This window comes from Odontesthes bonariensis, chromosome 8 (assembly GCF_027942865.1).
Source record: "Odontesthes bonariensis isolate fOdoBon6 chromosome 8, fOdoBon6.hap1, whole genome shotgun sequence".
In the NCBI taxonomy this organism is placed as follows: domain Eukaryota; kingdom Metazoa; phylum Chordata; class Actinopteri; order Atheriniformes; family Atherinopsidae; genus Odontesthes; species Odontesthes bonariensis.
In genome coordinates this window covers 25,301,228-25,442,044 of record NC_134513.1, presented here as the reverse complement: position 1 = coordinate 25,442,044, position 140,817 = coordinate 25,301,228, and the positions used below count along the sequence as shown (strand labels likewise).

Sequence of the window (140,817 nt, the reverse complement as noted above, 5' to 3'; positions counted from 1 at the left end):
CAACTATTATGCTCTGAATGCGTCCAGAAGTTGTAAACGAGCTGGAGGTGGAAGAGAACCGTCAGAATCATCAGCAGGTCATATCTTCATTTATTTTAATCTTTTATTAGTTACCATAGTTTTCCTACTCTTTGTAAAAGACCTGCCGATTAAAGTGTTCGTTGGAGTAGTAGGCCTAAATATTCAGCACACACCCTTTGACATAAGCAACTTAATGAAAAATGAAAAATATGTAGGAGTGTAATTAGGCTTCCGTGGTTAATTTTTTTCAAAGGTGTGAGCAGATTCCCAAGGATATCTAGAATTGCCAAATGGTATTAGTTCTGCCGCCCTGAAATGCTGATGCAGAGAGGGTTTTTTCCATGGTGGGGCTCAATAAAACCAAGACCAGGAATAAGTTGGCTCTGAATGGAACTCTGTCATCCATCATGACTGTGAAAATGGCTGAAATTGAGCAGCAGTGCTTTAACTGAAGAGTCATAGCAAAACATGCTTCCTTGGTTGAAGAGTTGCTAGAGTGCATTAGCTTGAGACTGTGTTTTCCCTACGAGTCACCCATATTCTGAGCAGAGGTAGAGATAGCAAGGTACATTTGAAAGTGTATTATTCAAGGAGCAGAGAATGCATTGGCCGGGAAGCGAACCCGGGTCAACTGCTTGGCAAGCAGCTATTCTCTCCACTATACCACCAATGCCCTGACAGACCCTTATTTAGTCATCTATCAACTGTTTTTCTTGCAGGGCTATGACACACTCACTCTTACTCAGGAATCTTTCTATTTCTCCCTGAAATAAGAGAGAAGTCTAAAGCATGAAACTTGTGCTTGCTTGGATTCATTCTCCTGATGCGCACAATTGCTTTCATCTAAGGCTAAAATGTTCACAACTTCAGTACAATGCACTATGCCAAATAATTTGCCAGTTAGGAACAGTGCTGGGAATAACGGCGTTAGAGTATAACGGCGTTACTAACGGAGCCACATTTTGGGTAACGGAATAATTACTTAATTACTCTATCCATAACTGTATCGCCGTTACCGTTACTCGGGAATTAACGCGACGCGTTACTTTGATAAATTGCGGCGCCAGTGTGCTCCCGGGTGCTGACAAAATGTAGGAGCAAATGGCAACACGGTGCCGCATAAATCTGTACCAAGCCGGCTTTTAATATGCTCCCATTCACCCTTTACATGCATGATCATGATTTGCTCACATTCACCTGCATTCATGATCATGATTCGCTAAAAAAGTTAGGTGGGCGGAGTGTCCATTATCTTGTTACCAGAGATAATGGCAGCATCAAGCCGCAAGGTTGCGTTTTCCAACTGGAAATACCGGAATAATTTCACACTAGTTGATGTCAAAGGCAATAATGTGTATGTGCAATGTAAACTGTGCCCTGGAAACAAAGTTCTGTCCGCATCTGTGTCGAGCAACTCCAATTTGATGAAGCACCTCACAGCATCGCATGGCACACCTCAAGGTATCGCTGCTAACCCGCCCCCTAGCCCGGCCCCTGGTGCAGCTAGTTTGAGCTCCAGCGAAGAGGGAGACGGGGGAGGAGGCACTGCTCTTAAGCAAGCCAGGCTAGATTTTTCAGGACAGACACTAGTGTGTAAGGCTGAGCTCAACAAAATGATCGCCAGGTATGTGGTTGAAAACGTGTTGCCCCTATCCACTGTGGAGTCGGAGTCGTTTAGGGCTCTTGTTGCAAAAATTCCATCTCGTGGAAGAGAAAAGAGCACACCCCTTTCCCGAAAAACTTTCGCTGCATACATAGACAACGAATACGGAAAAATGAACGTGGAACTGAAAAAGTCTTTTGATGATTTGCAGTACATATCCACTACAGCAGACATTTGGACTGCCCATAATAAAAGCTATATGGGTGTCACAGCACACTGGATAGATCCCAACACTATGGAGAGAAAGAAAACAGCCCTTGCTTGCAGACGATTTAAGGGGCATCATACTTATGATGCTATTGCAGTCGAGCTTGACGACATACACTCAATGTATGGCATTACAGACAAAATCACGGCAACAATCACAGATAATGGGTCTAATTTTGTTAAAGCATTTAAAATGTATCAGCCAGTTGAAAGTGATTCTGAGGGTGAAGATGAGGTCCCCTTTACTGATGTGAATGATGTTCTGCATTCAAATGATGGCCAAGATGGTGATGGTCTGATCACTCTGCCCCCCCACCATAGATGTGCATCACACACGCTCAATCTAATATCATGCACAGATATTGAGAAGTGGCTCCAGTCAAAGCCTGAAACAAAGGCTGCATACAGAAGTGCTGTTGCAAAGTGCACCGCCCTTTGGAATAAGGCTAGTCGCTCAACTTTGGCTGCCGAAACACTTGATGAGGTGATCTCAAAAAAGCTGCTTGTACCTTGCACAACACGGTGGAACTCATTTTACGATGCCCTGGCTCGTATCTCTGAAATATCCATGGCAGAGCTCAATACCATCTCCCTGAAATTAGGACTGGCTGCAATCACAGAACGGGAGCATCAGTTCATAAAGGAGTACTGTACTGTGATGCAGCCCCTTACCATTGCCTTAGACATACTTCAAGGAGAAGACAATTGCTTCCATGGTACTCTACTCCCAACGCTGGAGATGTTGATGCTGAAGACACAAGCCCTTAAAGATGGCCTACAAAAGTTGAGGGATCTTCCTGATGCTATAGTCACAGTAAGTCTTATACATGTAATAATAATAATAATAATAATAATTTGTGTGTATATGCAAACATTTCATGTGTCTATTTACATTTATAATTTCAGGCAATCAAAACAAGATTTGCTGATGTGCTGGGCAGTGAAGAGGCTGTCATTGCTGCCGTGACGCTTCCCAAATTCAAGCTTCGCTGGCTGCGGTCACAAGAATTAAAGGAAAAGGCCAAGGCAAGTTTGCTGGCAGAGTGCCGAAAAATTGCCCTAGAAGAACCACAGCTGGAACCACAGCCAGGTACAAGCACATCTGTACAACACAGAGATTTGGCTAAAGAGGACTCCTTCTTTTCCTTTGAGGAGGATACATTCTCTTCAACAGAAAGGCAGGTGGAAGATTATTTAAGATTTCCATCGCAAGAATTCAACATGGATTTTCTCTCATCAAGAAAATTTCAATACGTTTCAATGCTGCTCCGCCATCTAGTGCACCTGTTGAGAGGCTATTCAGTCTGGGAAAGCTTGTCTTCTCCCCAAAGCGAAACGGGCTGTCTGACAAAAGATTTGAAAAGCTTCTCCTTCTTCGCTACAACCTGTGGTTCAGCACTTAGATAAGTATGGTGTAGTGATGCCTAGGTTGTTGTAGGCTACTGTAATTGAATGCTTACAGTAAGCCCCGTTCAGCTCCATGTTAAAAATGGCAATTTATTCACTTATTAATATTTGCTTTTCCTTTTGTTCATTTCTTTTCTAAGCACATTTCTGTGCCTTCATTTAAAGCTTGTATGTATACAAACTTCAAAGGATAAGTCATGTTGTTGTTCATGAGAATGCAGTAAATTTAGGCCTATAATAGAATGTACAGACATAATTGTATTGTTTTTTTTCACTAATTTAATAATAGAATACATAGAATTTACAGACATCATTATTAGGCCTATTTTTTTGTTCACTTAAATACAAAGTTAAAGAATATTTACATTTTCAACTAATTCAAGTAACTTCTAACAAATATTATATTTTCAGTATGTACATTTTATTTTCTGTTGTGGGTTGCAATCTATTCATTTTGAATAAATAAATGTTTGGCAAGTCGGCATCGGTGCTGTGGTTTCTGAAGATGTGAACTGGATTAACATTCACCATTGATAATAGGTCATGAAGATCTTTGATAGTAGCATCTTAAGCAAAAATCACAGCCAAAATAATCACAGAACAAGTATGAATACCCTGTTTAACTGTTCTTTTGTGTCTTTGACATTTTTAAGCATAAAAACAAAAAGTAACGCAATAAATACTTTTCCTGGTAACTAATTACTTTTCTAGTGAAGTAACACAGTTACTAACGCAATTACTTTTTTGGAGAAGTAATTGTAATTGTTATTAGTTACTTTTTCAAAGCAAAGTACCCAGCACTGGTTAGGAATGAGTTTACCACAGTCTTGCAACCTGTACCGTGCGCACTGCTTTCGGGTCCCTGATGGTCTAGTGGCTAGGATTCGGCGCTCTCACCGCCGCGGCCCGGGTTCGATTCCCGGTCAGGGAATGAGGAAACCAGGTTTTGGCACTTTTAGTAGCGTAAACCAAAGACATTTATAATGTTGTTTTCCAATGCCATGACAAGAATGTCAATTTAATCGAGCCCTGTCACAAATTCAATAGGACGTTGGTTTGTAACGAGTCATCCTATGCGCACCACTTGATTTGAAATAACACTTTACAGCCAGCAGATTTACTACTTCTCTTTAGAGAAGGGCTCGCTTAACTCTTTCCAGAAGCTCTAGGACCATTGTGGCTTTTAAAAACTAAAAGAATGATCGAGTCTTTCTGATACTTTGATGTGTAACACGGTGCTTAATAACATTTTGAGCAACAAAGACAAATGCTATTTGTCATTAAATGACATGGGCATCCACGAATTATACGGAAAAAGAGAAATTTCATGGTCTATTGTCGGACAAAATGTTTTTGTCCGCGGACTTGGAGCATTTGGCGATCTGGCATGGGGGAAATTTTGTGTGAAAAAAATGTATATAAATATGAACGAATTTATAAATGTATATATAATTAATATAAATATAAAAAAATCTTTCCTTACGCATTATACACGCTCCTTGGCAAAATATTTCTCCAAGGGTGACAACAATATTACTGGGCATGTATTGTTGTAATGTTTTAAATACTTGAACGCAGTTTTTCTAGAGAAGATAATTGCTTTGTATTTGGGAGTATCTTCCATTGACTCTTTTGGGCTTTCACATGCGCGAGCATACAAACAACAGGTAAGTTACATGCTGTTTATAAAGTTGTTTTGTAACGTCCCCATGCCAGTAATGTGAGAACCATGCATATGGTTTTGATGGTAAGGCTTGTGACTTTATTGTCGGATGGTTTATAAAGTGGTGTGACGTTTCTGCAGTGTGCAAGTTGTTGTTTTACGTGGAAGGGTTAGCACTTGCCTCTTAGCCACCACGTATTAGCCTCGCATGACAGGCTGCGCAAACAGCGCAATATCCGCACAGGGAGCGCAGATTTGCACCTGTCTGTGTCCTACTATCAGTATTTGACAATCTCTAGCAATGGGATTGCACTTCAAATGCCCCGGAGTTCCCCTTTAAGTGCAGTGTAATGCATGACTCAACCTGGAGGCTCCTCTGTCTTTTGTCAAAATTGCACAAGCAAAGTTAAAAAAGAACCTTTTTGTCATATTGCTATGAAAGTCACACACAAACAAGAAAAATTCAAAAAGCCTGAGAGACCTAATGAGGGAACCTGGGAAAAAATTGACATTAAATCTCTTTCTTTAACAAGTCAGACCAGGAAGTTATTGACTACTTGTTGTGTGCTACTTTACTTGTTACCTACTCAGCAGATATCAACCTTATGACAAACATAAAGAAATCGAACACACACTCTGATGATTGGATGAGAGGTGGTAACGATCGAGACCACGCCCACAGACAGCTACAGCAAGTCTCTGTGGCGCAATCGGCCAGCAGGTTTGGCTGTTAACTGAAAGGTTGGTGGTTCGAGCCCACCCAGGGACGAGTGTGTGCACCAACAAATCTACCGGTGAGCTATAGATTGTAGGTTGGGTAGCAAATCAAAAGATGTACTGGTTAATACCATCGCTCTTTTACGCTAGTCGTCCATTGTTCCGTCAACGCAAGCCGTATCCAACGTATTCAGTTAATTTTCAATGAAATCCGGCCGATCGTTGTCGCCGTGCTCGCAAAGCATGCTGGGATTCTGACACGGCGAGCTGGGGACCTGCGGCACGTCAAAAAGTTGGGCTCGCTCGAAGTTTATGCAAATTTGCCACGGCAGACGTAGTGCGTTACCCAATGACAGTAGATCATGTATTTTTTTTTCCCTTTGTTTATTCACCACTGAACATTTCGGGTATTGCTCATGTCATTGCTATTGCGGGCAAAATGAACAGCAGCAGTGGCCAGAATGGCTGTGCTAAAACGATTGTAGGCGAATAAACACACCTAAAACATCAGGCAATTGTGAGCATCTCCACTTTTGCAATAAAGTAATGACCATCAAGGAATAGAGGTTCAATCCAGTGCATCAAATTCTTTCATGGGCAGAGGTGGAGTAGTGGATTAAACGTTATCAATAATTGTGATAGGCATTCATTTCAACAAAAGAACCAAATCACACCCATGGCCATGTTTTCACAAGATGTCTTGTTCATGTTTCATTTTCAAATCAGAGAAGAGGTGCAGGGACAGGTGATGCAGCGAGAAGGAGATCTCCTGTGTCGCATCAGCAGCACAATAGCAACTCTCCTCGCTCGCAGATCCACATCCATGGTGCAATATGAAATAATGTTCCATTGCTGACGATTTATACACATTAATTTCCCTCCGAAACTCCAAAACTTCGGTTGATTAAAATCACAAGTTATTTACTTTACCCCGGAGCCGTTCTACCGTATGTTCTATCTACAACTTCGTATACACGCCCACTGTAGTAGCAACACGGTGACACTAGGCATCCAATCCGGCGAGTTAAGTTGACGTGACGGAACAATGGACGACCAGCGTTAGAGATGCCTTGCAATCAGATATTTGTCGTCTTTCAGTTTCTCCTTCCTTTATTATCTACTTAAACTTGTCATGTCAGACACATTTTTCTTCGGTTTTCCCGTTCTCGCCCCCCATAGATGTCACAGGGGGTTACAGATTAGAAGATCTTATTTCCTACCATCCACTTATTTGATTGCCATGCAATCCATGTGAGCTGGGCAAGTGGGCATCACATATTTTAGCAAAGTCTGCAGGACCAATGAATGGGTGTGGGAAAGTGGGCCTAGGCGGACAATACATGCATATTTATTTTTTGCAGGCCTCGTTGGCGCAGTAGGCAGCGCGTCAGTCTCATAATCTGAAGGTCGTGAGTTCGACCCTCACACGAGGCAGGTGTTTTGATGTGTTTATAGCACTTCACCTCAGTTACAGCTGGAAACTTGCTGGGCACAAGTGTCTCCGATTACTCTCTGTTGGAGCTGCAGAAAGCCCACTCGGAAGCTCACTCACTACAAAGTGTGGAAAGTGTCAAACGCAACTTATGGGGTTTCGAACCATCTTTTTTTTTTTTTTAAAGCATTGCAATCAGATCTTTGTCGCCTTGTGTCAAACCCAAGTTATGGGGATTCGAACCATGTCTCTTTCAGAAAAGCAAGTTGCACCCTGGCCAAGACCCATGACAAAGGATAGGAAGTTCATCACGCTAACATAATAGAATACGCTGTGTGACAAAAGCACCTTTGCAGACTCTCCTTATCTTGACATGGACTGACATGGGACACATTTTTCTTTGGCTTTGCCGTTCTCTCCCCCCATAGGTTAGAAGATCTTATTTCCTACCATCCACTTATTTGATTGCCATGCAATCCATGTGAGCTGGGCAAGTGGCTATCACATACCTTTAGCAACGTCTGCAGGACCAATGAATGGGTGTGTGAAAGTGAGCCTAGGCTGACAATACATGCATGTTTATGATTTTAAGCCTCGTTGGCGCTACCTCGCTCACGTTAGTCTAAATCTCCCCTCCAATAGGCTTCGCACTTCTCCATTCTCACATTGAACGGTTTAGCCAATGTCGCACTGACTCACAATGAACCGAGCCTATCAACGCCCGAGCTCACAATGGAACTCGGCCAATCAAGGTGAAGCCCTAACTTGGAGTTAACCTCCCTTCCCCTCCCGCTCCCCCTCCTCCAACAAAACCAACAAAAAAACAAATTAAAGATTTTGTTTTCGTTAGGTTAGAGGATTATAAAAGTTAGCCGTTACAGAAGAGGGATTTTTTATCGAGCCGTTGTCTCTGCCGACTTAAAAAAACAATCTTACAGTAAGTATCAAGTTATATTGTTTCTTATATATCCTTCCATTCAAACAAACGTTGTATTACAGTTTTTCTCTATTGGTTTGGCTCATTTCTTGAAACAGAAATTACATTCTCAAAACTCTAAGATCATTTGGCATAACACTCTTATAGTTCAGCACAACACCATAGCTAACCTGCAAAAGCACATATCTCTCCCAAAACTGTTCACCCATGCTTCAGACCTGATTTCTTTCCCATGTAAAGAGTCAGTGCCACCCAAATTGCAAAGATCTTTCTCAGTTGCCTAGGCTCATTTCTTGAAACAGACCGGAAGTTTTCAACACTCTTTAGTACTTTTTGCAAAACTAAACTGAACGGTTCAGCAAAACACCATGGTTCACCAGCAAAAGCTCATATCTCCCCCTAAACAGTTCAGCCATGTGTCAAAATGAAGTTTCTTTCTCATTCAAATAGTCAGTGCCCCAAAATGCATTGTCCTTTTGGCATTGTGTGAGCACTACAAGTCAAACTGTTTAGATGTTTTGTCACTATGGCATAGGACTACCTAACAGAATACAATAGTGTATAAAACTGAAGGAAAAAAGTATAACAGTAAGAGTAGCCTCAAAGCACACACAATACACTCATACCAACCATTTTCATTCACACAAATACTGTGAAGTACGTAACTTCCATACAGTATAGTATTGTAGAAGGAAAAGAAAAATATACATAGCACACATATACTGTAATATAAACACAAACAAAAAACAAGCAAAATTATGTGGCTATGAATGATGACATGATCTATAATTGTGGCCCGAATTTCATCTGGGACAGCACGGTGTCTTCGTGCTCCTCGGCCTCTTCCCCCTATTCCACCACTGCGCATCCTCACTCCTCCTTTTCTTCTTCTTCTGCTGGTGAGAGGAGTGTGAGTGGAAGAGCTGAGAGAAAGGCTAAGTGTAAAGGTGGTTTTTCTACCCTTTATTCGCTATCCTTGTTTTCTCTGTTAAATGTTTCATTAGTTGTGTTAGTTCTGCGTACTTTGTGTAGTCTTGTGAGGTTAATTTCGAGGTTTTTTTCGCATTTGTTTGGTGCGCTTCCCGGCCGCAATGGCGTCTGGCGGCTTCTCCATGCTGTCCCGGAAGCACGGCATCAGAGTCGGTGCCGGCTCTGCGTGCAGCGTGGAGGAAGTGGCACTGGCCGTGGGGCAGGTGATCGGGCACGGTTCGGTAAAGTCCGCTGCCCGCATGAACAGTGCGGTGGTTTTATTTCTAGCGAAGGTGGAGCAGGTGCACAGCCTGGTGGAGGCGGGCATCACCAGGGGCGCCGCCAGGCGGGGAAAGGTGGTAACGTTTCTAAGGGCCCAGTGCAGCCTGCGGGGCCCTCGGGGGTAGTGATAATATAATATTAATATTGTTGCCCATTCTTAGAATTTTCTAATGAATTACAACATTTTTAAAGGAAAATAAACTAATTAAACAAAATTTTCAATTTCAATAACTTTTCTTTAGTTCTTTGGCATATTGACATTTACTCGGCCCTCCCCCTCTTGCAAAATGGTGCGGTCCAGTTCTGATCGAATTGTAGTTGAACGCATCCGAAATGCAGGCAGGTGTATGGAGCGGCTGTCTGAAACACATGATGGACGGTGAGCTGACTGAAATAATCTAGAATGAAGTCGGGTTATCAGAAGCGGAAGGACAGACGGGAGAAAGACGAGAGGGCCAGTGGAGGCAGGCAACTGGTCACTCAGTTTTTCTCAAAGAAAGGTAAGTTCACTCACTGACTTTGAGCTTTCAAACACTAGATGTTAGCGAATGGTAGGCTAACATATTAATATACATCTAACTTGGATGTATAACTGAAACCTGCATGCTTTAACCTTTTCCTGTATTAACTTATCTTGCATTCATCACTGATACAGAGCCAGGCTCCACATCAGGCAATGTTGCAGCGGCCAGTGACACCACCACTGCTGAAGTGCAGCAGGACAGGACGAGGACCAGCAGTGAAGATGGTGAGAAAGTAGCAAAGAGTACCAGGTCACTTTAAAATTGATTCACAATAAGATGTTTCCCTTCTTTTAAGGGTTACACTTTTACAGCTAAGTATGGAGTCAATTTGATTGCATGCATAACTGTAACTTGCATGCATTTAACTTTTCTATGCATTAACGTCCATGCATCACTAACCTGCATGCTTTAACTAAACTCCATTTGAATCCATGATACAGAACCAAGCCCCTCATCAGGCCATGGTGACGACAACAGGGCCAGTGCCAGCAGTGCAGATGACAGCGCAGCACAGAGTAAGGAGCAAGAGCAGGAGGGGGCAGGGTTAATGGACATTTGCCAGTCTGAAAGTGAGGATCTACTTTCAAATGATCCAGGGTTGTGGCCAGTAAAGCTCATGGACAGTGACATAACTGGTATTGTCAGGAAATTGGCTATTACAGAGTCAAAGCAATTCTGAAGGGAAATCTTTTCCAGAGTACTTGAGGTACACAAAGGCAGCAAAAGAAAGTTTTTTATTCATATTGTGCATTTCAGGAGGTTTGTGATCATTCAAAGTGGCACCACTGAGGACGCTGTGATGGTGGTAACAGAGCTGAACTTTGACTTTAAGTGCTGGATCAAAAATCTATTGATTATTAAAACTGCTACGTCCAACGTGGCGCTCGAACCCACGACCCTGAGATTAAGAGTCTCATGCTCTACCGACTGAGCTAGCCGGGCTATTCACATTTTATAAAACATGCCTTCCGGGAAAAAAAAGAAGAGATCAAACAAGCCAAAGTCAACTTTCAGAGATTTCGAATGACATGGGAACACATTCCTCCCTTTTCAACCTCTACCTACTCCACTCGACTGGATCCCACTCAGCTGTTAGGGTTTTCCAAGAGGTAATACCACCTGGCACAAGGTGGTACATTTTTAGAACCTACTCGGTCGGGGTCGAGTTGAGTCCAGCCGAAAATGTGACATTTACAGACTGCAGGCAACTGATTGGCCAGGGAGTGATGTCACTGGATGAGTCATGAAAGCCACTCCTTAACAAGAACCCGGCAACAGCAACAGTTGGATTTGATGTATTCTGTGATCATCAACGAGGTGGATTACTAGACGCAAAGACACAGACAAAGTAGCATGTATACCTTCACCTTGATGTCCTAAATTGTTGTGTCATGTTTTGTCCAATAAAAGTGACATCACAGGACTTTTGGACCTCCTTGCTATAACGACCCCACCCACATTGAGGTGGTTGTGAGTAAGTACGAGTGGAAAAGAGCTTAATGTAGCAGGAGAACTGCCTCATCGCACATCAGAATTGTGTATGTTGATGGGAGGAACTGAAGGCCCGTCTTCAGAGATAAATGCCCTTTTTCACCATGGCCTGACATGGCTTTCTTCAAGGTCTTCTAATAAGAAAGTAAGATTTAAGCAAGAAATTAGTGTCAGGAGTGGGATTTGAACCCACGCCTCCTTTTGGAGACCAGAAGTCACTGTCCCAAGGAAGGAATGAAGCCTTGAGTCTGGCGCCTTAGACCGCTCAGCCATCTTGACACTATTACTTCCCTGCCTGTGTAAAATATGACAAACGTGAACCAAAATGCAAAACGCTACTCCACTTGACTATATTCGACTCGGGTTTTAGGGTTTTCCATGAGGTAGTAACAGCTGGTAGCAGCTACATTTTTAGCACCTACACGGCAGGGATTCGAGTTGAGTCCAGCCGAAAATGTGACGTCTACAGACTGCAGGCCACTGATTGGCCAGGGAGTGATGTCACTGGATGAGTAATGAAAGCAAGAGAGGGCCAGAGGCCATGGGTTGTTATTCAGATTTTCCTTCTTTTGTTTTAAAGTGAATGATCATACTTGAGCAAACGGGGAATACAGAAATGACATGAGCCCAAAGAAAGGTCAAAGTAATGCTCTTGCACAAGTTTGAATGTTTTTTACTCATATTGTGCATTTCAGGAGGTTTGTGATCATTCAAAGAGGCACCACTGAGGACGCTGTGATGGTGGTAACAGAGCTGAACTTTGACTTTAAGTGCTGGATCAAACATCTGTTGGCCGTACCTCCTCACGCCATATCCTGATCCAGGAACAAGGGCATGTGCACATGCACATGCACATGCACATGCACATGCACATGCACATGCACATGCACATGCACATGCACATGCACATGCACATGCACATACACATGCACATACACATGCTAAAACAAGGGCACGGATAGAAATGACCTTTGGCCAAATTAAATACAGGTTCATTGCTTAAAGTTCTCAAGCACCATAGCTGACTTCTGACAGAGCCATCTTAAATTAATAGTATACTTCATATTTTATACATTTTGTCTTGTGGACAACTTTTCAGGCTGAAGTCTGAGTCCCTGCAGGTTCTAGTGCCTGAAAGGACTCAGTTTCTCCTGACACAGTGAGGGACCTATACAGGGACACATATTTCCTTTGATCCTTATTGTTGTGACTTTTTACTTAGAACTTCTTTTCATAATTTAGCATTGACACAGTAGCAGTTTAAGTCAGAGCAAGTGTAAGAAGGCTAAATGGACAGAGATGATTTATAACTTTCCACACGTTTAGCTCATTGCACCCCACTGTGAATATAAATGTAAAAAACACATTTCTAACACTTTGCATGAATCGTACAATAATGACAAGTTTGATTTCAAGTTGTGTTGAATTGTTTAATTATTATTACATGTTTCTCAAGCTGTGGAGAGAAAACAGAATTAAATACAGTTCACAACACGAAATTCTCCTTTATCTGAATTTATACTAACATCCCTCTCCAGTTTCTTGATCTCTTTTATTTTCAGTTTCTTGTGTTCCATATCTAGTTTGGTGCTCTCTTTATTGGACAAACACATTTCTTCAAAGGCTACTTACCACTCTGAAATATTTTCCTGTGCTTTACCTTCACCTGCTGCCAGGTACGCTTTTGGCTGTTAAGATAGCTCCTGTTGAGATGTAACAGTGAAAAAATAATATGTGGGTCACACACTCATGATAATATAGTCACAAAGTATGATGATGCGTGTCGATTATTGGGTTATTAATAAAGTGAGCAGGGCCAGTATATTTGTGCTGTACATCTCATACAGAGACAATTCAACATGCTTTATTTAAACACATTATAACACAAAGAGGAGAGCATAAATACATGAGTACAGTAAAATAAATGTCTAACAATTGAAACTTTCAGAACTTAGGCGTTTAGTCTGTCTGCAGTTGTTAGTCATGCCGTTTCCTCGCTTTATTGATCGCAGCTGTATTACCATTTCTGGTGATGACACTTTTAAAATCCTCATACAGCTCTATCAGCATTATTTATTCAGCTGCCGAAAAAATAACAGCTCTTGTCTTGCTCTCCTTTTCTGCCATCTCTATTTTTCCACCATCCACTCGTCAGGGCGTCTTACGTTCCTCGAGCACTCGCACTAAGCTAGGCTATGTAAGCCTTGCTTGGATTAGCCTTGCTGAGATGCAGCTGAAATGTCTTTGTGGAGCAACTTGAGGCTTAATTGGGAGATGGTGCTAGTTCAAGCGACGATTTCTGGCTATAGCCTGGCTTTCTTTAGCTACTTTCGAGGAATACCCCCCTGGTTGTTGACCAGTGGAGTTGTTGGTATACACACTCGTCCCTGGGTGGGCTCGAACCACCAACCTTTCGGTTAACAGCCGAACGCGCTGGCCGATTGCGCCACAGAGACTTGCTGTAGTTGTCTGTGGGCGTGGCCTCGATCATTACCACCTCTCATCCCTTCATTAGAGTATGTGTTCGATTTATTTATGTTTTTCATAAGGTTGATATCTGCTGTGTAGGTAACAAGTAAAGTAGCACACAACAAGTCAATAACTTCCTGGTGCGACTTATTAAAGAAAGAGATTTAATGTCAAATTGTTTCCCAAGTGCCCTCATTTGGTCTCTCAGCCTTTTTGAATTTTTTCTTGTTTGTGTGTGACTTTCATAGCAATATGACAAAAAGGTTGTTTTTTCACTTTGCATGTGCAATTTTGACAAAAGACAGAGGAGCCTCCAGGTTGAGTCATGAATTACACTGCACTTAACAGGTCACCCTTGGAGAAATATTTTGCCAAGGAGCGTGTATAATACGTAAGGAGAGCGTTTTGGCAGCAGAATGTTTGCTTTAACTCACGTAATACGCATGTGTCAGAACACCCCTGGGTGGGCTTGACCCACCAACCTTTCGGTTAACAGCCGAACGCGCTAACCTATTGCTCCACAGAGACTCTGCCTGGCTTTTGTTGGCAGTGGGCGTGGCTTCGAGCTTGACTGCTCCCTCATGGCGGTAGATGCAAGCGTTCTGTATTTTTACGTGATGAGACTCGAGTGAACTGCTGCTTATCTATGTCAAACTTAAACCAAAAAGTGGAGGTGCTATACAGCAAGATTACCAGTTACAATACAATTGTAATATCTCTCATCAAACAGCTCAGAATGCTTTGGCACTAGAGCTGGGTCAAATAGTCGACGTATTCGACTTATTCGACGTCATAAATTCGTCGACATGAATAATTTGCGTTTTATGCGTCGCTAATTTTTTTTTTTTTTGGTTGAAGTCCCCGTTCCAAACGACCTACTAGATGAACTCTTACTCCAGTCCAGCGGTGGCAGTAAATATGCACCAGAGTAGACGCCTTAGTTTAAAACGGAAGAAGAAGAATTCATAACGATGGCGGCGGCAAGCAGTAGTTGGAGCACTGAAGAGCATATAGCTAAAAAATCACGCACACGGTCTTCCAAAGTCTGGGAATTTTTCACCCTTAATGCTGCTAACAATGTGGTTGTTTGCAGACTATGTAAATTTAATTTGGCGTACCAAAGCACTACATCAGCGATGCACGAACACTTAAAACGAAAGCACCCTGGAGCTCGTCAGGATGGCAGCAAAACACCGTAAGTTCTGTTAATTTCAAGATCCTCTCTGAATAAACGCTACGTTAGACTGTTGAGTTGTTGTCCAGTTATATTCCCGGCGTAAAATTTACGTCTTTTAATTACGACTAGAACAGGTCCCATGTTTGCCTAGTTTAAAGCTTTTAGCGCTACCAGTCCCGACATGTTTCTTCTGTGTTATCTATTTGCTAACACCGGATGGTGGATTTTATACTCTGCCATTATGTAGTTCTAGTCTATCTGTTGACTGTCGAAATTCCATGATCTAGTAGCAACCAGATCCAAGTAGTAAACACGCATTACAAGTTGACAATTTAAATTACATAAATAATTTTTTAAGTTGAGCCTCTGAGATGGCTGTAGTATAGCCTACTGTTAGCTAAATGTATCATAATAACAGCAATGATGTGGACGATGCTATATTTTTGATTTGCTGCTGTGAATATTCATGTACTTTATGTTTTTTGCCTTTACAGGAGTAAGGAAAGCAGTGTGGCGGACCTTTTTTCATAAAAAGAACCAGGCACCTTGCACACCCCAGGAGGCTAGTGTGTACACAAACAGGATCGTCTCTATGATTGTGAAGGACATGAGGCCCCTTGCGATTGTTGAAGGTGAAGGCTTCCGTGAAATGATAAACACTTTCCACTCAGGATACACCCTTCCATCCAGGCGCCACTTCCTGACTTAATGGAGAAGAAGTATATGGTTACCATGGACAAAGTGAAAAGTGAACTAAAAAAAAGCATTTCCAAACTATCCCTAACAACTGATGCTTGGACCAGTCTGGCCACTGAGGCATATTTAGGTGTCACCTGTCATTTCATTAATGAAAATTAGGAGCTGACCTCGTTTAGCTTAACTACAATGCCGCTTGAGGAGCGCCACACTGCTGAAAATATTGCCTCTTGGGTTGAGATGGTGGCAGATAAATTTGATTTCTCCCTTCGAGATGATGTACTGGCGATTGTACATGATAACGCAGCAAATGTTGTTGCAGCTCTTCGCATCCTAGAGGAGAAACATGGGGTAGCATCACATCGTTGTGCCGGCCATACGCTTCAGTTGGTGGTAAATCATGCCTTGAAGAACAACCCCATGATCGACAGGACACTCGGGGCTGCATGGTCTCTTGTGAAGCATTTCAAGAAAAGTGAGCCGTCTAGCAGCAAGCTGAAACAGAAACAAAAACAGTGGGGTACAGCTGAGCATACCCTGCTCCAGGATGTGTCTGTAAGATGGAACAGCTCATACTACATGGTAAGTCGCCTTTTGGAACAACGGTGGCCGGTGGTCGCAACACTTTCTGACCCAGACGTTACACAGCGTGGGAAGCAATACATGGATTTGAGGAATGATCAGTGGATCTTACTAGAGGAACTGGAGCAGGTCCTCAAGCCTTTCGAACAGGCCACTGTTTTTCTCAGTGGAGAGTCCTATGTCACAATATCTGTTTTACCTCCACTGCTGAAGGGTCTCCATAAGTCATAAGGTTTCGCACTGCACTCCCGTCTATTCACCTGGCCAACGTCCGCTCTCTGGCGAACAAGGTGGACGAACTGCAGCTCCTCAATACAACCAACACGGACTTCAACAGATCTGCTGCCTTGTGCTTCACCGAAACCTGGCTCGGTGAGCACATCCCGGACACTGCTCTCTACCTGCCTGGATTTCACCTGCACCGAGCGGACCGGATAACGGAGCTTACAGGGAAAACGAGGGGAGGCGGAATCTGCTTTTACATTAACGAAGGTTGGTGTACTGATGTCACGGTCCTAAACAAATCATGCAGTCCTCAACTAGAAACACTCTTCATCAACTGTAAACCGTTCTATTCGCCGCGGGAGTTTTCCTCGTTTGTTCTGGTCGGAGTCTACATCCCTCCTCAGGCCTGTGTTACTGAGGCGTTACAACACCTGGCCGACCAGATTAATAACGTGGAGAAAAAACACCCGAACTCTCTGCTCATTGTTTTGGGGGACTTTAACAGAGCAAACCTCAGCCACGAACTGCCAAAATATAAACAGCATATTAAGTGTCCCACCAGGGACACAAACACTCCGGACCACTGTTACACTGTTTTTAAGAACTCATATAACTCTGTCCCCCGTGCAGCCCTGGGACTCTCTGACCACTGCATGGTTCATCTTATCCCGACCTACAGGCAGAAGCTGAAATCTGCTAAGCCTGTGGTCAAGACGGTGAGGAGATGGACCAACAACACCAAAGTGGAATTACAAGCCTGCTTTGACTGCACTGATTGGAGTGTTTTTGAGACTGCAGCCTCAGACCTGCATGAACTGACTGATACCGTGACATCTTACATCCGCTTTTGTGAGGACATGTGTGTGCCCACCAAAACCTTCCGCACATACAGCAACAACAAACCCTGGTTCACTGCAAAACTCAGGCAACTTCGTCAGGCCAAGGAGGAGGCCTACAGAAGTGGGGACAGAGTCCTGTACAACCAGGCCAGAAACACGCTGACAATGGAGGTGAAAGCAGCCAAGAGGAGCTACGCTGAAAAGATTAAAAACAGCCTTTCAGCCAACGATCCAGCATCAGTGTGGAGCAGTGTTGGGTAAGTTACTTTAAAAATGTAATCCGTTACAGTTACAAGTTACCTTGTTTAAAATGTAATTGTAGTGTAACTATTTGGATTACTTAAAAAAAGTAATGTAACTAATTACTTTTGGATTACTTTTGGATTACTTTTACCTATTTATGGTATAGGATAATCTGTATATTATCTGCATGATTCCATCTGTATTTATCACATTTATTTATACCATGATATTTTTCTTTTCATTGTACTGCCATAACTACATTATACATTCTCTGCACATACATGCATTTCCCTAGGTAATTGATCTATTCTGCACATATCTATTAACCATCTTTCCTTACACTAGCTGTAAATAACTGCATTTTATCTCTAAATACTGCATGCTATACATCTGCACGCGTTACACTTGATAAGATGCCAAACTGCATTTCATTAATACATGTGCAATGACAATGAAGTGCTCTACTTTAGTAATAAATAAGCAAAGTAAGACTTTTACATCACATTTTATTTTTCTTTGCACACCCTTGCTTGTGTGTGTGCGCCAGTACTTCCGGTGAAAACTTCCGGTGATTTGACAGCTAGCGCGTCAGGTTAGGGCCAGTGGCCGTAAACAAAGGTTAACTTATAGCCGAGAAGAAAGATGATAATATAACGTAGCTAAAAAGACTAGCTTTCTTCAGTAGCCTTGATGCTTAATACTTACCGATATAGCAAGCCTAGCAGCCTCGTTGCTAATGCTAGCCGCCGTAACGTTACCAACCATACCCGACGTCAAGGAGTTGGCTGAGCAGGGGCAAGATTATGGGGGCTGGCAGAGTTAACTTCATAATGGGTGAGTGCAGGTTTCATTCACTTGTTTTCATTCTTTCACAGGATTGATTCACTTCATTGGTTTATCCGATTGCTGGCCGCCGAGCCATTATGTGTCTGGGTTTGTGTAGGTTACTGATCATGGTTGTTAGCAGTCGATAGTCAGGTTGTGTGATGTGTGTGTGAGTGTGTATTTTTTCTATGGGTACATGCCATTGACTGTATGAGCGGTCTGTGCTCGTTTTTTTTATTTTTATTTAATTAGATTGGAGATACTAATTAATACTGAGGGGGGGCTGGTCCCGGGGAAAATTGCCAGGGCCGATTTTTTTTTTCCCCCAGTCCGACCCTGCCGCTCTGTACTTCTGTCACTGCAACCTCGCACAAATTGTAATCCTGTTAAGTAACCCCCATTCTCACTGAATGTAACTGTAATCTGAGTACATCGTTTTTGCTTGTACTGTAACGGATTACAGTTACTTTTATTTTGTATCCTTTTACCGTAACGCCGTTACATGTAATCCGTTACTCCCCAACCCTGGTGTGGAGAGGCCTGCAGTCCATCACCAACTACAGGAGACCATCCCCAAACACTGCAGCGAATCATCAACTGGCTGACGAGCTGAATGTGTTCTACTGCAGGTTTGACACATTCACACCTCTCCACCTCCCCCCCCCCCCCATTGACATCACCTGCCACTCTGCCACCTCTCCCCTCTGACCCCCCACCAGCACTCACGATCTGTGAAGAGGATGTTCTGTCAGTCTTTCACAGACAAAAGATCAGGAAGGCACCCGGCCCAGACGGTGTGTCACCTTCCTGCCTGAAGGTCTGCGCTGACCAACTGGCCCCCATCTTCACCCGGATCTTCAACAGATCCCTGGAGCTGTGCGAAGTCCCCTCATGCTTCAAACTCTCCACAATAATCCCGGTCCCCAAGAAACCCACCATCACAGGACTGAACGACTACAGGCCTGTTGCCCTCACATCTGTAGTCATGAAGTCCTTCGAGAGACTGGTGTTGGGGTACCTGAAGGACATTACAGACCCCCTGCTGGACCCCCTGCAGTTCGCCTACCGAGCGAACAGGTCAGCGGATGATGCCGTTAACATGGGACTGCACTACATCCTGCAACACCTCGACTCTGCAGGGACGTACGCCAGGATCCTGTTTGTCGACTTCAGTTCGGCGTTCAACACCATCGTCCCAGCCATCCTCCGCAACAAACTCACCCAGCTCACTGTGCCCTCCTCCACCTGTCAGTGGATTACAAACTTCCTGACTGACAGGAAGCAGCAGGTGAGGCTGAGGAGCATCACATCCAGCACCCGGACCATCAGCACAGGTGCCCCCCAGGGGTGTGTACTCTCCCCACTGCTCTTCTCCCTTTACACCAACGACTGCACCTCAAGAGACCCGTCTGTTAAACTCCTGAAGTTTGCAGATGACACAACAGTCATCGGCCTCATCCGGGACGGTGATGAGTCTGCATACAGACGGGAGGTTGAATGGCTGGTCTGCTGGTGTGGTCAGAACAATCTGGAGCTGAACACGCTAAAAACAGTGGAGATGACAGTGGACTTTAGGAGAAGCCCCCCCACTCTGCCACCCATCACCAACAACGCAGTGTCTGCTGTGGAATCCTTCAGGTTTCTGGGCCCCACAATCTCTCAGGACCTGAAGTGGGAGACCAACACAGTCACTACCATCAAAAAGGCACAGCAGAGGTTGTACTTCCTGCGGCAGCTCAGGAAGCTCAACCTACCTAAGGAGCTGCTGATCCAGTTTTACACCGCCATTGTTCAGTCTGTTCTCTGTTCATCCATCACCGTTTGGTTCGGATCAACCACCAAACAGGAAAAAAACAGACTGCAACGGACAATAAGGTCTGCAGAGAAGATTATTGGTGTCAGCCTGCCCTCCATCCAGGATCTGTACCTGTCCAGAGTCAGGAAACGGGCAGGTTACATCTCTGCAGACCCATCACACCCTGGACACAAACTGTTTAAACTCCTCCCTTCTGCAAGGCGCTACAGAACTCTGTACGCCAAAACAACAAGACACAAGAACTGTTTCTTCCCTCAGGCTGTCTCTGTGTTAAACAGCTAAAACCGGACTTCAGTGTTTCATCCTTGCACCATGCACCAATTTGCACTTCTGATTTGATCTTGTTCTATGTCTATTTTTTGTCTATTTTTTTGTAATTGTTGCACTAAAGAGAGTGAGGTGTAACCGGAGTCAAATTCCTCGTGTGTGTCCACATACCTGGCAATAAAAAGCGATTCTGATTCTGATTCTGACAAGTCTACAAAGAAAACCACATACAAGTCTGCTTCTGTGAACTCTTTTCAGATTGCTGCAGACCAAGAGATGAAGGCAAGGTGGGAGTCTGAGTCTGCTTTCAAAGAGAATGGACAAAATGTGGCCATCTTTGCTGCTGCCCTTGACCCCCGCTTTCGTAGGATGAAGTTCCTGTCACCCGAGGATGCTTTGAAGGTACAAGTACAAATTCAGGCTCTGATAATTTATATCAAAAGAGCCAAGCAACAACTGGAAACGATTGAGCAGGAGCACTCGGCCAGTCCCCAGCAAAAGAACACCTCTTTGCTGGACATTCTGCTTGGCTCGGACTCTGAGGGGGAGGGCAGCACTGAGGATATTGGCCAGGAGGACAGTGGTGAGGGTGAATCTGTGAGAAATGAGGTTCTTTTGTATTTTGGGGAGAATTGCATTCCAAGGGATACTAGCCCACTTCAATGGTGGAAGGAAAATGCAGGAAGGTTCCCCAACCTGGCAGTTCTAGCCAAATCCTACTTGTCTGTGCCTGCAACCTCCACTCCATCAGAACGTCTCTTTTCAGATGCTGGACATATTGTAACCAAAAAAAGGGCAAGTCTGACGCCGGCTCATGTTGACATGTTAACATTCCTCCACTCCAACCGTCAAACTATATATCTTGAATTCAACACACACACACACACACACACACACACACACACACATACACACACACACACACACACACACACACACACACACACACATACACACGAACAGTGTGAACAGGGGTCTATCATTGTACCCTGCCAAGAGTGGGCTTATGTTTCTGCTCATTTTGAAAAAACCAAAATGTAATACAAAATTTTCTTTTAAGGTGTTTAACCATAATGTTACTGAAAATATGACTTTTAATTAGTTTTAAAGGGACTGCCAAGAGGGGACTTGGATCACTGAGCGATGTCTACCTATCAAAGAGTGGACCTCCACATGCTGCAGTGGAGCTGTCTGTGCCCATTCTTTCACCTAATGAGTAGTTTGTTTACAACAATGACTTTCTTGAGTTTCTTTCAAAATTGAATAGTTTAATTTTAGTATTATCAATATTTAAACAAGTCTCTGCAATACAAATATTAAGAAAAAAAATTATGGCCACATCTGAGAATAAATAATGCTTTGCATGCAATTCAGAAGTAACATGGCAGCATGCAATAATCAAGGTCTGCAGAATTAGCAACACAATTTACTTTATATAGACTTAAATGTAGATAAATTCTTCTTTCTTAATAAAGATAAGTTGCTCGTCTGTCTTTACTCATCCATGATTGCATTGCCTCTGTCATTCTTAGCAGTACAAGAGGGGACCTTCTGCAGTCTAAACTGTGGAAAAGATAAATGCTCTAGACAACACACTGTAGGTGGATATAATCTTGCATAGCTGGAATCTATCTAAGAGTTGAATTATTTTATTTTGACATGAATTACAGATCACAGATACTGTTGTCAAAAATGTTTCCTCAACATGGACAGTCTAAATGGCATATGCACTGATATTTTATTGGTGGAGTGACCTGCAGCCTTTGTCAGATCTAGCATAAAAGGATATTTAAAGCTCCATCTTATCAGTTCACCCACTCATTTAAATCTTGATGTGACTAAAGCGATCAAAAAAAAAAAAAAGAAAAGAAAAGAGAAAAAACATGAATTAAATGTTATTCCATCTTTCCCCCAATGACAAAATCTCCATCTACATTTCTACTGGTACAACTTGTTTATTTTCCTCTGCAGAGACACAGAGAAAGAAACATACAAATGATAAAAATGACCAAACACTAAGTAATACCTTTCTGTTAGACCTTGAGAACTATTGTCAATTTATACATCTATTGACATGTTTTCTATTCTATTACCACCAATGTGTCACTCTATACCAGCAAAGAGGGGACTTGAGTCATTCTGTACAATGCAAGTGGAAATCAACTTTTCTGTTTTAGAGCACAAAGTTCAAAACAAAATTTGACATATAAAGCCCTCTGTAGAGATTGTGCTGGTTTTGACAGAGGCTGTAGGTAACTTTATCAGGGACAGCAGGACAAAAAGCTACTCTGTGGCCACATAATATTCCATATGAACCCCTGTGGGACAATCAATTTTAATGTACTTGCATCCTAAATCTATATGTATAGGAATGCATTTTATCTACTGTTCTGCATTACAGAAAAAAGGTCCACACTTGGTTTATATGGAATGACAGGGGTCCACTGTTGGCATAATGACACAAGTTCCCATTGAGATAGCATGGAGCGACATACACACTCCAGCATGGGTGAATAAAGATGAAATTAACTAAATTGATCATTTTAAAGATAGATTTAGAATTTAAATTTAATACAAAAATAAATTTGTGTGGCTCCAGGCCATGTCAAACCCTGAGTTTAGTGAGTTTAGTTCTGAGTTTTTGGTTTTTTCTCATGACAACAATGCAGTCTGGAGTATAAAACTCCAGTAGTGTGAAAAATGAATGGACTGTAGAAATGTGTGTTGCAGTGGTTTAACATAGGTCTTTGTGATCTTAATTCACCCTCCAGATGAATAATCTGTGTCTCAGACAAACTGATGACCCTCTGTTCCTCCTATATTTTCCTACACATGTTAAATTGCTGTGCCAATACCTTGATGTCAGTAACTTTTTGATGGTTGACACACTGTATCTACAATAATGACATTACCGGTGCTACTTTATAACAAATGTTTGTATTAAGTTTAGATGAATATCTGCTTATTAGAATTACCAGTTTTGCTAATGTCTTCTTTATACACTGATGCTGGAGTGTGCATGTCGCTCCATCCTGTCTCAGTGGGAACTTGTGTAATTATGTACCAGCCAACAGTGGACCCCTGTCATTCCATACAAACGAAGTGTGGACCTTTTTTATGCAATGCAAATCAACAAATAATTCCTAGAATTACAGATTAGCAACAAGGTTTATTGTAAATTTGATTGAAACCCTGTTTTAAATTTTTTTTAGCATTTCATCAAATCAAAAGAAATGATCTTAATGTTAGGGTGAATTTGCAGAATGGCTTAGATGATCTTTTCTAAAATGGGTACAAAAAATGTATGAATGAATGAATGAATATTTTATTTTCATGTCGTGCCACTATTGTGGCCCACCTCATATGGGATTACAAGACACATTTACTAAGAACATCAAAAACTGGATAATCCTTCCTGTTGCCCATACCTGCCAAAAGAGGTACATAAAATTTTATTTATGAGGTACAGTACAGGAGGGCCCGTTGCTTCCCTCATGACCAGGACACTTGTAGATATTGTAGTTGTTGTTTTTGATCACCAGTTACATGTATTTGGATGTGATGATGAAGAACTAAGTATATTATTTTTATATTATAAACAACACTGTTGTTTGTGACATAAGAAGTGTTTTGTGGGCCGCTTCAGAATTTTTTTAGTTTTTTAGTTTTGTGTGCCACTTCAGATACAGATTTCCCCTCACAGGAGTATGCATATTTTCTTCCAGGCAGGAAGCCTCTTATTTCTATCCTTCTGATTGTTCTTATTTTGTTTCATTTTACTGCATTGTTATATCTAGACAGTCGTTATTATTTCTTATAACTTTTGTTTAGAGCCAGTCAGGTTTCAGTAACAGTCAGACTCTGCCCCCAAGTTGACTGATCCAGTCAGATATCAGCAGGACTTGTTTCCTTCCTCTTTGACGCCACGTCAGTTTATCTGAATGCCATATTGTTTCCTTGCTTGCTCTCAGGTTGTCTTCTTTTTTACATGCAGACCCTGACTTTTAACTTGAGGATATTATTTCTATGCTTTCTTTATCTTTCCTCTTTGACCTCTACCCCACGTAACAAAGAGAGCATAGAAACTCTTGCATCTTCCTTTCACAGTTGGTAAGAATCAAAGGTCCCCAAAGCAAACCCTTGAGATTCTATAGGAAAGGCTTGGGGTCATTTTTGACCCCGCTTGTGAAAAACTGGGGTAGTGATACAAAAACTGCAATTTCTTAAAATGTATAAAAACATTTAAAATAAATCAAATGGCCTCAAGTCACAAACATGTTTTATGAGGAATACCTGGAATATGGAATTGTAAAAACTTTTAATTTCAGAGATTTTGAAGAATAACAACCCTTGGGGTCATTTTTGACCCCACTTATGCATCTAATGGTTAAATCTGGCTTTGCAAATGATTTTGACTTTCCTGCACTTGAGCATCCTTACAACCTCCAATGACTTGTCCTTGATAGTTACCTGCAGCCTTTCTTGTAACCAGCAAAACAGGAAGCAGAGTTTTAAAGAGAGTTTTATGTGTAGAATTTTGTTTGGACAATGGTAGCTCATGTAAATGCCCTATGACAAAATATGGTTTCCCTCTCCAGATACACAGGGCATTAAACAACTTAAGAAAAAAAATCATCAAACACTTGACCATTCTTTTTTTTTAAAAGTGGATTATTGCTTGTACTCCAAAATATATTTGCCAACACACTACAGTAGTTTTGTCTCTCAGTCAGTCTTATTTGGATAATGTTGGCTGAACTCTGACGCACAACCTGGAAAGGCCTAACGACCATCGTCAACTGTGTGAAACCATCCCCCACACTGCTGACAGTCAAGGACTGACACAGGTAACCTGGCACAGATTAACATTCCTCAGTTCACTCACTTCTCAGAAGCCACTTCCACAATTCTGCCTTAAAATTAGGATCTGTTAAATACGAGTGACTTCACTACTTCAATGTAGAGGAAAGTTTTGTGTCCACATCATTGGCTTCCTTAGAGTGAATGGAATAAGCCAATGACATAACAAGAAATTAATAGAAATGAAACTGACATGATGGAATACCTGATGACAGCTTTACAGTCATCTTTGGTCAATTAATAACACAAATATGAGCTCTTGAAAGAGTTTTATGTAACATTGTTTGTGTATATGTAGGTCATTTGATTTGATATTTCAATTGCATTTTATCATATTCACCTTTTTTCCACAGACTGTTTTCCCCTTCTACTAAACACGTTTTAGTACTGAATTATCAGTGTTTCCATCCAACAGTATTTTATATTCAAAGATAAATGATTGAAGAAAAAAAGAAAAGAAAAGAAAGTTCAGCCAATAAATATTAATGAGCAGCGTGTGTAATTGTTTCTGAGGTATATTTCATGCAGGTACTTTTTTCCTTATTTTAACAAACTTGGCCCTATAAGTAGACTATTCTGATTACACAAAACTGGGAAATGTTTACATCTATTTCTAAAGAACGTCTGAATTACACACTTGAAAATCAGGTGTGCCAAGAATTTGGACGGTGACTGTACAGTCTCAGGGTATGTCATAAAAAAAAAAAGTTTTGGATGCAAGTGTGTGACATAAGAAGAGTTTTGTGGGCCGGTTCAGAATTTTTTTAGTTTTTTAGTTTTGTGTGCCACTTCAGATACAGATTTTCCCCCACAGGAGTATGCATATTTTCTTCCAGGCAGGAAGCCTCTTATTTCTATCCTTCTGATTGTTCTTATTTGTTTCATTTTACTGCATTGGTATATCTAGACAGTCGTTATTATTTCTTATAACTTTTGTTTAGAGCCAGTCAGGTTTCAGTAACAGTCAGACTCTGCCCCCAAGTTGACTTAAGGGCGGATTATAGTTCTGCGTCTATCGTCTTTACGTGTTGCTTTGCTCTGGTCGCGAACCACTTTTCATGTTATGGTTCTGCAACCTCAGTCTGGAATTTCTCGGGACGCACAGCAGTTTCCCCTCGCGAGAATTTCGGTGGGCGGTGACGAGAACTTCGGCGGCGCCGGCGGAAGTGTTTATCTTTCAAAAAAAAAAAAAAAGTGTATGCAAGATATGGATCTGGAGTTGCTCGACATCGAAGAAGAACAGCTTCTTTTATTGGAGTTGGCGAAAATGCAAAGGAGGAAGCCACACAGACAACCGGAAAGGCACACCGAGGACCAATCACAGCCGCTTTTGTCTGCGCACTTCCGTTGGTGGTCTGCGTGCGTCTGTCGCGTAGTCAGGATTTTTCTGAGGTGCACGACAACGCGCGCAGAGCCTCTTACTTAACATTTTGTTGCAGCTGAAGAGGAGTCCAGCAACTCAGACGCAGATGTCCAATCTGAGGGGACTGCTACCAGAAATCAAAAAGGTAAATTTTTCCACTATATGAGCTGTAGTAATGGTAAAGAATAATCTGGCCACTAAACACAGTGTTTTTAAATTATTAAATTATTATCATTATTATTATTAACTATTAATTATTATTGTTAAATCACTTGAATCTCATGTAAACATTTTATTGCTATGTGTTTAGAGGTTAGAGGGTTAATCGTTTGTCGTTACCCCATGTATACTACACGATGCGAGACGCACGATTAAGCCAAAACTTGGTCCGATCTCCAAAATAGTCGCACGAGTGAAAGTCTTGTCTACATCGGGCCAAAAATAGCACAGTGTATGCCCAGCTTTAGGAGGCCAGTGCCTTATCCACGTGACTATTCAAAATAAAAAACACAACTTAAAGAGATCGGGTAAACGATCCTCTAATCCATTTAACAAAAGTGAAAGATTTCAGTCTTTTGACAACAATAATTCTTATTTTTTACTTATATCAGAAAAGTGGACTTTGGAGAACACTCGTGAGCACACAAAACTAGTTTTAATTAAGAGTGTGTTGAAAGGTTTTCAGAGTTGGTCAAGTGTCAACTGTGATGCTATGAGTGTTACATCATCTTTTCCAGGTTTTTTAATGAGAGATGTTGAGTTTGATTTGAAAATGTATACATAGCAGAGGATGGTTTTGGTCTATTGACCTCTGGGTTATGGGCCCAGCACGCTTCCGCTGCGCCACTCTGCTACACACCTCTGATGGGATTTTCGGCTCTTTTTCGAGATGCGGCTCTAATGGCTCTTCTTACTGTGGAGAGCCGGCTCTTTCGGCTCCCAAACGGCTCCCCATATATATATTTTACATTATTAATTAATTAATAGCTTAAACCTAATTTTATAACATTTTGTTTCATTATTGACATTGTTAAGCACTTATGATGAGTAAAAATGCTGCATAACAATGCTTTATAAATACATTTTTTATTAGAACCAATTAAATTATCACAAAATAGCACCACTTCCACAAAAATAACTTAAAATAAATTAAACAGTTATAAATACAAACACCCACCACAATACCAAAACGTATCAAAGCAGCTTCATAACAAAAAAGGTGCCACAATACAAATATCAAATACAGTTCTATTAAATTAAAGTATAAAACTATGAAGGATAAAAAAGACCATGTGAACAAAACCAGTTTTGAACTACTAGGCCTAGAAATGGAGAACTCACTGTATTACAAATACTCACCACAGTACGAAAAAGTATTAAAGCAGCTTCATAACAAAAAGGCACCATAATACAAGTATTACTTTCAGTGCTATTAAATTAAAGTATAAAACTATGAAGGATAAAAAACATGTGAACAACACAAGTTTTGAACCACTAGAGATGAAGAACTCACTGTATTAAATACAAATACCCACCACAGTACGAAAAAGTATAAAAGCAGCCCCGTCACCTTATTAATTGAAAGCTGCGTGTGATTAGTCAGATGTGTGGAGCACACGCTTCCATGAGGGCAGTGGAGACCGAGGAAAAAAAACTCTCCGTCTAGCACTGGCAGAAGCAGAGCAGAGTGAGGGGGAGGGGAGGGGGAGGGGGAGGGGAGAGACAGCGAGGTATGAAGGACAAAAAAAACGACGTGGGGACAAAACTGTCGGCTCTGTGGCACTTGCAGAGCACAAGCGAGACAGCGAGATACTGAAAGAAAAAAAAAACCGCTCCCAAATAGGATCCCAAAACGGCTCCCATTGTGGAGCCAGTTCCTTTCGTTCACTTCAAAGAGCCGGCTCTTAGAGCCGGATCGTTCGCGACCGACACATCACTAGTCTGAGGCAGACACACTCACTGACCCTGTGGACTTCGGGGTCCCGGGCTGCTTGGCCGTGAGTCATGTACAGTCTGTGGGAGAGAAGTGTGATATGATCTGGACCGTGAACAAGGTTGTAAAGCCACGAAGAACCAAGTGACAATGTCAGTAGGGATTGCAATAAAGTAATTTACACTTAATAACATGTGCTGTCTCTTAGTCAATGATTTGCATTGAACCAAAATGATAGAAAGCACCTCTCTGCCGCCTGCTGTCCAGGAGCAGAGCCACTCGGCTTCCTCGGTGCTCTCCACGGTTCTGCTGATGCCCGCGCTTTCTTCCTAGCCTTCTGGGTGTAGCTAAATGGTGAAGGAGACATCCATATTCTTCATTCAGCCCATGCAATCTATGTTTAATTCTGGTGCACAAAATAATTACTATTTTGTACCTTGAAGGCTTCTTGTCCATGTTATGGAGGGCTGTGTAGCGGTGGACTATTTCCTCCTCCTCCTTGGCTGACAAGGCTGTACTACATGCAACTCAGAATTCTACACTCACAGTTTTCTCCAGAATTGTGCAGATATATATTGTTCAATAAATAAATCCACATGCTGCAGTGGCTTATCAGGACTTAGTAAATCATGTCACCTACCTTGTGGAACCCACAGGAGCACAGAAGGCATCCCCCGAACAGATCCTTTGTGTGGTTCTGCAGGGGACAAGCATCAATTTTCTCCAGGGCCCTTTTCCACTTCTTGGCCCCTGGACGTTTGCCAGTAGAGAAGTGGTATTGGCCCTGGGCATATTTTACACAGATGTCCCTCCAGTAAGCATCAGGTTTCCCTGTCTTAGTCATCTGCAAACATTAATAAAACAGGTTAATGTAAAGCTAGGCTATGTGTACAGAGGGTATGAATTCATCCCCCTTTCACAAAAATAGAATCATTATTATCTAAATGTGGTTTCATGTAGGGATGTTTGAGGTTGTTTGATTTAAAATTGGGCGAAACAAAAGCAATTGCACTTAGGACAAGTCAAATTTAGGGTTGGGGTTATTACAATCTCTTCAGTATATACCCAAATGTGGAAGGCAAATTAGCTCAAATTATAAAGGGCTTGCTTTCCAGGTAAAATGTGGCGGGATTTATGTCCACACTCCTCAGAAATCTTTTAGGTGCTCTTCTGGTGAGAGGCCTTAAACATATCATTGACAATCACAGAAAATAATAATGGACTTACTGTGCTTTCTATGTTAAAATTCTCAGAATATTCCTTCCCTATTCTCACTTGTATTTTTCTTCCTTCTAAATTTTTTTTAATCCATTTAAACATACAACCATTTATACCCATTCTTCTAATTTGAACTAATAACCCTTCTCTCCAAATCATATCATACGCTCTTTCAATATAAAAATATACTGCTACAACACTCTCTTTATTTACTTGAGCCTTTCTTATTTCATTCTCTAGACATATTACTGGATCCATTGTACTCCTCCCTCTCCTAAATCCACTTTGATACTTTGATATAAGTCCTTTACTTTCTATATAATATAACAATCTTTCATTTATCATTCTCTCCATTATTTTACATATATTGGATGTTAAAGCTCTTGGTCTATAATTTTTGATTTTTGGTTTTGATTCATCTTTTCCTGGCTTTCTAATTGGTATAACCACAGCTTCTTTCCAACTTTTTGGTAATTCTCCCTCCTCCCAAATTCAATTCTAATCAAATATTTTTAGAAAATTCGCTTAAATGACTTACCATTACATAACAAATCTGATCTTTCCTGGAGCTGATAATTTATATTTTTAAACTGCCCTATTCAATTCCATTATTGTAAATGACATATTCAATAAATCATTCGATTCGACCATTTTCTCCAATAACTCCTTATTTTCCAGAATTGTCTTTTCTCGCCCTACTACGCTGATATTTTCAGAACTATGAATTCTAACAAACACTTTTCTCAACATCTCTGCCTTATCTTTATTTTTCACTGCTGTTGTTTCTCCATTATTTAATATTGGATATCCATTCACTCTTTTAATTCCTTTCATTCTTTTAATCACTTTTAACAGTTCTTATTACCTTTGCTTGCAATTTTTTGTATTCATTCAAATTCTGAGGGCTATGATTTCTTTTTAATACTTTAAAGGCTTTATTTTGTTTCTTCAATGGCTGCAGTACATTCTATTGTCCACCATGGTACCAACTTCCTTTCTTTTTCCCACCTTTTATCCTTATAGTTTGACTAGCCACTTCTACAATAGCATTACATATATAAAGATTAAAATCCTCAATACTACTATTTAAATCCACTTTTGGTATTTTTAATTCACTATTATCTTAATGAGCCCTGAATCTTCTAAATCTAATTATACCTGATGAGCAACAGCTGTGTCACCTCCACGAGGAGCTGATTTAAACCTCACAGGTGGGTTGGGATGTTGTTTGCTGACTGGAACAATGGGAGCTGTTGGAGTCCTGCTGATTTCTGTGCTGACGGCTTGGCTGGCCAAAGGTTTTGCATTTTGTCTGCTCTTTTTGGTGTTTTTGGGCCTGTTGCCCAGGCTGAAGTCCTAAAACTGGATTGTGTCTGTTGTTCTGTCTCACGATTAGCATTTGTGCAAAATATGCTCTCCCCATAGGATCATGTTTGCCAATAGTTGGGATGAATCATGGAGCTGCCAGTGAGGTTCAGAAAAAGCAAAGCGGTAAGGACAGCTGTAAGAAATGTTTTAAAGCTGTAGGTTTTCATAGTAACTCGATGCCTTCTGTGTCATAGACTTGTCTTCAAGGAAACCCCTTGAACTTGTCCAGCCAATGGATTCCATGTTGGGGAAGAACTCAAAAGAAGGTATGCATAAAGAGTTTGAGTCTTCCTTGGATGGTGAAACTTTATAAACTGCGTTTGAGCATTGACTGGAAAATGGTTTTCAGAAGACTTCTGTCTGAACAGTGATCTGTTTCAATCTGCTGCTGTCTACTTGACTTCTGCATAGTTGTATAGTACGTGTCAGGATATGGTAAAGCCCTTTAAAGCTTTGTCGCACTGCAAGGAAAGCAACTAAACTGAGTTTAATGCCATATATTGGGGCAGGTCTGAAGTATTTGCATTTTCTGTTTATGACTAACTTGTCTATATTTCTTAATCCACTTTTGAACTTCTTTGCAGTCTTAATGGAAAGCAAAGCAGTTAAAGCTGCTGCATCCATTGGCAACATGAAATATAAGCAAGCTGACATCTCACAAGTAAATCTGAAGGCTAAAAGAGAAGTGAATGTTTCTCTGGCGGTCGCCGACGCCAATCCGACGGAGGAAGCTGCCGCTGCAGTGGCGGTTGCGGCCGCCGCCCCGACAGAACCTGCCGCAGCAGTGGCGGCCGCCGCCCCGACAGAACCTGCCGCAGCAGTGGCGGCCGCCGCCCCGACAGAACCTGCCGCAGCAGTGGCGGCCGCCGCCCCGACAGAACCTGCCGCAGCAGTGGCGGCCGCCGCCCCGACAGAACCTGCCGCAGCAGTGGCGGCCGCCGCCCCGACAGAACCTGCCGCAGCAGTGGCGGCCGCCGCCCCGACAGAACCTGCCGCAGCAGTGGCGGCCGCCGCCCCGACAGAACCTGCCGCAGCAGTGGCAGCCGCCGCCAATCCGACGGAAGAACCTGCCGCAGCAGTGGCAGCCGCCGCCAATCCGACGGAAGAACCTGCCGCAGCAGTGGCAGCCGCCGCCAATCCGACGGAAGAACCTGCCGCAGCAGTGGCAGCCGCCGCCAATCCGACAGAACCTGCCGCAGCAGTGGCAGCCGCCGCCCCGACAGAACCTGCCGCAGCAGTGGCAGCCGCCGCCCCGACAGAACCTGCCGCAGCAGTGGCAGCCGCCGCCCCGACAGAACCTGCCGCGGCAGCCGCCGCCCCGACAGAACCTGCCGCAGCAGTGGCAGCCGCCGCCCCGACAGAACCTGCCGCGGCGGTGGCGGCCGCCGCCAATCCGACGGAAGAAGCTGCCTAATTTGCCAGACTGAACCTCTTTTTAAATAAAACAGTGGTATTGTACAATGTGTGCTGCTGAAACTAATTCTTTGGCTCCGAATAATTTATTTATTCGTCTCGATGGAAGGGTGGCTGTCCAAGGCCTAAGGAAGGGAACCAGGGAGAAACATCTGTGATGTTTGGAAATGGATTTAATTTGGAGGGAACTATTTGGAGCTGCATATTCATAGATGCAGCTACTCAAAATGATGGCTCTGTACAGCCAGTTGCCATCAGGGTCCTATCCAGTTTTCAGCCAAGTAACACCACCCCCAGCCATAACAAAGTAATGTCCTTAATCAAGGAAGTGAGCTGCAATGCCTTTTCTCCACATGGGGAGGAGCAGTGACTGAAGCTAAAACTGTGTACAGATGTCTCTGTATTTTTAGTTTGTCTCATGGAGTCATCTGAAAGTAAAATATTATGCCAGAACTCCTTTTTAAATGGTGATGAAGATGTAGGCGCCTGCAATGGCTTTTACTTCCTGCTTCTGAAGAGTGCAGACCTCTCTGCTTCCTCCTGCTGCTTACAGCTTTATTCACTTTTAAATCATTCTACTCTGTCTTGGATATAATTGTATTCCTTTTCTTTAAATTGTATATTTGTAAACGGTATTACCCCTCCTGTTTACAAACAGAACAATGTCTCCTCACCCTGCAGTATCGGTGAGCAAACCCAGCATGATCCGTTGATTCCAAATAGAATGTGTGAATGAAAACAAATGGCCCCAAAACTCAGCCAAGTGCTGACCAGATTATCAGGAGAAGCCCAAATCCCACAACCAAGGTGAGGACTACAGAAGCGATCGACACCTCCACACAAAAAGCAATCGACACCATTCTAATCGGGGATTCTATAACACAGCATGTCAGAATGGCAAAGACAGAAAATATAACTTTTTCTGATCCATCAGTCAGGGAACTGATAGATGTTTTGCCGACCATTCTGTCTACTCATCCAGATGGCACGAGGATCATGGTCCACACAGGGTCTTTTGATGTTCTGAGAAGGAAGACTGGCTCTGAGATCCTGAAGAAGGATTTTTCTCTGCTGTTGGAGAGACTGTGTCACTATGGAGCACACCGGGTCTCCATTTCAGGCCCCATTCCTACTGTGGGTAATGGAATTGAAGTTTTCAGCAGACGCCCATGGGATTAAGTTCATTGATAACTTTAATATCTTTTGGAACTGTAAGGAGCGTTTCAGACCTGATGGCATGCATCCAAATCGAACTGGATGCAGATTACTTGGTGCACAATTACGTCATGCTGTTGGGACGGCGAACCCAAACATGACTGTACAGATTAGACTGAAGGACACAGCAGCGAGGATGTCTCTATCCCAGCCAGGACTCCAGCGACCACCATCAACCGAGAAACGCAGGGCACCCCCTCCTCCTCCTCTTACATCATCTGTCCTGGCAGAGCAGGACACAAGGGGATGTGCAGGGTGTTCAAGGAACAGCAGAACACCCAGAGTTCAAAACAAAGATAGCACTGTTCAGAACAAAGATAGCATGCCATGATGCGTTCAGGGTCCCTGCTATAGTAGTCCTACTACTGACAGCTGTTCTGAGAACCAGCTGGGACCCAATAGGATTCCTGTATTAGTTAGTAAAAGAAGGAATAGAAAACAGTCAGCCAGCTGGGTGAATCTATCTAATCTGTTAACGGTACCACGTACAACTCAGAATACATCAGAGACCACTGTAAACTCCACAAAGCTAGCCGTACTTAATATTAGATCTCTGTCCAATAAGTCACTGTTAGTTAATGACTTCATAATTTCACACAATTTAGATTTTCTTTTTCTGACAGAAACATGGTTAACAGAGAGCACAAGTGCTACTGTTCTTAATGAAGCAGCCCCCCCAAACTTTAGTTTTATGGATAAATGCCGAAATGGGAGGAAAGGGGGGGGGGGGGGGGGAATGCCTTATTTAAAGATACATTCCAGTGTAAAGAGATCTCATTTGGTGAATTCATTTCTTTTGAATATCTTAGTTTTATTTTAAAGGGTGTTCCTAAAATCCTGTTCTTAATCATTTACAGATCTCCAGGATACTGTGTAAGTTTTATTGATGAATTTTCTGAATTATTGTCTGTTACCTCGACTGATTTGAACCATTTCATCTTGACCGGGGATTTTAACGTTCACATAGATAATATGACTGCTGATAATGCCAAATAATTTTCTTCTGTGCTGGACATGTTTGGTTTGTGGCACCATGTAACAGAACCTACCCACCTTCAAGGTCACATTCTGGACCTGCTCATTTCTAAAGGTGTTGATATTTCTTCTGTTGTGGTTATTGATTTGGCCTTGTCTGACCATTTTTGTATTTTATTTGATTTATTGATCACTCAGTATGTTCAAACAACCAGCTTCTCAGTTAAGAAGAGGTACATCAATGAGAAAACAAGTGGTCAGTTTAGGGAGGCCATAGCTATGTTACCAACAATGAGCGCAGAGTCTGTTGAAGGGCTGCTGGATCATTTCAACTTGAAAAATTTGAATGTAATGGAAGCTGTTGCACCAATAAGAATCTAGAGCACCTTGAGCAACCAGAAAACACCATGGAGAAACACCACTACGGTCAAAAACCTGAAAAGAGAATGCAGGAAAGCTGAACGTAAGTGGAGGAAAACAAAGCTTCAGATTCACTATGAGTTGTACAAAGAAAGCCTGCGTAGTTATAAAAATGAGCTATGCAAGGCCAGACAGCTGCATTTATCTGAAATGATTAATAAGAATGTCAACAATTCTCCAACTCTGTTTGCGATGGTTGAAAAACTCACAAATCCTCCTAAACAATCAAACCCAGACCTCCTCTCCACAGAGAAATGCAACGAATTTGCCAACATTTTTAGCCAAAAAATCAAAACAATTAGACAAAACATTAAACTAATGTGTCTAAAACCTAGAAATAACTCTGATGTTATGTCACAATTTAATTTTGTTTATTCAAAAATCCTAGAGGAAACAGTTTAGCATCTGAAATCAACAACTTGCACTCTGGACATAATACCATCTGACTTTTTAAAAACTGTTTTTACCTCAGTTGAAAGTGATCTCCTACAAATAGTTATCAGCTCACTGGCATCAGTGAGCTGATAACTCCAGACGCATCTATGATGAACAACTACAGACCTGTTTCTAACCTCTCTTTTATATCTAAGATCATTGAGAAAGTTGTATTTAACCAGCTCAACGACTTTCTGAATGAAAGTGGAAGTCCTGATAAGTTTCAATCAGGCTTCAGACGTCATCACAGCACTGAAACAGCTCTGGTCAAAGTGTTAAACGACATCAGGTTGAATACTGATTCTGGTAATGTTTCAGTCCTGGTTCTGTTGGACCTCAGCGCTGCGTTTGATACTGTAGATCACAGAATCCTGTTGCCCAGGCTGAAAAACTGGGTTGGACTTTCTGGAGCGGTCCTTAACTGGTTCAGGTCCTACTTAGAAGGCCGGAGTTATTTTGTTACAATTGGCAGCTATGAATCTGAGCGAGTGGCCATGACTTGTGGAGTCCCCCAGGGGTCAATTCTTGGACCTCTTCTGTTTAACTTGTATATGCTCCCTTTGGGTCAGATATTGCAGAATTTTAACATCAATTATCACAGTTATGCAGACGATACACAACTTTATGTGTCTCTGTCACCGGACGACTGCAGCCCAGCAGACGTACTGTGTCAGTGTCTGGAGGAAGTAAACACCTGGATTACTCTGGCTTCCAGTCAGTCACAGAATAGATTTTAAAAGCCTGCTGATAGTTTACAAATCCCAGAACGGTTTAGCCCCAAAATACATCTGTGATATGTTCAGAGAATATAAACCTAGCAGAGCTCTTGGACCCAAGGACTCAGGTCAGCTGGTCCAGTCCAGAGTCCAGACTAAACATGGAGAAGCAGCATTTAGCTGTTATGCTGCAAACAAGTGGAACAAACTGCCAGTGGAGATTAAACTTTCACCAAATGTAGACATTTTTAAATCCAGGTTAAAAACATTTCTTTTCTCATGCATGAAATCTGCACGATATCTTTTAATTTCTTGCTTGTTTTTATATTAATTTAAATGATTTTATTTGTTTCTCTTTATATTATTTTATGTATTTTTAATGCTTCTTCCACTCCGTGCTGCAATGCTTTTATTTTATATGAAGCACTTTGAATTGTTTTGTACATGAAATGTGCTATACAAACAAATTTGATTAGATTTGATTTGCATTTACTGGAAGAAAATGCATCCCCAGACTTTCATTGGAGCTTAAAGAGCAAAACATTTAGTCACATAAGCTCACAGAAACATGTAGGCTTACATTTCTGATCAGTCATCATTAACAAAAGAATTACTAACAACGTTGTGGTGGGAGATCGGCACAAAAGCCCAATATCAACCCCTTCTCTTTGTGTGCTTTGCTTGTGTGCTCATCAGAGGTTGGACAAACAAATTAACAATGTTGTCAGGACTAGTTTTTTCCAGTTGCGTCTCCTGGCCAAAGTTAAAATGTTTTTAAATAGTCATGACCTTGAGAAAGCCATCCATGCCCTAATAAGTTCAAGGTTAGACTATTGCAATGCACTTTATGTTGGCGTCTCCCAGTCTTCTCTCAGTCGCCTTCAACTTGTGCAGAAACATGGCGCGGTACAAACGCTCGAAAGTTTGGTTACACTTCCCTAAAAAAGACGACAACAGGGCAAAAAGTGGATATTTCATCAAAGGGAGGAAATACTACCAACATGCAATAATTATAAATGAATGTCGCGTTTTCGATCCGTTCCGGACTAACGTTGGTGAATCTTAACCCAGCAGCAGCAGCAGCAACGTTAGCAACGTTAGCATGTCCTCGGCTAACACTGCAGGTAACTAACAAACACTGCCTATCATGTTGGCACCATTTGCCTCATTGTAAAACCTGCTATTAGTAACGGTTAATGTAAAATAAAGGCCTTCTCATGCATTACATTTAAATGACCATCCCGAGAGGCAGAGTCCGATTGGCTCAGAGCCAGAGCCTGGTGGTACTACCTCCAGTTCACTTCTACCTCCAGCTTCTCCTTTCACCAGAGCAGGGAGGAGTTAAATTACCCAGGCCATGATAGACCAATGTGGACCTCACCGTTGTTGGGTTTGTGAGGTCACGACTCTTGTTACTTCTGAACTAAACAAAGCTGATGCTAATCGACCGGTTTGTTTCCAAATGAGAATCGATGAAGAACCGAATCGCTAAGCAGAATCGAAAATGGAATTGGAATCGTAAAAATCTTATCAATTCCCATCCCTACTTATGTCTATTTTATCTAAATATATTTCCCTAATTTTAGTGTTTACTATCGTTCCATAACTTTTAATATTTTTCTTTTTCCCAACCTGTTTCTGATATTTTTAAAATTGGATGATCTTTTCTCTGTCCTTGTAAATTTGACCAATAGTTCAAGGATTATTGTTCCCTTCTAATTTTAAGAGGCATTTCACCCATTTTAATCTGTAATGCTGCTATAGGAGATGTTTTAAAGCTGCAGTCTGCAACTCTTTTTCAAGCATAATGCCTGGAACTGTCCGGGGATTCTGAAAGTAGTACAGTAAATACCCCAATACAAAAAAAATGAGTTCTCTAGGTCCCCTATATGTCCCGCTAGGTCCCTCCAAAGCCAGCAGGTTTGTTTACAAAATTGCAGACCGGACCGGTAAAAGGTAACCAATCAGGTTACGAGCTGGGCTCTGCTGCCTGTCAATCACCGATTGTGCACGCGCGATACAAGGTAGGCTCGTCCCCACGCTTATTTATCTAGACTATTAAACTTCATTACGGGCTAGTCTACTTACTGTGTCTTCCATGATCGCAAATGACAGGTGAGTTGATGAATGAGGAGTCGTGTACGCGCATCTGGCGTGCACGTAGACGTGCACGAGTTCTCATGTGTTTTGATGGGGCGGGACAGGAAGTTGAATAACTTTTTACTTTTCGGTTAAAAAATAAGCATTTCTTGCATTTTGCGACTACGGAGGTCACCGTTTTCAACTTCAAGCGTTATGATAGATCATGTAAACTCTTAAAATGCCAAAAATTAGGACTTTACGTATGACAACAACAAATCCTGCAGACTGCAGCTTTAAAGGCACCTGTACATATTCTTAATGCCTGATATTGAATATAATTGAACTTTCGAAGATTTGTATCTGCAGCTGAATTATACACTATGCACCCATAATCCAAAATTGACTGAATTAACCCTGTACAAATAGATTTCAATGCCCTTCTATCAGCCCCCCACTCAGTACCAACTAAACATCTCATTATATTCAATACCTTCCTACATTTATCTTTTCTTTTCTTAATGTGTACACCCCAAGTCATTCTTTCATCCAACCGTAACCCAAGAAATTTAAATTGCTTAACTCTTTCCCATTCCTAACCATATCATTTCAACTTTATTTCTCCATCAACGCTTTTCCTTGTAAAAAACATTATTTTAGTTTTTTCCACAGAAAACTTAAATCCCCATTTATATGACCAATTTTCCGCAATTGAAATTGCTTCCTGGAGCTTCTTGACAATACATTTAAAATTCCTTCCTCTTTTCCACATTGCTCCATCATCAGCAAAAAGTGAACAACCCATTCCACCTTCTGTTTCCTTAAACATATCATTGACATTCACAGAAAATAATAATAATGGACTTACTATGCTTCCTTGTGGTGTCCCATTTTCTATGTTAAAATTCTCAGAATATTCCTTCCCTATTCTCACTTGCATTTTTCTTCCTTCTAAATTTTTTTTTAATGTAACCATTTATACTCATTCTTCTAATTTGAACTAATAACCCTTCTCTCCACATCATATCATACGCTCTTTCAATATAAAGAAATACTGCTACAACACTCTCTTTATTTACTTGAGCCTTTCTTATTTCTGTCTCTGTTTGTTGGAATCCACAGAAAACACCTTCAGAAGCTTCAATACATTCAAAACAGTGCAGCCAGGGTTCTATTGAGAGCTCGTAAATCTGACCATATTACACCTATTCTCCATGATCTGCACTGGCTTCCTGTCACTTACAGAATTCAGTACAAAATTGCTCTCATCACCCATCAATGCTTAAACGGAACCTCACCAGATTATCGGAAGGACCTTCTCATTCCACATTCATCCACCAGATCTCTACGATCACAAGACTGCAACCTCCTCCACCTTCCTCGATCCAGATTAAGGACCATGGGAGATCAGGCATTCTCTGTGGCTGCCCGCCGTCTCTGGAACTCTCTAATGAACAGTGCGTCACAAATTAGATTTTTTTATCATTATTATTATTATTATTATTTCATTCTCTAGACATATTACTGGATCCATTGTACTCCTCCCTCTCCTAAATCCACTTTGATATAAGTCCTTTACTTTCTATATAATATAACAATCTTTCATTTATCATTCTCTCCATTATTTTACATATATTTGATGTTAAAGCTCTTGGTCTATAATTTTAGATTTTTGGTTTTGATTCATCTTTTCCTGGCTTTCTAATTGGTATAACCACAGCTTCTTTCCAACTTTTTGGTAATTCTCCCTCCTCCCAAATTCAATTCCAATCAAATATTTTTAGAAAATTCACTTAAATGACTTACCATTACATAACAAATCTGATCTTTCCTGGAGCTGATAATTTATATTTTTAAACTGCCCTATTCAATTCCATTATTGTAAATGACATATTCAATAAATCTTTTGATTAGACCATTTTTTCCAATAACTCCTTATTTTCCAGAATTGTCTTTTCTCGCCCTACTACACTGATATTTTCAGAACTATGAATTCTAACAAACACTTTTCTCAACATCTCTGCCTTATCTTTATTTTTCACTGCTGTTGTTTCTCCATTATTTAATATTGGATATCCATTCACTCTTTTAATTCCTTTCATTCTTTTAATCACTTTTAACAGTTCTTCTTACCTTTGCTTGCAATTTTTTGCATTCGTTCAAATTCTGAGGGCTATGATTTCTTTTTAATACTTTAAAGGCTTTATTTTGTTTCTTCAATAGCTGCAGTACATTCTATTGTCCACCATGGTACCAACTTCCTTTCCTTTTTCCCACCTTTTATCTTTATAGTTTGACTAGCCACTTCTACAATAGCATTACATATATAAAGATTAAAATCCTCAATACTACTATTTAAATCCACTTTTGGTATTTTTAATTCACTATTATCTGAATGAGCCCTGAATCTTCTAAATCTAATTATACCTGATGAGCAACAGCTGTGTCACCTCCACGAGGAGCTGATTTAAACCTCACAGGTGGGTTGGGATGTTGTTTGCTGACTGGAACAATGGGAGCTGTTGGAGTCCTGCTGATTTCTGTGCTGACGGCTTGGCTGGCCAAAGGTTTTGCATTTTGTCTGCTCTTATTGGTGTTAAGTCCTAAAACTGGATTGTGTCTGTTGTTCTGTCTCACGATTAGCATTTGTGCAAAATATGCTCTCCCCATAGGATCATGTTGGCCAATAGTTGGGATGAATCATGGAGCTGCCAATGAGGTTCAGAAAAAGCAAAGCGGTAAGGACAGCTGTAAGAAATGTTTTAAAGCTGTAGGTTTTCATAGTAACTCGATGCCTTCTGTGTCATAGACTTGTCTTCAAGGAAACCCCTTGAACTTGTCCAGCCAATGGATTCCATGTTGGGGAAGAACTCAAAAGAAGGTATGCATAAAGAGTTTGAGTCTTCCTTGGATGGTGAAACTTTATAAACTGCGTTTGAGCATTGACTGGAAAATGGTTTTCAGAAGACTTCTGTTTGAACAGTGACCCGTTTCAATCTGCTGCTGTTTACTTGACTTCTGCATAGTTGTATAGTACGTGTCAGGATATGGTAAAGCCCTTTAAAGCGTTGTCACACTGCAAGGAAAGCAACTAAACTGAGTTTAATGCCATATATTGGGGCAGGTCTGAAGTATTTGCATTTTCTGTTTATGACTAACTTATCTATATTTCTTAATCCACTTTTGAACTTCTTTGCAGTCTTAATGGAAAGCAAAGCAGTTAAAGCTGCTGCATCCATTGGCAACATGAAATATAAGCAAGCTGACATCTCACAAGTAAATCTGAAGGCTAAAAGAGAAGTGAATGTTTCTCTGGCTGTCGCCGACGCCAATCCGACGGAGGAAGCTGCCGTTGCGGCCGCCGCCCCGACAGAACCTGCCGCAGCAGTGGCGGCCGCCGCCCCGACAGAACCTGCCGCAGCAGTGGCGGCCGCCGCCCCGACAGAACCTGCCGCAGCAGTGGCGGCCGCCGCCCCGACAGAACCTGCCGCAGCAGTGGCGGCCGCCGCCCCGACAGAACCTGCCGCAGCAGTGGCGGCCGCCGCCCCGACAGAACCTGCCGCAGCAGTGGCGGCCGCCGCCAATCCGACAGAACCTGCCGCAGCAGTGGCGGCCGCCAATCCGACAGAACCTGCCGCAGCAGTGGCGGCCGCCAATCCGACAGAACCTGCCGCAGCAGTGGCGGCCGCCAATCCGACAGAACCTGCCGCAGCAGTGGCGGCCGCCAATCCGACAGAACCTGCCGCAGCAGTGGCGGCCGCCAATCCGACAGAACCTGCCGCAGCAGTGGCGGCCGCCAATCCGACAGAACCTGCCGCAGCAGTGGCGGCCGCCAATCCGACAGAACCTGCCGCAGCAGTGGCGGCCGCCAATCCGACAGAACCTGCCGCAGCAGTGGCGGCCGCCAATCCGACAGAACCTGCCGCAGCAGTGGCGGCCGCCAATCCGACAGAACCTGCCGCAGCAGTGGCGGCCGCCAATCCGACAGAACCTGCCGCAGCAGTGGCGGCCGCCAATCCGACAGAACCTGCCGCAGCAGTGGCGGCCGCCAATCCGACAGAACCTGCAGCAGTGGCGGCCGCCACCGCCAATCCCACGGAAGAAGCTGCCGCCGCCAATCCGACAGAAGCTGCCGCTGCCAATCCCACGGAAGAAGCTGCAGTGGCGGTTGCTGCCGCCAATCCCACGGAAGAAGCTGCCGCAGCAGTGGCGGTTGCCGCCGCCAATCCGACAGAAGCTGCCGCCGCCAATCCCACGGAAGAAGCTGCAGTGGCGGTTGCTGCCGCCAATCCCACGGAAGAAGCTGCCGCTGCAGTGGCGGTTGCCGCCGCCAATCCGACAGAAGCTGCCGCCGCCAATCCCACGGAAGAAGCTGCAGTGGCGGTTGCTGCCGCCAATCCGACGGAAGAAGCTGTCGTCTAAGGCGGCGTCATGAAGCTGTCTAACTTGCCAGCCTGAACCTCTTTTTAAATAAAACGGTGGTATTGTACAATGTGTGCTGCTGAAACCAATTCCTTGGCTCTGAATAATTTATTTATTTTTCGATTGAAGGGTGGCTGTCCAAGGCCTTCCTAAGAAAGGGAACCAGGGAGAAATATCTTGTGATGTTTGTAAATGGAGGAGCAGTGACTGTTGAAGCTAAAACTGTGTACAGCTGTCTCTGAATTTTTAGTTTGGCTTGTGGAGTCATCTGAAAGTAAAATATTATGCCAGAAGTCCTTTTTAAATGGTGATGAAGATGTAGGCGCCTGCAATGGCTTTTACTTCCTGCTTCTGAAGATTGCAGACGTCTCTGCTTCCTCCTGCTGCTCACAGCTTTATTCACTTTTAAATCATTCTACTTCTTACCACAAGTCTTTGATATAATTTTATTTGAGGTACAATGTGATCGACACCTCCACCTCTCGGTGTCTAATGAGTTAATGCGATAATAACAAGTTGACTCGCCCAGCCCTGTTTAAAATAATGGATGAAAGTAAACTAAACCCAAATTAATGAAATAAAATACAGCTGAAAGCTAAACTAAAGGTAGGTATTGAGCCTCTTTTTAAAAACAGTCTCTGCAGCCCTGAGGTTCTGTGGCAGGTCCATAATAATGGAAGGACGTCTCACCATAAGTTTTTGTTCCAACTTTAGGAACAACTAAAAGGCCGGTACCAGAGTACTTCAGGGTCCGCGAGGGCCAATAATTTAAAAGCAGATCAGAAAAATAAGACATTTATAAACAACTGAAAGAACCTTAAAATCAATCCTCAAACGGACGGGGAGCCAATGCAACGGTTTTAAACCTGGTGTCATGTGTTCCCGCCCTCTGGTCCTCGTCAGCACACGTGTAGCTGATTCTGTAGTAATTGTCGGTAAGAAATACTTTTTTTTGGGAAGACAAGAGAGCAGGGCATTGCAATAATCTATTCTACTAGAAATAAAAGCATGCATCAGCACCTCCGTGCTGGCAAGAGAGAAAAATGGGTGAACTCTGGCAATATTTTTAAGATGATTAAATCCTGTCTTACATTTCTATTACATTCTATTTCTGTGGGCTACATAGATAATTGGCAATCTTTCTGGAGAAAACCTGGTCTGATGAGGAGAGACGGCATCCATCCCACTTTGGAAGGAGCAGCTCTCATTTCTAGAAATATGGACAAATTTATTTGTCACCCTAAAACATGACAACCCAGGGCTCAGACCAGGATGCAGAGTTGTAGTCTTACACACTTCTCTGCAGCTTCCCACCTGCTGCTACCCACCCAATCAATTAACACAAAAGGAGGAAATCCTCTTGTGCAAAAAGAAATTATTAAAACAAAAACTTTAACTGAACAAAAACATCAAACTATTAAATGTGGTTTGCTGAATATCAGATCTCTCCTTTCCAAGTCTCTGTTAGTGAATGAGTTGATTTGTGATCATCATATTGATATATTTTGTCTTACAGAAACCTGGCTGCAGCAGGAGGATCATGTTAGCATTAATGAAGCAACTCCCTCTGACTGTTTAAATGTTCACGTTCCTGGAACCACAGGCAGAGGAGGAGGAGTGGCAGCTATCTTCACACCCTTGATCTTGTGCTGACTTATGGCATTGAGAGTGAACAGTTAACAGTGTTCCCTCATAACCCTGTCTTATCTGACCATTTTCTGATAACCTTTGAGTTTACATTACTTGACTATACAGTTTCTGAGAAGAAATTTACGTATAGAAGGTGTCTATCAGAGGATGCTGTAACCAGATTTAAAGAATTAATTCCATCATCCTTTTCTTCACTGCCATGTGCAGATTTGACAGAGGTTGACTACCTAAACTTTACTCCAGCAGCACTTGACTCTCTTGTTGACAGCACTATAGTTTCAATGCGTACAGCACTGGACAATGTTGCCCCTCTGAAAAGGAAGGTAATCAGTCAGAAGAGGTTGGCTCCTTGGTATAATTCACAGCTGCGTGCTTTAAAGCAGACTGCAAGAAAGCTGGAGAGACAGTGGCGTTCCTCTAATTTAGAAGAGTCTCAGTTAGTCTGGAAAGATAGTTTAATAACGTATAAGAAAGCCCTTCGTAAAGCTAGAACTGCTTATTATTCATCATTGATAGAAGAGAATAAGAACAATCCCAGGTTTCTCTTCAGCGCTGTAGCCAGTCTGACTAAGAGTCCGAGCTCTGCTGAGCCAGTTATTCCTTTAACTCTCAGCAGTGATGATTTCATGAGCTTCTTTATTAATAAAATTGTTTCTAATAGAGAGAAGATTGATGGAGTCCTTCCCACTATTATCAGTGATGTATCATCAAGTACAGCAGCTTTAGAAGTATCTTTAGAACCTGATTTATATTTAGACGGCTTCTGCCCAGTTGATCTCTCTGAGCTAACAACAGCAATAGTCTCTTCTAAACCATCAACTTGTGTTTTAGGCTGCGGCTACACGGAAACGTTTTTCACTGTAAACGATACTTTTTCTTATCGTTTCGCTGTCGCGGCCACACGGAGCCGGCGTTCCCACTACCCCAAAACGATAGTTTTTGAAAACGGGTTCCAGAGTGGGAAAGTTTGAAAACGGCCTCGTTTCGTTTCCATTGTTACAGCTAAAACGTTTTTGCGTCAGTCACACGTTGACGCTGGGAGCCAATTTTAACACTTCTCTATTGTCTCACAGCGTGGCGTGACACAGTGGCGTGTGTACTGCCTCGTTTCATCGTTTTCGTCTGGACAGCAGCGCGTTTCCGTGTGGTCGCAAGAATTTTCGTACCCGTTTTCAAAAAAAACCTCGTTTCGTTTTCGTGTAGCCGTAGCCTTAGACCCAATCCCAACCAGACTGTTCAAGGAGGTATCTATAAAACCAGATGAACCCAATAGGTTGGTCAGACTACAAGCATGTCTTAAAGACATAAAGACCTGGATGACTCAGAACTGTCTGCTGCTAAATTCAGACAAAACTGAAGTCGTTATCTTTGGACCTGAGCGCTTCAGGGAGAAATTGTCTAGCTATATAGTTACTGTAGATGGTATTTCCTTGGCTTCTAGTTCTACAGTGAGGAACCTTGGAGTTATTTTTGACCAGAACTTATCATTTGACTCGCATATAAAACAGGTTTCTAGGACTGCCTTCTTTCATCTTCGTAATATTGTTAAAATCAGGAACATCTTGTCTCAGAGTGATGCAGAAAAACTAGGCCATGCATTTGTTACTTCAAGATTGGACTACTGTAATTCTTTATTATTGGGCTGTCCCACATATTCTCTGAAAAGCCTTCAGCTGATCCAAAATGCTGCAGCCAGAGTTCTGATGAGAACTAACAGGAGAGATCATATTTCTCCAGTTTTAGCTTCTCTTTATTGGCTCCCTGTTAAATTCAGAATAGAATTTAAGATTCTTCTCCTTACATATAAAGCTCTTAATGACCGAGCTCCATCATATCTTAAAGATCTCATTGTAAGATATTTTCCTAACAGAGCACTTCGTTCCCAAACTGCAGGTTTACTTGAGGTTCCCAGAAAAGAAAAAGTTTTCAGTGCAATCTGTTGGTTTCCTTAGCTAGGAAATTGTTTTTGAATTGACTCTATATAAACAAATTGGATTATTTTATGAATAATTATGATTACAATTAATTGAATTCCAATTGGCTTGAATTGGACTTTATTATCTAAGTGCCTTGAGATGACATTTGTTGTATTTGGCGCTATATAAATAAAAATGAATTGAAAATGAAAATGAATTAAACCCAATGTACCGTCTTCTAAGTGTGCAGCACTGCTTCAACACAGAACTCTTAGAAATAAACTTCCTAATAATTCCAAGTCGGTCTGTGAATTCGTATGTGTAGTCCACTGATAGTGGATTTATGGCACAGCTTCAGGTATAAAACCCTGGATTATACTCAAGGGCAATACCAAAGTGGTCCATGTATACAGTATATGACTATATAATGAGGTATAAGCAGTCAGCTGTGGTGTAGCTCACAGTATGTATAGCTACAGTACAAAATAAAACCTAAACATAACTAGTAGTTACCTTAAAGTTTACTGCTCTCACACCAGAGGTACTCTTACAGTACATGATAACATGATTTATACTCCCGAAAGATCTATTTGTTGTACTAAATCACGGGACAGTATGACAAATGCGTACTTTTAATGCAAAACAGGATATCACCAAAAATGAAAACTTCAGACAAAACTAGACATCGAGCAGAGCTGGAACACAAAACTGACAACAAACTCACAAGAAGGGAACAACAACAATGAGGGTCTGGCTATGAAAAAAGGAAACTGAGAGCATTCATATTGAGGAGGCTGATGATTAACACAGGACAGGTGGTGGTCTTTGGCTAACTTAAGCCAGTTTTACAGGCTGAGCAGAAAACAAGAGTATAACTGAGTAAATGGAAGAAGACAAAAGGACACGAAACAGAGATCCAGCATGAGCCAAACGGAACTAACCCAGATTCCTGAAATCAAAATGACCAAGTATGACAAATGGAAGCAAAAACCCACAGGCTGTGACATACAGGGTATATTTTAGAAATACACTAAAACTTTTTTCTTGAGTCCACTTAGTAAAATTCGTGTAAAAATGAACGTTCTTTTATTTTGCCAAGGCTTTCCCAGCTTTCTTATCTTACCAATCAGCTTCAGGTTTGACTGAAAGATCTGCAGGAACACACACCAACACACCAGTTTGCCCGCGTGTGGTGGTTGTAGGCCGTTGTGAGTGTGTGTGTGTGTGTGTCTGTGCACGTGTGTGTAAGTGTTTGTGAATTTATGAGGGCACGATATTATAAGTGAAGGTGTTTACGTGCACGCGCATGTGCTACAAATACTGAACCATTGATATTTAGCAGCTCCTCAACAGACAGAAGAGGAAATACAGAATGTTCCATGTGTTTCTAAATCTCAGCTCTGATATTAATCTGAGCTTTAAACATCTCAGAGTGCACAAAAGGCAATATGCTTGACTTTAGTAAGAATACACCTTCTGCTATGTTACAAACACATGCATGATTGTAGATCATCTGGATGAGAGAGCTGCAGAGATTTTCCTGCCGAGGAGTTAAAATTATTTTAGAGTTATTTCCAAGACTCAGCAGGTTAACTTAATACTTAAACCCGATCTCAGTTTTTCCCCCTTTAAAACCTACTAGCAGGTCCCACTAGTGAAGTGGACAAGTGATGTGTTGGACCCGTGATGATTTGGTTTCGTTTCCTTGCCATGGAAAAGTGAGACCAGCTGTTGTGATGGAGGCTAATAATGCACGGCAGTGACAGCGGGCACTGCTGTAGCCTCAGATGATTGTGTTTGGAATTAACACAAAAGACGTACTCAGGGACCAGAAGGACATGAGAGGACCGAGACCAAGACGCAACCAATTCCGGGGGCTCCCGTCCACAACACAAGCCTGACTTGCGAGTGCGGAGCAGACGCTTCCAGCCACAGCCTCATACTGTACGCATGGAAAGAGCCTGACTGCTGTCCTGGCAGCCGAGACTCAGCGCCCATCTGCCATCAGCCTCTCAACCTGCTCCCTGAGGGAGGGGAGCCACAACCTCCCAACACAAAGCTGTTGATATCTCTGGGTCCTATTTATAAACTTTCGCCTCTGACGTTTAATGATGTGTTATGACGTATTAATCACGTGTCATGCAGGTGTTTTACATTGAGGTGCATTGACGTGTGTCGTTGAGGCATTATCATCACATAATTTGCGAGCTCTTTGTGACGTATTAGAACCGAGGTTACCATGGAGACCTTCAGACCAAATCTCTGTCACACCCTTCACACTCCCAAGCGAGAGAGGAGGGGCCCACACCATCCGGAGTGCTCCACTGCGCAGCAAATGTGTCAGTGTTATTTTTTTTTGTGTTGGTGTAAATTAACAGGGGTTACTATTCATTTTACTCAGAATTGATCAAAATGAACTTCCCCTGCAGTTCTTTCCTGATAGTGAAAGAACTCCGTCGTTCTGAGAATCACTCTGGATTTACACTCAGAGTCAGCACTCAGACTGCAGTCACACTTGTCTTCCAAGTCTCTTCTTTCTACGGTAAGTTAAGTTTCGGTCGATAGAATGTTCTCTTTTTTAATGATTTTAGCGATTTTTTTTGTTTGTTTTATGTGGTTGACTTTGGCCTCTAGCTACCTAGCGAAGTTGTCTAGCTAGCTAACGTTAGCTTAGCTCGCTAGCCCTGGCCAACACTCCGCTGGACCAAGGTTTAGCTAACATTAGTTCCTCAAATTATTAAAAGTATCTTGAAAGGAAAGGCTTTTTGAAACAGCATTTCACCTTCCTTCATCACGTCAGTGTCATGTGCGTTCCCCCTCTCTCGGCCCCTGCTTCCTGTCTGTCTGAACTTTCCTATCCATTAAAGGCACAAAAGACCTCAAAAAATTTCTTTAAAGAAAATAAAACGTGTTAATGCGGTGGGGACGCGTCCCCGGCACTTTGTCTGATGAGCAGATTTTTCCCCACCACTTTAAAAAAGTAGAGAAAGTGCAAACGCCGCTTTTGGTGCAGAACCTAAAAGCTATAATTCTATATCATGGCATTCTCCTAACCAAAGACTATTTGATCCGCTCTGCTTTCACTCTCCTTGTATAAATGCGCTTGCGATCAGCCCCCATTGCTGAATAGCAACTATATTGAATCCGCTCCCACACACACACTGCGCTTGCGGTCTGCAGTCTTTTACAGTGTAATGAAAGACGTCGCTGGTGTTGCAGGTGAAGATTCGTCAGTGTTTATGATGCATATCAGGCGAGAGACAATGAATGAAAACTTATTTCACAGAGGGGTTGCTGCTCGTTCACTCTTGCTCGTCGTTTCATAGCCTGGCAATGTTTGAAAACTTTGTCAGGGCAAGGGCTGTTTGTAGCCAGGCTACGTCTCCTGATGCGCTCTTGCTTGGTCGAGGTTTGTCTGAGATTTGTTGGTGTGTCAAGGGCTGTGCAATAACCGAAATCGTGTCTTGTACTAAAATGCGGATTTTGAAATACGAATAGGGCCTACACTTAAGTTTGTCCCAACCCAGGATGTTTCACTGCGGTCACGCCATCTGCGCTTCGGAGAGGCACGGCGCGCTAGCTACACTTGAAAATCGAGTTCCCGTTTACATCGCGTCGTACGGTAAAGCGTGTGCGCGGTTTTATGGTGCATTCAAGTGCACCCCGTAAACTCAGAAATCTATATCGAAGTTGACAGTTCAGTGTAGGCATTAGGATGGAAAATAAATTATAGTTTGAGTTGTGTAACGGCATCATATACAGTTCTGTTAAATCATTTTTAAATATGTTGAGTTTTAAATATGTTAAATCTGATTGCTACATCAGATTTATCAATCTTAACCCATTGACTCCCAAGTCACGTAAAACTACGTTTTTACTGCCCATGCGTTGGCTCCCACATGGTAAAACTACGTTTTTCCGTTTTTTTTTATGGATTCTGAATCTATACATTCTAATGCACATTCTGTGTGATTTTTGTAATTATGTGATGAACAGAACTGACATAGATGGCAGTCAAAAACTGGTGTCATCATCTGGACATTTTGATCATTACTCCAATGGCTTTGCATCAACTCAAGAACAGTTTTGATAACGCTGCATTGATTGTTGTGCATTTCCACATTTTGTCCAATCGCACGTGTCGGTTTCCAGAGGGTGACGGGAAAGTAATTTAAACAAACAACAAGAAGGAGAAAAAGACACGAGGCGGTCTTATGAACATGTAAACTCCTTTGACACAAAGACACGCAAATCCTCTGACTCGGATATGTATCTAAAGTGCGACAGGCTGACAGAGCGCACGTTTCACAACAAAAGCCCCGATCTCAGCTAGTTGTTGATTTTGGTGGATACCCCCCTTGGTTTAGCTAAGGATAGCTCGCTAATGGCGGCACCTAGAGACACGCAGTTTTGACCCACAAAGAGTTTAAAGTCTCAGCTTTCAAACGAGCCATAACATGTTTCAGTGGCCCTATCACATAATATGCTGTGACTGTACAAAAAACGTCAAAAAAATGGTTTACAACGCTGGGATTCTACGACATAATTCTGTAAAAACCGCTGGTAGTCAATGTGTTAATAGTCTTAAAATGACAATTTCCAACAAGAAGAAGTGGAAGATTAGGAGTGATGTGAGTGGGGTTGGAAACAATCCCTTGAATCAAATGTAAAGTAGGTTTAGGGATGGCTTTTATCAGAATCAGAAAAAACTTTATTTATCCCCGAAGGGCAATTAGAAGGACGAAGAGCGGTACATTAAAAGAAGAACAAGAAAATGGAATCACAAAGAAAATAAAAACACAAAAGGGAGTGACAAAAAAATATATATATATATTTTGCAAATAAATCAAATAAGGCGTCGATAAAATTAAAATGACAATGTGATTAAAGTGACGTCGTAGTTAAAGTGTCATGGTGATATTGTAATATTGCACATCAGGACATGAGATATTGCACTAGAGTATTGTACAAGAAGACCTAAGTTGTAGTAACTGTCTTAGACTTCTTAGAGTTCAAGAGGAGAATAACACTGGGAACAAAGGTTGCTCTCCTCCTTTGGGTCTTACAGGCCGGACAGCGGAACCTGCAACCAGATGGCAGCTGCTCAAAAGCCGGAAACACAGCATGAGTCGGGTCCTTGAGAATTTGACGAACCAGGCCACTAGCCTGCTGCTCGTACACAGTGTTCAGATGGCCAACAGAAAGTCCAATAATCTTAGAACACACCTTGACAATGTTATGCAGGCGGTTCCTATCCTGTACAGTAATGGAGTGATACCAGCCGCATATGGAGAAAGCCAAAACACTCTCAATGAATGTGTAATAGAGTGTCAACAAGATGTTCTGACTGACAGAAAAAGAGTTCAGTTTCCTTAGTAGGTACATCCTCTGGTGACACTTCCTCAGGATCCCTTCTGTGTTGGAAGAGAACCTCAGTTGGCAACCCAGGATGGTTCCCAGATGTTTATATTCCTCAACTGTCTCGACCGGAGAACCGTGGATCATAGTGGGGACAGCCGCCGCCAGTTCCCTTTGGCTGTAGAGAAGGTCACCACCATCTCCTTAGTTTTGCTGACATTCAGCTCCAGGCAGGAAGAGTCACACCACTCTATGAACTGCTGAAGAGCGGGTCCATGATGGAGGGAGGGGCCAGATAGGAGGGACAGGAGAACTGTATCGTCAGCAAACTGAACCAAGTGACAGTTGGAGTGTGTTGATCTGCACTCATCGGTGTACAGAATGAAGAGCAGTGCAGATGGCACAGACACATAGACATGTAAAGAATAGACGCCGCATCGACCGCTACTGTCTATTGGCGCAGACGAGCCGTGGGGCCGCCATCTTGGACAGCGACACCCCCACAGACTTCCAAAGAAAGAAAGGAATGCGGAAGTCACGTAGACATATTAACATTTTTGCCTCAAATATAATCTTATCATCAATCGAAACTTCTTTGTATCCATAATAAAAGCCATCCCTAAACCTACTTTACATTTAATTCAAGGGATTGTTTCCAATTCCACTGACATCACTCCTAATGTTCCACTTCTTCTTGTTGGAAATTGTCATTTTAAGACTATTAAGATTCCTAATAAAAACAATTAGAAAGATATTTGATGACGTCACGCACCCTTTATTGTCATTTCGTAACTCCATTAAACAAAGTTTCTCCAAAGAAGACATATATTCGTTGCGTTCTAAATATTTAAAATTCCCCATTAATCCCAAAGGAAAAGAAATTCACTTTAAAATCCTAAATGGTGTATATCCATCCGGAGAGCTACTGAGACGGAGATTTGGTTGTGAATCGGATGGATGTGTGTTTTGTGGAGAAGATGAAACTTCTGATCACTTGTTTTTTCATTGTATGTTTTCAACATTCTGGATTGATGTACATGACTGGCTGCACACGGGGATCCGTCTCCAACCCTTCTCCCTAAAAGACATTATTTATGGTGTTATGATGGTTAATAGTGAATGGGACTTTCTGGTCAATAACATAGTATTATTCAGAAAATATTTCATACAGAAATGTAAATATATGAATGTAAAACCCAGATTTTTTGTATTTCATAAAGATTTTCTTTCCTTTACCAAAGCCCCTTAATATTATAAAAAGTAAAAATGCGCCTTTAAAATGTATATAAGATGATGTAAGCCGTGTATTTTATAGATGAATTAATAAAAAAGTTGAAAATGTAACAGAGGGTCGCCTTGACTTTATTTACTGAAGAAAACAAAAGATCCACACGTGGCGTTCAACATTGGCTGGCTCCTTTAACCTTTAATCCTCACCTTCACTTCCAGGTCAACCACAGAACCACTTCCTGTCTGGCTTATAAAATAAAGGTCTTAACATTAATACAGGATGTTACGTTTCCCTGTTCAAAAATGCTTCTATCCAGGGCTCATAAAAATACTTTATCAGGGCTCTCAAGTCTCACGCAATGAGCGTGAGACACACGCATTTCAACAAGTTCACACGCTCACACGCCACACATGCCATTTCTCACGCTGAGAAATGATCAACTTCGTCACACAGAAATTCTAATGGCCTATACTATAAACGAATCACTGGCAGGTTACTGTGCGCTTGTACAGCTCAGAACTATAGCTCTGGTACAGCTGTCTTGATTTGGCAACCCATCGGCAAATCACAAAATGGAATTTCTCAGCCAATCAGAAAACAGAATTTCTTGTTGCCGGGTGAGGTCTGAAAAAGCTTTCAGCTTCAAGCACGCGTTCCATGAATGCAACTATTATGCTCTGAATGCGTCCAGAAGTTGTAAACGAGCTGGAGGTGGAAGAGAACCGTCAGAATCATCAGCAGGTCATATCTTCATTTATTTTAATCTTTTATTAGTTACCATAGTTTTCCTACTCTTTGTAAAAGACCTGCCGATTAAAGTGTTCGTTGGAGTAGTAGGCCTAAATATTCAGCACACACCCTTTGACATAAGCAACTTAATGAAAAATGAAAAATATGTAGGAGTGTAATTAGGCTTCCGTGGTTAATTTTTTTCAAAGGTGTGAGCAGATTCCCAAGGATATCTACAATTGCCAAATGGTATTAGTTCTGCCGCCCTGAAATGCTGATGCAGAGAGGGTTTTTTCCATGGTGGGGCTCAATAAAACTAAGACCAGGAATAAGTTGGCTCTGAATGGAACTCTGTCATCCATCATGACTGTGAAAATGGCTGAAATTGAGCAGCAGTGCTTTAACTGAAGAGTCATAGCAAAACATGCTTCCTTGGTTGAAGAGTTGCTAGAGTGCATTAAGCTGGAGACTGTGTTTCCCCTACAAGACACCCATTGTCTGAACAGAGGTAGAGATAGCAAGGTACATTTGAAAGCTGATTATACAAGAAGCAGAGAATGCATTGGCCGGGAATCGAACCCGGGTCAACTGCTTGGCAAGCAGCTATTCTCTCCACTATACCACCAATGCCCTGACAGACCCTGATTTAGTCATCTATCAACTGTTTTTCTTGCAGGGCTAAGATAAGAGAGAATAAGAGAGAAGTCTAAAGCATGAAACTTGTGCTTGCTTGGATTCATTCTCCAGATGCGCAAAATTGCTTTCATCTAAGGCGTAAGGAGTCATCCTATGCGCACCACTTGATTTGAAATAACACTTTACAGCCAGCAGATTTACTACTTCTCTTTAGAGAAGGGCTCGCTTAACTCTTTCCAGCAGCTCTAGGACCGTTGTGGCTTTTAAAAGCTAAAAGAATGATCAACTTTTTCTGATACTTTGATGTGTAACATGGTGCTTAATAACATCTTGAGCAGCAAAGAGAAATGCCATTTGTCATTAAATGACATGGGCATCCACGAAATATACGGGAAAAGAGAAATTTCATGGTCTATTGTCGGACAAAATGTTTTTGTCCGCGGACTTGGACCATTTGGTGATCTGGCAGGTGCTGGCCGTCCATCCGTCCGTCCGTCTTGTATTGAGTTTGAGGGAGGCCCGTTTTTTGTGTCGTACGGCACTGTGGAATCTAATCTTCCCCACTTGCTTTGTAGAGGAGGAACTTAGAATGCACATGAGAAAACAGACCATCACTTTAACTGAAGATTCATAGCAAAAAATGCTTCCTTGGTTGAAGAGTTGCTAGAGTGCATTAGCTGGAGACTGTGTTTTCCCTACAAGCCACCCATTGTCTGAACAGAGGTAGAGGTAGCAAGGTACATTTGAAAGCTGATTATACAAGGTGCAGAGTATGCATTGGCCGGGAATCTAACCCGGGTCAACTGCTTGGCAAGCAGCTATTCTCTCCACTATACCACCAATGCCCTGACAGACCCTTATTTAGTCATCTTTCAACTGTTTTTCTTGCAGGGCTATGACACACTCACTCTTACTCAGGAATCTTTCTATTTCTCCCTGAAATAAGAGAGAAGTCTAAAGCGTGAAACTTGTGCTTGCTTGGATTCATTCTCCAGATGCGCACAATTGCTTTCATCTAAGGCTAAAATGTTCACAACTTCAGTACAATGCACTGTGCCAATTAATTTGCCAGTTAGGATTGAGTTTACCACAGTCTTGCAACCTGTACCGTGTGCACTGCTTTCGGGTCCCTGATGGTCTAGTGGCTAGGATTCGGCGCTCTCACCGCCGCGGCCCGGGTTCGATTCCCGGTCAGGGAATGAGGGAACCAGGTTTTGGCACTGTTAGTAGCGTAAACCAAAGACATTTCTGCTGTTGTTTTCCAATGACATGACAAGAATGTCAATTTAATCGAGCCCTGTCAAAAATTCAATGGGACGTTGGTTTGTAAGGAGTCATCCTATGCGCACCACTTGATTTGAAATAACACTTTACAGCCAGCAGATTTACTACTTCTCTTTAGAGAAGGGCTCGCTTAACTCTTTCCAGCAGCTCTAGGACCATTGTGGCTTTTAAAAACTAAAAGAATGATCAAGTTTTTCTGATACTTTGATGTGTAACACGGTGCTTAATAACATTTTGAGCAGCAAAGACAAATGCTATTTGTCATTAAATGACATGGGCATCCACGAATGATACGGAAAAAGAGAAATTTCATGGTCTATTGTCGGACAAAATGTTTTTGTCCGCGGACTTGGACCATTTGGTGATCTGGCAGGTGCTGGCCGTCCATCCGTCCGTCCGTCTTGGATCGAGTTTGAGGGAGGCCCGTTTTTTGTGTCGTACGGCACTGTGGAATCTAATCTTCCCCACTTGCTTTGTAGAGGAGGAACTTAGAATGCACATGAGAAAACAGACCATCACTTTAACTGAAGAGTCATAGCAAGAAATGCTTCCTTGCTTGAAGAGTTGCTAGAGTGCATTAAGCTGGAGACTGTGTTTCCCCTACAAGCCACCCATATTCTGAGCAGAGGTAGAGATAGCAAGGTACATTTGAAAGTTGATTATACAAGGTGCAGAGTATGCATTGGCCGGGAATCGAACCCGGGTCAACTGCTTGGCAAGCAGCTATTCTCTCCACTATACCACCAATGCCCTGACAGACCCTTATTTAGTCATCTATCAACTGTTTTTCTTGCAGGGCGATGACACACTCACTCTTACTCAGGAATCTTTCTATTTCTCCCTGAAATAAGAGAGAAGTCTAAAGCGTGAAACTTGTGCTTGCTTGGATTCATTCTCCAGATGCGCACAATTGCTTTCATCTAAGGCTAAAATGTTCACAACTTCAGTACAATGCACTATGCCAATTAATTTGCCAGTCAGGAATGAGTTTACCACAGTCTTGCAACCTGTACCGTGTGCACTGCTTTCGGGTCCCTGATGGTCTAGTGGCTAGGATTCGGCGCTCTCACCGCCGTGGCCCGGGTTCGATTCCCGGTCAGGGAATGAGGGAACCAAGTTTTGGCACTGTGAGTAGCGCAAACCAAAGACATTTCTGCTGTTGTTTTCCAATGACATGACTAGAATGTCAATTTAATCGAGCCCTGTCACAAATTCAATAGGACGTTGGTTTGTAAGAAGTCATCCTATGCGCACCACTTGATTTGAAATAACACTTTACAGCCAGCAGATTTACTACTTCTCTTTAGAGAAGGGCTCGCTTAACTCTTTCCAGCAGCTCTAGGACCATTGTGGCTTTTAAAAACTAAAAGAATGATCAAGTTTTTCTGATACTTTGATGTGTAACACGGTGCTTAATAACATTTTGAGCAGCAAAGACAAATGCTATTTGTCATTAAATGACATGGGCATCCACGAATGATACGGAAAAAGAGAAATTTCATGGTCTATTGTCGGACAAAATGTTTTTGTCCGCGGACTTGAACCATTTGGTGATCTGGCAGGTGCTGGCCGTCCATCCGTCCGTCCGTCTTGGATCGAGTTTGAGGGAGGCCCGTTTTTTGTGTCGTACGGCACTGTGGAATCTAATCTTCCCCACTTGCTTTGTAGAGGAGGAACTCAGAATGCACATGAGAAAACAGACCATCACTTTAACTGAAGATTCATAGCAAAAAATGCTTCCTTGGTTGAAGAGTTGCTAGAGTGCATTAGCTTGAGACTGTGTTTTCCCTACAAGCCACCCATTGTCTGAACAGAGGTAGAGGTAGCAAGGTACATTTGAAAGCTGATTATACAAGGTGCAGAGTATGCATTGGCCGGGAATCTAACCCGGGTCAACTGCTTGGCAAGCAGCTATTCTCTCCACTATACCACCAATGCCCTGACAGACCCTTATTTAGTCATCTTTCAACTGTTTTTCTTGCAGGGCTATGACACACTCACTCTTACTCAGGAATCTTTCTATTTCTCCCTGAAATAAGAGAGAAGTCTAAAGCGTGAAACTTGTGCTTGCTTGGATTCATTCTCCAGATGCGCACAATTGCTTTCATCTAAGGCTAAAATGTTCACAACTTCAGTACAATGCACTGTGCCAATTAATTTGCCAGTTAGGATTGAGTTTACCACAGTCTTGCAACCTGTACCGTGCGCACTGCTTTCGGGTCCCTGATGGTCTAGTGGCTAGGATTCGGCGCTCTCACCGCTGCGGCCCGGGTTCGATTCCTGGTCAGGGAATGAGGGAACTAGCTTTTGGCACTGTTAGTAGCGTAAACCAAAGACATTTCTGCTGTTGTTTTCCAATGACATGACAAGAATGTGAATTTAATCGAGCCCTGTCAAAAATTCAATAGGACGTTGGTTTGTAAGGAGTCATCCTATGCGCACCACTTGATTTGAAATAACACTTTACAGCCAGCAGATTTACTACTTCTCTTTAGAGAAGGGCTCGCTTAACTCTTTCCAGCAGCTCTAGGACCATTGTGGCTTTTAAAAACTAAAAGAATGATCAAGTTTTTCTGATACTTTGATGTGTAACACGGTGCTTAATAACATTTTGAGCAGCAAAGACAAATGCTATTTGTCATTAAATGACATGGGCATCCACGAATGATACGGAAAAAGAGAAATTTCATAGTCTATTGTCGGACAAAATGTTTTTGTCCGCGGACTTGGACCATTTGGTGATCTGGCAGGTGCTGGCCGTCCATCCGTCCGTCCGTCTTGGATCGAGTTTGAGGGAGGCCCGTTTTTTGTGTCGTACGGCACTGTGGAATCTAATCTTCCCCACTTGCTTTGTAGAGGAGGAACTTAGAATGCACATGAGAAAACAGACCATCACTTTAACTGAAGAGTCATAGCAAAAAATGCTTCCTTGGTTGAAGAGTTGCTAGAGTGCATTAGCTTGAGACTGTGTTTTCCCTACAAGCCACCCATTGTCTGAACAGAGGTAGAGGTAGCAAGGTACATTTGAAAGCTGATTATACAAGGTGCAGAGTATGCATTGGCCGGGAATCGAACCCTGGTCAACTGCTTGGCAAGCAGCTATTCTCTCCACTATACCACCAATGCCCTGACAGACCCTTATTTAGTCATCTATCAACTGTTTTTCTTGCAGGGCTATGACACACTCACTCTTACTCAGGAATCTTTCTATTTCTCCCTGAAATAAGAGAGAAGTCTAAAGCGTGAAACTTGTGCTTGCTTGGATTCATTCTCCAGATGCGCACAATTGCTTTCATCTAAGGCTAAAATGTTCACAACTTCAGTACAATGCACTATGCCAATTAATTTGCCAGTCAGGAATGAGTTTACCACAGTCTTGCAACCTGTACCGTGTGCACTGCTTTCGGTTCCCTGATGGTCTAGTGGCTAGGATTTGGCGCTCTCACTGCCGCGGCCCGGGTTCGATTCCCGGTCAGGGAATGAGGGAACCAGGTTTTGGCACTGTGAGTAGCGTAAACCAAAGACATTTCTGCTGTTGTTTTCCAATGACATGACTAGAATGTCAATTTAATCGAGCCCTGTCAAAAATTCAATAGGACGTTGGTTTGTAAGGAGTCATCCTATGCGCACCACTTGATTTGAAATAACACTTTACAGCCAGCAGATTTACTACTTCTCTTTAGAGAAGGGCTCGCTTAACTCTTTCCAGCAGCTCTAGGACCATTGTGGCTTTTAAAAACTAAAGGAATGATCAGGTTTTTCTGATACTTTGATGTGTAACATGGTGCTTAATAACATTTTGAGCAGCAAAGACAAATGCTATTTGTCATTAAATGACATGGGCATCCACGAATGATACGGAAAAAGAGAAATTTCATGGTCTATTGTCGGACAAAATGTTTTTGTCCGCGGACTTGGACCATTTGGTGATCTGGCAGGTGCTGGCCGTCCATCCGTCTTGGATCGAGTTTGAGGGAGGCCCGTTTTTTGTGTCGTACGGCACTGTGGAATCTAATCTTCCCCACTTGCTTTGTAGAGGAACTTAGAATGCACATGAGAAAACAGACCATCACTTTAACTGAAGAGTCATAGCAAGAAATGCTTCCTTGGTTGAAGAGTTGCTAGAGTGCATTAAGCCGGAGACTGTGTTTCCCCTACAAGCCACCCATATTCTGAGCAGAGGTAGAGATAGCAAGGTACATTTGAAAGCTGATTATACAAGGAGCAGAGAATGCATTGGCCGGGAATCGAACCCGGGTCAACTGCTTGGCAAGCAGCTATTCTCTCCACTATACCACCAATGCCCTGACAGACCCTTATTTAGTCATCTATCAACTGTTTTTCTTGCAGGGCTATGACACACTCACTCTTACTCAGGAATCTTTCTATTTCTCCCTGAAATAAGAGAGAAGTCTAAAGCGTGAAACTTGTGCTTGCTTGGATTCATTCTCCAGATGCGCACAATTGCTTTCATCTAAGGCTAAAATGTTCACAACTTCAGTACAATGCACTATGCCAATTAATTTGCCAGTTAGGATTGAGATTACCACAGTCTTGCAACCTGTACCGTGTGCACTGCTTTCGGGTCCCTGATGGTCTAGTGGCTAGGATTCGGCGCTCTCACCGCCGCGGCCAGGGTTCGATTCCCGGTCAGGGAATGAGGGAGCCAGGTTTTGGCACTGTGAGTAGCGTAAACCAAAGACATTTCTGCTGTTGTTTTCCAATGACATGACTAGAATGTCAATTTAATCGAGCCCTGTCACAAATTCAATAGGACGTTGGTTTGTAAGGAGTCATCCTATGCGCACCACTTGATTTGAAATAACACTTTACAGCCAGCAGATTTACTACTTCTCTTTAGAGAAGGGCTCGCTTAACTCTTTCCAGCAGCTCTAGGACCATTGTGGCTTTTAAAAACTAAAAGAATGATCAAGTTTTTCTGATACTTTGATGTGTAACATGGTGCTTAATAACATTTTGAGCAGCAAAGACAAATGCTATTTGTCATTAAATGACATGGGCATCCACGAATGATACGGAAAAAGAGAAATTTCATGGTCTATTGTCGGACAAAATGTTTTTGTCCGCGGACTTGGACCATTTGGTGATCTGGCAGGTGCTGGCCGTCCATCCGTCCGTCCGTCTTGGATCGAGTTTGAGGGAGGCCCGTTTTTTGTGTCGTACGGCACTGTGGAATCTAATCTTCCCCACTTGCTTTGTAGAGGAGGAACTTAGAATGCACATGAGAAAACAGACCATCACTTTAACTGAAGAGTCATAGCAAAAAATGCTTCCTTGGTTGAAGAGTTGCTAGAGTGCATTAGCTTGAGACTGTGTTTTCCCTACAAGCCACCCATTGTCTGAACAGAGGTAGAGGTAGCAAGGTACATTTGAAAGCTGATTATACAAGGTGCAGAGAATGCATTGGCCGGGAATCGAACCCTGGTCAACTGCTTGGCAAGCAGCTATTCTCTCCACTATACCACCAATGCCCTGACAGACCCTTATTTAGTCATCTATCAACTGTTTTTCTTGCAGGGCTATGACACACTCACTCTTACTCAGGAATCTTTCTATTTCTCCCTGAAATAAGAGAGAAGTCTAAAGCGTGAAACTTGTGCTTGCTTGGATTCATTCTCCAGATGCGCACAATTGCTTTCATCTAAGGCTAAAATGTTCACAACTTCAGTACAATGCACTATGCCAATTAATTTGCCAGTCAGGAATGAGTTTACCACAGTCTTGCAACCTGTACCGTGTGCACTGCTTTCGGGTCCCTGATGGTCTAGTGGCTAGGATTTGGCGCTCTCACCGCCGCGGCCCGGGTTCGATTCCCGGTCAGGGAATGAGGGAACCAGGTTTTGGCACTGTGAGTAGCGTAAACCAAAGACATTTCTGCTGTTGTTTTCCAATGACATGACTAGAATGTCAATTTAATCGAGCCCTGTCACAAATTCAATAGGACGTTGGTTTGTAAGGAGTCATCCTATGCGCACCACTTGATTTGAAATAACACTTTACAGCCAGCAGATTTACTACTTCTCTTTAGAGAAGGGCTCGCTTAACTCTTTCCAGCAGCTCTAGGACCATTGTGGCTTTTAAAAACTAAAGGAATGATCAAGTTTTTCTGATACTTTGATGTGTAACATGGTGCTTAATAACATTTTGAGCAGCAAAGACAAATGCTATTTGTCATTAAATGACATGGGCATCCACGAATGATACGGAAAAAGAGAAATTTCATGGTCTATTGTCGGACAAAATGTTTTTGTCCGCGGACTTGGACCATTTGGTGATCTGGCAGGTGCTGGCCGTCCATCCGTCCGTCCGTCTTGGATCGAGTTTGAGGGAGGCCCGTTTTTTGTGTCGTACGGCACTGTGGAATCTAATCTTCCCCACTTGCTTTGTAGAGGAGGAACTCAGAATGCACATGAGAAAACAGACCATCACTTTAACTGAAGATTCATAGCAAAAAATGCTTCCTTGGTTGAAGAGTTGCTAGAGTGCATTAGCTTGAGACTGTGTTTTCCCTACAAGCCACCCATTGTCTGAACAGAGGTAGAGGTAGCAAGGTACATTTGAAAGCTGATTATACAAGGTGCAGAGTATGCATTGGCCGGGAATCGAACCCGGGTCAACTGCTTGGCAAGCAGCTATTCTCTCCACTATACCACCAATGCCCTGACAGACCCTTATTTAGTCATCTATCAACTGTTTTTCTTGCAGGGCTATGACACACTCACTCTTACTCAGGAATCTTTCTATTTCTCCCTGAAATAAGAGAGAAGTCTAAAGCGTGAAACTTGTGCTTGCTTGGATTCATTCTCCAGATGCGCACAATTGCTTTCATCTAAGGCTAAAATGTTCACAACTTCAGTACAATGCACTATGCCAATTAATTTGCCAGTTAGGATTGAGATTACCACAGTCTTGCAACCTGTACCGTGTGCACTGCTTTCGGGTCCCTGATGGTCTAGTGGCTAGGATTCGGCGCTCTCACCGCCGCGGCCAGGGTTCGATTCCCGGTCAGGGAATGAGGGAACCAGGTTTTGGCACTGTTAGTAGCGTAAACCAAAGACATTTCTGCTGTTTTTTTCCAATGACATGACAAGAATGTCAATTTAATCGAGCCCTGTCACAAATTCAATAGGACGTTGGTTTGTAAGGAGTCATCCTATGCGCACCACTTGATTTGAAATAACACTTTACAGCCAGCAGATTTACTACTTCTCTTTAGAGAAGGGCTCGCTTAACTCTTTCCAGCAGCTCTAGGACCATTGTGGCTTTTAAAAACTAAAAGAATGATCAAGTTTTTCTGATACTTTGATGTGTAACACGGTGCTTAATAACATTTTGAGCAGCAAAGACAAATGCTATTTGTCATTAAATGACATGGGCATCCACGAATGATACGGAAAAAGAGAAATTTCATGGTCTATTGTCGGACAAAATGTTTTTGTCCGCGGACTTGAACCATTTGGTGATCTGGCAGGTGCTGGCCGTCCATCCGTCCGTCCGTCTTGGATCGAGTTTGAGGGAGGCCCTTTTTTTGTGTCGTACGGCACTGTGGAATCTAATCTTCCCCACTTGCTTTGTAGAGGAGGAACTCAGAATGCACATGAGAAAACAGACCATCACTTTAACTGAAGATTCATAGCAAAAAATGCTTCCTTGGTTGAAGAGTTGCTAGAGTGCATTAGCTTGAGACTGTGTTTTCCCTACAAGTCACCCATTGTCTGAACAGAGGTAGAGGTAGCAAGGTACATTTGAAAGCTGATTATACAAGGTGCAGAGTATGCATTGGCCGGGAATCGAACCCGGGTCAACTGCTTGGCAAGCAGCTATTCTCTCCACTATACCACCAATGCCCTGACAGACCCTTATTTAGTCATCTATCAACTGTTTTTCTTGCAGGGCTATGACACACTCACTCTTACTCAGGAATCTTTCTATTTCTCCCTGAAATAAGAGAGAAGTCTAAAGCGTGAAACTTGTGCTTGCTTGGATTCATTCTCCAGATGCGCACAATTGCTTTCATCTAAGGCTAAAATGTTCACAACTTCAGTACAATGCACTAGGCCAAATAATTTGCCAGTTAGGATTGAGATTACCACAGTCTTGCAACCTGTACCGTGTGCACTGCTTTCGGGTCCCTGATGGTCTAGTGGCTAGGATTCGGCGCTCTCACCGCCGCGGCCCGGGTTCGATTCCCGGTCAGGGAATGAGGGAACCAGGTTTTGGCACTGTTAGTAGCGTAAACCAAAGACATTTCTGCTGTTTTTTTCCAATGACATGACAAGAATGTCAATTTAATCGAGCCCTGTCACAAATTCAATAGGACGTTGGTTTGTAAGGAGTCATCCTATGCGCACCACTTGATTTGAAATAACACTTTACAGCCAGCAGATTTACTACTTCTCTTTAGAGAAGGGCTCGCTTAACTCTTTCCAGCAGCTCTAGGACCATTGTGGCTTTTAAAAACTAAAAGAATGATCAAGTTTTTCTGATACTTTGATGTGTAACACGGTGCTTAATAACATTTTGAGCAGCAAAGACAAATGCTATTTGTCATTAAATGACATGGGCATCCACGAATGATACGGAAAAAGAGAAATTTCATGGTCTATTGTCGGACAAAATGTTTTTGTCCGCGGACTTGAACCATTTGGTGATCTGGCAGGTGCTGGCCGTCCATCCGTCCGTCCGTCTTGGATCGAGTTTGAGGGAGGCCCTTTTTTTGTGTCGTACGGCACTGTGGAATCTAATCTTCCCCACTTGCTTTGTAGAGGAGGAACTTAGAATGCACATGAGAAAACAGACCATCACTTTAACTGAAGAGTCATAGCAAAAAATGCTTCCTTGGTTGAAGAGTTGCTAGAGTGCATTAGCTTGAGACTGTGTTTTCCCTACAAGCCACCCATTGTCTGAACAGAGGTAGAGGTAGCAAGGTACATTTGAAAGCTGATTATACAAGGTGGAGAGTATGCATTGGCCGGGAATCGAACCCTGGTCAACTGCTTGGCAAGCAGCTATTCTCTCCACTATACCACCAATGCCCTGACAGACACTTATTTAGTCATCTATCAACTGTTTTTCTTGCAGGGCTATGACACACTCACTCTTACTCAGGAATCTTTCTATTTCTCCCTGAAATAAGAGAGAAGTCTAAAGCGTGAAACTTGTGCTTGCTTGGATTCATTCTCCAGATGCGCACAATTGCTTTCATCTAAGGCTAAAATGTTCACAACTTCAGTACAATGCACTATGCCAATTAATTTGCCAGTTAGGATTGAGATTACCACAGTCTTGCAACCTGTACCGTGTGCACTGCTTTCGGGTCCCTGATGGTCTAGTGGCTAGGATTCGGCGCTCTCACCGCCGCGGCCCGGGTTCGATTCCCGGTCAGGGAATGAGGGAACCAGGTTTTGGCACTGTTAGTAGCGTAAACCAAAGACATTTCTGCTGTTTTTTTCCAATGACATGACAAGAATGTCAATTTAATCGAGCCCTGTCACAAATTCAATAGGACGTTGGTTTGTAAGGAGTCATCCTATGCGCACCACTTGATTTGAAATAACACTTTACAGCCAGCAGATTTACTACTTCTCTTTAGAGAAGGGCTCGCTTAACTCTTTCCAGCAGCTCTAGGACCATTGTGGCTTTTAAAAACTAAAAGAATGATCAAGTTTTTCTGATACTTTGATGTGTAACACGGTGCTTAATAACATTTTGAGCAGCAAAGACAAATGCTATTTGTCATTAAATGACATGGGCATCCACGAATGATACGGAAAAAGAGAAATTTCATGGTCTATTGTCGGACAAAATGTTTTTGTCCGCGGACTTGAACCATTTGGTGATCTGGCAGGTGCTGGCCGTCCATCCGTCCGTCCGTCTTGGATCGAGTTTGAGGGAGGCCCTTTTTTTGTGTCGTACGGCACTGTGGAATCTAATCTTCCCCACTTGCTTTGTAGAGGAGGAACTTAGAATGCACATGAGAAAACAGACCATCACTTTAACTGAAGAGTCATAGCAAAAAATGCTTCCTTGGTTGAAGAGTTGCTAGAGTGCATTAGCTTGAGACTGTGTTTTCCCTACAAGCCACCCATTGTCTGAACAGAGGTAGAGGTAGCAAGGTACATTTGAAAGCTGATTATACAAGGTGCAGAGTATGCATTGGCCGGGAATCGAACCCTGGTCAACTGCTTGGCAAGCAGCTATTCTCTCCACTATACCACCAATGCCCTGACAGACACTTATTTAGTCATCTATCAACTGTTTTTCTTGCAGGGCTATGACACACTCACTCTTACTCAGGAATCTTTCTATTTCTCCCTGAAATAAGAGAGAAGTCTAAAGCGTGAAACTTGTGCTTGCTTGGATTCATTCTCCAGATGCGCACAATTGCTTTCATCTAAGGCTAAAATGTTCACAACTTCAGTACAATGCACTATGCCAATTAATTTGCCAGTTAGGATTGAGATTACCACAGTCTTGCAACCTGTACCGTGTGCACTGCTTTCGGGTCCCTGATGGTCTAGTGGCTAGGATTCGGCGCTCTCACCGCCGCGGCCCGGGTTCGATTCCCGGTCAGGGAATGAGGGAACCAGGTTTTGGCACTGTTAGTAGCGTAAACCAAAGACATTTCTGCTGTTTTTTTCCAATGACATGACAAGAATGTCAATTTAATCGAGCCCTGTCACAAATTCAATAGGACGTTGGTTTGTAAGGAGTCATCCTATGCGCACCACTTGATTTGAAATAACACTTTACAGCCAGCAGATTTACTACTTCTCTTTAGAGAAGGGCTCGCTTAACTCTTTCCAGCAGCTCTAGGACCATTGTGGCTTTTAAAAACTAAAAGAATGATCAATTTTTTCTGATACTTTGATGTGTAACACGGTGCTTAATAACATTTTGAGCAGCAAAGACAAATGCTATTTGTCATTAAATGACATGGGCATCCACGAATGATACGGAAAAAGAGAAATTTCATGGTCTATTGTCGGACAAAATGTTTTTGTCCGCGGACTTGAACCATTTGGTGATCTGGCAGGTGCTGGCCGTCCATCCGTCCGTCCGTCTTGGATCGAGTTTGAGGGAGGCCCGTTTTTTGTGTCGTACGGCACTGTGGAATCTAATCTTCCCCACTTGCTTTGTAGAGGAGGAACTCAGAATGCACATGAGAAAACAGACCATCACTTTAACTGAAGATTCATAGCAAAAAATGCTTCCTTGGTTGAAGAGTTGCTAGAGTGCATTAGCTTGAGACTGTGTTTTCCCTACAAGTCACCCATTGTCTGAACAGAGGTAGAGGTAGCAAGGTACATTTGAAAGCTGATTATACAAGGTGCAGAGTATGCATTGGCCGGGAATCGAACCCGGGTCAACTGCTTGGCAAGCAGCTATTCTCTCCACTATACCACCAATGCCCTGACAGACCCTTATTTAGTCATCTATCAACTGTTTTTCTTGCAGGGCTATGACACACTCACTCTTACTCAGGAATCTTTCTATTTCTCCCTGAAATAAGAGAGAAGTCTAAAGCGTGAAACTTGTGCTTGCTTGGATTCATTCTCCAGATGCGCACAATTGCTTTCATCTAAGGCTAAAATGTTCACAACTTCAGTACAATGCACTATGCCAATTAATTTGCCAGTTAGGATTGAGATTACCACAGTCTTGCAACCTGTACCGTGTGCACTGCTTTCGGGTCCCTGATGGTCTAGTGGCTAGGATTCGGCGCTCTCACCGCCGCGGCCCGGGTTCGATTCCCGGTCAGGGAATGAGGGAACCAGGTTTTGGCACTGTTAGTAGCGTAAACCAAAGACATTTCTGCTGTTTTTTTCCAATGACATGACAAGAATGTCAATTTAATCGAGCCCTGTCACAAATTCAATAGGACGTTGGTTTGTAAGGAGTCATCCTATGCGCACCACTTGATTTGAAATAACACTTTACAGCCAGCAGATTTACTACTTCTCTTTAGAGAAGGGCTCGCTTAACTCTTTCCAGCAGCTCTAGGACCATTGTGGCTTTTAAAAACTAAAAGAATGATCAAGTTTTTCTGATACTTTGATGTGTAACACGGTGCTTAATAACATTTTGAGCAGCAAAGACAAATGCTATTTGTCATTAAATGACATGGGCATCCACGAATGATACGGAAAAAGAGAAATTTCATGGTCTATTGTCGGACAAAATGTTTTTGTCCGCGGACTTGAACCATTTGGTGATCTGGCAGGTGCTGGCCGTCCATCCGTCCGTCCGTCTTGGATCGAGTTTGAGGGAGGCCCTTTTTTTGTGTCGTACGGCACTGTGGAATCTAATCTTCCCCACTTGCTTTGTAGAGGAGGAACTTAGAATGCACATGAGAAAACAGACCATCACTTTAACTGAAGAGTCATAGCAAAAAATGCTTCCTTGGTTGAAGAGTTGCTAGAGTGCATTAGCTTGAGACTGTGTTTTCCCTACAAGCCACCCATTGTCTGAACAGAGGTAGAGGTAGCAAGGTACATTTGAAAGCTGATTATACAAGGTGGAGAGTATGCATTGGCCGGGAATCGAACCCTGGTCAACTGCTTGGCAAGCAGCTATTCTCTCCACTATACCACCAATGCCCTGACAGACACTTATTTAGTCATCTATCAACTGTTTTTCTTGCAGGGCTATGACACACTCACTCTTACTCAGGAATCTTTCTATTTCTCCCTGAAATAAGAGAGAAGTCTAAAGCGTGAAACTTGTGCTTGCTTGGATTCATTCTCCAGATGCGCACAATTGCTTTCATCTAAGGCTAAAATGTTCACAACTTCAGTACAATGCACTATGCCAATTAATTTGCCAGTTAGGATTGAGATTACCACAGTCTTGCAACCTGTACCGTGTGCACTGCTTTCGGGTCCCTGATGGTCTAGTGGCTAGGATTCGGCGCTCTCACCGCCGCGGCCCGGGTTCGATTCCCGGTCAGGGAATGAGGGAACCAGGTTTTGGCACTGTTAGTAGCGTAAACCAAAGACATTTCTGCTGTTTTTTTCCAATGACATGACAAGAATGTCAATTTAATCGAGCCCTGTCACAAATTCAATAGGACGTTGGTTTGTAAGGAGTCATCCTATGCGCACCACTTGATTTGAAATAACACTTTACAGCCAGCAGATTTACTACTTCTCTTTAGAGAAGGGCTCGCTTAACTCTTTCCAGCAGCTCTAGGACCATTGTGGCTTTTAAAAACTAAAAGAATGATCAATTTTTTCTGATACTTTGATGTGTAACACGGTGCTTAATAACATTTTGAGCAGCAAAGACAAATGCTATTTGTCATTAAATGACATGGGCATCCACGAATGATACGGAAAAAGAGAAATTTCATGGTCTATTGTCGGACAAAATGTTTTTGTCCGCGGACTTGAACCATTTGGTGATCTGGCAGGTGCTGGCCGTCCATCTGTCCGTCCGTCTTGGATCGAGTTTGAGGGAGGCCCGTTTTTTGTGTCGTACGGCACTGTGGAATCTAATCTTCCCCACTTGCTTTGTAGAGGAGGAACTCAGAATGCACATGAGAAAACAGACCATCACTTTAACTGAAGATTCATAGCAAAAAATGCTTCCTTGGTTGAAGAGTTGCTAGAGTGCATTAGCTTGAGACTGTGTTTTCCCTACAAGTCACCCATTGTCTGAACAGAGGTAGAGGTAGCAAGGTACATTTGAAAGCTGATTATACAAGGTGCAGAGTATGCATTGGCCGGGAATCGAACCCGGGTCAACTGCTTGGCAAGCAGCTATTCTCTCCACTATACCACCAATGCCCTGACAGACCCTTATTTAGTCATCTATCAACTGTTTTTCTTGCAGGGCTATGACACACTCACTCTTACTCAGGAATCTTTCTATTTCTCCCTGAAATAAGAGAGAAGTCTAAAGCGTGAAACTTGTGCTTGCTTGGATTCATTCTCCAGATGCGCACAATTGCTTTCATCTAAGGCTAAAATGTTCACAACTTCAGTACAATGCACTATGCCAATTAATTTGCCAGTTAGGATTGAGATTACCACAGTCTTGCAACCTGTACCGTGTGCACTGCTTTCGGGTCCCTGATGGTCTAGTGGCTAGGATTCGGCGCTCTCACCGCCGCGGCCCGGGTTCGATTCCCGGTCAGGGAATGAGGGAACCAGGTTTTGGCACTGTTAGTAGCGTAAACCAAAGACATTTCTGCTGTTTTTTTCCAATGACATGACAAGAATGTCAATTTAATCGAGCCCTGTCACAAATTCAATAGGACGTTGGTTTGTAAGGAGTCATCCTATGCGCACCACTTGATTTGAAATAACACTTTACAGCCAGCAGATTTACTACTTCTCTTTAGAGAAGGGCTCGCTTAACTCTTTCCAGCAGCTCTAGGACCATTGTGGCTTTTAAAAACTAAAAGAATGATCAAGTTTTTCTGATACTTTGATGTGTAACACGGTGCTTAATAACATTTTGAGCAGCAAAGACAAATGCTATTTGTCATTAAATGACATGGGCATCCACGAATGATACGGAAAAAGAGAAATTTCATGGTCTATTGTCGGACAAAATGTTTTTGTCCGCGGACTTGAACCATTTGGTGATCTGGCAGGTGCTGGCCGTCCATCCGTCCGTCCGTCTTGGATCGAGTTTGAGGGAGGCCCGTTTTTTGTGTCGTACGGCGTACGTGTGGAATCTAATCTTCCCCACTTGCTTTGTAGAGGAGGAACTCAGAATGCACATGAGAAAACAGACCATCACTTTAACTGAAGAGTCATAGCAAAAAATGCTTCCTTGGTTGAAGAGTTGGTAGAGTGCATTAGCTTGAGACTGTGTTTTCCCTACAAGCCACCCATTGTCTGAACCGAGGTAGAGGTAGCAAGGTACATTTGAAAGCTGATTATACAAGGTGCAGAGTATGCATTGGCCGGGAATCGAACCCTGGTCAACTGCTTGGCAAGCAGCTATTCTCTCCACTATACCACCAATGCCCTGACAGACACTTATTTAGTCATCTATCAACTGTTTTTCTTGCAGGGCTATGACACACTCACTCTTACTCAGGAATCTTTCTATTTCTCCCTGAAATAAGAGAGAAGTCTAAAGCGTGAAACTTGTGCTTGCTTGGATTCATTCTCCAGATGCGCACAATTGCTTTCATCTAAGGCTAAAATGTTCACAACTTCAGTACAATGCACTATGCCAATTAATTTGCCAGTCAGGAATGAGTTTACCACAGTCTTGCAACCTGTACCGTGTGCACTGCTTTCTGGTCCCTGATGGTCTAGTGGCCAGGATTTGGCGCTCTCACCGCCGCGGCCCGGGTTCGATTCCCGGTCAGGGAATGAGGGAACCAGGTTTTGGCACTGTGAGTAGCGTAAACCAAAGACATTTCTGCTGTTGTTTTCCAATGACATGACTAGAATGTCAATTTAATCGAGCCCTGTCACAAATTCAATAGGACGTTGGTTTGTAAGGAGTCATCCTATGCGCACCACTTGATTTGAAATAACACTTTACAGCCAGCAGATTTACTACTTCTCTTTAGAGAAGGGCTCGCTTAACTCTTTCCAGCAGCTCTAGGACCATTGTGGCTTTTAAAAACTAAAAGAATGATCAAGTTTTTCTGATACTTTGATGTGTAACATGGTGCTTAATAACATTTTGAGCAGCAAAGACAAATGCTATTTGTCATTAAATGACATGGGCATCCACGAATGATACGGAAAAAGAGAAATTTCATGGTCTATTGTCGGACAAAATGTTTTTGTCCGCGGACTTGGACCATTTGGTGATCTGGCAGGTGCTGGCCGTCCATCCGTCCGTCCGTCTTGGATCGAGTTTGAGGGAGGCCCGTTTTTTGTGTCGTACGGCACTGTGGAATCTAATCTTCCCCACTTGCTTTGTAGAGGAGGAACTTAGAATGCACATGAGAAAACAGACCATCACTTTAACTGAAGAGTCATAGCAAAAAATGCTTCCTTGGTTGAAGAGTTGCTAGAGTGCATTAGCTTGAGACTGTGTTTTCCCTACAAGCCACCCATATTCTGAGCAGAGGTAGAGGTAGCAAGGTACATTTGAAAGCTGATTATACAAGGTGCAGAGTATGCATTGGCCGGGAATCGAACCCTGGTCAACTGCTTGGCAAGCAGCTATTCTCTCCACTATACCACCAATGCCCTGACAGACAATTATTTAGTCATCTATCAACTGTTTTTCTTGCAGGGCTATGACACACTCACTCTTACTCAGGAATCTTTCTATTTCTCCCTGAAATAAGAGAGAAGTCTAAAGCGTGAAACTTGTGCTTGCTTGGATTCATTCTCCAGATGCGCACAATTGCTTTCATCTAAGGCTAAAATGTTCACAACTTCAGTACAATGCACTATGCCAATTAATTTGCCAGTTAGGATTGAGATTACCACAGTCTTGCAACCTGTACCGTGTGCACTGCTTTCGGGTCCCTGATGGTCTAGTGGCTAGGATTCGGCGCTCTCACCGCCGCGGCCGGGGTTCGATTCCCGGTCAGGGAATGAGGGAACCAGGTTTTGGCACTGTTAGTAGCGTAAACCAAAGACATTTCTGCTGTTTTTTTCCAATGACATGACAAGAATGTCAATTTAATCGAGCCCTGTCACAAATTCAATAGGACGTTGGTTTGTAAGGAGTCATCCTATGCGCACCACTTGATTTGAAATAACACTTTACAGCCAGCAGATTTACTACTTCTCTTTAGAGAAGGGCTCGCTTAACTCTTTCCAGCAGCTCTAGGACCATTGTGGCTTTTAAAAACTAAAGGAATGATCAAGTTTTTCTGATACTTTGATGTGTAACATGGTGCTTAATAACATTTTGAGCAGCAAAGACAAATGCTATTTGTCATTAAATGACATGGGCATCCACGAATGATACGGAAAAAGAGAAATTTCATGGTCTATTGTCGGACAAAATGTTTTTGTCCGCGGACTTGGACCATTTGGTGATCTGGCAGGTGCTGGCCGTCCATCCGTCCGTCCGTCTTGGATCGAGTTTGAGGGAGGCCCGTTTTTTGTGTCGTACGGCACTGTGGAATCTAATCTTCCCCACTTGCTTTGTAGAGGAACTTAGAATGCACATGAGAAAACAGACCATCACTTTAACTGAAGAGTCATAGCAAGAAATGCTTCCTTGGTTGAAGAGTTGCTAGAGTGCATTAAGCTGGAGACTGTGTTTCCCCTACAAGCCACCCATATTCTGAGCAGAGGTAGAGATAGCAAGGTACATTTGAAAGCTGATTATACAAGGAGCAGAGAATGCATTGGCCGGGAATCGAACCCGGGTCAACTGCTTGGCAAGCAGCTATTCTCTCCACTATACCACCAATGCCCTGACAGACCCTTATTTAGTCATCTATCAACTGTTTTTCTTGCAGGGCTATGACACACTCACTCTTACTCAGGAATCTTTCTATTTCTCCCTGAAATAAGAGAGAAGTCTAAAGCGTGAAACTTGTGCTTGCTTGGATTCATTCTCCAGATGCGCACAATTGCTTTCATCTAAGGCTAAAATGTTCACAACTTCAGTACAATGCACTATGCCAATTAATTTGCCAGTTAGGATTGAGATTACCACAGTCTTGCAACCTGTACCGTGTGCACTGCTTTCGGGTCCCTGATGGTCTAGTGGCTAGGATTCGGCGCTCTCACCGCCGCGGCCGGGGTTCGATTCCCGGTCAGGGAATGAGGGAACCAGGTTTTGGCACTGTTAGTAGCGTAAACCAAAGACATTTCTGCTGTTTTTTTCCAATGACATGACAAGAATGTCAATTTAATCGAGCCCTGTCACAAATTCAATAGGACGTTGGTTTGTAAGGAGTCATCCTATGCGCACCACTTGATTTGAAATAACACTTTACAGCCAGCAGATTTACTACTTCTCTTTAGAGAAGGGCTCGCTTAACTCTTTCCAGCAGCTCTAGGACCATTGTGGCTTTTAAAAACTAAAAGAATGATCAAGTTTTTCTGATACTTTGATGTGTAACACGGTGCTTAATAACATTTTGAGCAGCAAAGACAAATGCTATTTGTCATTAAATGACATGGGCATCCACGAATGATACGGAAAAAGAGAAATTTCATGGTCTATTGTCGGACAAAATGTTTTTGTCCGCGGACTTGAACCATTTGGTGATCTGGCAGGTGCTGGCCGTCCATCCGTCCGTTCGTCTTGGATCGAGTTTGAGGGAGGCCCGTTTTTTGTGTCGTACGGCGTACGTGTGGAATCTAATCTTCCCCACTTGCTTTGTAGAGGAGGAACTCAGAATGCACATGAGAAAACAGACCATCACTTTAACTGAAGATTCATAGCAAAAAATGCTTCCTTGGTTGAAGAGTTGGTAGAGTGCATTAGCTTGAGACTGTGTTTTCCCTACAAGCCACCCATTGTCTGAACAGAGGTAGAGGTAGCAAGGTACATTTGAAAGCTGATTATACAAGGTGCAGAGTATGCATTGGCCGGGAATCGAACCCTGGTCAACTGCTTGGCAAGCAGCTATTCTCTCCACTATACCACCAATGCCCTGACAGACACTTATTTAGTCATCTATCAACTGTTTTTCTTGCAGGGCTATGACACACTCACTCTTACTCAGGAATCTTTCTATTTCTCCCTGAAATAAGAGAGAAGTCTAAAGCGTGAAACTTGTGCTTGCTTGGATTCATTCTCCAGATGCGCACAATTGCTTTCATCTAAGGCTAAAATGTTCACAACTTCAGTACAATGCACTATGCCAATTAATTTGCCAGTCAGGAATGAGTTTACCACAGTCTTGCAACCTGTACCGTGTGCACTGCTTTCTGGTCCCTGATGGTCTAGTGGCCAGGATTTGGCGCTCTCACCGCCGCGGCCCGGGTTCGATTCCCGGTCAGGGAATGAGGGAACCAGGTTTTGGCACTGTGAGTAGCGTAAACCAAAGACATTTCTGCTGTTGTTTTCCAATGACATGACTAGAATGTCAATTTAATCGAGCCCTGTCACAAATTCAATAGGACGTTGGTTTGTAAGGAGTCATCCTATGCGCACCACTTGATTTGAAATAACACTTTACAGCCAGCAGATTTACTACTTCTCTTTAGAGAAGGGCTCGCTTAACTCTTTCCAGCAGCTCTAGGACCATTGTGGCTTTTAAAAACTAAAAGAATGATCAAGTTTTTCTGATACTTTGATGTGTAACATGGTGCTTAATAACATTTTGAGCAGCAAAGACAAATGCTATTTGTCATTAAATGACATGGGCATCCACGAATGATACGGAAAAAGAGAAATTTCATGGTCTATTGTCGGACAAAATGTTTTTGTCCGCGGACTTGGACCATTTGGTGATCTGGCAGGTGCTGGCCGTCCATCCGTCCGTCCGTCTTGGATCGAGTTTGAGGGAGGCCCGTTTTTTGTGTCGTACGGCACTGTGGAATCTAATCTTCCCCACTTGCTTTGTAGAGGAGGAACTTAGAATGCACATGAGAAAACAGACCATCACTTTAACTGAAGAGTCATAGCAAAAAATGCTTCCTTGGTTGAAGAGTTGCTAGAGTGCATTAGCTTGAGACTGTGTTTTCCCTACAAGCCACCCATATTCTGAGCAGAGGTAGAGGTAGCAAGGTACATTTGAAAGCTGATTATACAAGGTGCAGAGTATGCATTGGCCGGGAATCGAACCCTGGTCAACTGCTTGGCAAGCAGCTATTCTCTCCACTATACCACCAATGCCCTGACAGACAATTATTTAGTCATCTATCAACTGTTTTTCTTGCAGGGCTATGACACACTCACTCTTACTCAGGAATCTTTCTATTTCTCCCTGAAATAAGAGAGAAGTCTAAAGCGTGAAACTTGTGCTTGCTTGGATTCATTCTCCAGATGCGCACAATTGCTTTCATCTAAGGCTAAAATGTTCACAACTTCAGTACAATGCACTATGCCAATTAATTTGCCAGTTAGGATTGAGATTACCACAGTCTTGCAACCTGTACCGTGTGCACTGCTTTCGGGTCCCTGATGGTCTAGTGGCTAGGATTCGGCGCTCTCACCGCCGCGGCCGGGGTTCGATTCCCGGTCAGGGAATGAGGGAACCAGGTTTTGGCACTGTTAGTAGCGTAAACCAAAGACATTTCTGCTGTTTTTTTCCAATGACATGACAAGAATGTCAATTTAATCGAGCCCTGTCACAAATTCAATAGGACGTTGGTTTGTAAGGAGTCATCCTATGCGCACCACTTGATTTGAAATAACACTTTACAGCCAGCAGATTTACTACTTCTCTTTAGAGAAGGGCTCGCTTAACTCTTTCCAGCAGCTCTAGGACCATTGTGGCTTTTAAAAACTAAAGGAATGATCAAGTTTTTCTGATACTTTGATGTGTAACATGGTGCTTAATAACATTTTGAGCAGCAAAGACAAATGCTATTTGTCATTAAATGACATGGGCATCCACGAATGATACGGAAAAAGAGAAATTTCATGGTCTATTGTCGGACAAAATGTTTTTGTCCGCGGACTTGGACCATTTGGTGATCTGGCAGGTGCTGGCCGTCCATCCGTCCGTCCGTCTTGGATCGAGTTTGAGGGAGGCCCGTTTTTTGTGTCGTACGGCACTGTGGAATCTAATCTTCCCCACTTGCTTTGTAGAGGAACTTAGAATGCACATGAGAAAACAGACCATCACTTTAACTGAAGAGTCATAGCAAGAAATGCTTCCTTGGTTGAAGAGTTGCTAGAGTGCATTAAGCTGGAGACTGTGTTTCCCCTACAAGCCACCCATATTCTGAGCAGAGGTAGAGATAGCAAGGTACATTTGAAAGCTGATTATACAAGGAGCAGAGAATGCATTGGCCGGGAATCGAACCCGGGTCAACTGCTTGGCAAGCAGCTATTCTCTCCACTATACCACCAATGCCCTGACAGACCCTTATTTAGTCATCTATCAACTGTTTTTCTTGCAGGGCTATGACACACTCACTCTTACTCAGGAATCTTTCTATTTCTCCCTGAAATAAGAGAGAAGTCTAAAGCGTGAAACTTGTGCTTGCTTGGATTCATTCTCCAGATGCGCACAATTGCTTTCATCTAAGGCTAAAATGTTCACAACTTCAGTACAATGCACTATGCCAATTAATTTGCCAGTTAGGATTGAGATTACCACAGTCTTGCAACCTGTACCGTGTGCACTGCTTTCGGGTCCCTGATGGTCTAGTGGCTAGGATTCGGCGCTCTCACCGCCGCGGCCGGGGTTCGATTCCCGGTCAGGGAATGAGGGAACCAGGTTTTGGCACTGTTAGTAGCGTAAACCAAAGACATTTCTGCTGTTTTTTTCCAATGACATGACAAGAATGTCAATTTAATCGAGCCCTGTCACAAATTCAATAGGACGTTGGTTTGTAAGGAGTCATCCTATGCGCACCACTTGATTTGAAATAACACTTTACAGCCAGCAGATTTACTACTTCTCTTTAGAGAAGGGCTCGCTTAACTCTTTCCAGCAGCTCTAGGACCATTGTGGCTTTTAAAAACTAAAAGAATGATCAAGTTTTTCTGATACTTTGATGTGTAACACGGTGCTTAATAACATTTTGAGCAGCAAAGACAAATGCTATTTGTCATTAAATGACATGGGCATCCACGAATGATACGGAAAAAGAGAAATTTCATGGTCTATTGTCGGACAAAATGTTTTTGTCCGCGGACTTGAACCATTTGGTGATCTGGCAGGTGCTGGCCGTCCATCCGTCCGTTCGTCTTGGATCGAGTTTGAGGGAGGCCCGTTTTTTGTGTCGTACGGCGTACGTGTGGAATCTAATCTTCCCCACTTGCTTTGTAGAGGAGGAACTCAGAATGCACATGAGAAAACAGACCATCACTTTAACTGAAGATTCATAGCAAAAAATGCTTCCTTGGTTGAAGAGTTGCTAGAGTGCATTAGCTTGAGACTGTGTTTTCCCTACAAGCCACCCATTGTCTGAACAGAGGTAGAGGTAGCAAGGTACATTTGAAAGCTGATTATACAAGGTGCAGAGTATGCATTGGCCGGGAATCGAACCCGGGTCAACTGCTTGGCAAGCAGCTATTCTCTCCACTATACCACCAATGCCCTGACAGTCCCTTATTTAGTCATCTATCAACTGTTTTTCTTGCAGGGCTATGACACACTCACTCTTACTCAGGAATCTTTCTATTTCTCCCTGAAATAAGAGAGAAGTCTAAAGCGTGAAACTTGTGCTTGCTTGGATTCATTCTCCAGATGCGCACAATTGCTTTCATCTAAGGCTAAAATGTTCACAACTTCAGTACAATGCACTATGCCAATTAATTTGCCAGTTAGGATTGAGATTACCACAGTCTTGCAACCTGTACCGTGTGCACTGCTTTCGGGTCCCTGATGGTCTAGTGGCTAGGATTCGGCGCTCTCACCGCCGCGGCCCGGGTTCGATTCCCGTTCAGGGAATGAGGGAACCAGGTTTTGGCACTGTTAGTAGCGTAAACCAAAGACATTTCTGCTGTTTTTTTCCAATGACATGACAAGAATGTCAATTTAATCGAGCCCTGTCACAAATTCAATAGGACGTTGGTTTGTAAGGAGTCATCCTATGCGCACCACTTGATTTGAAATAACACTTTACAGCCAGCAGATTTACTACTTCTCTTTAGAGAAGGGCTCGCTTAACTCTTTCCAGCAGCTCTAGGACCATTGTGGCTTTTAAAAACTAAAAGAATGATCAATTTTTTCTGATACTTTGATGTGTAACACGGTGCTTAATAACATTTTGAGCAGCAAAGACAAATGCTATTTGTCATTAAATGACATGGGCATCCACGAATGATACGGAAAAAGAGAAATTTCATGGTCTATTGTCGGACAAAATGTTTTTGTCCGCGGACTTGAACCATTTGGTGATCTGGCAGGTGCTGGCCGTCCATCCGTCCGTCCGTCTTGGATCGAGTTTGAGGGAGGCCCGTTTTTTGTGTCGTACGGCACTGTGGAATCTAATCTTCCCCACTTGCTTTGTAGAGGAGGAACTCAGAATGCACATGAGAAAACAGACCATCACTTTAACTGAAGATTCATAGCAAAAAATGCTTCCTTGGTTGAAGAGTTGCTAGAGTGCATTAGCTTGAGACTGTGTTTTCCCTACAAGTCACCCATTGTCTGAACAGAGGTAGAGGTAGCAAGGTACATTTGAAAGCTGATTATACAAGGTGCAGAGTATGCATTGGCCGGGAATCGAACCCGGGTCAACTGCTTGGCAAGCAGCTATTCTCTCCACTATACCACCAATGCCCTGACAGACCCTTATTTAGTCATCTATCAACTGTTTTTCTTGCAGGGCTATGACACACTCACTCTTACTCAGGAATCTTTCTATTTCTCCCTGAAATAAGAGAGAAGTCTAAAGCGTGAAACTTGTGCTTGCTTGGATTCATTCTCCAGATGCGCACAATTGCTTTCATCTAAGGCTAAAATGTTCACAACTTCAGTACAATGCACTATGCCAATTAATTTGCCAGTTAGGATTGAGATTACCACAGTCTTGCAACCTGTACCGTGTGCACTGCTTTCGGGTCCCTGATGGTCTAGTGGCTAGGATTCGGCGCTCTCACCGCCGCGGCCTGGGTTCGATTCCCGGTCAGGGAATGAGGGAACCAGGTTTTGGCACTGTTAGTAGCGTAAACCAAAGACATTTCTGCTGTTTTTTTCCAATGACATGACAAGAATGTCAATTTAATCGAGCCCTGTCACAAATTCAATAGGACGTTGGTTTGTAAGGAGTCATCCTATGCGCACCACTTGATTTGAAATAACACTTTACAGCCAGCAGATTTACTACTTCTCTTTAGAGAAGGGCTCGCTTAACTCTTTCCAGCAGCTCTAGGACCATTGTGGCTTTTAAAAACTAAAAGAATGATCAAGTTTTTCTGATACTTTGATGTGTAACACGGTGCTTAATAACATTTTGAGCAGCAAAGACAAATGCTATTTGTCATTAAATGACATGGGCATCCACGAATGATACGGAAAAAGAGAAATTTCATGGTCTATTGTCGGACAAAATGTTTTTGTCCGCGGACTTGAACCATTTGGTGATCTGGCAGGTGCTGGCCGTCCATCCGTCCGTTCGTCTTGGATCGAGTTTGAGGGAGGCCCGTTTTTTGTGTCGTACGGCGTACGTGTGGAATCTAATCTTCCCCACTTGCTTTGTAGAGGAGGAACTCAGAATGCACATGAGAAAACAGACCATCACTTTAACTGAAGATTCATAGCAAAAAATGCTTCCTTGGTTGAAGAGTTGCTAGAGTGCATTAGCTTGAGACTGTGTTTTCCCTACAAGCCACCCATTGTCTGAACAGAGGTAGAGGTAGCAAGGTACATTTGAAAGCTGATTATACAAGGTGCAGAGTATGCATTGGCCGGGAATCGAACCCGGGTCAACTGCTTGGCAAGCAGCTATTCTCTCCACTATACCACCAATGCCCTGACAGTCCCTTATTTAGTCATCTATCAACTGTTTTTCTTGCAGGGCTATGACACACTCACTCTTACTCAGGAATCTTTCTATTTCTCCCTGAAATAAGAGAGAAGTCTAAAGCGTGAAACTTGTGCTTGCTTGGATTCATTCTCCAGATGCGCACAATTGCTTTCATCTAAGGCTAAAATGTTCACAACTTCAGTACAATGCACTATGCCAATTAATTTGCCAGTTAGGATTGAGATTACCACAGTCTTGCAACCTGTACCGTGTGCACTGCTTTCGGGTCCCTGATGGTCTAGTGGCTAGGATTCGGCGCTCTCACCGCCGCGGCCCGGGTTCGATTCCCGTTCAGGGAATGAGGGAACCAGGTTTTGGCACTGTTAGTAGCGTAAACCAAAGACATTTCTGCTGTTTTTTTCCAATGACATGACAAGAATGTCAATTTAATCGAGCCCTGTCACAAATTCAATAGGACGTTGGTTTGTAAGGAGTCATCCTATGCGCACCACTTGATTTGAAATAACACTTTACAGCCAGCAGATTTACTACTTCTCTTTAGAGAAGGGCTCGCTTAACTCTTTCCAGCAGCTCTAGGACCATTGTGGCTTTTAAAAACTAAAAGAATGATCAATTTTTTCTGATACTTTGATGTGTAACACGGTGCTTAATAACATTTTGAGCAGCAAAGACAAATGCTATTTGTCATTAAATGACATGGGCATCCACGAATGATACGGAAAAAGAGAAATTTCATGGTCTATTGTCGGACAAAATGTTTTTGTCCGCGGACTTGAACCATTTGGTGATCTGGCAGGTGCTGGCCGTCCATCTGTCCGTCCGTCTTGGATCGAGTTTGAGGGAGGCCCGTTTTTTGTGTCGTACGGCACTGTGGAATCTAATCTTCCCCACTTGCTTTGTAGAGGAGGAACTCAGAATGCACATGAGAAAACAGACCATCACTTTAACTGAAGATTCATAGCAAAAAATGCTTCCTTGGTTGAAGAGTTGCTAGAGTGCATTAGCTTGAGACTGTGTTTTCCCTACAAGTCACCCATTGTCTGAACAGAGGTAGAGGTAGCAAGGTACATTTGAAAGCTGATTATACAAGGTGCAGAGTATGCATTGGCCGGGAATCGAACCCGGGTCAACTGCTTGGCAAGCAGCTATTCTCTCCACTATACCACCAATGCCCTGACAGACCCTTATTTAGTCATCTATCAACTGTTTTTCTTGCAGGGCTATGACACACTCACTCTTACTCAGGAATCTTTCTATTTCTCCCTGAAATAAGAGAGAAGTCTAAAGCGTGAAACTTGTGCTTGCTTGGATTCATTCTCCAGATGCGCACAATTGCTTTCATCTAAGGCTAAAATGTTCACAACTTCAGTACAATGCACTATGCCAATTAATTTGCCAGTTAGGATTGAGATTACCACAGTCTTGCAACCTGTACCGTGTGCACTGCTTTCGGGTCCCTGATGGTCTAGTGGCTAGGATTCGGCGCTCTCACCGCCGCGGCCCGGTTTCGATTCCCGGTCAGGGAATGAGGGAACCAGGTTTTGGCACTGTTAGTAGCGTAAACCAAAGACATTTCTGCTGTTTTTTTCCAATGACATGACAAGAATGTCAATTTAATCGAGCCCTGTCACAAATTCAATAGGACGTTGGTTTGTAAGGAGTCATCCTATGCGCACCACTTGATTTGAAATAACACTTTACAGCCAGCAGATTTACTACTTCTCTTTAGAGAAGGGCTCGCTTAACTCTTTCCAGCAGCTCTAGGACCATTGTGGCTTTTAAAAACTAAAAGAATGATCAAGTTTTTCTGATACTTTGATGTGTAACACGGTGCTTAATAACATTTTGAGCAGCAAAGACAAATGCTATTTGTCATTAAATGACATGGGCATCCACGAATGATACGGAAAAAGAGAAATTTCATGGTCTATTGTCGGACAAAATGTTTTTGTCCGCGGACTTGAACCATTTGGTGATCTGGCAGGTGCTGGCCGTCCATCCGTCCGTTCGTCTTGGATCGAGTTTGAGGGAGGCCCGTTTTTTGTGTCGTACGGCACTGTGGAATCTAATCTTCCCCACTTGCTTTGTAGAGGAGGAACTCAGAATGCACATGAGAAAACAGACCATCACTTTAACTGAAGAGTCATAGCAAAAAATGCTTCCTTGGTTGAAGAGTTGCTAGAGTGCATTAGCTTGAGACTGTGTTTTCCCTACAAGCCACCCATTGTCTGAACAGAGGTAGAGGTAGCAAGGTACATTTGAAAGCTGATTATACAAGGTGCAGAGTATGCATTGGCCGGGAATCGAACCCGGGTCAACTGCTTGACAAGCAGCTATTCTCTCCACTATACCACCAATGCCCTGACAGACCCTTATTTAGTCATCTATCAACTGTTTTTCTTGCAGGGCTATGACACACTCACTCTTACTCAGGAATCTTTCTATTTCTCCCTGAAATAAGAGAGAAGTCTAAAGCGTGAAACTTGTGCTTGCTTGGATTCATTCTCCAGATGCGCACAATTGCTTTCATCTAAGGCTAAAATGTTCACAACTTCAGTACAATGCACTATGCCAATTAATTTGCCAGTTAGGATTGAGATTACGACAGTCTTGCAACCTGTACCGTGTGCACTGCTTTCGGGTCCCTGATGGTCTAGTGGCTAGGATTCGGCGCTCTCACAGCCGCGGCCCGGGTTCGATTCCCGGTCAGGGAATGAGGGAACCAGGTTTTGGCACTGTTAGTAGCGTAAACCAAAGACATTTCTGCTGTTTTTTTCCAATGACATGACAAGAATGTCAATTTAATCGAGCCCTGTCACAAATTCAATAGGACGTTGGTTTGTAAGGAGTCATCCTATGCGCACCACTTGATTTGAAATAACACTTTACAGCCAGCAGATTTACTACTTCTCTTTAGAGAAGGGCTCGCTTAACTCTTTCCAGCAGCTCTAGGACCATTGTGGCTTTTAAAAACTAAAAGAATGATCAAGTTTTTCTGATACTTTGATGTGTAACATGGTGCTTAATAACATTTTGAGCAGCAAAGACAAATGCTATTTGTCATTAAATGACAAGGGCATCCACGAATGATACGGAAAAAGAGAAATTTCATGGTCTATTGTCGGACAAAATGTTTTTGTCCGCGGACTTGGACCATTTGGTGATCTGGCAGGTGCTGGCCGTCCATCCGTCCGTCCGTCTTGGATCGAGTTTGAGGGAGGCCCGTTTTTTGTGTCGTACGGCACTGTGGAATCTAATCTTCCCCACTTGCTTTGTAGAGGAGGAACTTAGAATGCACATGAGAAAACAGACCATCACTTTAACTGAAGAGTCATAGCAAAAAATGCTTCCTTGGTTGAAGAGTTGCTAGAGTGCATTAGCTTGAGACTGTGTTTTCCCTACAAGCCACCCATTGTCTGAACAGAGGTAGAGGTAGCAAGGTACATTTGAAAGCTGATTATACAAGGTGCAGAGTATGCATTGGCCGGGAATCGAACCCCAGTCAACTGCTTGGCAAGCAGCTATTCTCTCCACTATACCACCAATGCCCTGACAGACACTTATTTAGTCATCTATCAACTGTTTTTCTTGCAGGGCTATGACACACTCACTCTTACTCAGGAATCTTTCTATTTCTCCCTGAAATAAGAGAGAAGTCTAAAGCGTGAAACTTGTGCTTGCTTGGATTCATTCTCCAGATGCGCACAATTGCTTTCATCTAAGGCTAAAATGTTCACAACTTCAGTACAATGCACTATGCCAATTAATTTGCCACTGAGGAATGAGTTTACCACAGTCTTGCAACCTGTACCGTGTGCACTGCTTTCAGGTCCCTGATGGTCTAGTGGCTAGGATTCGGCGCTCTCACCGCCGTGGCCCGGGATCGATTCCCGGTCAGGGAATGAGGGAACCAGGTTTTGGCACTGTGAGTAGCGTAAACCAAAGACATTTCTGCTGTTGTTTTCCAATGACATGACTAGAATGTCAATTTAATCTAGCCCTGTGACAAATTCAATAGGACGTTGGTTTGTAACGAGTCATCCTATGCGCACCACTTGATTTGAAATAACACTTTACAGCCAGCAGATTTACTACTTCTCTTTAGAGAAGGGCTCGCTTAACTCTTTCCAGCAGCTCTAGGACCATTGTGGCTTTTAAAAACTAAAAGAATAATCAAGTTTTTCTGATACTTTGATGTGTAACACGGTGCTTAATAACATTTTGAGCAGCAACGACAAATGCTATTTGTCATTAAATGACATGGGCATCCACGAATGATACGGAAAAAGAGAAATTTCATGGTCTATTGTCGGACAAAATGTTTTTGTCCGCGGACTTGGAGCATTTGGCGATCTGGCATGGGGGAAATTTTGGGTAAAAAAAATGTATATAAATATGAACGAATTTATAAATGTATATATAATTAATATAAATATAAAAAAATCTTTCCTTACGCATTATACACGCTCCTTGGCAAAATATTTCTCCAAGGGTGACAACAATATTACTGGGCATGTATTGTTGTAATGTTTTAAATACTTGAACGCAGTTTTTCTAGAGAAGATAATTGCTTTGTATTTGGGAGTATCGTCCATTGACTCTTTAAGGCTTTCACATGCGCGCGCATACCGACAACCGGTAAGTGACATGCTGTTTATAAAGTTGTTTTGTAACGTCCCCATGCCAGTAATGTGAGAACCATGCATATGGTTTTGATGGTAAGGCTTGTGACTTTATTGTCGGATGGTTTATAAAGTGGTGTGACGTTTCTGCAGTGTGCAAGTTGTTGTTGTACGTGGAAGGGTTAGCACTTGCCCCTTAGCCACCACGTATTAGCCTCGCATGACAGGCTGCGCAAACAGCGCAATATCCACACAGGGAGCGCAGATTTGGACCTGTCTGTGTCCTACTATCAGTATTTGACAACCTCTAGCAATGGGATTGCGCTTCAAATGCCCCGGAGTTCCCCTTTAAGTGCAGTGTAATGCATGACTCAACCTGGAGGCTCCTCTGTCTTTTGTCAAAATTGCACAAGCAAAGTTAAAAAAGAACCTTTTTGTCATATTGCTATGAAAGTCACACACAAAACAAAAAAATTTCAAAAAGCCTGAGAGACCTAATGAGGGAACCTGGGAAAAAATTTGACATCAAACCTCTTTCTTTAACAAGTCAGACCAGGAAGTTATTGACTACTTGTTGTGTGCTACTTTACTTGTTACCTACTCAGCAGATTTCAACCTTATGACAAACATAAAGAAATCGAACACACACTCTGATGATGGGGTGAGAGGTGGTAATGATCGAGGCCACGCCCACAGACAGCTACAGCAAGTCTCTGTGGCGCAATCGGCCAGCAGGTTTGTCTGTTAACTGAAAGGTTGGTGGTTCGAGCCCACCCAGGGGCGAGTGTGTGCACCAACAAATCTACCGGTGAGCTACAGGTTGTAGGTTGGGTAGCAAATCAAAAGATGTACTGGGTAATACCATCGCTCTTTTACGCTAGTCGTCCATTGTTCCGTCAACGCAAGCCGTATCCAACGCATTCAGTTAATTTTCAATGAAATCCGGCCGATCGTTGTCGCCGTGCTCGCAAAGCATGCTGGGATTCTGGCACGGCGAGCGGGGGACCTGCGGCACGTCAAAAAGTTGGGCGTCAGTCTCATAATCTGAAGGTCGTGAGTTCGACCCTCACACGGGGCAGGTGTTTTGATGTGGTGTTTATAGCACTTCACCTCAGTTACAGCTGGAAACTTGTTGGGCACAAGTGTCTCTGATTGCTCTCTGTTGGGGCTGCAGAAAGCCCACTCGGAAGCTCACTCACTACAAAGTGTGGAAAGTGTCAAACGCAACTTATGGGCATTCGAACCATCTCTCTTTTAGAAAAGCAAGTGGCATCCTGGCCAAGACCCATGACAAAGGATAGGAAGTTCATCACGCTAACATAATAGAATACGCTGTGTGACAAAAGCACCTTTGCAGACTCTCCTTCTCTTGACATAGACTGACATGGGACAATTCAGTCAAGTTTATCCCACGTGAAACTACCTCTTTTGCAACTTTCCATAAACTTTCAAAATGAGAATGAAAGCCAGATAAAGAAACTTGTGAGTTGATTGTTTAACCTCTAGTCCAGACAACAGGTCTTTTGAACAAGTAGCTACGTGCTCAACAGGCCATGTCATCACATATTTTAGCAAAGTCTGCAGGACCAATGAATGGGTGTGGGAAAGTGAGCCTAGGCTGACAATGCATGCATATTTATGTTTTGCAGGCCTCGTTGGCGCAGTAGGCAGCGCGTCAGTCTCATAATCTGAAGGTCGTGAGTTCGACCCTCACACGGGGCAGGTGTTTTGATGTGTTTATAGCACTTCACCTCAGTAACAGCTGGAAACGTGGCTCTGATTGCTCTCTGTTGGAGCTGCAGAAAGCCCACTCGGAAGCTCAGTCACTCCAAAGTGTGGAAGGTGTCAAACACAAGTTATGGGGATTCGAACCATCGCTCTTTTAGAGATGCCTTGCAATCAGATATTTGTCGTCTTTCAGTTTCTCCTTCCTTTATTATCTACTTAAACTTGTCATGTCAGACACATTTTTCTTCGGTTTTGCTGTTCTCGCCCCCCATAGGTGTCACAGGGGGCTACAGATTAGAAGATCTTATTTCCTACCATCCACTTATTTGATTGCCATGCAATCCATGTGAGCTGGGCAAGTGGGCATCACATACCTTTAGCAAAGTCTGCAGGACCAATGAATGGGTGTGTGAAAGTGCGCCTAGGCTGACAATACATGCATATTTATGATTTGCAGGCCTCGTTGGCGCAGTAGGCAGAGTGTCAGTCTCATAATCTGAAGGTCGTGAGTTCGACCCTCACACGGGGCAGGTGTTTTGATGTGTTTATAGCACTTCACCTCAGTTACAGCTGGAAACTTGATGGGCACAGGTGTCTCTGATTATTCTCTGTTGGAGCTGCAGAAAGCCCACTCGGAAGCTCAGTCACTCCAAAGTGTGGAAGGTGTCAAAAGCAACTTATGGGGTTTCGAACCATCTTTTTTTTTTTTTTAAAGCATTGCAATCAGATCTTTGTCGCCTTGTGTCAAACCCAAGTTATGGGGATTCGAACCATGTCTCTTTCAGAAAAGCAAGTTGCACCCTGGCCAAGACCCATGACAAAGGATAGGAAGTTCATCACGCTGACATAATAGAATACACTGTGTGACAAAAGCACCTTTGCAGACTCTCCTTCTCTTGACATAGACTGACATGGGACACATTTTTCTTCGGCTTTGCCGTTCTCTCCCCCCATAGGTTAGAAGATCTTATTTCCTACCATCCACTTATTTGATTGCCATGCAATCCATGTGAGCTGGGCAAGTGGGCATCACATACCTTTAGCAAAGTCTGCAGGACCAATGAATGGGTGTGTGAAAGTGAGCCTAGGCTGACAATACATGCATGTTTATGATTTTTAAGCTTTGTTGGCGCTACCTCGCTCAGGTTAGTCTGCATCTCCCCTCCAATAGGCTTTGCACTTCTCCATTCTCACATTGAACGGTTTAGCCAATGTCGCACCGACTCACAATGAACCGAGCCTATCAACGCCCGAGCTCACAATGGAACTCGGCCAATCAAGGTGAAGCCCTAACTTGGAGTTAACCTCCCTTCCCCTCCCGCTCCCCCTCCTCCAACAAAACCAACAAAAAAACAAATTAAAGATTTTGTTTTCGTTAGGTTAGAGGATTATAAAAGTTAGCCATTACAGAAGAGGGATTTTTCATCGAGCCGTTGTCTCTGCCGACTTAAAAAAACAATCTTACAGTAAGTATCAAGTTATATTGTTTCTTATATATCCTTCCATTCAAACGAACGTCCTATTACAGTTTTTCTCTATTGGTTTGGCTCATTTCTTGAAACAGAAATTACATTCTCAAAACTCTAAGATCATTTGGCATAACACTCTTATAGTTCAGCACAACACCATAGCTAACCTGCAAAAGCACATATCTCTCCCAAAACTGTTCACCCATGCTTCAGACCTGATTTCTTTCCCATGAAAAGAGTCAGTGCCACCCAAATTGCAAAGATCTTTCTCAGTTGCCTAGGCTCATTTCTTGAAACAGACCGAACGTTTTAAACACTCTTTAGTACTTTTTGCAAAACTAAACTGAATGGTTCAGCAAAACACCATGGTTCACCAGCAAAAGCTCATATCTCCCCCTAAACAGTTCAGCCATGTGTCAAAATGAAGTTTCTTTCTCATTCAAATAGTCAGTGCCCCCAAAATGCATTGTCCTTTTGGCATTGTGTGAGCACAACAAGTCAAAATGTTTAGATGTTTTGTCACTATGGCATAGGACTACCTAACAGAATACAATAGTGTATAAAACTGAAGGAAAAAAGTTTCACAGTAAGAGTAGCCTCAAAGCACACACAATACACTCATACCAACCATTTTTATTCACACAAATACTGTGAAGTACGTAACTTCCATACAGTATAGTATTGTAGAAGGAAAAGAAAAATATACATAGCACACATATACTGTAATATAAACACAAACAAAAAACAAGCAAAATTATGTGGCTATGAATGATGACATGATCTATAATTATGGCCCGAATTTCATCTGGGACAGCACGGTGTCTTCGTGCTCCTCGGCCTCTTCCCCCTATTCCACCACTGCGCATCCTCACTCCTCCTTTTCTTCTTCTTCTTCTTCTGCTAGTGAGAGGAGTGTGAGTGGAAGAGCTGAGAGAAAGGCTAAGTGTAAAGGTGGTTTTTCTACCCTTTATTCGCTATCCTTGTTTTCTCTGTTAAATGTTTCATTAGTTGTGTTAGTTCTGCGTACTTTGTGTAGTCTTGTGAGGTTAATTTCGAGGTTTTTTTCGCATTTGTTTGGTGCGCTTCCCGGCCGCAATGGCGTCTGGCGGCTTCTCCATGCTGTCTCGGAAGCACGGCATCAGAGTCGGTGCCGGCTCTCCGTGCAGCGTGGACGAAGTGGCGCTGGCCGTGGGGCTGGTTATCGGGCACGGTTCGGTAAAGTCCGCTGCCCGCATGAACAGTGCGGTGGTTTTATTTTTAGCGAAGGTGGAGCAGGTGCACAGCCTGGTGGAGGCGGGCATCACCAGGGGCGCCGCCAGGCGGGGAAAGGTGGTAACGTTTCTAAGGGCCCAGCGGCCTGGGGGGCCCTCGGAGGTAGTGATAATATAATATTAATATTGTTGCCCATTCTTAGAATTTTCTAATGAATTACAACATTTTTAAAGGAAAATAAACTAATTAAACACAGTTTTCGATTTCAATAACTTTTCTTTAGTTCTTTGGCATATTGACATTTACTCGGCCCTCCCCCTCTTGCAAAATGGTGCGGTCCAGTTCTGATCGAATTGTAGTTGAACGCATCCGAAATGCAGGCAGGTGTACGGAGCGGCTGTCTGAAACACACGATGGACGGTGAGCTGACTGAAATAATCTAGAATGAAGTCGGGTTATCAGAAGCGGAAGGAAAGACGGGAGAAAGACGAGAGGGCCAGTAGAGGCAGGCAACTGATCACTCAGTTTTTCTCAAAGAAAGGTAAGTTCACTCACTGACTTTGAGCTTTCAAACACTAGATGTTAGCGAATGGTAGGCTAACATATTAATATACATCTAACTTGGATGTATAACTGAAACCTGCATGCTTTAACCTTTTCCTGTATTAACTTATCTTGCGTTCATCACTGATACAGAGCCAGGCTCCACATCAGGCAATGTTGCAGCGGCCAGTGACACCACCACTGCTGAAGTGCAGGAGGACAGGAGGAGGACCAGCAGTGAAGATGGTGAGAAAGTAGCAAAGAGTACCATGTCACTTTCAAATTGATTCACAATAAGATGTTTCCCTTCTTTTAAGGGTTACACTTTTACAGCTAAGTATGGAGTCAATTTGATTGCATGCATAACTGTAACTTGCATGCATTTAACTTTTCTATGCATTAACGTCCGTGCAACACTAACCTGCATGCTTTTTTTTTTTTTTTTTTTTTCAAACTTTATTTTGCAGCTTTTTAATAACAGACATACAGCTTACAAACACAGACCACCTCCCTCCCCTCCCCAAGGCTCCTAAACAAAGGCAAAAAACAAACAAACAAACAAAAACAAAAAAACAAACAAAAAAAAAAAAAAAACAAACAAACAGAAAAGTACAGGAACAATGCAAAAATAATCAGACAGGAACCTCTCATCATATGTTGAGTGAGCTGACGTTTCCAGCGTGACCATATGTTTATAACCATGTAATCCAGCTGGTGTTAAGGTACATCATTGGAAAGGGAACCCTTCTACGAATTCTATAAGGGGACTCCAGGTCACTGTGAAATTCTTGCCGGCCTTATATAACTTACATCTCAGTTTTTCTAAAGGTAGAAAAGATAGTACATCTCTTAGCCACTGCAGAAAGGATGGAGGTGAATTCGATTTCCAGTTAAAAAGTATAAGTCTGCGTGCAAGCAGGGAAGCAAATGCCAAGGCGTTAGCTTGTAATTTTGAAATTTTGCAGCCTAGAGGTGGTACCCCAAAGATGGCTATGTGGTACTCAGGCGTTATAGTCTGACCGCAGATTTTGGAAAATACATCAAATATCTGTCTCCAATAGTCGTTGAGAGAGGTGCATGCCCAGAACATGTGTCCTATTGAGGCGGGTTCATGGTTGCACCTTGGGCAACCAGGATCTGTGGCGGGAAAAAGTTTCGATAGTTTATCTCTTGAGTAGTGCAGACGATGGAGTACTTTAAATTGTATTAAACCCTGACGTATGCACAATGAAGAGGAATGTATACGTTTTAAACTATGTTGCCACATTTCTTCAGAAATTTCAACCCCCAAATCCCTTTCCCATGCCCTTTTAGTTTTATCCCAGGATATCGGTTTCAAGTCTCCCAACATATTATAAATCACAGATACACGTTTCTTTCCATAAGGATCCAGTCCTAGTATTGCATCTAAATGATTCTTAGGCGGTGGGAAAGGAAACGACGGAAACCTCTTACTGGTAAAACTTCGTATCTGAAGAAATCTAAAATAATGCGATCTGGGTATATTGTGGTCATTTTCAAGTGTCTCAAATGGGATAAACACATCATCAGGGTACAAATCACAAAAGAATATCAACCCATTTCTATGCCAATATTGAAATGCATTGTCAAACCCGGATGGGAGGAACAAGTGATTACTTGCTATCGGGAAATATCTGCTATATTGCTTTAAATCAAAATGCCTCCTGAACTGCAACCAAATCCGGAGTGAGGCTTTGACAACTGGGTTTGTGAGCTGTGTATTGCAACTGTATGGTAACCCTGTTGTGAGTATTGGTATAGGGCTGGGTAGTAGTTCCATGTGAACCCAGTCTGGACCCTGCTTATTTTCATATGTGTGAATCCAATGAGTTAGTTTCGCTATGTTAGCAGCCCAGTAATACCAGAGAAAATTGGGTAGTCCCAACCCACCTGCATCTTTAGGCACCTCCAGGTACATTTTTTTCATCCTGGGATTGGAGTTGTTCCATATAAATGTAGAAATTAGTCTATCTAACTCCTTGAATCTTGACATAGGGATGAATATAGGGATCATCTGGAACACATAGAGAAATTTAGGCAGGATTGTCATTTTAACTATATTTATGCGACCTGCTAGTGAAATTGGTAAAGTTGACCATTTCACAAGATCTTGTTTTGTTTGTTCTAATAACGAGTTAAAGTTATATTTCTCCAGATCTTCTATCTTTCGGGTAACTTTAATTCCTAGATATGTGAACATATTACGTTCTGTTTTAAACGGAAATTCTGAATAATCTCTGTCTGCACTATCAATTGGAAAAAGCAGGCTTTTTGAATAGTTCAGTTTATAGCCTGACAGATGCCTGAAGTTCTCTAGAATCGACAATAGTTTTGGTATCGATACCGTCGGGTTGGATATATATAGAAGCAGGTCTTCCGCGTATAGCGCCACCTTATGGACTTTGCCACCACGGGAGATACCGGTAATACCCTCTTCTGTTCTAAGGGCTATAGCAAGGGGTTCAACCGCCAGATGGAATAGATATGGGGAGAGGCCACAGCCCTGTCTGCAAGACCTGTGAAGGGGGAAATAGTCAGAGATATTATTATTAGTCCGTACAGCTGCAGTTGGTGCATCATATATTATCCTAATCCACATTAAAAATGATGGTCCAAAGCCAAATTTTTCTAAGACAGCAAACAGGTACTGCCACTCAACGCGATCAAACGCTTTTTCGGCATCCAAGGAGATCACTGCTTCTACGGGTTCTTCAGACGCCGAGTGCGGGGTGTACAAGATGTTGAGTAATCTACGCATATTATAAAACGACTGTCTACTTGGGATGAAACCCGTTTGATCTGGATCGATGATTGTTCGAATTACACTGTCTATACGGGTGGCTAATATTTTTGTAAGGATTTTATAGTCGCAATTCAGCAGGCTTATTGGGCGGTATGAGCTGCATAACAGAGGGTCTTTGTCTTTTTTGAGCAGCACTGAAATTATGGCCTGGGTCATGGTTTGTGGTAATTTCTGTTGTTTAAAAACGTCCCGGTACACCTGGCTAAGTATCGGCGCTAGCTTGTCAGCAAATTCCTTATATATCTCAATTGAGAACCCATCAGGTCCCCCCGCCTTTCCGCTCTGCATTGATTTAATTGCCTGTAATACCTCATTCGCAGTGATCTCTCTATCTATCTGTAAACTGTCCTCCGGGGTAATCGTTGGAATGGTCAGCCCCTCTAAAAATTTAATAATATTCGACGGGTCGTCTGGTGGTTCTGACCCATAAAGATTCATATAGAATTGCTTGAATTGGTCATTTATTTTATCAGGGTTAGTGGTTTTCTCCCCCAGCTCAGTGCATTTTTCGGGAATAGTGTTAGCAGCTGCGGACTGTCTAATTTGGTGGGCTAAAAGCTTTCCAGCCTTCTCCCCGTGTTCGTAAAATTTCTGTTTTGATTTAAAGAATAATTGTTCAGTTTGTTTAATAGAAAGGTTATCAAACTCGGTTTTTAACAATAATTTTTCTCTGTAGAGCTCAGGCATTGGGGCATCAGCATATTTACGATCTACCTCTGCTATACTGTGAGACAGGTTGCTCAAGCGTTGTTTACGTTTCTTTCTCTCATAAGCTGTATAGGATATTATCTGGCCCCTGAGATAGGCCTTAAGAGCCTCCCATACCGTTGTTAATGGCATATCTGGTGTGCAATTGAATTCTAAAAAAGTATCAATTTGTTGAGAGATGAATTTTTTGAAATGATCTTTAGATAGCAACAGAGGATCAAACCGCCATGTACGGCGTGGTCTGACGCACTCTGGAAAACATATATCCAGCTGTACCGGGCCATGGTCAGAAATAACAATGCTATTATACTGGCAATCCCTGACCATAGGGAGAGTCCTGTTATCTACAAGGAAAAAGTCGATCCTGGAAAAAGAGTGGTGAACTGGAGAGAAAAAGGAGTATTGCCTAACAGTCGGGTTATCTCTCCGCCAGGGATCAAAAAGTGCATATGTGTCCATAAATGACTGAATAACTGCACCAGAGTTTGAAATCTTACTATTAGGTCTGGGATTTGATCTGTCCAGTTTTGGGTGCAGAACGCAGTTAAAATCGCCCCCCAATATCAGCTGGTTGTTGTTGGGGTCTGGTAATGTTGCTATAAGATTAGTGAAAAAAACAGGATCATCCCAATTGGGTCCATATACATTAGCTAATGTTACTTGGGTACCATACAAATTGCCAGTCACTATGACATATCTACCCCTGGAGTCACACATAGTCTGTGATGGAATGAAAGGGATGCCTTTTCTAATCAGGATTGCTGTGCCACGTGCTCTGTCATCATTTTTTGAACAGAATAGTTGCCCTATCCAAGGTTTCTTTAACTTCGTACCTTCACTTGAACGCAAATGAGTCTCCTGTAAAAACACGATATCACTTCCCAATGTTTTTATATGTGCAAACACTCTACTTCGTTTCACTGGGTTATGGATTCCCTTAATATTCCAGCTCAAAAAGCGAATATGGCCTGACTTCCGTGTATTAGACATTGTACTTCTAGAATGAATGAGAAAAATGAGAAAACAAAAAAAAGTCCCTGTCTGACTACAAATCTAAAACTGAGCCTTAAATCCCTATGCTGATCTACTGAACCTGTTGAGATCGCACACCCCTCTTCTAGCTTTGTGCTGCTGATAGCCATCTAACCTATCCTTCTAACAGGCCCCAACCAGGGCGAACATGACATAGATTGGATTAAACATTGAATGAAAATTGTTTACATATAACCAACATCAGAAAACAAACCAGGATACCTCTACATGACCCACCCCTCTTTAAATTGTTTTCCAGGTACTTCATACTGACAAACACCTCTCTATTATATGTCCCTTAAAATAGAAAATGAAATAAAAAAAAAATTCACAGTGTTATGGATACCCATTCACACATGTTTGAAAAGAAAAGGAAAAGCCACTCCATAAAGCAAACGTAAATTTACAAATGTTCATAGTGGGTAGGAGTAGCAAAACTACCTGAGGATATCAAGTTTTTATCAAGTATCCATGAAATAAAGTCTCAGTGTTACCTGGGAGCCCGGTTGCTGTAGGCTCAGTAAGAGAGAGAGAGGGAGAGGGAGGAAATCCCGGTGTTCGGACTTTTCACATTTGGACCCACCAGATCCTTCCCGACGTCTAGTCATCATTGTCCTGTGTGGTGAATCAGTCTGCAATGTCCCTTGGCCTCAAGTTGTTTTTGATATACTCCATCGCTGCCGCTGGATCCTCAAACCATCTCTCCTCACCAGACGTGTCGGTAATACGGAGGATCGCGGGGAACCGGACACTAAACCGAACATCCCGGCAGCTCCGGAGCAGATGTTTAGCTTCGGCAAAAGCCGCTCTTTTCTTCGCCACCGTCACCGTGTAGTCCGGAAACACGCTCACTCTCTTGTCGCGTAAGGTCAGCGGTGCCGCGCGGGCTGCTGCACGGAAGACCTCATCCCGTTCCCGTAGGTAATGAAATCTGACCACGATGACTCTGGGAGGGCCCCCCTCGTTAGCACGTCGGGCACCGCGATATGCTGCATCCAGGGTTGGGGTGAAATTGAGGCCCAACAGCTCCTGCAGTAGTTTAGCGATACCCGCGGTGGGCTGCTGTCCCCCACGCGACTCAAAACCTTCCTCTATCCCAACCAGGCGTGCACAGAACCGGCGCTGCCCCCCGTCAATTTCCTCTACTCTCTGACGAAGTGATGTGACCTCCGCCTTTAGCTTGTTTACTTCGTTTTCAGTGGTAGCCGTCTTATCCGCGTATGTGTTCAGGCCAGACTCCAACTCTCCCAGGCGAGTCTCCTGACGCCACTTCTTCGTGAAGTGCGTCTATCTTAGTGTTCAAGTCAGCTGTACTTGAGTCTATCCGGGCCAGAATCCTGCCTTCACTGTTTGCAATGGCGGTCATGAGAGCAGATAAGCTTGGAGTCTCTGGGCTCTCCTCGTCTGACGGTTCCTCGTTTGTGGATGCGGTTGCAGCCGTGTCCGAGGCTTTAGCAGAGGCCTCGTTCTTGTTACCTTTTTGTCTGGGCATTTTGTCGTTCGGCCGTGTATCACAACAGATGGAGCCGTCAGTACGGTACATTGGTATTACTCAGTTGACAGGGATGAACATGGACCGTCCGAAGTTGGTTTATAACCATTATTTTTCCAAAAAAAAGTTCGCCATGACGGGAGCTCTGCACAAGCACAACCTCACATATCGCCGCTCGCTAGCGCCCCCTAACCTGCATGCTTTAACTAAACTCCATTTGAATCCATGATACAGAACCAAGCCCCTCATCAGGCCATGGTGACGACAACAGGGCCAGTGCCAGCAGTGCAGATGACAGCGCAGCACAGAGTAAGGAGCAAGAGCAGGAGGAGGCAGGCTTAATGGACATTTGCCAGTCTGAAAGTGAGGATCTACTTTCAAATGATCCAGGGCTGTGGCCAGTAAAGCTCATGGACAGTGACATAACTGGTATTGTCAGGAAATTGGCTACTACAGAGTCAAAGCAATTCTGAAGGGAAATCTTTTCCAGAGTACTTGAGGTACACAAAGGCAGCAAATGGCAGGGAAAGAATGTTTTTTATTCATATTGTGCATTTCAGGAGGTTTGTGATCATTCAAAGAGGCACCACTGAGAACGCTGTGATGGTGGTAACAGAGCTGAACTTTGACTTTAAGTGCTGGATCAAACATCTGTTGATTATTAAAACTGCTACTTCCAACGTGGGGCTCGAACCCACGCGCCTGAGATTAAGAGTCTCATGCTCTACCGACTGAGCTAGCCGGGGTATTCACATGTTATAAAACATGCCTTCCGAAAAAAAAAAGAAGAGATTAAACAAGCCAAAGTCAACTTTCAGAGATTTCGAATGACATCGGAACACATTCCTCCCTTTTCAACCTCTACCTACTCCACTCGACTGGATCCCACTCAGCTGTTAGGGTTTTCCAAGAGGTAATACCACCTGGCACAAGGTGGAACATTTTTAGCACCTACTCGGTCGGGGTCGAGTTGAGTCCAGCCGAAAATGTGACATTTACAGACTGCAGGCAACTGATTGGCCAGGGAGTGATGTCACTGGATGAGTCATGAAAGCCACTCCTTAACAAGAACCCGGCAACAGCAACAGTTGGATTTGATGTATTCTGTGATCATCAACGAGGTGGATTACTAGACGCAAAGACACAGACCAAGTAGCATGGATACCTTCACCTTGATGTCCTAAATTGTTGTGTCATGTTTTGTCCAATAAAAGTGACATCACAGGACTTTTGGACCTCCTTGCTATAACGACCCCACCCACATAGGGGTGGTTGTGAGTAAGTACGAGTGGAAAAGAGCTTAATGTAGCAGGAGAACTGCCTCATCGCACATCAGAATTGTGTATGTTGATGGGAGGAACTGACGGCCCGTCTTCAGAGATAAATTCCCTTTTTCACCATGGCCTGACATGGCTTTCTTCACGGTCTTCTAATAAGAAAGTAAGATTTAAGCAATAAATTAGTGTCAGGTGTGGGATTTGAACCCACACCTCCTTTTGGAGACCAGAAGTCCCTGTCCTAAGGTAGGAATAACGCCTTGAGTCTGGCGCCTTAGACCGCTCGGCCATCCTGACACCATTACATCCCTGCCTGTGTAAAATATGACAAACGTGAACCAAAATGCAAAACGCTACTCTACTTGACTATATTCGACTCAGGTTTTAGGGTTTTCCATGAGGTAGTAACAGCTGGTAGCAGCTACATTTTTAGCACCTGCACGGCAGGGATTCGAGTTGAGTCCAGCTGAAAATGTGACGTCTACAGACTACAGGCCACTGATTGGCCAGGGAGTGATGTCACTGGATGAGTAATGAAAGCAAGAGAGGGCCAGAGGCCATGGGTTGTTATTCAGATTTTCCTTCTTTTGTTTTAAAGTGAATGATCATACTTGAGCAAACGGGGAATACAGAAATGACATGAGCCCAAAGAAAGGTGAAAGTAATGCTCTTGCACAAGTTTGAATGTTTTTTACTCATATTGTGCATTTCAGGAGGTTTGTGATCATTTAAAGAGGCACCACTGAGGACGCTGTGATGGTGGTAACAGAGCTGAACTTTGACTTTAAGTGCTGGATCAAACATCTGTTGGCCGTACCTCCTCACGCCATATCCTGATCCAGGAACAAGGGCATGTGCACATGCACATGCACATGCACATGCACATGCACATGCACATGCACATGCACATGCACATGCACATGCACATGCACATGCACATGCACATGCTAAAACAAGGGCACGGATAGAAATGACCTTTGGCCAAATTAAATACAGGTTCATTGCTTAAAATTCTCAGGCACCATGGCTGACTTCTGACAGAGCCATCTTAAATTAATAGTATACTTCATATTTTATACATTTTGTCTTGTGGACAACTTTTCAGGCTCAAGTCTTTTCTTCGTTGAGTTCCTGGAGGTTCTAGTGCCTGAAAGGACTCAGTTTCTCCTGACACAGTGAGGGACCTGTACAGGGACACATATTTCCTTTGATCCTTATTGTTGTGACTTTTGAGTTAGAACTTCTTTTCATAATTTAGCATTGACACAGTAGCAGTTTAAGTCAGAGCAAGTGTAAGAAGGCTAAATGGACAGAGATGATTTATAACTTTCCACACGTTTAGCTCATTGCACCCCACTGTGAATATAAATGTAAAAAACACATTTCTAACACTTTGCATGAATCGTACAATAATGACAAGTTTGAGTTCAAGTTGTGTTGAATTGTTTAATTATTATTACATGTTTCTCAAGCTGTGGAGAGAAAACAGAATTAAATACAGTTCACAACACGAAATTCTCCTTTATCTGAATTTATACTAACATCCCTCTCCAGTTTCTTGATCTCTTTATTTTCAGTTTCTTGTGTTCCATATCTAGTTTGCTGCTCTCTTTATTGGACAAACACATTTCTTCAAAGGCTACTTACCACTCTGAAATATGTAGCTGTACTTTACCTTCACCTGCTGCCAGGTATGCTTTTGGCTGTTAAGATAGCTCCTGTTGAGATGTAACAGTGAAAAAATAATATGTGGGTCACACACTCACGACAATATAGTCACAAAGTATGATGATGCGTGTCGATTATTGAGTTATTAATAAAGTGAGCAGGGCCAGTATATTTGTGCTGTACATCTCATCCAGAGATAATTCAGCATGCTTTATGTAAACACATTATAACACAAAGAGGAGAGCATAAATACATGAGTACAGTAAAATAAATGTCTAACAATTGAAACTTTCAGAACTTAGGCGTTTAGTCTGTCCGCAGTTGTTAGTCATGCCGTTTCTTCGCTTTTTTGATCGCAGCTGTATTACCATTTCTGGTGATGACACTTTTAAAATCCTCATACAGCTCCATCAGCATTATTTATTCAGCTGCCGAAAAAATTAGAGCTGTTGTCTTGCTCTCCTTTTCTGCCATCTCCATTTTTCCACCATCCACTCGTCAGGGCTTCTTACGTTCCTCGAGCACTCACACTTAGCTAGGCTATGTAAGCCTTGCTGAGATGCAGCTGAAATGTCTTTGTGGAGCAACTTGAGGCTTAATTGGGAGATGGTGCTAGTTCAAGCGACGATTTCTGGCTATAGCCTGGCTTTCTTTAGCTACTTTCGAGGAATACCCCCAGGGTTGTTGACCAGTGGAGTTGTTGGTACACAAACTCGTCCCTGGGTGGGCTCGAACCACCAACCTTTCGGTTAACAGCCTAACGCACTGGCCGATTGCGCCACAGAGACTTGCTGTAGTTGTCTGTGGGCGTGGCCTCGATCATTACCACCTCTCATCCCTTCATTAGAGTATGTGTTCGATTTATTTATGTTTTTCATAAGGTTGATATCTGCTGTGTAGGTAACAAGTAAAGTAGCACACAACAAGTAGTCAATAACTTCCTGGTCCGACTTGTTAAAGAAAGAGATTTAATGTCAATTTTTTTCCCAAGTGCCCTCATTTGGTCTCTCAGCCTTTTTGAATTTTTTCTTGTTTGTGTGTGACTTTCATAGCAATATGACAAAAAGGTTGTTTTTTCACTTTGCATGTGCAATTTTGACAAAAGACAGAGGAGCCTCCAGGTTGAGTCATGCATTACACTGCACTTAACAGGTCACCCTTGGAGAAATATTTTGCCAAGGAGCGTGTATAATGCGTAAGGAGAGCGTTTTGGCAGCAGAATGTTTACTTTAACTCACGTAATACGCATAAGTCAGAACGTCCCTGGGTGGGCTTGAACCACCAACCTTTCGGTTAACAGCCGAACGCGCTAACCTATTGCGCCACAGAGACTCTGCCTGGCTCTTGTTGGCAGTGGGTGTGGCTTCGAGCTTGACTGCCCCCTCATGGCAGTAGATGCAAGCGTTCTGTATTTTTGCGTGATGAGACTTGAGTGAACTGCTGCTGATCTATGTCAAACTTGAACCAAAAAGTGGAGGTGCTATACAGCAAGATTACCAGTTACAATACAATTGTAATATCTCTCATCAAACAGCTCAGAATGCTTTGGCACCTTAACTCTTGTCAACCAAATGACTTAAAGGATAACTTGTGGATTCAGTGGGACAAGTTACCCATTACAGCTATCGATTTGCTACCAAACCTACAACTGGTTGCTGACCGGTAGATTTGTTGGTACACACAAACTCGTCCCTGGGTGGGCTTGAACCACCAACCTTTCGGTTAACAGCCCAACGCACTTGCCTATTGCGCCACAGAGACTTGCTGTAGCTGTCTGTGGGCGTGGCATCGATCACTACCACCTCTCACCCCTTCATAAGAGTATGTGTTCGATTTATTAATGTTTGTCATAGCACAAAACAAGTAGTCAATAACTTCCTGCTCTGACTTGTTAAAGCTGCGGTCTGCAACTTTTTTTTAGTCATATTAGCTTGAACTGTCATGGGATTCTGGAAGTAGAATATTAAATAGTCTGTTTAGGAAAAATAACGAAATCTGTAGCTCCCTCTGAAGCCTGTAATCATGCTTGCAAAAATCGAGCGCTCCCGACTGTTTTTAACCAATCAAGTTAGGGTGGAGGAATCCTACCTGTCAATCACAGCTTGTGCACACGCTGCTGAGCGTGAGTCTGCACACAGCTTGTGTGCGCTCACACTGGTGTGAACTTACGTGCACAACCTCGTCCACAGAGGGGGAGGGGTTTGGGGGGGGGCGATTCGGAGCTTGTTAGAGGTTCGGGGAGGGACCTGAAAGTTGTATCAGTTCGAATTTTCCGACTTTAGACTCTTAATTTTGAAAACCTGCCGACTGCAGCTTTAAAGAAAGAGATTTAATGTCAAATTTTTTCCCAACTGCCCTCATTTGGTCTCTCAGCCTTTTTGAATTTTGCAAGCATGTCAACCAAATGACTTAAAGGATAACTTGTGGGTTCAGTGGGACAAGTTGCCCCGTGAATCTTTTGATTTGCTACCAAACATACAACTGGTTGCTGGCCAGTGGATTTTTTGGTATAAAAAATTGTCGCTGGGTGGGCTTGAACCACCAACCTTTCAGTTAACAGCCACACACGCTTAAAGATTGCGCCACAGAGACTCTGCCTGGCTTTTGTTGGCAGTGAGCGTGGCTTCGAGCTGCCCCCTCATTTCGGTAGATGCAAGAGTTCTGTATTTTTGCGTGATGGGACTTGGGTGAACATTTGACTGCTGACTAAATCTATGTCAAACTTGAACCGAAAAGTAGGAGGTGCTATACAGCAAGATTACCAGTTACAATACAATTGTAATATCTCTCATCAAACAGCTCAGCATGCTTTGGCACTAGAGCTGGGTCAAATACTCGACGTATTCGACTTATTCGACGTCATAAATTCGTCGACATGAATAATTTGCAGGTCCCATGTTTTCCTAGTTTAAAGCTGTTAGCGCTACCAGTCCCGACATGTTTCTTCTGTGTTATCTATTTGCTAACACCGGACGGTGGATTTTATACTCTGCCATTATGTAGTTCTAGTCTACCTGTTGACTGTCGAAATTCCACGATCTAGTAGCAACCAGATCCAAGTAGTAAACGCGCATTACAAGTTGACAATTTAAATTACATAAACAATTTTTTAAGTTGAGCCTCTGAGATGGCTGTAGTATAGCCTACTGTTAGCTAAATGTATCATAATAACAGCAATGATGTGGACGATGCTATATTTTTGATTTGCTGCTGTGAATATTCATGTACTTTATGTTTTTTGCCTTTACAGGAGTAAGCAAAGCAGTGTGGCGGACTTTTTTCATAAAAAGAACCAGGCACCTTGCACACCCCAGGAGGCTAGTGTGTACACAAACAGGATCGTCTCTATGATTGTGAAGGACATGAGGCCCCTTGCGATTGTTGAAGGTGAAGGCTTCCGTGAAATGATAAACACTTTCCACTCAGGATACACCCTTCCATCCAGGCGCCACTTCACTGACTTAATGGAGAAGAAGTATATGGTTACCAAGGACAAAGTGAAAAGTGAACTAAAAAAAAGCATTTCCAAACTATCCCTAACAACTGATGCTTGGACCAGTCTGGCCACTGAGGCATATTTAGGTGTCACCTGTCATTTCATTAATGAAAATTAGGAGCTGACCTCGTTTAGCTTAACTACAATGCCGCTTGAGGAGTGCCACACTGCTGAAAATATTGCCTCTTGGGTTGAGATGGTGGCAGATAAATTTGATTTCTCCCTTCGAGATGATGTACTGGCGATTGTACATGATAACGCAGCAAATGTTGTTGCAGCTCTTCGCATCCTAGAGGAGAAACATGGGGTAGCACCACATCGTTGTGCCGGCCATACGCTTCAGTTGGTGGTAAATCATGCCTTGAAGAACAACCCCATGATCGACAGGACACTCGGGGCTGCACGGTCTCTTGTGAAGCATTTCAAGAAAAGTGAGCCGGCTAGCAGCAAGCTGAAACAGAAACAAAAACAGTGGGGTACAGCTGAGCATACCCTGCTCCAGGATGTGTCTGTAAGATGGAACAGCTCATACTACATGGTGAGTCGCCTTTTGGAACAACGGTGGCCGGTGGTCGCAACACTTTCTGACCCAGACGTTACACAGCGTGGGAAGCAATACATGGATTTGAGGAATGATCAGTGGATCTTACTAGAGGAACTGGAGCAGGTCCTCAAGCCTTTCGAACAGGCCACTGTTTTTCTCAGTGGAGAGTCCTATGTCACAATATCTGTTTTACCTCCACTGCTGAAGGGTCTCCATAAGTCTACAAAGAAAACCACATACAAGTATGCTGCTGTGAACTCTTTTCAGATTGCTGCAGACCAAGAGATGAAGGCAAGGTGGGAGTCTGAGTCTGCTTTCAAAGAGAATGGACAAAATGTGGCCATCATTGCTGCTGCCCTTGACCCCCGCTTTCGTAGGATGAAGTTCCTGTCACCCGAGGATGCTTTGAAGGTACAAGTACAAATTCAGGCTCTGATAATTTATATCAAAAGAGCCAAGCAACAACTGGAAACGATTGAGCAGGAGCACTCGGCCAGTCCCCAGCAAAAGAACACCTCTTTGCTGGACATTCTGCTTGGCTCGGACTCTGAGGGGGAGGGCAGCACTGAGGATATTGGCCAGGAGGACAGTGGTGAGGGTGAATCTGTGAGAAATGAGGTTCTTTTGTATTTTGGGGAGAATTGCATTCCAAGGGATCCTAGCCCACTTCAATGGTGGAAGGAAAATGCAGGAAGGTTCCCCAACCTGGCAGTTCTAGCCAAATCCTACTTGTCTGTGCCTGCAACCTCCACTCCATCAGAACGTCTCTTTTCAGATGCTGGACATATTGTAACCAAAAAAAGGGCAAGTCTGACACCGGATCATGTTGACATGTTAACATTCCTCCACTCCAACCGTCAAACTATATATCTTGAATTCAACACACACACACACACACACACACTAACAACAACAACAACAGCTGTTGATAACAGTTGTTATCCACATTGTTAAATAGCTAGTCCGGTAAAAAACTTACCAGTCAGCTGCAATTGCCGTCCAATCCCTGTTGTTGGCCACATCAAACAAGCACGGCTGTGCCTGCCATAGCTCAACAAGCCGACCCTCCACTGCCGGCGTCCAGTTGACACGTTGTGCTGCCATGCTGTTCTGTTGTCTTCTTCTTCTTTTGACTATTTTCTCTTCCGCATCTATGTTCGTGCATGCGTAGTGTGACAGGATGAGGTCAATCGGCGCGTGCAACTGCTTCAACTGACCAGGATTTCAAACAAGTTTGATTTTCATCCGAACGATCAGGAGGGGGTCGGGAGGGCTTAATCGTTTGTCGTTACCCCATGTATACCACACGATGCGAGACGCACGATTGAGCCAAAACCCGGCCCGATCTCCAAAATAGTCGCACGAGTGAAAGTCTTGTCGACATCGGGCCAAAAATTGCACAGTGCATGCCCAGCTTTAGGAGGCCAGTGCCTTATCCACGTGACTATTCAAAATAAAAAACACAACTTATAGAAATGGGGTAAACGATCCTCTAATCCATTTAACAAAAGTGAAAGATTTCAGTCTTTTGACAACAATAATTCTTTTTTCTTACTTATATCAGAAAAGTGGACATTGGAGAACACTCGTGAGCACACCAAACTAGTTTTAATTAAGAGTGTGTAAAAAGGTTTTCAGAGTTGGTCAAGTGTCAACTGTGATGCTATGAATGTTACATCATCTTTTCCAGGTTTTTTAATGAGAGATGTCGAGTTTGATTAGGAGCAGAGCCACTCGGCTTCCTCGGTGCTCTCCACGGTCCTCCTGATGCCCGCGCTTTCTTCCTAGCCTAATGGGTGTAGCTAAATGGTGAAAGAGACATCCATATTCTTCATTCAGCCCATGGAATGTATGTTTAATTCTGGTGCACAAAATAATTACTATTTTGTACCTTGAAGGCTTCTTGTCCATGGCATGGAGAGCTGTGTAGCGGTGGACTATCCACATGCTGCAGTGGCTTATCATGACTTAGTAAATCATTTCACCTACCTTGTGGAACCCACAGGAGCACAGAAGGCTAATTCCCCCGAACAGATCCTTTGTGTGGTTCTGCAGGGGACAAGCATCAATTTTCTCCAGGGCTCTTTTCCACTTCTTGGCCCCTGGACGTTTGCCAGTAGAGAAGTGGTAATGGCCCTGGGCATATTTTACACAGATGTCCCTCCAGTAAGCATCAGGTTTCCCTGTCTTACTCATCTGCAAACATTAATAAAACAGGTTAATGTAAAGCTAGGCTATGTGTACAGAGGGTATGAATTCATCCCCCTTTCACAAAAATAGAATCATTGTTATCTAAATGTGGTTTCATGTAGGGATGTTTGAGGTTGTTTGATTTAAAATTGGGCGAAACAAAAGCAATTGCACTTAGGACAAGTCAAATTTAGGGTTGGGGTTATTACAATCTCTTCAGTATATACCCAAATGTGGAAGGCAAATTAGGTCAAATTATAAAGGGCTTGCTTTCCAGGTAAAATGTGGCGGGATTTATGTCCACACTCCTCAGAAATCTTTTAGGTGCTCTTCTGGTGAGAGGCCTTAAACATATCACAGAAAATAATAATGGACTTACTGTGCTTTCTATGTTAAAATTCTCAGAATATTCCTTCCCTATTCTCACTTGTATTTTTCTTCCTTCTAAATTTTTTTTAATCCATTTAAACATACAACCATTTATACCCATTCTTCTAATTTGAACTAATAACCCTTCTCTCCACATCATATCATACGCTCTTTCAATATAAAAAAATACTGCTACAACACTCTCTTTATTTACTTGAGCCTTCCTAATTTCATTCTCTAGACATATTACTGGATCCATTGTACTCCTCCCTCTCCTAAATCCACTTTGATACTTTGATATAAGTCCTTTACTTTCTATATAATATAACAATCTTTCATTTATCATTCTCTCCATTATTTTACATATATTGGATGTTAAAGCTCTTGGTCTATAATTTTAGATTTTTGGTTTTGATTCATCTTTTCCTGGCTTTCTAATTGGTATAACCACAGCTTCTTTCCAACTTGTTGGTAATTCTCCCTCCTCCTAAATTCAATAATACAATTCCAATCAAATATTCTCAGAAAATTAACTTAAATGACTTACCATTACATAACAAATCTGATCTTTCCTGGAGCTGATAATTTATATTTTTAAACTGCCCTATTCAATTCCATTATTGTAAATGACATATTCAATAAATCATTCGATTCAACCATTTTCTCCAATAACTCCTTATTTTCCAGAATTGTCGTTTCTACTAACTTTTCTCGATATTTTCAGAACTATGAATTCTAACAAACACTTTTCTCAACATCTCTGCCTTATCTTTATTTTTCACTCCTGTTGTTTCTCCATTATTTAATAATGGATATTCATTCGCTCTTTTAATTCCTTTCATTCTTTTAATCACTTTTAACAGTTCTTCTTACCTTTGCTTGCAATTTTTTGCATTCGTTCAAATTCTGAGGGCTATGATTTCTTTTTAATACTTTAAAGGCTTTATTTTGTTTCTTCCATAGCTGCAGTACATTCTATTGTCCACCATGGTACCAACTTCCTTTCTTTTTCCCACCTTTTATCTTTATAGTTTGACTAGCCACTTCTACAATAGCATTACATATAAAAAGATTAAAATCCTCAATACTACTATTTAAATCCACTTTTGGTATTTTTAATTCACTATTATCTGAATGAGCCCTGAATCTTCTAAATCTAATTATACCTGATGAGCAACAGCTGTGTCACCTCCACGAGGAGCTGATTTAAACCTCACAGGTGGGTTGGGATGTTGTTTGCTGACTGGAAAAAATGGACGGAGGAAGCTGCCGCGGCCGTCGCCAATCCGACGGAGGAAGCTGCCGCAGCAGTGTCGGTCGCCAATCCGACGGAAGAAGCTGCCACAGCAGTGGCGGTCGCCAATCCGACGGAAGGAGCTGCCGTCTGAGGCGGCTGTCATGAAGCTGTCTAACTTGCCAGCCTGAACCTCTTTTTAAATAAAACAGTGGTATTGTACAATGTGTGCTGCTGAAACAATTCCTTGGCTCTGAATAATTTATTTGTCTCGATGGAAGGGTGGCTGTCCAAGGCCTTCCTAAGGAAGGGAACAAGGGAGAAACATCTTGTGATGTTCGGAAATAGATTTAAGTTGGAGGGAACTTTTTGGAGCTGCATGTTCTTATAGATGCAGCTACTCAAAATGATGCCTCTGTACAGCCAGTTGCCAGCAGGGTCCTATCCAGTTTTCAGCCAAGTAACACCACCCCCAGCCATAACAACAAAGTAATGTCCTTAATCAAGGAAGTGGGCTGCAATGCCTCTTCTCCACATGGGGAGGAGCAGTGACTGAAGCTAAAACTGTGTACAGCTGTCTCTGTATTTTTAGTTTGTCTCGTGGAGTCATCTGAAAGTAAAATATTATGCCACAACTCCTTTTTAAATGGTGATGAAGATGTAGGCGCCTGCAATGGTTTTTACTTCCTGCTTCTGAAGAGTGCAGACGTCTCTGCTTCCTCCTGCTGCTTACAGCTTTATTCATTTTTAAATAATTCTACTTTCCACAAGTCTTGGATATAATTTTATTCCTTTTCTTTAAATTGTATATTTGTAAACAGTATTAGCCCTCCTGTTTACAAACAGAACAATGTCTCCTCACCCTGCAGTATCAGTGAGCTAACCCAGCACAAACCCTAAACCTCAGGCACTCACTCCGCCTGACGTTCCATTGCATAATAGATATGATCCGTTGATTCCAAATAGAATGTGTGATGAATGAAAACAAATGGCCACAAAACTCAGCCAAGGGCTGACCAGATTATCAGGAGAAGCCCAAATCCCACAACCAAGGTGAGGATTACAGAAGCGATCGACACCTCCACACAAGGAGTAGACACCATTCTAATCAGGGACGCTATAACACAGCATGTCAGAATGGCAAAGATGGAAAATATAACTTTTTCTGATACATCAGTCAGGGAACTGATAGATATTTTGCCGTCCACACAGGGTCTTTTGATATTCTGAGAAGGAAGACTGGCTCTGAGATCCTGAAGAAGGATTTTTCTCTGCTGTTGGAGAGACTGTGTCACTATGGAGCACACCGGGTCTCCATTTCTGGCCCCATTCCTACTGTGGGTAAAGGAATTGAACTTTTCAGCAGACTTCTTGGCCTGAACACATGGTTGTCAAATGCATGCATTGCCCATGGGATTAAGTTCATTGATAACTTTAACATCTTTTGGAACTGTAAGGAGCGTTTCAGACCTGATGGCGTGCATCCCAATCGAACTGGATGCAGATTACTTGGTGCACACTTACGTCATACTGTTGGGACGGCAAACCCAAACATGACTGTACAGATTAGACTGAAGGACACAGCAGCGAGGATGTCTCTATCCCAGCCAGGACTCCAGCGACCACCATCAACCGAGAAACGCAGGGCACCCCCTCCTCCTCCTCTTTTTTTTTTTTTAAATTTTTTTTATTTTTCCCTTGTCCTGTCCAGCATTATGGCAGGAGAATTGTAATCTGAATACCGTTTATGCTAAACACATTTGCTATGCCAAGGGAAGCTTTATGAATGTAAAGGTCCCCTTGACGCCCATCAACTCCTTATTTTTATTTATTTATTTTTTGCTTTCAATATTTAACATGATATAATAGTGCCGAACCGGACTGGGTGACAGAAAGAGAGGGAGAGCGAAGAAGAGAAAAAAGGAACAGAAACATGAAGAGACAAACATAAAAAAACAATGAAAACCAGCTGCTACACCTGTAAAAACAAAACTGAAGACGATTCACGGCTTTTGTGGGGAATCCAGTCTTAGAAGCACCAGGAGCACCTGTAAGTAGACAAGCAGAGAACAAACACACAAACAAAAAAAACACAAGCAGCAGCAATCTCATATGAAACACAGGTGACCTTAAACCACAGGACAGTACAACAACTGCTTAATGAGCAGAGTGAGCATGCTACTGAGCTAATGAATGTGTATGAGTGTGAGTGTGAGTGGGTGTGGGTGTGCATGAACATGCAATACACGTAGATGGTCCCACATAATAACCATGCTTAAATATCAGTGTATAGTGTCACATCCCCCCCCCCCCGCAATCAGAAGCAGGCCGAGAGGGCCCCCAGACCCAGACGGCAGGCCACCAACAGCCCCCAAGGAGCACAGATCCAGGGAAGCCCACCATAGGGACGACCACGCATCCCCCCAGAAGACAGCAGAGGAAGCTCCCGGACAGAGCCCCCACAAGCATCGGGCAGAGCCCCCCCGGCGACCAGAGGCGGCAGCCTACCAGCCCCGCCAGGCCCCCGCCACCCAGACATGGGCCGCGCGCCGGAACCGGCCCCCGCGAGCCCGAGCGCCCCCAAAACCCCCCGACAGGGGACCCGCCCAACACCCGAGAGGGCCAGGCGCCACAGACAGCCAACCGCAGTGGGCCAGCGCCTGCCCCAGTGCCCCTGGGCAAGTGCCCCGGGAGTCAAGACGTGCCCACATGTGGGTGAGGCTGAGCAGCGGGGAGAAGCAATGCCCCCCCATCAGGAACAGCACAAGCAGGCCAGAGGATAGCAGGACCCAGACCCAGACCCAGTCACCCCAAAAATCATATAAGAGAAAAAAATATATAATAATAATAATAATAATAATAATAATAATAATACATACATAAAGACAAAAAAAAAACACATCCACAAACACTCGCACAGCACATGCATCCACCCCCCACCTCCGCTGGAGTGTGGCGTAGCGGGCACATCCGGGGGTCAGCAGCCCCCCAGCCACCACAGAGCCCAAACCAGCAGGACAACTCCTCCCCCCCCCCCGCCCCAGGCAGCAACCAGGCAACAGGGGTGCGGGAAGACCCCTCCCTTCTCCCCTCTGGCTACTTGATGTTTTCTAATAGTGAGCATTTAAAATTGAGGGGCAAGCAACCTTGTGGAACTGGGAGCGTGGCCCTCCGGGCAGCCTACATACCCAAAGAGCCCTGCCCACCAGATACCACTCAGTCGCCCCCCAAAACCTAATGTGTGTGTGTGTGTGTGTGTCTCGTGATTAGTAATTTCTAAGGTGTAATTAAAACAAGGGCGGGGGGCTGCAGAGTGCAGCAAATGAGACCACCTACGTGGACCTATCCGCTGCCCCCCACAGAACACACCCGCCCTCAAACCCTACGTGCGTGAGTGTGTGCTGTGTACAGGAGCCAGAAGGGAGAGGGGGTATGGGGATCTAGAAAACCGGGGGAGAGAGGCTCCCCCGGAGAGGGCAGCCAAGGAGTGGCTGCAATAGGCACCTGTGTTTCCTGGGATCCGCCACAGAGCAGGAGGGCTCCATGTTCACCAGGTCCGGGGCCCGCAGCGTATTCGGGGAGCCACTTGGCAACCCGAAGGCACCCACCCGACCCACCCCAGACGGCCCCTACACATAAAGAAAAGAACAAAACAAAACAGAACACAACAAACAAAAACAAATAAACAACAAACAAACCACACAATCACTCCAGTCATAACAGCCCGGGCCTGAGACCCACCATCACCCAGGCCCACCCAAGCCGCCCCCAACAGGGGAGAAGTACCGCTGCACCCCACCGCACGCCACCCCACCCTAACAAAGAACAGCCTGCAGGCACATCAGAGACCCCAGAGCAACCAGCCCGGCACCAGGACCCGCACCGACCCACCTTCACGGCGGCGTGCCCAGGGCAACCAGACCCCCCCGGGCACAGGCAGGGCACCCCCCGGGCACAGGCAGGGCACCCCCCGGGGCGCAACGCAGCGCCCAGACACCAGGACCCAGGCCCAGCACTACAACCCATGCCAGAGCGGCGCGGCCACCCGACCCAGAGCCAGCAACCATGCCCCCATGCCCACCAAGAGACCACGCCCAACACCGCAAGACAGCTCCACCCACAAGTCCCCCAAACTGTCAACCAGGCCAGACACACAGTCGCCCCCAGCAATGATCAACCCGGCCCCCACGACCCGAGAGACCACCAGAAACCCGAAGCCACACAGCCCCCCCCAGCCCACAACCGACCGCCCAGAGCGGCGGGACAGCAACACACCACCCCCACTATGTGATAAAGCTAATCAGCTTGGACCAGAGAGAATGAAATTCAGCCAGTTGATCTTTTGAGGAGGCAGACATTGTTTCCATGCTAATATAATCTAAAAGAAATTTTCTAAACTGGTTAATACACAGATTCCTCTTTCCTTTCCAGTTCATGAGAATAGTTTTCTTTTGCGATACATAGCACTGTGAGGACCATGTGTGCGGAGTTCATTTCCATGTTGATGTTGTCCAAGTCACCCAGTATGCACAGTGTGGGGCATGCATAAATACTACACGTTAGCCATGTTGATAGGTCCTCACAGACCTCAAGCCAGAACTTCTGGACAGGCGCACAAAACCATAAAGCGTGTGCATAATTATCAGGTGTGTTATCTGTGCAATGTGAGCAGATATTTGAGTGTGTTAGACCCATCCTGAACATCCTTTGTCCTGTATAATGCGTTCTGTGAAGGATTTTGTATTGTATGAGCTGCAAATTAGGATTTCGAGTCATTCTGAAGGTGTTCAAACATATTTGTGGCCAGAAGTTATGGTTAGAATTAGAACTGAGGGATAGATCTGCCTCCCATTTTGAGGATGGTAAAGAAATTGTATCATCCATCTTAGACAGTAATTTATATATTTTTGATAGCAGTTTTTGTGTGCAGAAGCTTAAAAATTCTGCTACCCTAATGTGGAGTTGTAAGTCTGGTTGTTGGAGGATATATTTCTTGGTTATTATAGATTTACATATTATGTATTGCTTTCTAACCCATGTTGTGATATAAGCACATCGAATGAAATAAAATTTCCATTTTGGACAACATGTTCCAGATGTTTTGTTCCTTTGTTCCATAGAGTAAAGTTTAGCATTTTTTTTGTTTTGCAGGATGTCAGGATTGTTCCAGATGGGTGTATGTTTACACGGGAGAAGTGAGGACTTTGTAATTTTAAGAAATTCCAAAATTCCCACCAGGCTGTCAGAGAGGTGCTGATGTTAATGCTTTTGAAGCATTTGTGATGTTTTACATTTGGACTAATAAGTGGCAGGTCTGAGATTTCCATATTATCACATAAAGCTTGTTCTATATTTATCCATGGTTCATCTAGTGGGCTAGATTTAAACCATTTTGATATATATTGTAACCTATTGGCTAAGAAATAGTGCTGAAAATTAAGCTTTTAAACAAATACGTGGTGGTTTGTTTTTCCACAAAAATTTGGAGATGCATGAATCTAGTGACTTAAACCAAGTAGCGGATGGTTTTATGGGGATCACTGAAAACAAATAGTTAACTTTTCGTAATACCATCATTTTAATGGTAGCGACTCACCCCATAAGTGATATGGGTAATGACTTCCAACGAGTGAGATCATCCTCTACTGTCTTTAAGAGTTGAACATAATTTAGCTTTGTTGGCTCTGACAGCCTGGAGGAAATGTTTATGCCTAAGTATCTAATATTTCCTGACTGTAAAGTGATAGCTGGTATATTCTTGAAACTACAGTTGATGGGCAGAACGGTGGTCTTAGACCAGTTGATATAGTAGTCAGAAAGTGCTGAGAATTTATTTATGAGTGTGATCGTGTGAGTGAGAGATGTCTCTGAGTTCTGAAGGAAAAGTAATACATCATCAGCATAAAGACTTATTTTGTGTTCAATATTTTTGGGATGGATGCCTTTAATATTTCCATCTTGTCTGATAGCGGCTGCTAAAGGTTCGATGAAGATTGCAAAAAGTGAGGGTGAAAGTGGGCAACCCTGTCTGGTACCTCTCTGCAGACTAAAGCTTGGAGAAATTTGATCATTTGTCCTGACACATGCATTTGGGGAGCTATATAGTATCCTTATCCAGTTAATGAAGTACGACCCAAACCCAAATTTGTTTAATACTGCAAATAAAAATTTCCAGTTAACTTTATCAAATGCTTTTTCAGCATCTAGAGAGACAATTGTGGTTTCCAAGTTGTTGATGGTAGAATAATCTATGAGATTAATTAGTCTGCGTGTGTTAGTGGATGAGTGTCTACCCTTCATAAAACCTGTCTGGTCAGGATGTATTATAAGGGGAGTTATTTTTTCTATTCTTTCGGCGAGAGCTTTGCAGATTATTTTGAGGTCTACATTTATTAGTGATATTGGGCGGTAGCTGGATGGAAGTACAGGGTCTTTTCCTGGTTTCTGTAGAAGGATAATGTTAGCAGAGTTCATGTTAGGGGATATTCTGCCATTTTCCTTGACTTGTAAAACCATTTTGTGAAATGTAGGTTCCAAAACAGTCCAAAATTCTTTGTAGAACTCAGTTGGAAAACCATCTGGTCCTGGGGCTTTGTTACTAGGCATATGTTGAAGGGCTTCATGGAGTTCTCCTGTTGAGAGGGGTGAATCCAGAGCCGTGGCCTGTTCGAGTTGTAATTTTGGGAGGTTGATGTTACTAAGAAACTGATCTATGTTTCTGTCTGGTGGATCATTTTGTGATGAATATAAGGCTTTATAGAAGTCCCTAAAAGCATTGTTGATTACATCAGGGTCATGGGTAATATTTCCTTCCGAATCCCTAACCGAAGAGATTGTTGTTTTCTCTTTGTTTATCTTTAATTGATTTGCTAGGAACCTTCCAGATTTATTGCCATGCTCAAAATTCTCCAAGCAAAGTCTTTGTATCAGGAACTGTGTTTGTTTATCAATAATTTCATTTAGTTCAAGTTTAGCTTTCGTTAATTCATTCAGTATGTGTTCCTCTTTGGAGGCACTGTAGACAACTTCTAATGATTTAATCCTGAGTTCTAAATCTGATATTCTTGAACTTTCCCTCTTTTTCTTATTTGATGAAAAAGAGATTGTTTTGCCTCTCATAACTGCTTTTCCCGCTTCCCAGAGAACACAAGCTGACATTCCTGGCAGCTCATTATTTTCCAGATATATAGACCATTCCCTTTTGAAATAATCAATAAAATCAGGGTCTTTAAGTAATGATGTATTAAATCTCCAATTTCTAACTGGTGGTGTAACTCTGTTATTCTTCAGTGTGATAGAAACTGGAGCGTGATCACTGATGGTGATGGGGTGGATTTTGGTGTCTGAAATATTACTCATCAGAGAACTGCTAACTAAGAAATAATCTATTCTTGAATATGGGTGGTGTACTGCTGAGAAGAAGGTGTACTCTCTGAGAGTGGGGTGGTGGGAGCGCCAAGCATCACAAAGACCAAAATCATTCATATATTGTTTAACAACATTTGCGGACTGCCAGTTCCCCTGACTTCCTGTAGTACTGCACCTGTCCACTGAGTCAGATACCATGTTAAAGTCCCCTCCTATGATGAGTGTGTTAACTGAGTGATCAGAGAATGAAGTGAAAAAGGAGTGAAAAAACGAGGGGTCATCAACATTTGGCCCATATATATTAGCAATGCATAAATATTTTGGATCAATAAGTTAACAATTATAAATCTGCCTTCTGGATCAATAACTGTGTTGTTTACCGTGAAATTTACTCTTCTACTTATCAAAATGGCTACACCTCTTTGTCTGGAGTTGTAACAGGCTGAGTACACATGAGGAAACTGTGCTGTGGTGAGAACATCAGCTGCAGTCTTTGATAAATGAATCTCCTGTAGTAAGACAATGTCTGCCTGTAGGTCCTTTAATCTATTGGAGATTTTTAGTCTCTTTTCCCTGGACCCAGCTCCATGCCCATTCCATGAAATAAACCTTAGCGTGGACATGTTCAGATTAACGTAGTGAGTCCTGGATGCTTGTTAAGAGCATCCCTTGCATGTGTGTGCATTTATGCTTGCAAGCGACTGATTGTGCTTCTGCTCTGAGTGCTTGTGCGCTGTCAGTGCTGTGTAAGCGTGGCGTTTGATTACGTGTGCTACTCAAATGTCCTTCTGTGCCGTGCATGTTAACATTAATATGACATACTGAGGTGGAAACGCAGCAGGTTGGGGAAGACAGAAAGAAGAGAAAAACAGTGCAAAAGAGTAGAAGTGTGAGATAAAAAAAAAGCCCAAAACAAACCCAAATAGACGCAACAACCATGACCACAACCACAAGAGCAACAACCACAGCAACAACAACAGCAGCAGCAACAAGAACAACAACAACAAAAAAGAATATGGAGCTGATGGGAGGTGAAATGTTCACAGCCATAAAGCAGTGACCTACCTTTGTGCGGCTATGTGTATTATGCATACTAGTGTTACCTATGCATAGTCCTAAGTTTTATCTCAAGCCATTATGCATAAGTGTTCGTGTTTACTGTTCAGTGTGGTTACCTGACAAGATGTTATATCGGCGGAGAAAGTAGTATGCTTAATAAAGCCAGGGGGTGATGTTTGGGTCTCTGAAGAGTTGACCGTTCACATAGAGTTTATCCACGGCGATGACAGCTCGGGAGTTTTCTTCGATGAACTTCTTCCTGAGCGGGAACAGACGTCTGCGACGATCCAGGATCTCCTTCGGGAACTGATCGTTGACGCTAAAGTCCGTTCCGCCCAGCTCTCACCAGGTCCTCGGCTCTTCACCAGTTCCTTCTGCTTGAAATGTTCGAATTTGGCGACGATTGGCCTGGGTCGCTGGTGGTCTGGTCTCCTCCCTCCGAGGCAATGAACCCGGTGGAAGGTGATTGTGTCCACGGCTTCTTTCGGGAGATTCAGCTGTTTGTGAAGGAAGATTTTGATGGTGGTCTCCAGGTTCTCCTCCTCACGTTCCGGAAGCCCGGCAAAAACCAGGTTGTCTCTCAAGCTACGGGCCTGAATGTCGAGAAGGGACTCCTTTATTTGTTTATTTTCCTTGTTGAGGTTTGTCATCCCCTCGGAAAGTTGCTTTACCGAGTCTTTCAGTGTTTTGTTTTCTTCGGTTAGCATCACTACCTGATTCTGGCTAAACTCCAGGGATTCTCGCAGGGACTGGAATTCCTTGTGGAGGATCTCCACCAGAGCAAGCCTGGCATTAAAGCTCGCCAATCGCTCATTTATGGAGTCTAGGATGGCCACAAACTCCTTCTGTGGCGAGGTGGCAGCTGTCGGGGACTCGGCTTCGCGGCTGCGTTTGGTCGCTTGCGTTGTTTTCCCCATGACGACACGTTGAAAACACTCCTCTACAAACTCCTGAAGTGACTCGATCGTCTCTTCCAGGGTGAACGATATGTTGAGCAGTCCACGTAGAGGTTTCAGACCTATATTTTTAGGTTTTGGGTGTCGTTATCTGGCGTTTGTTGTGGATGCTATTTTTAGAGCTAGATGGAGGACGCCATGTTGGAATCCGCACTGGGCTCGCGAGAGTTCACAGCATCACACGCGATCTCACCTGCCATCATGTGCATTCTAAGTTCCTCCTCTACAAAGCAAGTGGGGAAGATTAGATTCCACAGTGTCGTACGACACAAAAAACGGGCCTCCCTCAAACCCAATCCAAGACGGACGGACGGATGGACGGCCAGCACCTGCCAGATGGCCAAATGCTCCATGAAATTTCTCTTTTTCCGTATCATTCGTGGATGCCCATGTCATTTAATGACAAATGGCATTTCTCTTTGCTGCTCAAGATGTTATTAAGCACCGTGTTACACATCAAAGTATCAGAAAAACTTGATCATTCTTTTAGTTTTTAAAAGCCACAATGGTCCTAGAGCTGCTGGAAAGAGTTAAGCGAGCCCTTCTCTAAAGAGAAGTAGTAAATCTGCTGGCTGTAAAGTGTTATTTCAAGAGGTGCGCATAGGATGACTTCTTACAAACCAAGGTCCTATTGAATTTGTGACAGGGCTCGATTAAATTGACATTCTAGTTGGATCTCATTGGATAACAACAGCAGAACTGTCTTAGGTTTACGCTACACACAGTGCCAAAACCTGATTACCTCATTCCCTGACAGGGAATCGAACCCGGGCCGCAACGGTGAGAGCACCTAATCCTAGCCACTAGACCATCAGGGACCCAAAAGCAGTGCACACGGTACAGGTTGCAACACTGTGGTGAACTCTTCCTAACTGGCAAATTAATTGGCATAGTGCATTGTACTGAAGTTGTGAACATTTTAGCCTTAGATGAAAGCAATTGTGCGCATCTGGAGAATGAATCCAAGCAAGCACAAGTTTCACGCTTTAGACTTCTCTCTTATTTCAGGGAGAAATAGAAAGATTCCTGAGTAAGAGTGAGTGTGTCATAGCCCTGCAAGAAAAACAGTTGATAGATGACTAAATGAGGGTCTGTCAGGGCATTGGTGGGATAGTGGAGAGAATAGCTGCTTCCCAAGCAGTTGACCCGGGTTCGATTCCCAGCCAATGCATTCTCTGCTACTTGTATAATTAGCTTTCAAATTTACCTTGCTATCTCTACCTCTGTTCAGACAATGGGTGGCTTGTTGGGGAAACACAGTCTCAAGCTTAATGCACTCTAGAAACTCTTCAACCAAGGAAGCATGTTTTGCTATGACTCTTCAGTTAAAGTGATGGTCTGTTATCTCATGTGCATTTTAAGTTCCTCCTCTACAAAGCAAGTGGGGAAGATTAGATTCCACAGTGCCGTACGACACAAAAAACGGGCCTCCCTCAAACTCAATACAAGATTGACGGACGGATGGACGGCCAGCACCTGCCAGATGGCCAAATGCTCCAATTCCGCGGACAAAAACATTTTGTCCGACAATAGACCATGAAATTTCTCTTTTTCCGTATCATTCGTGGATGCCCATGTCATTTAATGACAAATGGCATTTGTCTTTGCTGCTCAAGATGTTAATGAGCACTGTGTTACACATCAAAGTATCAGAAAAACTTGATCATTCTTTTAGTTTTTAAAAGCCACAACGGTTCTAGAGCTGCTGGAAAGAGTTAAGCGAGCCCTTCTCTAAAGAGAAGTAGTAAATCTGCTGGCTCTAAAGTGTTATTTCAGATCAAGTGGTGCGCATAGGATGACTGCTTACAAACCAACGTCCTATTGAATTTGTGACAGGGCTAGATTAGATTGACATTCTAGTTGGATCTCATTGGATAACAACAGCAGAACTGTCTTAGGTTTACGCTACACACAGTGCCAAAACCTGGTTCCCTCATTCCCTGACCGGGAATCGAACCCGGGCCGCTGCAGTGAGAGCGCCTAAACCTAGCCACTAGACCATCAGGGACCCAAAAGCAGTGCACACGGTACAGGTTGCAAGACTGTGGTAAACTCTTCCTAACTGGCAAATTAATTGGCATAGTGCATTGTACTGAAGTTGTGAACATTTTAGCCTTAGATGAAAGCAATTCTGCACATCTGGAGAATGAATCCAAGCAAGCACAAGTTTCACGCTTTAGACTTCTCTCTTATTTCAGGGAGAAATAGAAAGATTCCTGAGTAAGAGTGAGTGTGTCATAGCCCTGCAAGAAAAACAGTTGATAGATGACTAAATAAGGGTCTGTCAGGGCGTTGGTGGTATAGTGGAGGGAATAGCTGCTTCCCAAGCAGTTGACCAGGGTTCGATTCCCGTCCAATGCATACTCTGCTCCTTGTATAATCAGCTTTCAAATTTAGCTAGCTATCTCTACCTCTATTCAGACAATGGGTGGCTTGTTGGGCAAACACAGTCTCAAGCTTAATGCACTCTAGCAACTCTTAAACCAAGGAAGCATGTTTTGCTATGACTCTTCAGTTAAAGTGATGGTCTGTTTTCTCATGTGCATTCTAAGTTCCTCCTCTACAAAGCACGTGGGGAAGATTAGATTCCACAGTGCCGTACGACACAAAAAACTGTCCTCCATCAAACTCAATCCAAGACGGATGGACGGCCAGCACCTGCCAGATGGCCAAATGCTCCAAGTCCGCGGACAAAAACATTTTGTCCGACAATAGACCATGAAATTTCTCTTTTTCCGTTTCATTCGTGCATGCCCATGTCATTTAATGACAAATGGCATTTGTCTTTGCTGCTCAAAATGTTATTAAGCACCGTGTTACACATCAAAGTATCAGAAAAACTTGATCATTCTTTTAGTTTTTTTAAAAGCCACAACGGTCCTAGAGCTGCTGGAAAGAGTTAAGCGAGCCCTTCTCTAAAGAGAAGTAGTAAATCTGCTGGCTGTAAAGTGTTATTTCAAATCAAGTGGTGCGCATAGGATGACTTCTTACAAACCAACGTCCTATTGAATTTGTGACAGGGCTCGATTAAATTGACATTCTAGTTGGATCTCATTGGATAACAACAGCATAACTGTCTTAAGTTTACGCTAAACACAGTGCCAAAACCTGGTTCCCTCATTCCCTAACCGGGAATCGAACCCTGGCCGCGGCAGTGAGAGCGCCGAATCCTAGCCACCAGACCATCAGGGACCCAAAAGCAGTGCACATGGTACAGGTTGCAACACTGTGGTAAACTCTTCCTAACTGGCAAATTAATTGGCACAGTGCATTGTACTGAAGTTGTGAACATTTTAGCCTTAGATGAAAGCAATTCTGCACATCTGGAGAATGAATCCAAGCAAGCACAAGTTTCACGCTTTACACTGCACGAAAAGAGGGATTTGTGTCACTGTGGACGGCAGTGAACGTCCGCGAATTTGCCTAATTTTCGGACGCACCCGGGCGCTTGCAGGCAGACAAACTTTAAGTTTGTTGAGCGAGAAAATCGTCGGAAACGAACCCGACTCGCGGCGGGCTTTCACAGCGGGGTGCTAATGGCCCAGCGATTAGCACCCCGCTGTGAGAGTGCCTGGACCTCTCACTGGCCTCGCTGGTATTGGACGAAAAAGGCACGTGATTACATAAAAAAGCTTCTGTAAAGCTGACCGCCCATTGGCCAATAAGGTTAATATATGCATACTTTATATGGGCATATCACTCAGCAATTATGATTAATAATTGTGATTATGATTACTAATATTCCTGGGATGTTCGTGTACTTCATATATTCACGTCATTCTTATAAGCTGCACTATGACTAGGCTAATGCAGGCATGAATGACGTGAATCTATTGAGGAAATGAAAAAGGAAACTTTTTTTTTTTTAAAGCGCTTTTATTGCCACACCACACAATGTACATAGCTTACATTGTAATAAGAACCATATTGATAATAAAGAATTGAAAACTTTATACACACACACTGCTGTAGCCTACAATATACACAATAAGCCTAAACGCCGCCGTTTGGAATCCGCATTCTTCGCATTACTCCGGTCCCTGCAGGGTCTGCGGGAGTTGTCAGACGTCCTCATCCTGGATCAGAAGCTGGCTTCTGGGAGCTGTTGGAATAACCAATATATAATCAAAACATAGTCTAGCCATGCACAGCATATTGACAACTTGTCTATAAAGTAACAAAAGTCATATTGACAGCGTATATGTTCTTACTCTCTTTCACTCTTCTGTGGTGAGACTGTGAGTATTTCGGGTTGGCTTCAAGACGCGCCTGTAGCACAGCACACAGGTCCGTCACGCAGCTGAAAAAAATTACAAGAGGAATGAATAAAATGACCAGTGCTTAAAAGTATCAGTGCCAGCCGTGGTAAAAGTCAGCGCCGCTCACCCTGGATAGTGTCGCCGTCTACCTCTCTGAAGTTCGGACTGTTTGACACCGCCTCCTTCAAGCGACTCGTTACATCCATATTGTGAGGTGACAGTAGCCTGTAAAAACAATAGTCCTATGGTTAATAAAAAAAAACTGCATTGACGTAACGTAACATCGGGTCCAACTCAACTAGATATTGGGAGAACATTCACTTATTCTTACCCTTGACCTGGATTATAATGCCACGGTGAGTTATGCAGGCGGCGAACTGCTTCCTATAAATTGAAAACACGAAATTCATTTTTTTAAATAAAGCAACTCACACTGGTTTTCACGTGATGGACACAATTAAGTTGAGTTTAGCCTAAAGCCACAGTCAATAACCTACTCTTACCGCGATTTTCGGATTCTGTATCCGCCTTCTCTTGGGGGTGCGCTCTTCAACTTCTCTGGAATGTAACTCCAGTCCGTTCTCGACGGCCATCTTGCCTCCAACCTAGCGAATCTCTGGTCGATTCCCTCCAGAACCCTCTCCAGGACCGTATCCACAGTGCTGGCCACCATACGAGACATTCCGGTCATAGCATTCAACAGGACTTTCATTTTATCTGCCTGTAAGCAAGTGAGTAAGTAAGTTTAATATACAGCACATTTAAAATCAGCGAGAACTGTCCCAAGTGCTGTACAGTGTCAACAAGACTAAAATTAAACAATCAAATGGTCTTGTGCAAGTAGAAAAAAACACACAAACCTGTAGACCCGCAGAGAGTTGCTGGGGAGTTGAAAGCAAGTCGTCTTCCAGCCATTGTATTGCACAAACCAGGTCAGTTTTCACAGTACGGGACTCCATCTGCCTTTCTGTCTGTCTTTCTGCCGCCAGATCTGCTCCTTAAACTTTTTGTTTACACTGCACGACACAATGTTTCTCATACGTGATTGAACGAGAGCTTATGCGAGCCGTTAAGCTCCACCAATCATATGCGTACACGTCATTACACGGAATACTCGCGAGACAACCTCCCGTCCTTTTGCTATTTAATGTTGTCTGACCACAGCTGGCAATTTGCACTGTTTTGACACAAAAATGGACTCTGCAAGCACAAAGAAAAGACCTCGGCGATATTGTGACCATTGTGACACCGAATTAAGCCATACACAATAAAACACTGAGCGCACTACTGCACATTATGTATACAGGCCAGATTTCTATATTTTTATTTCTATATTTCTATTTTATTTAAGAAACCTTTTAGAATATTGCTGTTGCATGCTTATTTTATCTTTATCTTATCTTTATTATTATACATTTGGACATCCAGTGCGGGCAACAAAGAAAAGAATTTCATTGTTCAGGGAAACACGTTTCTAACTGCACACATGACAATAAACCTTTGAATCCTTGAATCCTTGAATTTTGCCCACAAAAAGCGGTTACAAAAGAGGTGTTTGGGAGAAAAAAAACCAGATATGCATCACCTGTCACCAGCAGACACCTCTTCTTTTTCAAGACAACACAGCAACAAACTTGGCTGGAGTTGGAGGTGATGGTGAACATGTAGAAACAGGCCTGCCCACCCCCCACCTCACCTCACCCCACCCCACTTGAAAATGACTGTGGCAGCTCCTGACCTGATCACTGGCATTTACATATTAAAGGCTCTCCTAAGTAGGGGAGGGGAGGGGGGCATGGGGGAGCAGTTGCCAGGTCAATTTGCGACAACTTGGGCCAAGTTTTCACTTTTACCACCGCAAATGCAGGGGCTCAACGTATGCGGACATGTAAGGGGCCACATACATCCACAAATCCCTCTTTTCATGCAGTGTTAATCAGCCAAACTGATCAATCAGTCCACCTCTGGATGGTTCCAACACTTTTCTAAGGCTCTGTAATGTTTGGACTGACTGAGATATTCAAACACAACAAGTCACAGTAACAAGTTCTGCTGCTGTCGACTCTTTAAAGAAGTTTGATTCCATGATTCCATTAAACATCACTGCACCATGTTTTTGGGCCTTTAACCTTCAATAAAACAGTGAACCTGATCTCCATTTCTATCAGTTTGTTCCCATTTGCTCCAAAGTTCCTCCTGACATGTTTGTTTTCTTTGAAACTTGAATCATTTGGCTGCACAACATGAGTTTGTATGGATGGAGCCACTGGTGGAGCTGGCAGAGTTTAAGAGCTGAAGTCACTCCGTCTTTATTGAAGCAGCAGCATGTTGTCATTAATATTAATGAGAGCTCTTTTTCACTTGTTCTGTTTGACTGTTTTAACCTGCATCCTGTTGGCTTCAGCTCACATGTTTTATTCTTTATTCAGATTGGAGCTCTGCGGTTTGTCAGAGATCAGCTGTGCTTCTCTGGTCTCTGCTCTGAAGTCCAACCCCTCCCATCTGACAGAACTGGACCTGAGCTGGAACATCATCAGTGACTCTGCAGCGAAGAAGCTGTGCAGCTTTCTGCAGAGTCCTCACTGTGGACTGAAGACTCTGAGGTCAGACACCATGTTTTAGTTGTTTGTTCAGATTAATATGATGTGAAAGTTGTGCTGGTCTTCATGGGAAAGTCTGTTTTCTTCTTCAGTGGTTTAGTTGATGAAATGATGATTCATTAAATAATGAGAAAACACAGTGAATCTGTCAGACAGAAACAAATCTAGAATCACTGGCTGATGCTTCTAGAGCTCCAGAGTTGGTGAATATTTCTGGCTGAAACAATAACAACAGTTTGGAGCAGAAAAACTCCAAAAGCCCGTTAATCAGCTGATACTAACAAACTCCCCTCCAACACTGTTGGAAATGAACAATCTTTGACTTGGTTAGAAAGCAGCTTTCATCACAGCAGCAGTTATCTTCAGTCAGATTCATTCATGATGACAAAATCCAGCCAAAAAGCTTCTCCCACTGATAACTGAAAGGAAATCACTTTCAGTTGAGCTTTATTTCATGAATTCTATCAATAATTCCCTCTGTTACACAATGTCAAGTCCAACTGAAAGTGATGCTGACATTTAGTGACTGTGAGGAAAACACAAAGAAGAGTTTATCAGAAGAAGAATAACATGATTGGACGATGGATGGAAGAAAAGCTGTGAGCTAACTTGTTGCTAGGTAACAGCAGATGGAAGGAGGGTGTGATTGTGTGTGAGCAGCTTTCCATCAGGTGAGAAATGTGTGAAAACATGGAGCAGAGTCAGTGTTTGATAGCTGTGCAGCCAAAGAGAAGCTGAACAGGTGAAGTGCTGCGACCCTGTGCAGGTGAGCCCAACACAGACACAAAGGATGATCACTGAGCTGCCATGAAGGAGGGAGGCAGGGACTGCTGCATCACTGCAGATACATGCTGTTCTGTTCCCCTGCTGGCTGTGTGGGAGCTGTTCCCACCTGTTTTATTCAGTAAGAGCTCAGAGTTGCTGTGAGCAGCATGTGAGTGAATGCAGGCTGAGAAACAGCAGATAAGAAACATGAAGCTTCATCAGTTTCTCTGAGGAACAAAAAAACAGATTCAAAGTGAAAAAAAGTGCAGCAGACGTTTATTTCAGTTTGAATGTAAAGTTCATTCTTCTTTCATAGTGTTTTTATTTCCACTTTAGTCTCATTTCTTCATATTTGAGATGTTTTCTGTTTTCAGATTCAAACTTTCTGTCAGATTCTGAACTTTTTTCCACCTTCTGATCCGTTTTTTCACTTTCAAACTTTTGCTGCTGACCTGCTTTGAGAGCCAGGACGTCAGCTGACAGGGGGGTTAAATCCTGACTGCCAGAATACCTGACTGATTCTGATAGTTAGTCAAAGCGTCCATCAGCATCCATTAATCAGCCAAACTGATCAATCAGTCCACCTCTGGATGCTTCCAACACTTTTCTAAGGCTCTGTAATGTTTGCACTGACTGAGATATTCAAACACAACAAGTCACAGTAACAAGTTCTGCTGCTGTGGACTCTTTAAAGAAGTTTGATTCCATGATTCCATTAAACATCACTGCACCATGTTTTTGTGCCTTTAACCTTCAATAAAACAGTGAACCTGATCTCCATTTCTATCAGTTTGTTCCCATTTGCTCCAAAGTTCCTCCTGACATGTTTGTTTTCTTTGAAACTTGAATCATTTGGCTGCACAACATGAGTTTGTATGGATGGAGCCACTGGTGGAGCTGGCAGAGTTTAAGAGCTGAAGTCACTCCGTCTTTATTGAAGCAGCAGCATGTTGTCATTAATATTAATGAGAGCTCTTTTTCACTTGTTCTGTTTGACTGTTTTAACCTGCATCCTGTTGGCTTCAGCTCACATGTTTTATTCTTTATTCAGATTGTGGGGCTGCGGTTTGTCAGAGATCAGCTGTGCTTCTGTGGTCTCTGCTCTGAAGTCCAACCCCTCCCATCTGACAGAACTGGACCTGAGCTGGAACAGCATCAGATACTCTGCAGAGAAGGAGCTGTGCAGCTTTCTGCAGAGTCCTCACTGTGGACTGAAGACTCTGAGGTCAGACACCATGTTTTAGTTGTTTGTTCAGATTAATATGATGTGAAAGTTGTGCTGGTCTTCATGGTAAAGTCTGTTTTCTTCTTCAGTGGTTTAGTTGATGAAATGATGATTCATTAAATCATGTTTTATTCTTCATTCAGATTGAGGCGCTGCAGGTTGTCAGAGATCAGCTGTGCTTCTCTGGTCTCTGCTCTGAAGTCCAACCCCTCCCATCTGACAGAACTGGACCTGAGCTACAACAACCTGAAGGAATCAGATGTGAAGGAGCTGTCTGATCTTGTGAAGAGTCCACACAACAAACTGCAGACTCTGAGGTCAGTAGAGGGTTGGAGGTCCATGCAGCTCTCAGCAGTATTTTATTAGACTTTATTTATTATTTATTACATTTATTAAAGCTGATGGCAGCTGACGATGCTCTGAAACACTCCTTTATCTCCTCTCTTCTTTCTTCTCTCTACAGGTGGTAGTCATTGTGATGAACAGGACGATGTGAGCTGAGAGGATGAAGCAGCAGCAGCTTGTGTGCAGAGAGACTCTGACTGGATGATGATGTATATCATGTTGATGTGTTTATATTCTGTGTTTTTCTTCCTTTGGAATAATAAAGTTAAAGTTGTTAGAAATGATCAGTAATGAAATGATCCATAAATCCAGCTGCCATCACTACCTGCAGTTCCACCTGAATTTAAAGAAAAGTCAGCGTGTAAAATCTGTCGCCTGTTTTATTCTCTTTGCTTCCAGCTTGACCTGGGGGGTATTCCTAGAAAGTAGCTAAAGTAAGCCAGCATATAGCTGGTAAGCGTCGCTTGAACTAGCGCCATCTCCCATTTAAGCCTCAAGTCGTTCCTCAAAGATATTTCAGCTGCATCTCGGTGAGGCTGATCCAAGCGAGGCTTACATAGCCTAGCTTAGTGCGAGTGCACGAGGAACGTAAGAAGCCCTGACGAGTGGATGGTGGAAAAACGGAGATCTGTGTGAAAATGAGAGCGAGAAGCGCTGTTATTTTTTCGGCAGCTGAATAAATAATGCTGATGGAGCTGTATGAGGATTTTAAAAGTGTCATCACCAGAAATGGTAATACAGCTGCGATCAATAAAGCGAAGAAACGGCATGACTAACAACTGCAGACAGACTAAATGTGTAAGTTCTGAAAGTTTCAATTGTTAGACATTTATTTTACTGTACTCATGTAGTTATGCTCTCCTCTTCGTGTTATAATGTGTTTACATAAAGCATGTTGAATTGTCTCTGTATGAGATGTACAGCACAAATATACTGGCCCTGCTCAGTTTATTAATAACCTAATAATCGACACGCATCATCATACTTTGTGACTATATTATCGTGAGTGTGTGACCCACATATTATTTTTTCACTGTTACATCTCAACAGGAGCTATCTTAACAGCCAAAAGCGTACCTGGCAGCAGGTGAAGGTAAAGCACAGGAAAATATTTCAGAGTGGTAAGTAGCCTTTGAAGAAATGTGTTTGTCCAATAAAGAGAGCACCAAACTAGATATGGAACACAAGAAACTGAAAATAAAAGAGATCAAGCTAGAGATTATGAAACTGGAGAGGGATGTTAGTATAAATTCAGATAAAGGAGAATTTGGTGTTGTGAACTGTATTTAATTCTGTTTTTTCTCCACATCTTGAGAAACATGTAATAATAATTAAACAATTCAACACAATTTGAACTCAAACTTGTCATTATTGTACGGTTCATGCAAAGTGTTAGAAATGTGTTTTTTACATTTATATTCACAGTGGGGTGCCATCACCTAACGTGTGGAAAGTTATAAATCATCTGTTTAAAAGAGAAACAAATAAAATCATTTAAATGAATTTAAAAACAAGCAACAGTCCAGATAATTTAAAAGATACCGTGCAGATTTCATGCATAGACACATGAGAAAAGAAATGTTTTTAACCTGGATTTAAAAATGTCTACATTTGGTGAAAGTTTAATCTCCACTGGCAGTTTGTTCCACTTGTTTGCAGCATAACAGCTAAATGCTGCTTCTCCATGTTTTGTCTGGACTCTGGACTGGACCAGCTGACCTGAGTCCTTGGATCTAAGAGCTCTGCTGGGTTTATATTCTCTGAACATATCACAGATGTATTTTGGGCCTAAACCGTTCTGGGATTTGTAAACCATCAGCAGGCTTTTAAAATCTATTCTGTGACTGACTGGAAGCCAGTGTAAAGATTTTAAAACTGCTGTGATGTGTTCAGATCTCTTAGTCCGGGTTAAAACTCTAGCAGCAGCGTTCTGGATGAGCTGCAGATGTTTAATGCTCTTTTTGGGGGACTCAACGAAAAAAGACTTGAGCCTGAAAAGTTGTCCACAAGACAAAATGTATAAAATATGAAGTATACTATTAATTTAAGATGGCTCTGTCAAAAGTCAGGCATGGTGCCTGAGAACTTTAAGAAATGAACCTGTATTTAATTGGGCCAAAGGTAATTTCTATCCCTGCCCTTGTTGTAGCATGCGCATGGTGGAATGCCCTCTCCGCCCTTGTTCCTGGATCAGGATATGGCGTGAGGAGGTACGGCCAGCATGCATAGCCTCTGTTCCCAAGCAGGACACCATTGAACTCTCCTGCAGAATAAGAGAAATGTTGGATGGATATACATGTGTTAAGACTTTAGGCAATTTGATGCAATATGTGCCTTATATGGCTAACTATAATAAAGTATGACGAGCACTTTGAATTCCTTAAGATGAGCTCTACACCTGACCTCTCATTACATTACCAAAATTCTGCCTATGCTACACCTTACTTCAAAAGTACACTCCTTCGGGTAAGTAAAATTCTTGCGCCTTGTGCAAACCTGTGTGCCAGTGAGGATGCTCAGAAGATCCTAGAATCATGAACTGATCCCGGCCATTGAGCCTCAATGTTGGAAATGAAATGACCTCCATCACAGATCATCTGTATGCACGGAGGATAGGAGTCAATGATGAGCTTTCACAGGGCATACATGTAACATTGCTCAGCATTACTCAAAGGGGTTGATGTGGTATTTTTCAAAATGAGAAATCCAGTTCAGAGTCTATGGACAATTATCCCCAAGTGTACCTGTACATTTAGGATATGGAAAAATGTTCGGTTTACATGGTCAGCCTCCACGGGTCCAGCAGGGGCCTGGACAATGTGACAATGTTTAAATCCAGACTGAAAACAGTTCTATTTAGATGTGCATATGACACCTGAAAGTATTTTATCTGCACTCTTCACTTTTAAATTAATTAATTAATGATTTTTTTGTTTTTTGGAATGATTTTATTGCCTTCTTCTGATTTTATGTAGCTGTAAAGCACTTTGAATTGCCTTGTGTACGAATTGTGCTCTACAAATTGCCTTGCCTTGGATGCGTACATGGGTACAGTGTAGTGCACTGATAACATTAGGGAAGCCTGAGGGAGATGATGAACTTAATGCAAATACTTCAGCCAGTAGGTTGTTTTACATTATCGGTTACTGTAAATGTGGAGCAGCAGCCTGAGAGGTCATATTTTTAATATGGTATGATGTTTTAATTCCTGCGTTTGTACAGTGTCCTTGACTGTTTTGAAAGGAGCTTTCAATAATTTGTATCATTAACATTATTACCTGTCCCCCATTTTTCTGAGTCTGGTCCTACGTGGGTGTAGATCGGATGTTTGTTAGGTATTGATTAGTTTTAATGAATACCATGTTCTCTCTCATTTAATTTCATGTTCAATAGTTGCGTTTCTTTGGTTGCACTGGCACCGACTGATTGATTTTTCGAGACAGTGAAAGTGGTGATATGATAACCACAGTTTTTGTTTCGTTTTTTAGAAAAAGACATGAGTTGCGGGAGCGCAGAATTCTAGGTGAACATTTCTTTCCGGAGTCTGTTTCAGCCAGTCGGACATTTTTTGAGTTGCAGCTAAGCTAAGCTTCAACTTTAGCCTGCCCGAGACCAGGCTAGTTCAGCGGCATAAGTTACCATGGTTACTCAGCGGGAGTTCAAATAAGCCACCTTTATGGAACGGAACTCTCGCTAAATTTAGCCAGAAGTAGCGAAATAAGCCAGGCTTTCCGCTAAGCCAGCTTCTAGGAATACCCCCCAACTCTGAAAACCTTTCTACACACTCTTAATTCAAACTCGTTTGGTGTGCTCACGAGTGTCCTCCAATGTCCACTTTTCTGATATAAGTAAAAAAAAAGAATTATTGTGTCAAAAGACTGAAATCTTTCACTTTTGTTAAATGGATTAGAGGATCGTTTACCTGATTTCTTTAAGTTGTGTTTTTTATTTTGAATAGTCACGTGGATAAGGCACTGGCCTCCTAAGCCAGGGATTGTGGGTTCGAGTCCCATCTGAGGTGTGTAGCAGAGTGGCGCAGCGGAAGCGTGCTGGACCCATAACCCAGAGGTCGATGGACCGAAACTATCCTCTGCTATGTATAAATTTTCAAATCAAACTCAACATCTCTCATTAAAGAAACCTGGAAAAGATGATGTAACATTCATAGCATAACAATTAACAATTGACCAACTAAGAAACCCTTTCTACACACTCTTAATTCAAACTCGTTTGGTGTGGACATGAGTGTCCTCCAATGTCCACTTTTCTGATATAAGTAAGAAAAAAAGAATTATTGTGTCAAAAGACTGAAATCTTTCACATTTGTTAATTGGATGAGAAGATCGTTTACCCGATTTCTTTAAGTTGTGTTTTTTATTTTGAATAGTCACGTGGATAAGGCACTGGCCTCATAAGCCAGGGATTGTGGGTTCGAGTCCCATCTGAGGTGTGTAGCAGAGAGGCGCAGCGGAAGTGGAGCCCAGAGTTCAAACTAGACACGGTGAAGCAGCTTTTAGCTGTTATGCTGCACACAAGTGGAACAAACTACCAGCAGAACTGAAATCAGCCACGACTAAGCACTTTTAAATCCAGGTTAAAAACATTTCTCTTTCGGTGTGCTTATGGTTGAGTTTCTATCTTTCTTTTTCCCCTCTTCTTTGATTGCTTTTAACTGTGTTTTTAATTTTTATTCTATTTTTTTTCTCTTTAAATTGCTGCTTTAATCTGTTCTTTTAAATGCCTTGTCTTTATGTAAAGCACATTGAGTTGCCTGTGGTATGAAATGCGCTATATAAATAAAGATGCCTTGCCTTGCCTTGCCTATCGATATAAGATCATATGTGATGCGTAAATGCAATTAACCAACATTGTGGCGAGGTGGCCTGGTTCAATGCACGATTCATTCTGAGTAACAGCATCATTGGGAACAGACTTACAGGGTGGCACTGTGCGCGATCCCCGTGCGTAAAGAGTGAAATGTCTTAATCAGCCTCACCTTTTCCCCGGTGCACTTCTGCACGTTAATGTATGAACACGTTGTTGCGAGTTCCACAAATACATAGATATTTATCTATGTAATCAGATTCACCCACATATGCTCCCACTACCACAGAGAGCAGTGTCACCCATAGTTGCGCCGACTCGCTGTTAAAACTGGATGGGCCCCTCTTCTCCTGCCTTCCGCCTGTTTTGGCAAAACTGCAGCGGTGGGCAGCCGGTCTCTGCTTCACATCCACCTTAATGTGGGACCACTTCTTCTTAACCTCTGCCTGTGAGGCTTCTCAGATCCCACAGTATTGACAGCCTCAGGCGCTCCCACCCACTCCTCTTACATATTTGCTGCTTATGCCGGAGGAGAGTGTGCCTAAGTGCACATTTTTGCGGGCCTCAACTTCAGAAAGTAGCACCGACATCTCGCTTTCCGTGAAGTTCTTTTTTTCCCCGTCTTACTCGTTCTTTTTTCTTTATTTTCTGATCGTACACAGAGGGGAATCGCAGGTGCAGGGCTCATTTAAATATGATTTGCATATTTAGGTAGGGGCGTGGAGAGGGAGGAGTCAGGTACTCCAACATGTGCACTCAATTCCACGTTGATGGGATGTACAAAGGAAATGTGCTTGGATTGATGCGTACGCACAGATTCATACATCCGGATATTTTTGTGCATAGGAAGGCATTTGGGTTTGAGCCCCTGGTCTACTCCAGCGACCTCGTCTTGGCTAATAGTTATATCATTTGCCGCTGCCTGTTATACGTCTGTAGTGGGTAAACATGAAAGATAAGCAGTTTGGGGTACATTTAGAAAGTGTTTATCCATCCCACAATGTATGTATGTATTCAATTCAATTCATCCATCCATCCATCCATCCATTATCTATACCGCTGAATCCATCGGTCGGGTCGCGGGGGGGCTGGAACCTATCCCAGCAGTCCAATTCAATTCATTTTTATTTATATAGCGCCAAATACAACAAATGTCATCTCAAGGCACTTAGATAATAAAGTCCAATTCAAGCCAATTGGAATTCAATTAATTGTAATCATAATTGTTCATAAAATAATCCAATTCGTTAGAGCCAATTCAAAAACAATTTCCTAGCTAAGGAAACCAACAGATTGAACTGAAAACTTTTTGTTTTTCGGTCCAATCTCCCGTCCTGAGCGTGCCTGAGGCGACTGTGGAGAGAAACGACTCCCTTTTAACAGGAAGAAACCTCTGGCAGAACCAGACTCAGGAAGGGTGGCCATCCGCCTCCACCAGCTGGCGTTTGAGAAGACAGAAAGGGGGGGGGGGGGGCACTGTAACACCATTCAAAGGATATCTGTTGGAACAGGGAAACACGAGTTAATGACCACAATAATGTCACATATACATAAAGAGAGTAAAGTGAGGAAAGGTGTGACAGATGAGGCCCCCCAGCAGTCGTTAATACTTTGTAGCGCCGCCTTTTGCTGCAAGTGGCTTGGGGTATGTCTCTATCAGTTTTGCACATCGAGAGACTGAAATTCTTGCCCATTCTTCTTTGCAAAACAGCTGGAGCTCAGTGAGGTTGGATGGAGAGCGTTTGTGAACAGCAGTCTTCAGCTCTTTCCACAGATTCTCGATTGGATTCAGGTCTGGACTTTGACTCGGCCATTCCAACACCTGGATACGTTTATTTGTCAATCATTCCATTGTAGATTTGGCTTTTAGTTTTGGATCATTGTCTTGTTGGAAGATAAATCTCCGTCCCAGTCTCAGGTCTCTTGCAGACTAAAACAGGTTTTCTTCCAGAATGGTCCTGTATTTGGCCCCATCCATCTTCCCTGTCCCTGCTGACGAAAAGCAGGCCCAAACCATGATGCTACCACCACCACGTTTGACAGTGGGGATGGTGTGTTCAGGGTGATGAGCTGTGTTGCTTTTACGCCAAACATATCGTTGTGCATTGTGGCCAAACAGTTCGATTTTGGTTTAATCTGACCAGAGCACCTTCTTCCACATGTTTGGTGTGTCTCCCAGGTGGCTTGTGGCAAACTTTAAACAACCGATTTTATGGATATCTTTGAGAAATGGCTTTCTTCTTGCCACTCTTCCATAAAGGCCAGATTTGTGCAGTGTACGACTGATTGTTGTCCTATGGACAGACTCTCCCACCTCAGCTGTAGATCTCTGCAGTTCATCCAGAGTGATCGTGGGCCTCTTGGCTGCATCTCTGATCAGTCTTCTCCTTGTTCGAGATCTCAAATGTCTTTACATACTAAACAATACAATAAGCCAATAAACTTTACAGTGGCAAAATAAGTATAAGTAATAAAACATTTACACTTTAATCTGTGTTCCACTTATAAATCCAAGGCAACTCTAAACAAATGGGTCATCAGTAGAGCAGGCATTGAAATTAGCTAATCAACAACCGCTGTGTTCAGACAACTATTTAATAATGGCAAAACTAACATCAAGCCTGATAACATAATATTGTAATGGACTGAATATGTTTTTAATGCAATCTCTGCTCTGTCGGGTTGATAAGCTGTCAGTCGGTTGCTCCAGCAACGGGTGTGCTGTGGTGTAGAGCCGACAGAGAGAGTAAACAGATACGAGGGGTTTTGAGTTGTTGTTCACTTGTTCTGTGTTATTTTACCTTTGTACTGGCGCACTGCAGCTGCAGTATTCTTAAAGTTTAATGAATGACTAAATTGGGCTAATTACCTTTTTTGTTTATGAGTATATGTCTGGACATTCACAATAAACATCGGTTGTCAAATAGGGCAAAATATTTCATTAAGTATTTTTTTTAACTATAGCTCCTACTGTGACAATTATGTAACATTAAATTAATTGTCCTATGTAAATTAATTAAAAAAATTGTGTTCAAGGCAAGATGCCAGAGAGCACCAGAGTTTGAGAGGCGCTTTACTGGCTTTTCTTCTATCAAACCTGTTGCTAATTTGCGTTTATTGTTTAGTGGAAATATTGATGTTGATGAGACTTTCTCCAAAATGACAACCTTTTTTCAACCTGGATAGCTCCACTGTTGAAAATGAGGAGCTTACATTCACAAATGACATTGAAATCAAATTAAATTCAACATCTGGTATGAGGTTACAGCTCTGGAACCTGTTGGAGGAAAAATATTCCAACTTCAGAAGATGTGCTTTTAACTTAACAGTTCATTTTGGATCCTCCTATTAGTCTGCATTCTCTCACATGAATATCATCAAACCAAATTTCAGCTCTACCATAACTGATTGACACCTGGGGCCTCATGTACAAAGCGTGCGTACGCACAAAATAGTGGCGTACGCCCCTTTTCACGTCAACGATCAGATGTATCAAGAACAAAAAGACCGTGGAAATGTGCGGTGCCTCACGGCAGCTTCAGGGCTGGCGTACGCACTTTTCTGCAGCTGTTGATTCTTTGGCGAAACCTAAGGTGATGTTGGGAAACTGTTATAATAAATAAATGTGAAAACAATTAGTCCTCAGACAGTGATGTGCACATTTGAGATAGATGAACAATTAACACTGATAAACAATTAATACACCCATGTGTCTCCATTTACACGAGTGGATATAAAAGCAGCGCAAAGTGGTGCAATGCATACCATTAAAAACAATGGCTGCTTTAGCAGTATTAGAAGACTTTGCAAATGGTGCATCTATATTCACATAGTAAATAAGTAAATAGTTTTATTTACAATTTCTAGATCTTTTGTTGTGTGTAATCTGGCTGGTGAGAGAAAAAGTAGCTCTAGAAGTTTGATACAACAGATCTTTAATGCATTTTGGTGCAAAACCATTTAGTGATTTTATAGTTGTTTATATAGATAGGTATATAAACATCTAACATAGTTTGTCATCCTACGGACAACATGCGTGTCAGATTACCATAAAAAAATATGCCCCTGTTATATCTATCAAACAAATCGATAACAGAAGAGAATAGAAATAGATTTGTACTAACTTAGGTTTTGTAGAAGTTCAAAGGTCCTCATTACTGTTTGCTTCAATTTCATCACCCATGGGATGGAAGAGTTGTGGCTCAAATGGGCGGAAAGCGCACTTTGTCTGATCTACATCAGATTCTCTGCCTGGCTTATATTCCTCAAAGGAGAATCCGACTCCCTAAATAATTTGTTCTCATCTTTTTTCTGCTAAGGTTTTCTTTGATTCATCACCAAAGTACTTTAAAATCTACTTTGGTTGGAGTGGGGTGGATGTTGGGGGTTACTTGTTTTCTCATGCAAATCTTGTAATCTTAGAACAGAAAAATCACCATTTGCACATCCAACAGAAAAGTAAATTTAACATGGATCAGTAAGTTTACAGCTGCTCTGATGAAAAACCTATTTAGACAGTTTCAGTAGTTTTGTATCTTTTGTAACTTGGTTAAATGGATCATACAATAGTTTCTACTTAATTGTACCTCTTACTTCCACTTCTTATTTTCTTCAGGATGAAAGTGAAACAGATGAAGATTCGGATGATTGTGATTCAGATTATGGGCCAGATTCCGAAACTGATGTAGAAGAACTAAATAGCCCAATACTGCCTGGTGCAGAGCCTCAACAGAAAATGCAGTAATCTTAAATGAAGACAACCCTCATCTCACTGAATATCTCCATCAGGAGTAGGCAACATGATCTCAATTAGAAAAGGGCAAAATTTTTGTTTTGTCTGCAACAGTCTGCATTTCAATATTGCAAGGCATTTTAAAATTCACGCAAAAGAAGACCCTGATGTTTCAAGAGCGCTAAGCTTTCCCACTGGCTCAAAAGAAAGAAAGCATTTGCTGGAACAACTGCGAAACAGAGGGAACTTTATATATAACAATGAGATTCTAATGAAAGGACAAGGTTCACTAAAAGTGAAACGGACAGCAAAAGGGGAAAGAAAATTTGAGTACTGTACCCACTGTAAGGGGTTGTTCCTACGGAAGGAATTATGGAGACACATGAGGAGGTGTTCCTTAAAACCTGAAGAAGAACATCACACTGGAAAAAAACGAGTGCTTAGCTTAGCGACTACAATAAAATTAGGTGGGACTGTAGAAAATGATGTCCTGAAGATGCTAAGTCGAATGCAGGGTGATGATATTGCACATGTTATTCTAAATGATTTTTGCCTGTTGAGATTTGTGGAATCTCTATACAGCAAACATGGTCATGACCATACGAAACATGACTATATTCGTCAAAAAGCTCGTGAGCTTGGGAGGTTTTTAAAAACTCTAAGAAATAACTCCTCCATTTTGACACTTGAGGAAGCCATCAAACCGGAACACTTTCTGACTGTAGTTCAAGCAGTCAAGAAAACAGCAGGCATTGATAAAACAAAGAACAGCTACCAAACACCAAGTCTGGCATTAAACATTGGACATTCATTATTAAAAGTCAGCGACATTGTTCAGTGCCATGCTCTGATGGCAGGAGATGAGACCCTAATCAAGTCATCAAAAGCTTTCCAAAAGCTTTACCAGTCAAAGTGGTCCGAATTTGTATCCCACTCTGCCTTGAACACCATTAGTGATTTAAAGTACAACAAGCCTGCAAAACTACCATTAACCAAAGATGTATTGAAATTGCACAAGCATCTTGACACAACAATGAAAACGGCATTTTCAGAGCTGAAGGATCAGACAACAGCAACAAACTACTCTAAACTTACAAAATCAACTCTTACCAAAATTATACTTTTTAACAGACGGCGTGCAGGAGAGGTCTCCAAAATGAAGGTCCTCAATTTTGTGGAACGAGACACATCAAGCGTCCCTGAAAAAGAGGGTCTCTCGGCCTATGAAAAAAAACTGTGCAGCTACTTTCAGCGTGTAGAGCTTAAAGGAAAGAGAGGAAGAAAGGTAGCAGTGCTTTTAACACCAGAAATGATCAACGCTCTTCAGCTGATGGTTGAAAAGCGAAACAAATGTGGAATCCCAGATGAAAACCCGTACCTGTTTGCTGTTCCAAACTGTCTGACTTTCTACAGAGGACATGATGCCCTGAAACAATTTTCAGAAGACTGTGGCGCTGAGAAACCTCAGTGCTTAAGATCGACTCAACTTCGGAAAGAAATGGGAACCACTTCTCAAATTCTAAACTTAAAAGACAATGAACTTGACCAGCTGGCAGATTTCATGGGCCACAATATATCTGTCCATAGACAGTACTACCGACTATCGGAGATGACAACACAGAGTGGCAGGATTTCCAAGTTGCTTCTCGCACTGGAGAAGGGAAAGCTGCGAGAGCTCAAAGGAAAGTCACTTGATGACATTGAAGGTAATCACTTTCGATTAATTGCAGATGCTTTAACTACAAGCAGCTGTATTATACAGATGTACACTCAGATAATTTTGTTAGCAATCCTCTTACTGATCCTCATTATGTGGTATTGTTTCTAGTAAATATTAGATAAATCAATAGATTACTGTAATTTGTGTAATAAACTGAATACTGTAAGAAAAAAATCACAATGTTATTCATGTAAACCGTAGATTTATTCCATACAGCTCATTATTTCAAAACTTTTGTCTTTTGTAATTTTGATAAATATGGCTAACGGATGATAAAAAACAGAAATTGAGTCAGAAAAGTTTAATATTGTAAAAACGTTATTTGTTGGAAACTCATGGTGTTACACCCTAATCAGCCAATTTCCTCAATAACACATTCAAAGGTTTCTTGAGTCCCTAAATTGGTGTCTGAGTCTGCTCTGAATCTGTGCCTGCTCTTACAATAGAATTCTTACATTATCTCAGATGGTTTATTGTGATTTTAGAGTCCAAAAGTGTTTTAACACAAATAAAATGGTATGTTTATTTGGTCCAGATTTCTCAGATAAAGATGAAGATGAGAGTGAAGACGACAATGCTTCTTCTGATGATGAATCACTGGCAGTTCATGCTCCGGAAGGCATTGCTGGTATGTACTTTGATTGTTCTAAATTAAAAATGTTCTGCTCTTTTGGGAGGGAAGGGAATCTTTCTATTTCTGTGAAAATTTCTTAAAAGGATACATTTGAAGGTGGATTACCTTTGTAATTACCTCAGAATCAATGTATTTCTTCTCAATTATATTTGTCACTACCTTTATCTCATGTAAAGACTTTATCACCTAAGGTCTTAGTTGTATCAAGTTCAGATTCACTTTGGTAAATTAACATTACAAAAAAGAAAACAGGAATAGGCTGAAGCCAAGGTTTATACTTGCCTACTGTATTCAAAGACGCAGCAGCCTACAGTAATTAAATACTTATTTTCCACCCTTATTTGCAAATAAATTCTTTAAAAATCAGACAATGTGATTTGGGGAATTTTTTTCTAATTCTGTCTCTCATCGTTGAGGTCTACCTATGATGTCAATTACAGGCCTCTCATCTTTTTAAGTGGGAGAACTTGCACAATTGGTGGCTGACTAAATACTTTTTCCCCCACTGTATCTATATTACTTTTACCTAAAAACCTTTTGGATTTATGTAATGCAGTCAAAAGATGTACACTAATATCCATGTGTTAACTTTATTTAAAAGAAAATTCCAAACAAAACATAGAATGCATATCATCCCAAACTAATGTTATGTAGTTGCATTGTTTCACACCGTCAGTACAAAACTGCAACTCCAACAGAGGGTTGACCAGAGCTGCACTGTTTCTCTCTTCTTAATTACTGCCCATTCTTCCAAGAGACTTCTAGCAGAGCTGCTAAATCATGATCATTCTACTCCAAAACGGGATGCATATGTTCCTAGTGCTGTTAAATATTAAACTCATAATTACGCTTCTCCACACTAAGCAGCTCTCAAAGCAGATAGCATGTCCGTCAGTCCACTGCTCCATTGTCTGAGAAATTATGTTTGGAGTTTGCAGTGATGTAAATGATTGGCCAATCACCAAATTAATTCTGTTCTCAGTCAAATCCCTTGTGTGCAATACACGGCTTGGTGCTGCTTGTACTAAACTAATAATTGTACTAAAATGAGTACAAAAAACGAGGACTGAAGTCACTTTTGTTGGGTTGTTGTTTTGTGAAGAGTATGCCACAGTCAGTGGTTTTTGAGAACAGATTTCATATATTTATTTGCTTGATGTGTGATGCCTCAATGTGGATTGTCCATTCAGCTTGTTGAATATTAATTAAACTGAATGAAAATTAGATGCAATTGAACATGTTATAATAATAAAAACTGACAGGTAAAAAGAACTTATGATGCATTATCCTTGTCTCCCTGCTTCAGATTCACATGAGGTGACCTCCAATACATCTCCTCAAACTTCATCCAAAGGTAAAGGTAGTAAATGTCTACAATGAATATTGTAGACATTTATGGAAAACTTTTCGTAACAATTATCTATCATTAAATAGCATTATCCTTATCTCCCTGCTTCAGATTCAAATGAGGTGACCTCCAATACATCTCTTCAAACTTCACCCAAAGGTAAAGGTAGTAATGTCTACAATGACTATTATAGACATTGTTACAGATATATTGTAATCAAATATTTAAATCTAAATATTAAAAGGTAAAAACCCTGCATAAAATATATGTAGTAAAACCAAGAAAAAGTCTTTGTTTTATATCTATGTTGGATTTTAATTTGGTTCAATTGGATGGCAATAATAAAAATGTTGTCTTTCTTTTGTCTTCTGTTTTGATTCCAGTTACTATCAAAGGCAAAGTGACTTATACAAGGAGACCATTGAGCAGTGCTGTGATGAAACACTTTAAAACTCACATAATAAAATCCCACTTGGCAAGTAAGGGAGAATGTGAGCTGTGCAAAAAATGTGAGCATCCAGTTTTACAAGACCGTACCTGGCAAAACATCAGAGATTTTGTTAGGAACAAGGGCCTTACCTACAAGCGTCAGAAAACCTAAACTGAAGGACTTTTACCTTACTTTCATTAAAAAACAATAAACTAGACTTTAGTTTCAATTTTCACATTTTCCTGATTTTCTTGATAAAAACAACCTGTTCTGGCAGATCAATTTTGTGTCATTGTTGGCAGATGCACAATCAGTCCAAAGGACCCTGAGCATCCGTTAGACATCTCTTACGTAGCTGTTGGATTTAAACTTATACTTATTTATATTACTATTTATATGAAAATAATTTATTCAGTTTTATACTTTACAGATTTATATTTATACTGATTTGTACTCTTTATACTACTATTTAAATGTAAATAATTTCTTACGTTTTATATTTTACAGATTTATTTTTCTACTGATGTATACTATTTATACTACTATTTATACAAAAGTAATATGCTCAGCTTTATACTTATTTCTACGGTTTATACCGATTTATACTGTTTGTACAAAAATAATTTACACAGTTTTATACTTTACAGATTTATACTTATTTATACAATTTATACTACTATTTATATAAAAATAATTTATTCAGCTTTATACTTTACAGCTTTATATTTATACTGATTTGTACTATTTATACCACTATTTATATGAAAGTAATTTATTCAGGTTTATACTTATTTCTACTGTGTATACTGAATTATACTGTTTGTACGAAAATAATTTACTCAGTTTTATACTTTACAGATCTATATTTCTACTGATTTATACTCTATACGAAAGTAATTTATTCAGTTTTATACTTATTTATACTGTTCATACTTATTTATACTACTATTTATACCAAAAAATAATTTATTAAGTATTATTCTTGAAATCAGTTATTGAAACAGCTTTTGTTGTTTATTTGTTGTTGTATTTTCTCATTTTTAGAGTAAATTAATAATTTTTTTAACCTTAATCCAAAAAAAAAGTATGAACTAATTTGTTGCTTTTTGCCTTCACTAGTTGAGAATGTTTGTCATATGTAACATCCCATTGCTACTTCAATTGATTTTTTTTAAAATGTTACCTGACTCTGCTGTCCTCTTTAGGATTAATATTTTCACTTTGTTCAATAAAATATTATTTCAGTAATTTTAATAGCCTGTTTCCTAATATTTGCACTGGAACATTTTATCCTCTGGAGCCTGTTCAAGTTTTTGTGAGAAGTGGGAGTTAAGGAAATATAGAAAATGTATTAGCCTCTCAGAGAAGCACAAAATCAATAGTCACATTCACTCATTGCCATTTTACTTTCAGTTCAGCAGCATTTAACCTAACATGGAAGCTGTAGAAGGAAGGTGGAGTTCATGAAAGAAAACAAAAACATGTGAGGAGGAATAATGAGACCTGCACAGCAAAAAGACTCTACTTTCCAGACATAAAGAGCTTTGAAGTGACAATGCAAAATACTATGCTGTTGTGCAACCAAGATTTATATAAATCACATTTTATCCAAATGTAAATGACATGTCAGAATAAGACAAAAGGCTGTTTAAACAGGAGAAACTACAACTCAACTTTAGGGGGCTTGAGGTTGAGGATTTAGAGCAGCATTTTAGCTGTTCTTAAAGGGACAATGTTCGATTTTTATGTCATTTTGAAGTGTATTGCATACAAAAAACACCTATACATACCATAAGAGTGTGCAGAAATAATCCTACTGGCATGTCCTAACCAAAGTTTATACGCAGCATTGCTGAGTTTTACTGCAGAATTAGCATGCTAAACTGATAGCGCCGGACCGGCAGTTTTCTGGCCAGGAGGTGGCGATATAGAGTAAAATCAACCCCA

The 140,817-nt window shown here is 42.4% G+C and overlaps 1 protein-coding gene and 48 non-coding genes across 49 annotated transcripts; 29 read left to right on the top strand and 20 right to left on the bottom strand.

Moving 5' to 3' along the window:
- The first annotated feature begins 4,157 nt into the window (after nucleotides 1–4,157).
- trnae-cuc (transfer RNA glutamic acid (anticodon CUC)) lies at nucleotides 4,158–4,229 on the top strand. The gene has a single exon. It is a non-coding gene; the product is annotated as a tRNA-Glu (tRNA).
- Nucleotides 4,230–7,039: 2,810 nt separating this feature from the next.
- Nucleotides 7,040–7,112, top strand: trnam-cau (transfer RNA methionine (anticodon CAU)). The gene has a single exon. It is a non-coding gene; the product is annotated as a tRNA-Met (tRNA).
- A 3,579-nt stretch (nucleotides 7,113–10,691) lies between these two features.
- trnak-cuu (transfer RNA lysine (anticodon CUU)) lies at nucleotides 10,692–10,764 on the bottom strand. The gene has a single exon. It is a non-coding gene; the product is annotated as a tRNA-Lys (tRNA).
- Nucleotides 10,765–11,481: 717 nt separating this feature from the next.
- trnal-caa (transfer RNA leucine (anticodon CAA)) lies at nucleotides 11,482–11,592 on the bottom strand. The gene is made up of 2 exons: nucleotides 11,555–11,592; nucleotides 11,482–11,527 (listed from the first exon to the last, which is right to left on the bottom strand). It is a non-coding gene; the product is annotated as a tRNA-Leu (tRNA).
- A 2,103-nt stretch (nucleotides 11,593–13,695) lies between these two features.
- Nucleotides 13,696–13,769, bottom strand: trnan-guu (transfer RNA asparagine (anticodon GUU)). Its single transcript has one exon. It is a non-coding gene; the product is annotated as a tRNA-Asn (tRNA).
- A 40,542-nt stretch (nucleotides 13,770–54,311) lies between these two features.
- trnag-gcc (transfer RNA glycine (anticodon GCC)) lies at nucleotides 54,312–54,383 on the bottom strand. The gene has a single exon. It is a non-coding gene; the product is annotated as a tRNA-Gly (tRNA).
- Nucleotides 54,384–55,516: 1,133 nt separating this feature from the next.
- trnae-cuc (transfer RNA glutamic acid (anticodon CUC)) lies at nucleotides 55,517–55,588 on the top strand. Its single transcript has one exon. It is a non-coding gene; the product is annotated as a tRNA-Glu (tRNA).
- Nucleotides 55,589–56,351: 763 nt separating this feature from the next.
- Nucleotides 56,352–56,423, bottom strand: trnag-gcc (transfer RNA glycine (anticodon GCC)). The gene has a single exon. It is a non-coding gene; the product is annotated as a tRNA-Gly (tRNA).
- Nucleotides 56,424–56,705: 282 nt separating this feature from the next.
- On the top strand, nucleotides 56,706–56,777 carry trnae-cuc (transfer RNA glutamic acid (anticodon CUC)). Its single transcript has one exon. It is a non-coding gene; the product is annotated as a tRNA-Glu (tRNA).
- A 2,304-nt stretch (nucleotides 56,778–59,081) lies between these two features.
- trnae-cuc (transfer RNA glutamic acid (anticodon CUC)) lies at nucleotides 59,082–59,153 on the top strand. The gene has a single exon. It is a non-coding gene; the product is annotated as a tRNA-Glu (tRNA).
- Nucleotides 59,154–59,905: 752 nt separating this feature from the next.
- Nucleotides 59,906–59,977, bottom strand: trnag-gcc (transfer RNA glycine (anticodon GCC)). The gene has a single exon. It is a non-coding gene; the product is annotated as a tRNA-Gly (tRNA).
- Nucleotides 59,978–60,259: 282 nt separating this feature from the next.
- Nucleotides 60,260–60,331, top strand: trnae-cuc (transfer RNA glutamic acid (anticodon CUC)). The gene has a single exon. It is a non-coding gene; the product is annotated as a tRNA-Glu (tRNA).
- A 1,116-nt stretch (nucleotides 60,332–61,447) lies between these two features.
- Nucleotides 61,448–61,519, top strand: trnae-cuc (transfer RNA glutamic acid (anticodon CUC)). The gene has a single exon. It is a non-coding gene; the product is annotated as a tRNA-Glu (tRNA).
- Nucleotides 61,520–62,281: 762 nt separating this feature from the next.
- trnag-gcc (transfer RNA glycine (anticodon GCC)) lies at nucleotides 62,282–62,353 on the bottom strand. The gene has a single exon. It is a non-coding gene; the product is annotated as a tRNA-Gly (tRNA).
- Nucleotides 62,354–62,635: 282 nt separating this feature from the next.
- On the top strand, nucleotides 62,636–62,707 carry trnae-cuc (transfer RNA glutamic acid (anticodon CUC)). Its single transcript has one exon. It is a non-coding gene; the product is annotated as a tRNA-Glu (tRNA).
- Nucleotides 62,708–63,469: 762 nt separating this feature from the next.
- Nucleotides 63,470–63,541, bottom strand: trnag-gcc (transfer RNA glycine (anticodon GCC)). The gene has a single exon. It is a non-coding gene; the product is annotated as a tRNA-Gly (tRNA).
- Nucleotides 63,542–63,823: 282 nt separating this feature from the next.
- On the top strand, nucleotides 63,824–63,895 carry trnae-cuc (transfer RNA glutamic acid (anticodon CUC)). The gene has a single exon. It is a non-coding gene; the product is annotated as a tRNA-Glu (tRNA).
- Nucleotides 63,896–65,011: 1,116 nt separating this feature from the next.
- On the top strand, nucleotides 65,012–65,083 carry trnae-cuc (transfer RNA glutamic acid (anticodon CUC)). The gene has a single exon. It is a non-coding gene; the product is annotated as a tRNA-Glu (tRNA).
- Nucleotides 65,084–66,199: 1,116 nt separating this feature from the next.
- trnae-cuc (transfer RNA glutamic acid (anticodon CUC)) lies at nucleotides 66,200–66,271 on the top strand. Its single transcript has one exon. It is a non-coding gene; the product is annotated as a tRNA-Glu (tRNA).
- Nucleotides 66,272–67,033: 762 nt separating this feature from the next.
- On the bottom strand, nucleotides 67,034–67,105 carry trnag-gcc (transfer RNA glycine (anticodon GCC)). Its single transcript has one exon. It is a non-coding gene; the product is annotated as a tRNA-Gly (tRNA).
- Nucleotides 67,106–67,387: 282 nt separating this feature from the next.
- Nucleotides 67,388–67,459, top strand: trnae-cuc (transfer RNA glutamic acid (anticodon CUC)). The gene has a single exon. It is a non-coding gene; the product is annotated as a tRNA-Glu (tRNA).
- Nucleotides 67,460–68,575: 1,116 nt separating this feature from the next.
- trnae-cuc (transfer RNA glutamic acid (anticodon CUC)) lies at nucleotides 68,576–68,647 on the top strand. The gene has a single exon. It is a non-coding gene; the product is annotated as a tRNA-Glu (tRNA).
- Nucleotides 68,648–69,409: 762 nt separating this feature from the next.
- trnag-gcc (transfer RNA glycine (anticodon GCC)) lies at nucleotides 69,410–69,481 on the bottom strand. Its single transcript has one exon. It is a non-coding gene; the product is annotated as a tRNA-Gly (tRNA).
- A 282-nt stretch (nucleotides 69,482–69,763) lies between these two features.
- trnae-cuc (transfer RNA glutamic acid (anticodon CUC)) lies at nucleotides 69,764–69,835 on the top strand. The gene has a single exon. It is a non-coding gene; the product is annotated as a tRNA-Glu (tRNA).
- A 1,119-nt stretch (nucleotides 69,836–70,954) lies between these two features.
- trnae-cuc (transfer RNA glutamic acid (anticodon CUC)) lies at nucleotides 70,955–71,026 on the top strand. The gene has a single exon. It is a non-coding gene; the product is annotated as a tRNA-Glu (tRNA).
- A 1,116-nt stretch (nucleotides 71,027–72,142) lies between these two features.
- Nucleotides 72,143–72,214, top strand: trnae-cuc (transfer RNA glutamic acid (anticodon CUC)). Its single transcript has one exon. It is a non-coding gene; the product is annotated as a tRNA-Glu (tRNA).
- A 760-nt stretch (nucleotides 72,215–72,974) lies between these two features.
- Nucleotides 72,975–73,046, bottom strand: trnag-gcc (transfer RNA glycine (anticodon GCC)). The gene has a single exon. It is a non-coding gene; the product is annotated as a tRNA-Gly (tRNA).
- Nucleotides 73,047–73,328: 282 nt separating this feature from the next.
- Nucleotides 73,329–73,400, top strand: trnae-cuc (transfer RNA glutamic acid (anticodon CUC)). The gene has a single exon. It is a non-coding gene; the product is annotated as a tRNA-Glu (tRNA).
- A 1,119-nt stretch (nucleotides 73,401–74,519) lies between these two features.
- On the top strand, nucleotides 74,520–74,591 carry trnae-cuc (transfer RNA glutamic acid (anticodon CUC)). The gene has a single exon. It is a non-coding gene; the product is annotated as a tRNA-Glu (tRNA).
- A 1,116-nt stretch (nucleotides 74,592–75,707) lies between these two features.
- On the top strand, nucleotides 75,708–75,779 carry trnae-cuc (transfer RNA glutamic acid (anticodon CUC)). The gene has a single exon. It is a non-coding gene; the product is annotated as a tRNA-Glu (tRNA).
- A 760-nt stretch (nucleotides 75,780–76,539) lies between these two features.
- trnag-gcc (transfer RNA glycine (anticodon GCC)) lies at nucleotides 76,540–76,611 on the bottom strand. Its single transcript has one exon. It is a non-coding gene; the product is annotated as a tRNA-Gly (tRNA).
- A 282-nt stretch (nucleotides 76,612–76,893) lies between these two features.
- trnae-cuc (transfer RNA glutamic acid (anticodon CUC)) lies at nucleotides 76,894–76,965 on the top strand. The gene has a single exon. It is a non-coding gene; the product is annotated as a tRNA-Glu (tRNA).
- A 765-nt stretch (nucleotides 76,966–77,730) lies between these two features.
- trnag-gcc (transfer RNA glycine (anticodon GCC)) lies at nucleotides 77,731–77,802 on the bottom strand. Its single transcript has one exon. It is a non-coding gene; the product is annotated as a tRNA-Gly (tRNA).
- Nucleotides 77,803–78,084: 282 nt separating this feature from the next.
- On the top strand, nucleotides 78,085–78,156 carry trnae-cuc (transfer RNA glutamic acid (anticodon CUC)). Its single transcript has one exon. It is a non-coding gene; the product is annotated as a tRNA-Glu (tRNA).
- Nucleotides 78,157–78,918: 762 nt separating this feature from the next.
- On the bottom strand, nucleotides 78,919–78,990 carry trnag-gcc (transfer RNA glycine (anticodon GCC)). The gene has a single exon. It is a non-coding gene; the product is annotated as a tRNA-Gly (tRNA).
- Nucleotides 78,991–79,272: 282 nt separating this feature from the next.
- Nucleotides 79,273–79,344, top strand: trnae-cuc (transfer RNA glutamic acid (anticodon CUC)). Its single transcript has one exon. It is a non-coding gene; the product is annotated as a tRNA-Glu (tRNA).
- Nucleotides 79,345–80,109: 765 nt separating this feature from the next.
- trnag-gcc (transfer RNA glycine (anticodon GCC)) lies at nucleotides 80,110–80,181 on the bottom strand. The gene has a single exon. It is a non-coding gene; the product is annotated as a tRNA-Gly (tRNA).
- Nucleotides 80,182–80,463: 282 nt separating this feature from the next.
- On the top strand, nucleotides 80,464–80,535 carry trnae-cuc (transfer RNA glutamic acid (anticodon CUC)). Its single transcript has one exon. It is a non-coding gene; the product is annotated as a tRNA-Glu (tRNA).
- Nucleotides 80,536–81,297: 762 nt separating this feature from the next.
- trnag-gcc (transfer RNA glycine (anticodon GCC)) lies at nucleotides 81,298–81,369 on the bottom strand. The gene has a single exon. It is a non-coding gene; the product is annotated as a tRNA-Gly (tRNA).
- A 282-nt stretch (nucleotides 81,370–81,651) lies between these two features.
- On the top strand, nucleotides 81,652–81,723 carry trnae-cuc (transfer RNA glutamic acid (anticodon CUC)). The gene has a single exon. It is a non-coding gene; the product is annotated as a tRNA-Glu (tRNA).
- Nucleotides 81,724–82,485: 762 nt separating this feature from the next.
- On the bottom strand, nucleotides 82,486–82,557 carry trnad-guc (transfer RNA aspartic acid (anticodon GUC)). The gene has a single exon. It is a non-coding gene; the product is annotated as a tRNA-Asp (tRNA).
- Nucleotides 82,558–82,839: 282 nt separating this feature from the next.
- trnae-cuc (transfer RNA glutamic acid (anticodon CUC)) lies at nucleotides 82,840–82,911 on the top strand. Its single transcript has one exon. It is a non-coding gene; the product is annotated as a tRNA-Glu (tRNA).
- Nucleotides 82,912–84,027: 1,116 nt separating this feature from the next.
- On the top strand, nucleotides 84,028–84,099 carry trnae-cuc (transfer RNA glutamic acid (anticodon CUC)). Its single transcript has one exon. It is a non-coding gene; the product is annotated as a tRNA-Glu (tRNA).
- Nucleotides 84,100–86,468: 2,369 nt separating this feature from the next.
- Nucleotides 86,469–86,541, top strand: trnam-cau (transfer RNA methionine (anticodon CAU)). The gene has a single exon. It is a non-coding gene; the product is annotated as a tRNA-Met (tRNA).
- Nucleotides 86,542–87,004: 463 nt separating this feature from the next.
- trnam-cau (transfer RNA methionine (anticodon CAU)) lies at nucleotides 87,005–87,077 on the top strand. Its single transcript has one exon. It is a non-coding gene; the product is annotated as a tRNA-Met (tRNA).
- Nucleotides 87,078–96,500: 9,423 nt separating this feature from the next.
- On the bottom strand, nucleotides 96,501–96,573 carry trnak-cuu (transfer RNA lysine (anticodon CUU)). Its single transcript has one exon. It is a non-coding gene; the product is annotated as a tRNA-Lys (tRNA).
- Nucleotides 96,574–97,290: 717 nt separating this feature from the next.
- Nucleotides 97,291–97,401, bottom strand: trnal-caa (transfer RNA leucine (anticodon CAA)). The gene is made up of 2 exons: nucleotides 97,364–97,401; nucleotides 97,291–97,336 (listed from the first exon to the last, which is right to left on the bottom strand). It is a non-coding gene; the product is annotated as a tRNA-Leu (tRNA).
- Nucleotides 97,402–100,030: 2,629 nt separating this feature from the next.
- Nucleotides 100,031–100,104, bottom strand: trnan-guu (transfer RNA asparagine (anticodon GUU)). The gene has a single exon. It is a non-coding gene; the product is annotated as a tRNA-Asn (tRNA).
- Nucleotides 100,105–124,643: 24,539 nt separating this feature from the next.
- On the top strand, nucleotides 124,644–125,307 carry LOC142385692 (ribonuclease inhibitor-like). The gene is made up of 3 exons (XM_075472417.1): nucleotides 124,644–124,837; nucleotides 124,981–125,154; nucleotides 125,301–125,307. Exons 1-3 carry the CDS (start codon nucleotides 124,644–124,646, stop codon nucleotides 125,305–125,307), a joined length of 375 nt encoding a protein of 124 aa, XP_075328532.1.
- Nucleotides 125,308–140,817: the final 15,510 nt, after the last annotated feature.

Bases quoted from the DNA above. Each gene is read 5' to 3' on its own strand.
- LOC142385692 (XM_075472417.1), top strand. From the start codon at position 124,644: ATGTTTTATTCTTTATTCAGATTGTGGGGCTGCGGTTTGTCAGAGATC. The intron at 124,838-124,980 runs GTCAGACACCAT...TTCTTCATTCAG, and splicing joins TGTGGACTGAAGACTCTGAG to ATTGAGGCGCTGCAGGTTGT.